General features: G+C 32.0%; 3 protein-coding genes across 3 annotated transcripts; 1 reads left to right on the plus strand and 2 right to left on the minus strand.

The window, feature by feature from the left end:
• The first annotated feature begins 27,770 nt into the window (after nt 1-27,770).
• Nucleotides 27,771-105,866, plus strand: LOC131855064 (acetylcholine receptor subunit alpha-like 1). The gene is made up of 7 exons (XM_059206276.1): nt 27,771-27,956; nt 79,456-79,500; nt 91,211-91,320; nt 96,831-97,011; nt 99,664-100,251; nt 101,043-101,318; nt 101,402-105,866. The coding sequence occupies exons 1-7, from the start codon at nt 27,771-27,773 to the stop codon at nt 101,612-101,614; spliced, it is 1,599 nt and encodes a 532-aa protein (XP_059062259.1). The 3' UTR covers nt 101,615-105,866.
• Nucleotides 105,867-109,641: 3,775 nt separating this feature from the next.
• LOC131855043 (uncharacterized) lies at nt 109,642-114,006 on the minus strand. Its single transcript, XM_059206256.1, has 4 exons — nt 113,863-114,006; nt 112,711-112,928; nt 110,514-110,624; nt 109,642-109,852 (listed from the first exon to the last, which is right to left on the minus strand). Exons 1-4 carry the CDS (start codon nt 114,004-114,006, stop codon nt 109,642-109,644), a joined length of 684 nt encoding a protein of 227 aa, XP_059062239.1.
• Nucleotides 114,007-118,829: 4,823 nt separating this feature from the next.
• LOC131855044 (uncharacterized) lies at nt 118,830-124,879 on the minus strand. Its single transcript, XM_059206257.1, has 4 exons — nt 124,718-124,879; nt 123,037-123,218; nt 120,957-121,067; nt 118,830-118,983 (listed from the first exon to the last, which is right to left on the minus strand). The coding sequence occupies exons 1-4, from the start codon at nt 124,877-124,879 to the stop codon at nt 118,830-118,832; spliced, it is 609 nt and encodes a 202-aa protein (XP_059062240.1).
• Between the last annotated feature and the right edge of the window lie 9,717 nt (nt 124,880-134,596).

Here is a 134,596-nt window from a genome sequence, read left to right on the forward strand (position 1 = left end):
GTAGTATATATTATTTTACATTATTTGTGCTTTATATTGGAACCTCACGACTAAATAAATAAATTATTTTAAAATATTATTTTTTCTTAAATAACATTACTTTATGGTTGCGTAGATTCAATTTAGGTGCCGTTCCCTTATGACAGCACTGAACTTTAGAAAGCGCATTATAAAAAATTGTATTAAACTATGCAACCTGATTTTTTTCTTATATAACAAAGTTTTGTGATTACTTAGATTCAATTTAGGTGCCGTTCTCTTATGACAGTGCCGACTCTTAGAAAGCGCATTATAAAAAAAAAGTACAACACTATGCAACCTGATGTTTTCTTATATAAAATAGCATTGTGATTACTTATATTCAATTGTACCGTTCCCTTATGACAGCAGTGACTCTTAGAAAGCACATCACATGAACCGGATATTTAATGGCCTCGGTGGTCTTGCGGTTTAGCACACCACTTTATTGCCGTTAGTCGTGGATTCGAATTAGAAAGAATAGAAAATCATTTATTCAAATAAACTTAATTTAAGCACTTTTGAATAATCAATTTTTTTTATCTACCGCTTATTCCTTATATCTTTGTAAGTTCACATTTTACAAGTCGAAACGTGTGAATACAAACTACCAACCAGCACTAATTTATTTAGGCTCAAATATAAAAACACAATAAGATTAAATCAGTCATAGTGATTAGAGCAGACCAGTCCCTACAAGCAGCACCCGTTCACGAGTATGACGGATGAGCCAGCCATCATTGCGCTCGACCATATTCTAGGGAGCCCAATGACCCGGCCCACCACGCCGCCACATGTCTGGATTTGTGTGTGTTAGTGAGCATGACTACTCATTCCACTCGACCTCGACAGAGCTACTTAAATTTATTATATGGTAGTTACAGTATTCGCACTTTACATAAGGATGCATGCGGCAATCAATACAAAAGCCGCTACGCTATCATATTATATTTCTCTCACGGTACAAACATTTGTATTCACGAGTCAGATTGTTTGTACCGATCTGAGTGTTTTCTATGTATAGTATGTATATATTTATAAAAAAAATCTAAGTATTTATATCAGTAATCTAGTACTCACAACACAACACACCCTGTTTACCGTGGAAATATAATAGATGGCGTATAATTAACAAATTATCCAGGATTATTTATTTATTTGACATAATGAAATAATTTATGTACTCCATATTGTAAGATGTATAGAAAAATTTTAACGAGTTTATTCGCTCAGTGATCCTGAGCTTGTGTAGACATTCCGTGGATCTTAAAAGAATTTTCTGTCTAACTGAATGAGGGTAACCGCACAATTACGTTGGAATTTTAATGCTATCGACTTAATTGAAAAACTTTTCACCGGGAATATGGCGTGCAGTGTGTTGAATTGATAAAGAGTGCCGTCAAACATTCCTCTTTAATAATTGACGTGTGACTTAAGTTAAAGGGAGGTTTTAATGAATTTTCTCGGTGCGTCCCACTCCCGTAGTACGTTTTGAATGGAGGGGTGGATTCCTTTTACTGTCACCCACCTCCCATCCATGGAATATACTTACAACCTTTGTATATTAACTTTGGACAGAAATAACTCAATTGGAGTTCGTGAACACACGCGATACATTAGCTGCATTGATTTAAATAGTTACTTTTTGATTAGACAGGAAGTTACTTGTGTTTTGATTTGAGATATTTATTGTAATGTTAATGTTAAATATTTATGATAATGTTATTTATTGTATAGAATTTTGATAACACAGAATATAGTGTCTCGAGAATTTTTTTTTTAATTTTATTTGCACCAAACGGCCATAGATACGGCAGTAGTGTAATCCTTTATAAGTACGAATAATATAAGAATATTATGAACAGAAATCAAATCAAATATCAATCATTTATGTAGGACATTAAAAATGTTAAGTAACAAAATTATTATAAATTTTTTATTTATCACAAACTTCATTAGTTGTTATACACCAATATACCGTTGTGAGTATAAAAAGCAACCCTTAGTTAATCAAGGTCGGAGAAAGTTCAACTTTCTTCTGGAAAATTAGCAAACTCCGTAGATTACCCTGGGGAAACCGAGAAACAATGCTAACAATAAATAAATATCCGCCCCCTGACAAATTAACAATTTGATTAATTAGTTAAATTAAATTAATTAAACTTACACCATGTTCCCCCCCGGCATCGTGCAATCTAAAATTTAAGGGTAGGTTGCTAATATATTATTAAACGTTATTCTAGTGAATAGCAGTATTTAAAAAGGATGACAATAATAAATTAAAAAATGTATCTAAATAGAGACATTTCAGACAGTTATTAGTTGTCTAGTACCCATAACATAAGATCTGTTTAGCTTGAGATTGGACGAATAAATCAAAGAGTTATATGAAACGCGTACTGTATATATGCTTTCTTTGTAATATATTGTTTTATTTTTTGAGGTACAAACCTAAGTTTTGAGACAGTTTCCCATCAAAAAATTATGAATATTTTTTCATAGTACCAATGGGAGCAAGTGAAATTTTAATAAAACAATGATATTACTCACTGTACATTGGACGAATAGATCAAAGAGTTATTTGGAAGCGCACTGTATATACTTTCTTTGTAATATTGAGGTTTATATTTCCAGAGGATCAAAACTAAATTTCAGACAGTTTCCTACCAAAAAATAATTACTATTTTTCCCCTGTAGTAACAAGTACAAATAGAACTTTAATAAAACAAACATATCACTGGCTGTATATTGGACTATTGAACGAATAAATCAAAGAGTTTTATGAAACGCGTACTGTATATATATATATATATATATATTTAAATATTGAAGTTTAAGATAGTTTCCCATGAAAAACTTATGACTATTTTTCCATCATAACAACGGGAGCAAGTAAAACTTTAATAAAACAAATATATCACTGACTCTACATTGAACGAATAAATCAAACAGTCATATAATACGCGTACTGTATCTGTATGTACGTACATGAATGCATTCATGAAAGTTTCAGTGATCTAACTTCAGCCGGTCCAACTTGGCTGCGTTCTCAATGCACTGATTATTTTTTATTTTATTTTTACAGACTTCACCGTACAGACAAATACGATAAATGTACTTATATCTACATTAATACGATGTTTTATTTAATTGGAATAAGCAACAAACTGATGGTATGTGGTAACCGTCGGCTATATACTTGAACAGACATTACGTTATCATATGGCATCCATGATGCAATTCATGCTATACTATGATGTAAACTTTTGATTTGTGTTTAAAGTTTAAGATTTTTATCCTATTTCCGTCCCAGTGAAAGAATTTTTTGTATTTGTATTTGTAAAGTTTCACCGGTGTCAGAGAGGTTGAAGAGTAATCGTCTATCATGGTATGGACATGTAATGCGTAGGAATGAGGATAATATTTTAAGAAAGGTGTTACATATGAATGTGGATGGTTATAAGAGCAGAGGAAGGCCGAAAAAGAGATGGATGAACTGTGTGAAAGATGATATGGTAAGAAAGGAAGTAAATAACGCGATGACTGCGAACAGGGATGAATGGAAGAGAAAAACATATTACGCCGACCACAAATAAATGGGATAAAGAAGAAGCAGATGATGATGAAACATCTTTTGTATACTACGATGGTGACAAACAACCATTTTTTATACTAGGTAAGTGGCAAAAAGCATATGGCCCATTTGGTGGTAAATGTATAATGGTATAATGTTACCATAGCTTACCTAACCAATCTATATTTATATGACATTTTATTAGAATCCGACTAGCCGTTAAGTCGTGAAAAAGTAACGGACAGACATACATATACTTTGTATTTATAACATCAGTATGGATGCTAGTAATATATCAGTATAGTCATTCATACTATACTGCAATATTAATAATTTACCCTCATAAATACAATGCGTATATATGCAAATACATGAATGTATATACGTTCCACCTTTACCTCGAGTTATAGGCCTATTTCGCATTTGATCTTTAATTAACTGCAGAGAACAGTGAAATTATAATTGACTATGAGAACTTTACGCTCTATACTGATTAATTAGACAAACTTTAATTAAAGACCTCCCGTTACTCGCGACGTCACATGTCCGCTTCGAGTAACGCCGATGTCGGCGTGATCATTAATTTAAAGTCTACTTTTTATATATATAAATATTTTACTGAAGTATTTGTATTAAAAAAGTAGTGGAATAATAAAAAATAATAATACTGGCAGCTTTTTTAATAAATTGTATTCGAAAATTAAAAAATATATCTTATTCTAAATTTGAAAATGTTTACGCGCAATTTTTATTTTCCCGATTAATCAAACAGTACTCTGAGTAACCACAAATCATTTTATTAAATAAATATAAAAATTAAATTTTATTTATGAAATAATGTAAAATGTGTAATGAAAGATACTAAAAAGATTATGTGCACAAAACTATACCATACAAGTAAAGCCAAAATATTAATTAACATTTTATAGAAAATAAGCGACGAATCTTTGAATTTCTCGGTATTGTAATGTATTTAAATACATACATTACATAAATACATGCATGTTATACTATACAAAAAATATTCTATACTATAACACGCATGTATTATCCATATAAACCCTTTGCTTGAATCACTTTATTGCTGAGAACTGCATTAAAATCCATTGCGCCATTTAAAAGATATAAGCGAACAGACAGCGTTGTATTGTTGTGTTGTGTCCTATACAAATCTATAATCTATGGGATGAAATGGAATTCAAAACAAATACTATTACATTCTGTCCTCTATTGTTTTTGATACCCTGTATCTACTGTACTGTGGAATTGTGTAGAACGACGGTATGTGTGTACGAGAATTTCAAATATCTGATATAGGTATTGCGTGTCTAGACTGCAGATATATTGGTTGTATTATTTATCGTAGCATTCTAAAACTCGCACTTGTAAGCTGCCAGTCTTAAACCAATATTAAATACAAAAGTAAAAGTGTTATATATTTTTTTAATTTGTAATTGTAGGTACTTAATAACAGATTAATATGTACCTACATTACATTGTTACGGGTTTTATATGATGGCGATTTATCTGTGCTGCTGTTCATGTATATAGACGACTGCCAATACTTACCATAAAGTAGACTGTCAGCTTATTTGCAACATATAGATTACTAGCTGTTCCGGCAAACGTTGTTTTGCCATATAATTAATAATGCTATAAAAAATAGGGGTTGGTGATAGAAGGGTGAAAATTTAGAGTTGTATGTATTTTTAATGACACATAATAAAAAAATATAAATAAGAAATTTTGCCCAAAAATAAAAAAAATATGTTAACCCTAAGATAAGATCTTAGAGGTATAAAAATAGGTAGCAGCCGATTCTCAGACCTACTGAATATGCAAATAAATTTCATAAAATTGATCAAGCTGTTTCAGAGGAGTATGGTAACTAACATTGTGACACGAAAATTTTATATATAAGAAGATATCCCATAATTGTATATAAAGAACATTAATTTAATGTGTATGTGTGTATACCTTTATATTTGTATATTTAAAACTATTCGAAATTCAAATTATTAATCGGTTTGTATTAACGGAATATACTATAAATTAATTTATAATAAACTTATTACACTGATAGGTGTAAGCTACTAGTTCCTGTTCCCATAACTTCTGGTCATAACTAACTTGAATCAGCTGGTTATAAACTAGAATCCCTATGGGTGGGTGTTATCCAATTTGCTACAGAATATTCTTGACTCCCTTGTGAGTCGTCGCTTCAAAGATTTAGAGCGGGTTGAGCGGCTTTCCGAGGTATAGAGGGATCTGGAAGTAGATACGATGCGGAATTAGTGTAACTTATTAATAAATATTATATTATGAATCTAAATCTAAATATATATAACTCAAAGGTGACTGACGTAGTGATCTATCAACGCACAGCCCAAACCACTGGACGGATCGGGCTGAAATTTGGCATGCAGGTAGATATTATGACGTAGGCATCCGCTAAGAAAGGATTGTGATTAATTCTACCCCCAAAGGGATAAAATAGGGGATGAAAGTTTATATGAAACTTTGTCAATTTTAAACCGATCGGGCTGAGACTTTACATACATAAAGCAATTATGACGTAGGCATCCCCTAAGAAAGGATTTTAATAAATTCCACCCCTAAGGGGATAAATTAACGCGAGCGAAGCCGCGGGCAAAATCTAGTTATTTATATTTGTTTAACGACTGGTAAAGCACAGCAAACAAAGCAATCAAAATAAATAAAGGAAACAACAAAAGTCACTTCCGCGTTTAAAATATTAATAATAATTTTAGCTATGCCTACGGTACTTTGCTAAGAGTTGACGTAATACTTTTTACAATTTTAGTAATCAACAAATTATGATATCTGTATAAGAGAATATAAGATAGTAATATGAGGTTGTACAGTATTTTATAAAAAAAAAAGATAGGAAATTTTGTAGAATGAAAAGTACGATTTTCACTACGAAGAACGTCTTTCATACTCGTAGACCAAACTCATTCAACTTTGCTCAGAAGAGTCCCGACGTATAATATATAGTTTAATGTCTACTTACCCTTGTATTAATTTAATATTTTCTTATTTAAAATAATAAATTCGGAGCGTCCTTGTTGTTACAATTCTAATTTTAAACTGTATTATTTTTTTTAGATTTAAGTCGGAAATATTTTCTTGGTGGCCAGTATGGTTTTATGCCCTTTGCTCTGTGTAAGCGAGCCGGCAATACGACCTGCTTATAATAATAATAATAATAATAACACACGCGCACACACACACACACACACACACACACACACACACTGCACTTACTTGGTTTCGGCCGGTAAGTGTGGAGAAAACCAGCAAAAGCTGAGAAAATAAATAACAATAATAATAATAATCTCAGGACAATTCACACAGCGCCATCTAGACCCAAGATAAGCTAGCTAAAGCTTGTGTTGTGGGTAGTACTAGATAACTAATACATATACATAGATATATTTTTTTGTAAGTACATAAATAAATGTTTGTGCCGTGCGAGGAATCGAACCCGCAACCATCGGTCGTAAAGCGGTGTGCTAGACCGCTAGACCACCGAGGTCTTTATACTAATAAAATGTTCGGAATACGATTCAACACAAATTATAAAACTATTTTCATATCGGATACGCAATGTTTAACGCATTTTGTTAACTATGAATTGGCTATAAATTCTTTAGTACATAAAGATTAGCATAATTTGTATAATTCTGCTATCGTCAGTATGTGTGAAATAATCATAAATATGAATATTTATTAGCTCATTAGGAAATTAATAGTACTTAGAAATATAGTGTTGGTAAATGATATTTGTTAGCTTCAATACATAAAGAACACTCAGTTGACTAATTTGTTACCTACATTTCAAATTTAAAACCATAGCGAGTCACGTGATGTTGGTGGCGTCACGATTATGCCGCTCCAATAGTGGTAGAGATAAAGAGGTCGGGAACAAGGAGGGAGCGGGCTGGTCTCTCTCTGTTCGAGGCCACTGAGACGACCTGACGTGAATAGACAGCGACGCAATTTATGTGGAGTGTAATATGAAAAAAAGGAATAAAATAAAAGTATTCCTGCATCGACGTATCATTTCTGAAACTTTCCAATATATTACATTACTAAAAAAAATTATTATATTACTAAAAAATAATACTAAACCAATTACTAAAACTAAAAACCGGCGCTGCATCTAGTGTGCTACATACGTTAGTATTCTACACATATATATTTGTTCATTTATTTGCAGTTACTGGTTATTTTTCACTGTCTATTAAAATATATAATACCTACTCTATAGAGCTTTTAAATCTACAGCATCTGGCTTTCAAACTTCTACCGTAGCTATGATTAATACCCATTAGCAAAGTATACAAGTTTACAAGCTTATAAACAAAACAACATTTACTTTTTCTACTTAAAACCATCATGTTTGCGTTTATTTATTCCTGCGCTTCAAAAGAAAAACAATTTACTCTCTGGCCAGCTAAAACCGCATTCAATTTTCGAAATTTGAAAATGGAGTTCGTATCGGTTTGACCGCAGTTCGTTTTCAATCGGCAGTGCATGTGGCATGTTATTTTAAGTTGTATGACGTTTGATTCATAGTCTATTTTTCTGGAACAATATATTGCATTAGGTACCTTTCAATTTCAACGATATAAATCTTTTACTAGGAATACAGTATACTAAGTTTCGTTGAAAAGTACTTATATAATCTGGTATTAGGTGGTATCTAGAGTCTAATTCTATTTTTATCCTGTATAGGGAAAAACTGTCTTAATATAAAATAAACATTATCTATAGGTATAATAAATTAGAAAGCATTTCTGTCTGTCTGTTTGTTATCCTTTCACGAGAAATGGCTGAACGGATTATAATGAATTTTGACGTCAACGTAGATAGGACCACAACGAAGGCTATTTCAATTTTAATTTACTAATGTTTTAAAAATTTATATTATATTTATTATTTTTAAAACATTTATATTCACATTATATCTTATATGCAATAAAAAGAATGTAAATTTTTGTATATATAATGAATATTAAAACATATTTGGACGCTAAAGTATTTCTTGACACTAAATTTAACTTGTTCATTCCTTTTGGTAGAAATGTGAAGTTTTTTTTACTTAAATATTTATTATATGTTATTAAAATTATTATTTATGTTGACATTGTCATATTAGAAAAAATGTAAACGAGGAAGCGTATGCCGTAATTCTTTTATATATATTTCTTTTATATATAATACAAATCAGAGTTTGAATCATTCAATCAGAACATTATATGTTACAAGGATTCCTTTTTTAAATTGCTTTACGGAATCCATAAAAAATAACAAACTTTCGCTTATTGGCAATTAAAAAAAAATCAATCGAAAAAGCTGCAACGTAAACCCAATATATAAGAATACACTCTTTTTTGTGACGTCACCAAAATGTACCACGCGTCATTAACCCTCTGACGAAGTACGTAGAGGGCCACATAAAACCTCGTAATTATGGTGAATGTTTTTCCAATCTTAAAAAAATATCCCTCCAAATTTTCACAAAACAACAATAAAGGCCTATCTGGACCAGATCGCAAGGGTTAATTACACTACGTGGTCCAAAATGACATTTAATTAAAATCAGGAGTAGACTAAGTGGCTGATAAATTATGCCCAGTGTCGCTTGCAGTCGCTTGATTTTAAATAGAGCTATTCGTTTAGATTATATTATACTAATTTTGATACATTTCTACTGGAGCTTCACGTCATTAATACGTTTTTTATATATTTTATACGACTGGAATAGACATGGAAATAATTTTTATTCAAATAAACTTAACATAACCACTTCTAAATATTCATATTTCTTTTATTCTACTACTTATTTGGAACGCAGACTCACCACAAGAAGAACGAGAAAGAAACTTGCGTGTTGTTGTTTTAAATAAATATTATTCAGAATTACATTTTAAAAAAATTGTGTGTATACCAACTGCCAAGTTAGTTAACATAATGGAAAAAGATTCTGTATTTTAACTCATAGTTAACGAGTTTTTCTATAGGTATAGGAAAAGTATTCTTATCCTTCGAGTATCTCTGCACTCCCTTAGATTGGCTGGTAGAGTATGCTATTAGCATTAAGCCCGCCTATTGTACAAAATCAATAAAGTTTTAAATAAATATAGTCCGCTATATTATGTGCCCACTTCCAATTTTCTTTTCGCCCTTTAATCCCTTCCATTTTGAAGTTTTGGTAGTCCACCTGGCATCTGTAATGCGTGAGATATGACCAGCTTAAGTGACGGTATCTATTGATTTAGTCTGCTTTAAAATTTAGGAATTCTTTTTTATGTTCTTTTTCATATTCTTTATAAAACTTCTCTACATGGGAGATGTTTCATATAGGTAACAATAACGGCATAATAATATTACAAATTAATAATAAAAAGTACCCAGCAACTTCACTACTATATCTTATATAGTTATAAGTTTCTTTAACCGGAAATAGTCAGTTATTTGAAAGCAGAAATAGGTACGACGGAGTATCATGCAGGCGACTGTTTATAAAGTTATCTCTATGCCTCAGATAAATAAAAAAAACATAAAAACCGAGATCGTCGTAGCGCACTTTACTATTAAGACTTATATACGCCGAAGCAATGAGTTTCAATATGGCTGACGTATAAAAAAAGTATTTCAATTTATATTTCTGACTCTTCAGTGATGGAACACCGATAACGCAGCAAATTAATTTGAGAGAAGGCAGATTCGCTTGCTGCCAAATATTAAGTGAAATTTATCTACCATCACTTTCTGACTCGTTCTATGGCTATTTATTTATTTCTCTTTCTTTCTTCTCTATGCATGAACATGTTACATGTTTATGGATCTTACATTATAAACGAAAGTGAGTACCTACATGAACCTAGTTATAGCAATATCTTTCTTTTTATATTTCGCTAGGGATTCGCTACAAGATCTTGTTGTTTTGTTTTTTTATAAACTTAATTATTATTTTTGTTTTGGTGGTTATTAGTGAATTATTAGGTTACTCAAAAATGAAGCATAATCTCTAAATAGGATCTCTATTCAGCGATTATGCTTCATTTCTGAGTATATATCAAACGAATATTTATTATTTTATAGTATTATTATAGAAAAAATATTAGCTTTTTCTCTTGCTAGTCTATAAATTTTATCTGCACCAAATTTCATACTTCTTCTTTTAAAAATTTTTGCTTCACATGTTAATATATAAATATATATATCATATTTCATAAAGAATACGCAAGGTTTAATATGATACTACAATCTAACACTGTCAGAACTCAGTAGTAAGCGCTATTGGATTTTGAAATCCAGAATAAATATACTGTAGTAAACTTAACTCCACGACTTACCCTAGCAGGCAATAAATTTCGCAAATGCTTCACCATTTACTAGATTCCCCGTTTCTAGCGTAAAGCAAACGTGAGATTCTGAATGTTTAATTCGTCTGACGATTCGATCTGAGCTATGATTCGAGTCTAAGTCGGATAGGAATTCGATTAGCATAGATACGGCTAAAAACTCACGGCAAAGTGAAAAGTGACGCGGATTCAATTGAAATTCCAGAATGCGGAATTTTAAAACTCTTTAAATGAATTTAAAAAGTAAAACTAGTAAGGAGTAATAAGAATTTTATTAATAGTAGGTTCCAATACTAATTACACTGGCAGTTATAATTTGATTTCTATTTTGCACTATCATGGAATATCTTTGATAGTAATGGACTGTTCAATGAAATTGAAAGATCTTTATTAATATGGTCGATTATTAATGGGTTTATAATGTGTGACAGACTCGCTAAAGAAAAAGGAGAATGGAAACGATTGGAGACATTTGCTGATTGGCAACATATCTGCAGAAAGTAAATAAGACCTAATACAGAAACTAAGTAAAATTTTTATATAATTACTTTTATTTTCTACTAATGGTGGGCCCATTGTTAGTAATCAAATTCTTGCCAGTTCTCAATTGATACTGAATATTTAACTGGACGTTAGGGAAAATAATTGACGTTCATGAATTAATGATTTTTGATTTTATTTGATTATTAGCAATGGGGCCATTAATCCCCATTACTAATAATTCCCTTCCCCATAACATTAGGTTATATTACATCAGACGAAGACCTACATAAATAATATCTTAACCGTTTAGCAACTCACGAAGCGAATACTTTACAACTGCACCGTTTTCTCTTGCTTCTTGTTTTCTGACAACTTTAATCTCAAACGGTTAGTTCAAATATTATTCAAAATAGTTGGCTCGTAGCGCTTGAGAGATACCTACTCAGTTACACAAACTCCGCCCGTGCCGTCCACAAAGATTTCTGTTTTATTATATATTGTGTTTAGGTGTTTGTTTGTAACAACGTGTTGCATATTATATTTTTGAGGGTCTCGGTAGTCCAGCGGTTTGGCACATTGACTTACTTATGATTGTCGCAGGTTAGATTCCTCGCACGATGCAAACATTTGTATTTATTTCTATGATTGTACTATGATTGTCTGGGTGTTTTCTATGCATATTATATATGTATTTATAATAATGAATACATTTGAGTATTTATATCAGCTGTCTAGTAACCATTGCATAAATTCTGCATAGCTTGAGACTAGGTGGTGCTAAGTGTATTATCCATGATTATTATTTAAAAGATAGAGTACAACACATGTTATGTCGGCTTTCAACTGGAAACTCTAGCAAAAAAAGAAATTTTCTGCCTCTTTTCTTTCTGGTAATTGACTGGGACCACATTGCTTTATGTCACTCTATTTGGGCATCTCTGTCTTATCTATTTCTACCATCAATCCATTATATATGTATATATTATTAATCTATAATCAATAGATTAATATTGTTTGTACATAATAATATTTGTCTATTTATTTTAGTCATCTATTATTTTCTTTTATATAAAATTAATTATGATCGCATTTCGACTACTGGGCGACTACTAGTATAATAAAATAGACTATGTAATGCGTAAATTCATTAAACTTTTTTCAACCCAATATTATATAAAAAGTATTCTTAGTATACGTTGTCTTAGTAAGTTATTTTCATTGGAAAAAGATCGTTAAAGTTGTAGACATTAAGTCTATGTTTGTTTTCCATAAATTTTCTAAAGTCCAAAGCGACTTAGAAGGGTACGGTTCGAGGCGGGCAAAATTTGTCACAGAAAAAGACATTTAAGGATTGGATGATTCGTTATAGGGTTAAACGGTCTTCACGACCCTCGACATTTGACACTCTAACCCTCTCGCAGTAGATTGCTATGGAAATTACATAGGATAATACTTTTTTTTCTATATATACTCTACTGTCAATAATCCTTCCTAATATTTTAAATGCGAAAGTAACTCTGTTTGTCTGTCTGTCACGCTTTCGCGCCAAAACTACTGAAACAATTTGAAATTAAATTTAGTACACAGATAGTTTAGACCCTGACAAAGGACATAGGCTACTTTTTAATGCGAAAAATGTATGAAAGTATAAATTATAACCCCTTTCAACTTGAAAAGGGTTCAACTGCTTTTAACCCATTTTTCGCCTTAGATGAAAGTTTATATGGAAGTATCGTCATTATTAAAGCTACAAACTTGAAACTTATCTGTTGATTAAATACAAATATATATGACATTGAAAAGTTTGTATGGAAAATAATCATTTTTGAAAGCAGAAGGATGAAACATTTTTCGTTGAGATTTTTTGGTTTATTGAATACTTTTTCTTTATTTGGCCAAGGTAACAAAGCTGACAAAGTCACGGGGACAGCTAGTGTCATATAAATAAAAATATTTTTTTAAAAGTACCTGAACCCATAAACTTATTCTCGCATAGCTGAGCAGCTCTATGTGCAGACTTTTGTGCTCTGTAACTATAAAAATCATAAAAATATTTCAGTATATCACTTATAACTACGAATACTAACTATATATTTGTTTCAAAATCTCAAATCATCTCCATTTATTAAATATCCAATTCAATATCTTTTATTCGAGCAAATATTTGTGATAAAAATATATTCATTTATAAAATGTACATGTTCTTGTTAAACAGTGTATAAAATGATCTATTATTTGGACACAACATAATCTTTTTATATTGTTAGTTTATTACAGTGTTTACTAAAATATTTAGTGCACAAATTGTTTAAAATGCCTAATTAGGATTGTCTGTAACCAATTTCGTGGATGTATTCTTTTAAAACATTAAAACACCAAATCGTAACTTAAATAATAATTTTGTAATAATTTTAATATAATCAGTATTGTACTAATAATGTGAACAAAAAACAAAAGACAATCGTGCCTTCAAGAACAGAGTTCTCTATTTGAAAATTACAAAATAAATTACTAAAAAGGTTTTAATAATTATTTCTGTTGGAGTTCCCAACAATGTTAATAAGAAAAACAAACAGTGCAAACAAACAGCGCCATTTAAACATAAGATCAAGAATCATAAATGGCACGAATCAGCATAAATATGCCATCACAGATTCTTACACACATAGTGTAAGGAAAGAGAAGAGGTCGATAGCGGTACGGAAATCAAATGACGGGGTCTTCGTATAAGACGGAAGTCTGCAGATGATGTCATTGTGAAACTTCCGGTCTGTGTCTGTCTTGAATACGATAGAAGCTGTAATACTATCTTTTATAACAACTCTCGGTCTTTGTTTATATTGTAATCTTTTGATTGTACATAAAACATATATACTATTACGACGCTTATTGTAAATGGTGTAGTCAGAATAAGACGTAGAGACCAAGACCACCCATATACTCGGTCTATATACTGCTCGTATCAACCGTATTACATCATCTTTCCTAATGCGAGCAGCTAAGGAATAAAACTGTCTTAGCGCCAGTTGTTCCTGTCTCTTACAACATTGGATCTTTGAAGGCAAAAGTAAATAGTTACTTATTGAGCTTGTAGAAATGAATCCTATTATTTATTGCAATAAATGCGGTGATTATACTGATGGACAATGTACCTGTTAAATGTGTTCTCACTTTTAGTAACTTGTGTTACCAAAATGAAAGCACAATTGTGCCAGGTTCCAGGATCTCTTTAAAAGTAAATTTATAAAAGTCACCTTTTATTTATAATCTTTTTTTAAAATACCTGGGATAATAATCGGAAAGGTACATTATTACAAAGGAGAACAATTTGTTTAACAGTTTACTTGTATTTGACATCCACTTTACAACTGACTCGATTAGTTAATTACGGCGAATTCGCGTACCCTAATAGTGGATTCAACTATGAATAGTGTTATGAACTCATGCATCTAATTAATGCAGTAATGGAGCTAAACAAATTAATGTTGAACAATTTGCATTAATTATAACATTACAACTTCAGTGCTGTATTGTAGAGGAATGCTATAAATTCAGATATATCACTATTAAAACTATATCTTTCAGTAAATAGCTAGTTATTTTATAACATACTAGCTTTTACCCGCGTCTTGGCTCGCTTTACTGGCTGCTAAATGGCGCTGAAATAGCAAAATGTTGATATTTTGTTTTTTTTGGCTTGTATAAAAAAATGTTCTTTTTTTAAATTAAAAGTATCCTATGTTCGTTCTAATACCTTCAAAATTATGTGTATAAATGTGTGTTAATTAAAAATAAATAAAATAATGAATAAATGTGGAAATGTAAAAATGTGTGTTAATAAAAATATGTGAACAAAATTTCATGATGATCGGTTCAGTAGTTTTTGCGTGAAAGCATTTATAATATTGGTAAGCATTATCGCGAGTACAATCCCAGGTGGGGTAGTCAGAATGATTATCTATTGTGGACGTTTTGGTGAAAGCAATATTTTCGCTGAGACATGTTCGCTGAGAATACTAATTCAGTCAATCATGGTAGGAGTTTCTTTATATACATATGTTATAATCATTATTAATATTTAAGATAGAAGTATATATGTCATATGTACTATGGAGGAAGTGCGTTATATATATGTCGGAAGGACTTATGGAGCGACTGAAGGCCAGCTCCTGCCTGACGGATACGACTTCAGTCTGAGGGCACCACTAGGGGTTCGAACCTCGGCTCAGGCCATCGTAATTTCGATCCCCGTTTGAATTGGATGGGGGATCGATCGGAGGGAACCTCGCATGGTACAAACATTTGTATTCATAAGTATAGTATGTATGTATGTACAAAACATATAATAGTATTTATATGAGTTGTTTTTTATCCATAAAATAAACTGTTCTTAGCTTGAGACTATATGACGCTGTGAGAATTACTTAGACTGTGTAAATTGTCCTAGTTTCTGGTATTATAGATTTAAGTATGAGTTTGTTTGTTTTCTTAATCCAATTTTTTAATTCAATGAAGCGCTGTGAGACAAAATGTACAGTCAATCCGAATAAAATACGTTCAGTTGCATTATAATTTTTGAAGGCAAAATCTCTGGCTCATAAAGGGTTCCTTTTATGAGCCAAAGATTCCGTCGTCAATGTACAATGTGTAGCCGTTTTAAATTCTCCTTTACAGAGCCTTCGGAGCGAAAGAATCCAATAATACCGGACCGTCCGGCCGATCCGAATCGAGCGCATTTTATACGATTTACGAAGGTATTTACTTACTTTTCATCGTGTCCCGTCATGCGTGTCTGAGTGTACTTATGTTAAAATATGATATAAGTTTTATCCCAAACTCAAAGTAGAGACAGCATAAGCATTGAATGCCGCCATTTTGCCAGTGCGTAATTAGATACACTTGATATACTACTTTCACATAGGGGAGACGGGGATTGTTAGTAATATGGACTCATGACCATATTACAACCATGTTAGGTTGACCTCCACGCGGTTGGAATTCCTGAAAAGCATCGTGACTGACCTGACCTCATGTTCAACTTATCATCCTCCACTGGTGGTTCAAAGGGAGAAAGATATTGTTAGTAATGAGGACTAATAGCCCCATTGCTAGCCCTATCGACCTCCAAGTAGTCCACCAAGGAAAAGGAAGCCATTCCAGGCGAGTTCATCTAGAACATTCCACATTCATCAGATAATCATTATTTAAATAAATAAATATATTATTATATTACGAAGGACTATAACGTGCTCCATAATGGCTTCACATGAGTAGTAACAAGTGATATTCAGGGTGCTGTTCAAATATGTAGGGGAGCGATCATTTATTGAATTTCCTAGTGAAATGTTGAAATGTTGAATTTAGATTTACTTGCTTATGTATATTTGTAATAAAAAAATAGAAATAACATTGTATGAACTATATAAATATAGCAGAATGTATTTAATAGGAAGTTAATATACACATTCGAAATTTAAAACTAATATACAATTATTTTCCGATAGATAAAACTCAATTAGGCTGTTTTAGCCTCGAACCGGTTAACATTTAGTTATACTCGACCGATTTCAGCAATGTCTTGCTGTTTACGTAAACTAATTAAATAAAAGGTCTATGCAAATTAGTCGGTTAACTTTCGAATGTGCGTCAGAAGGGAACGCCCAGTTTCATTTAGCAGCGGGTGGCGAAATTTAAATGGTTCGAAATTCAAATGTTATTTCGAATTTTATTTGCATAAAATGCTTTGATATTTCGATAAACTAGATAGCAATTAATTATGTTATTGAAATAAAGTTCGTTCGGAAATTTAATCTTTATATTTATCGTTACAGAACCTACTCCGATAGAATTTGTTTCCGTATGATTCAGAATAAAAAAGGACAAGGTATTGAGATATTTGATAATGCATCTACATATTTTAAATATAGAATACAAGTGAATTAATATAATTTTCCATACATTTTTTTTTCGATATATGAAGCAGCTCATAAATACACGCATGGGTTATAAACGCAAATAGTGAAGTCATATTCCATGACCACACTATTTGCTATTTTTTAATTTTAAAATGACCGTCGCACGGCGCTACATAGTAAGGCAGCGCTGATTTAAAAAAATAAATTGGCACGTATGCAACCCTGTTCATTACAGTTTTTGAGTTTATTTAAAATCAAGTGTATTGTATTGTATACGTGCGTGTTTGACACACTCGGCTCTATTACACACTCGCCTTTAGTTCGCGCTGAAATTCCGCCCTTATTATAACCACCATAACGCACTTATATCATAATATACTATTATATACGTATAACATACAGGTTTTTTAGTTATATTAGACAACCATCTCATGACATTTAGTACCAAAGTACCTGTTACTTTCTTATGATTACAGGTTCGATCTCCACTTAATATGAATATGTCTATAGTTACTTTCAAGCCTTAACTGATTAAACATCATGAAATACATGAGTGAATTATTTATTCCTTTTAATGATGGTTGCGTGGACAGTGTCGCGAGCAGAAACTAGTTCGTGAACCACTCACTCAACTCAACTCATTCACAATCATTCATTCATTAAAAATGGGTTACAAATAAAACCATTCCGTGCATGTGAGATACAAAACTTTCGTAATTGTTCTATCACAAAGCCATAATTATCACGTGTCGGCAGTATACGGACCCTTGTATTGGATATTTTAATTTTAAACGAGGGATTATAAGGTCTCAAGGCGCTTCGGGGTCCAATTACCTACGCGCTGCTTATGATTTGGTGTAAAATATAAGCGGAAGCGGATGGTGTAATTATTATAATAAAACCTGCTCTTTTTAAGGAAAAAGCAGTTTGGAGTATTATATTTTGTACATTTATTGTTGTTGAAGGAATATCTTAATGAATATCCAGTAGTAAATAAAATTTATTCTTTATTTCATTACAGTTACATCATAACACATAACTATTAGTTAACAACAAGTAAATTAATTTTAAATATGGTGGATTATACTTATTATTTCACAATTAATGTGCTTAATAGTTATCACGATAAAAATAGTTACAATTTATTTTCAGTATGTACATAGTCGTAGTCTAAATATATTTATTTATTTATTTATTTAGGTCACCAACAAGGTTTACACTTACACATTATATATATTACATTACAATCTATTTATACTAAGCGCAACCTTAATTATAGGCAACTACGACATTTATGTGACAAATTTGTGCTTACAATTAACAATTAACAAAACATAAAAAACAACTTAAAATTCTACCTATATAAAACCTGTACTGATTCAACTAGAACTTATGATACTATTGAGACATCTGCGAAATTTGCAATAACTATTACTAAATATGTCAACTGATGAATGTTTCTTTGAATAAGTGTTATAAGTTCTCATTAGCCTGTTTAAAGGTGAGTAGAAGCCCAAATTACTTCGTGCGAGATTTTCTATAAATATATTATATTTACCAGGTCTAGGGAGTTTAGGTGGTATTCGAATATTAACTTTAAACAACAACTCTGAACAGTTCAATATGCCATTCCCTAATTTCCAAAGAAACATAATATCTAGTACTTGTCTTCTTACAGTTAGAGGGTTCAATTTAAAGTATTTGAGTCTGTCTGAGTAGTGCGGCAACTTCCTCGTTAGGTTACAGCTATAAGTTAAATGCCAAAGAAACCTCTTTTGAACCCTTTCGAGACGCTTAGTATAAATATCATAGTGTGGATTCCAAGCTACGCTGCAGTACTCAAGGTGTGACCGAACAAACGCGTTATATAGACAAATTTTTGTCTGTGGGTTTTTAAACTCCTTACTATTGCGAAGCAAAAAACCAAGCATTTTATTAGACTTATTAGCAATATTATCGATGTGTACATTGAATCTTAATTTATAGTCAAGAATAATACCCAAATGATAGTGCTCACATTTTTAAGATCAGTTCCATTTATATTATATTTGTATGTATTTATATCTGTTTTCCTACTAAACTGAACATAGCAACACTTATCAATATTAAGTTCCATACCATTATGCTCACACCAAGCAACCAACCTATCCAAATCTGCTTGTAGTAGTTCATTATCAGCAGTAGACTGAATTTTTTTCATTAATTTGAGATCATCAGCAAAAAGATAGCATTCCGAATGATGAAAACTTTTTACCACGTCATTAATGAAAACATTGAAGAGTAAAGGGCCTAAGTGAGAGCCCTGTGGTACGCCAGAGGTAGTCAAAAAGGGGTCAGATGTGTAGCCACTTACTACAACAAGAGACTGTCTTTCTGTAAGGTAAGAACTAAACCAATTTAGTAAACTATTACATATACCATAGTGCTCAAGTTTCCTTAGCAAAACAAAATGTTGAACGCGATCAAAAGCCTTACTAAAATCCGTATAAATTACATCACAGTTATAGCGAGCATCTACTGACAAGCTTAGATCCTCGACAAAGGAAACGAGATTAGTAGCTGTGGATCTCGTTTTAATAAATCCATGTTGTTTATTGGAAAATATATGATCAAAATGAGACAACAATACTGGGCACAATAATTGCTCAAAAACTTTAGCAAAAACAGTCAAGATGGAAATTGGTCTATAGTTATTGACTAGATGATCTGGACCATTCTTGTATATCGGTACTATTAATGAAGTTTTCCAGACCTTGGGAAATACACCATCAGCTATGGACTTATTATATATTAAAGAAAGAGGATAAGCTAAATGTTGCGCACATTTCACTACAAAAATTGAAGGAAATCCATCAAAACCCGCTCCTTTATGAAAACCAAGTCTTTTTAAAATCTTGAAGACATTATTTCTAGTGAATTTTAACGAGGTTATAGTGTTACTTGCATATTCGTATAACTGCGAAGTACTGCTATCATTATTTTTCTGATTACCATATTTTCTGTAAATTGAAGAGAAGTGAGTTGCGAATAATCTACAGACATCTGAGCCATTGCTGGCAGAAGTGTCATTCAAAAAACTTGGGCTGGATATGGGCTTTGTTTATTTTTCTTATTGTTGATATAAGACCATAACAATTTAGGGTTAGATTTAAACGAACTCTCCAAACTTGTAATATATTTATGGTAACAGTCTGATTGTAATTTTTTACACCTATCTTTTAGAAAATTAAATGATAAAACATCACGAGGGTTGTTATTATATTTGCGTAGTTTCATTCTAATTTTATATTTTTCTCGAATTACACCGATAAGTCCCTGTGAATACCACACTGGATACCTATTTCCTTTGTAAGAACTTTTTATTGGAACATGACGTCGAACAACGTCGTTTAATATATTGTAAAATATTGTAGTCATATCATCGATCGAATCTGATGCAGAAAAAACATTATCCCAATTCAAACCCTGTAATTCTTTGTTTATGAGTTCGTAATTGGCCTTAAAATAGTTATAACGCGAGTTAACATTATTACGTAGCATATTAATTTTATTGCAATAATTGAGTGAAAATGTCAAAGGTGGATGATACACATCGATCACCGATAATGGGTCAGGACATTCCTGCAATTCCGTAATGACATTATGGCTGAGGATTAAATCAAGTAATCTATTCTTACTATTAAAAACACAATTATACTGTTTTAATGAATTTAGCGTCACGAAATCAATAAACATATTGCCATACAAACTATTATTAGTATTTGCAATTGGTTCTTCAGGGTTTTGTGATACATTCCATTGAATATTGCAGAGGTTAAAATCACCAGCAATAAGTAACTTTGAATGGGTGAATTCTGTTACACGATTAACATTATCAATAAAGTGTTTTAATATATGATGTTGTATAGGTGGCGGTAGGTAGACACAACAGATATAAAGTTTCTCTGCCTCATATTGAATATTAGAGGCCGATACCTCCACCCAGACATCCTCACAATTAGATTCAAAATTGGTAATTCGTCTAGACACAAAAGCTTTTGAGACTGCCAATAACACCCTCCGCCAGATTTTCCAGAATGAAATCCTGATGATGCCCTGTCACGTCTGTAAACAGCATATTTATTGACATCAAACAGTTCAGAGTCGTGGAGGCTACCGTCCAACCACGTTTCGGTGAGCAGTATTATATCATAGTTATTGCAAATCACATTATTATAAAATTCATAAGTTTTAGTTTTTAGACCTCTAACATTTTGATAAAAAATATTTAAGGAATCGAATTCTAAAATATTATATCCAAAACATGAGTCCGTATCAAATATTTATATAGAGAAAAAAAAAAAAATAGAACTACGTTAACGAATCCAAAAACTCCTTATTCTTAACATATATATAGTTGCTATCATCTGACTTTCTCATAAATATACGTCCATCACGCACCCAAACATACTTATATCCAAGTGATTTTGCCGTGCAGCCGCGTGTAGTGCTTTGTTTTCCACAGTTAGATGTTCCATTACGAAAACAGGTGATATTTTATCGCCACCGATGCCAAGGTCGCTGGTATTCAATTTATCAGTAGGCTGGTTTTTATTATGTTTAATCACGGCCGCAAGAAATTTATCTCTAAGACGGGGACTGTTAAATTTTGCTATGATAGATCTTGGGCGCTGGTTGTTAGGGTTAATTTTAGCTACTCTTGTGCAATAGGTTATCTCGTTATCTGCAATAGGACACTTAATAGTTTTGCCCAATTGTTGTACAGTAAGAGCCAAGTTTTCATTCCTATGTTCAGGAACACAGTGAATTTCAATATTTGTTGCGCGAAGTTGCTGATCTAAAATTCTCATGCGCGTGGAAATTTCTGAATTTGACAAACGTAACTCCTCATTCTCCTTAACTATATTCTCTATAGCGGATTTCTGTTCAAGATGATCATTTTTAAGTTTTTCATGTTCGATATTAAAAAATGAAATAGATGTTTCAAAAGCCGTTACTAAAGATTTTATTTCCACTATCTGCGGCTGTATTTTATTCACAAGAGTAGTATTAATTTCCTCCCTTATTATTTTGCGTATAGATTCGGCTGACAAGCAACTGCAACCCTGCTGCGCATTTGTATGGCGCAGAGTAACATTGTTATTATCGCTTTGTGGTGATAAAGTAGGCGTATTAAAAGCACTAGTAGCGGTTGATGAAGACGAACTCTCAGAACCACAACGGTCTTTTTTCGTATTACAAGATGCAGCATTTTTATTTTTAATTGGCGGTGCTTTTGGTGGCATTATGCAGAGAGTTCAATAACTTGCAGCGAATAAAGCGATTTATTATAACTATTAGATTAGACGATCAGAAGTGTACAGCAAGTGAAACGCTTGGTTACTCCCAAGCACAGCAAGCAGGCAGTGAAGCAAGAAGAAGAGCGTAAGCGCCGTGATATACGCGTCGCTTACGCGTTTTATTGAAGCGCTGGGTACCGGTCTCAGTTTAGTCAGTTTGTTGATGAAACCAATTCAACAAAATAAATTTTGATTGATTTACACAGTAATATAAACTATTTTAATATAGTAAAGTACATCACCGATTTCTTTAGAATACGCGCAATCCAGAACACTAATACACAAGTATAGGTTTCACGTAAAAACACTGTAAATTTATAATTTTGACGGAGCACAAATTTGCGTGGCAGTTAAAGAAATGTTTAAATATGAGTATAATATTTATATATACGTGAAGACTGAAATTAATAAATAATGTGTTTTTGAAAACATAAACACTAAACTAAAATATACTTTTGTAAATAAATTTGGAAATTTCTTCAGAAGAATCAAAACTGAAGGTTAATTCTATTATTACCATAATTATTATTATTAGCATAATGTTATTGACATACTTATTTAAATGATCTATTAGTGAATATTAACTGTAAGTTATAACATAAAACATAAACAGAGAAGTTCAATCTGCTACCTCTCACAACTTAATCGCGTCCTAACTATAGTCTCTATGAAAGTTAAAAGTTTACAATTAATAAAACTGATCAGATTCAGCTATCACTTAATACGCCGCAAGTCATAAGAGGTAGCGGATTGTCAACTGCGACCTCTCACAACTTACAATTGGTGTTAACCCCAACGGAGGCGCGTCTATTCATATTTAATCTTTACTAAGCCGATTTTCATTTCAGTAATCCCCTGAATACCAGCGATTGTTCGCCGTGGTCCGACGACGTGCGTAATTAACAATAATTAAGATTTAGTAAGCCCACTCTTTATGTTACTAAGTAGTTACTTGTGTTACTATAACCGGAAGTAATAAAATTAGTAGTTCAAACCGGATGTTAAGCCATTTTCAGGAAACTAACTTTTATGTGGGGATATGTTAACAGTATTGTGAACTATTCCAAATTAACATTAATAAGTTCTGAATTATAATACTGTGATAGACAGAAAATTAGTTAGTTTATATTATAAGGAATTCGGTTTTGATTAATTTTTACGATATCAATCTGTGGCTTAAGATATTCTCCTGAGTTAAAAAAAAAATTCTAATAGGTTTATATTTAGTAGAGTTCCAATGTCCGACACTTTTGGAAGTTGACTATAAATAACATGATTAAAAAGTTTATACTTTTTTATTTATAATATTAAGACAGTCAGAATAATGAATAAAGCGAGAATATAAGGAATCCGGTATTGCTAAAATCTCTATGATACCAATCTGGATCTAAAGGCATATCTTCAAAATTAAAGAAATACTCCTATACTATTTCGTTTATTATGGGACTTCTAATAGCCTCTATAAAAAATAATGTGATTCATAATAAATTTTAACACAAAAAATTTAGTGTTGTAAAATATTTTTACGTCATTGAGAAGGAAAATAGAGACGGAGCTATTCTCAAACCGAAATCCAAATAGAATTTACTTTAGTTCGCCTCGTAAAAATAAATCAGGAGATTTTAAAATCAGAACCACGATAATCCCTCTTCCTATTACCCACAAAGATCGCTACAATTTAAAACAAGCCTTAAATTTATACGATTTAAGATGGAAATGTCGTGCAAACGACAGTACTTCAATTTAATTCTAGTGCAGATATTTTTATTAATCGCTGCTTAAAGTCCTTATTTAACGGTACCTAGAGTTGAATTTTGTGCACTCCCTGATTCAAACGATTAAATGGAATTGCATTTTTATATCTCAGTGATATTGACAAAGTATATTGAGACATGATGGTTTTATAATAAGTATTATATTCGTATAATATTGATATGATTGTAATTTTAATTGAATTTTTTCTCTGTTTTCATAATACTGAAATACAAGAGATTTTTAAAAAGTGTATTTTAAAATTGGAATTTGGTTTGTGTTTCTAAAGATTTCTTATTGAATATCTTATACAGGATCATATAAGACTCATTTTATAATGCAAATTCTAGCAGTTATTATTTTTATTGCATATTATATTTTTTATTACATCATTTCTTGCCCGTATTATATTTTAAACAAATAAAATATGTAAATAAATAATGTCTCTGTACAATTCGATGGAAATGCGTAATTTACATCTTATTATTATAATGTTTCAACTCACCTAAACTGTAATCTTGATATATAATGTACTATACACAGAAATACACCTGTAGAAGTGTAAATATGTATTCTCGACTCCATAAAAGCCTTCAACAAAATATTCCGTCTAAATTATGATTTCTTAACATTATTGTAACCGTTTATGAGGCGAGACGTAAGCCCCTCACAAAGGAATACTCATGTAGAAGATATAATATTGAAGAATACAAACCGCGAAATTATGTTCCGGATAATGGAGTAACGACTGTCTTGCTATTAGAACTCATATCTTTTAGAGTAACGGAAAGATTTTTATGTAAATGTAATGGCATGGTGGAATGTGGTAACTGTTGCTAGTATCGTCGATTTCACAGAATACATTATGATACCTTCTCATTGGTACTTCTCAAGTTTTGATTTCTGATGAGTGTGAAGTGTAAAGTGTCATAATAATAATAATATCCTTGGACAATTCACACAGCGTCATCTAGTACTAAGTTAGGCAGAGCTTGTGATAAAAGAACTAAAGAATTTATTTAGTTTTTTTGTATATACATACGTAATATATATAGAAAACACTCAAATTAATACAAAAGCAAAGCATACTCACGAATAAGTTAAAATGTTGTATAGACTTATTTTTATTAATCAAATTATTTATTTGCGGAATACAATGCTTATAGGTTTTAACAATATAAAACATTATGTCTCTTGTATCAAAATTTACATTAAAATGATAAATAATTAAACAATTGAAAGTGAATAATATATATCCTTGGAATTAAATAGAATATAATATAAAAAGTCCTTAAAACAGAAATAAAAAACCAATACTAAACGACACTACGCGTGTAAAGACACGTGCAATAGTTACTAAATATACATAGTTGTCCGTAATATACTGAAGGTTAATAAGATAATTGGGTGAACTTGCTTCTGAACACAGACGTGTTCAGAAGATTTTGCGAAAATAAATGTTTTCTGTTCACGGTCGGTAAATTAGATACTCCTATATATCTCTCGCGTTTTTGCTGGCATCACGACATCCCAACAATTATTATTCTGAGGACATCTTTGTAATATTATGTTGTTGTTACCAGTTTTTCTTTCACGAGTATCTTAGTTTCACAAGATTGAATGTGGATGCGTCTCATTTTGCTTAATCTGAGTTTTACTTATCGTGTTCTGAACTTTGGATGTAATCTAATTGAGATTTTATAAGATTGAACTAATTTGTGATAACTTTTTTTTAAATATTAAGTGCCTTAATATTACATATACGTCCAGTAATATAGTTTATGATATAGGCCTGCGAACTGTAGAACTACAGGTCATCATAATCATCATAATCATAATCATTCAGTCCGGAAGACGTCCACTGCTGAACAAAGGCCTCCTTCAACAATCTCTAGTATAAAAGTAATAAAATAGTGTATTATTAAAATACTGGAATGGGACCGATGTATCGAAATTTGACAATAAAAACTTAAAATCTTAAAAAAAATCGCGAGACATTCATCTTATAACTTGGACAAAAACCTTTTTATATTTATTCATTTTATGCATCACAAGCTGGTTGATAAAAGAAAATTAAACACTAAAGGCTCTGTTTTTGGCCCGTGTGCTCATAACTTTAAATTATATATATATATTAAAACAGTAAACGCGGAAGTTTCTTAGTATGAATGGATGGATGGATGGATTTGTTACTCTTTCAAGCAAAAACTACTGAACGGATTTTAATGAAACTTTACATAGCTTATAAATCAGAACAACACATAGGCTATAAATTTCACACGAAAATTACGGGCACAGCTACTTAACAATAATTTATGGCAATACAACATGAGTGGCATCAAAATACCGTGCAGAATGCAATCGATGGCAACCAGCATGTGAATTTCTGCGCTTATCAATGTATGCGTAAGCATTGTTCTGGACTATTCGATCGATTTCAACAGTTGAACATTCAGTACATAGTTTATTTTGTATCAAACACAACTGTAGTACATATAAGAGTCTTTGTAAAACAATATCCCAGTGTGTTGGTATGTAGGTTTTAATTAGTCTTTAAAATTAACTACTGAGTTATATTTTTTTTAAATACATTTGTATAGTTCATATCTATTTAAAATACTATAAAATAATTCATTCTGAAATGCTAAAGTTTATTTAAAATGAGAATTAAATACAACAACGTTGTTATAATCAAGACATTGTGGATAAAAATTACTGGTGACGTTATTGTACCTATAAGCAAATAATATTATTTATGTAATAAGAAAGCTAAGGGGTAGGGGATTGTTTGTAATGTGGACTAACAACCCCATTGCTAGCAATGTACCACATCTAGTCGACCTCCACGCGGTACACCTGGAAATCATGGTGTTAAATTCCTGGTGAATATGCCATGATAGACTGACTGATCGAACCTCATACACATCCTATCATTCTCCACTGGTGCCCCGCCAGGTATACCGTTAGCGCAGGCGAGTGCACCATTCCGTTATCATCTATTAAAAAAAAACGAGAATGCTAAAGACCTATGGATGAAGAATTGCAATCATACCGTATAGACACAAAAGTACAACAAAATGACTGCGTTACTATTCTAGTACTAAGGTAACTTCGTCTTTTATAATTTTACTGCTAGATATATGCTCTTCAACCTGGTACGTCGATTTCAAGGCTGTATGTTTCACAGTAAAGTAGTTGAGACGGAGGATTCCAGATGACTTTATATAAACTTTTTTTTTTAATTTGCCTAATTATGCCTTCTGTTTGTTCTCAGGGGTGGTGTTAGCCTAAGATGGTGTTGGCGCTGGTGGTCGGACTCCTGTGCGTGTGGGGCCGCTTGAGCGTCGCCAACCCTGATGCAAAGCGGTTGTACGACGACCTGCTATCTAACTACAATCGCCTGATCCGGCCTGTGGGAAACAACTCAGACCGACTCACCGTCAAAATGGGGCTCCGGCTTAGTCAACTCATCGACGTTGTGAGTACTATCTGTAATTTGTTCTTAAAACTCACACTTTGTGTATACTATCGTATCCGTCCACGAGTATAACTACTCGTGAACGGGTGCTTATAGGAACTGGTGTGCTCTGATAACTACGACTGTTTATTATTGACTGACTATTTTGTTACTCAAGTAACAATTCATTTAATTATTTCAACTTTGTTATTTAGCAGTATGTATTCACACAAAATAATTAATAATGTAATACTGAACCGAATTTATTTAAAATATTAGATAACACGCAAGTTTCATGCTCGTTCTGCTTGTGATAAGTCTGCATTCCGAATGAGTAGTAAAATCATAACAATATATGACTATTCAAAAATGCTTATATTGAGTTCATTACAATAAGTATTATTTCTATCTGAGATTACTATTTATAATGTAATGTTCACCCACGAACATATAAATACTATCTCTTATAATTATAGATATTATGAATAGTACCTAGTCCTTGAGAGCCATTAGTGATACTAAGTATTTTGTACAATGACTCATTATCTCACTATGATCCGGCCTGTGAATAACAACTCAGACCAACTCACTGTCAAAATTTTCGGCATATACAACTCATTAACGTTATTAGTTAGTATCTGTAATCTATTGTTAAAACTTAGATTTGAAATAACTAAACAATTAATACAAAAATATTCTGATTAGGTACCGGTTAGGTTTCGATTGTAGCGACTGTTAGTTACGTGACCATTTTATACTTTACTTAATCATTATTATCTACATCTATTTTATTGTTATAATTATTGGTACATGACTCAGTAACTAAATCAGCATTCGAGCCTACTATTACTTAAGCTAATCCAATCGGAATTTAATTTATAATTCGTTCACGTTTGCCGCACTAAATAGTGTTCAAATCGAAATGGAGCGGCTTACGTTGGCGTATATCTTCAAATCCCTTCATTAAAAAGGGTTATGCTTGCCGTCCGTGGCGCGTTAGATTTTGAAACTTTGCCGTCTCTGTAACGAGATTATCATACATTTGCGACTATTTTGGTTATAAATATTCTGTTGTAGTTCCAGAGTTTCATGACATTTTTATTGGGATAAGTTTTATTGGATGATCATAGCAGCGCTGTCGCACGAACAACATAAATTCGAAACTTTTGGAATTAGTTGCTCAATTATTTCGTTATGACAGTCCCGTTGAACAAATGTAATGATGCTGATATATTGCTATATTTATAATACTAAAAGTGTCATTTGAATTAGTACTGAAAGAAAATAATATATATATTAATATTATAAACGCGAAAGTTTGTGGCTGCACATGGATGTATGTTAGTTTTTCACGCAAAAAATACTGAAAGTATTGTGATGAATCTATCTTTACAGTAGCTTATATCAGAAAAATATATAGGCTATAAACACATGGATTATACCGCGGGAACAGCTAGTTATTATATATATTGCTACTGTCACTGTTTTTCTGCTAATGTAACAACGTCCTTAGGATATGATCTTCATTCCTACGCATTACATGTCCATACCACGATAGACGATTACTCTTTAACTTCTCCGACATCGGTGCATATTACATACGCTACCATGAATTTTATTTATTTATTTAATTCAGGCTACATGGCCATATATACATATTATACATACCTTATAGACTAACATACATAAGAACTAATAATAAAATTTGTAAATAAAATTGTCTCTATGGTCAATGCACTGATGACGGCAATCTGCCACGGTAGCGCCGATAGACCATCCCCTTCGGCTAGTAGTCCTCCTTCATGAAGGTGGGCAGCATAGTGGTGGGGACCCGGGCCACGAACGTTTTGAAGCTCGCGTTGCGACTCTATTCCAGCTGCGTTACCCTCAATGTCAGGTTACTTAGTCCGGATATATGATGACGACCTAGATGGTCCAGCGGTCTAGCACACCGCTTTACGACCGATGATCGCGGGTTCGATGCCTCGCACGGCACAAACATTTGTATTCATGAGTATGATTGTATGTATCGGTCTGGGTGTTTTCTATGTATAATATGTATTAATTTACAAAAAAAATATCTATGTATATGTATCAGTTATCTAGTACCCATAATACAAGCTTTAGCTAGCTTAACTTGGGTCTACATACCGTGTGAATTGTCCTGAGATTATTATTATTATTCTTTATTTCCTTTTTTTTCTCTTCTTTTATAGATTTAAAAGAAGGTAATACTCACCTATACGGGCCTTAGCCAAGTGTGGGAGAGGTTGTGCTGGGTGAAGATATTGTTGAAGAAGTTAAGAATTTTCGGGTTATGCGACAGGTTTAATATTGTGGCTTTCTGTAAGAGATTTGTTTTGGAAGGATGTATTATTATTATTATTATTATATAGTCAACAATGTCCTGTTCCTTGGTAGCATAGTGTAGGTATGTATTTGACACATGCACACATATATTGTGTGATCAGATTGAGAATAGATTAATATTGTTTGTTTTTAATATTATTCGTCTATAGTCTTACAGATTATAATGTATGAACTTACAATTTAAATTAGTTTAGGTCGAATTTCGAACACTCGGCCACCACTAGTTATTAACAACTTATTATTATTAACAACCTACATGCATTGATTTTGAATGGAATTGGCTGATTCAATAATTAGAGCTCGCTTGTGAAAATCTATTGAACTTCCTAACAAACGCCCTCGTGTTGGTCAGAACTCATTTAACTAAACCGGAATGCGGTGAGATTAAATTTGAAATGTTCATTGCCATATCGGTTATTCATACATATGATGTTTTGTTTCACACCAACTTACCTCTTACATTGTAATATGTGTCGTGTGTTTAAATATTTGTTATTTAAAATTAATCTTAGTAATTCTTCGTTCATTTTAGTATTTATTATATTTCATGTAGTATTACTACATAAACTTACTAAACGCGGAACAGTCAATACTAGGTTTGCAAGCTATATACTAACTCTATTCAATGCCTGATGATGCCTCGTTCAGAGGTAAAGCACGTGTCGCAGTATAGATATAGACGCAATAACAGTCGAAATTTGATTACCATTAGGGAAAATCGTAACGGTATTCCAGTTTCTGTTCGTTTCAGTGAATATTTGTAATCTCACACTAATTGTAGCGGAAGTAAACAAAATAATGTAAATACATTAAATAGTGAAATGGACTTTCGCAAAACAACACCTAATTCGACAAAATATTATTACAAAAATGTTATAATTACCAATTAAATCTTTTATGCTAGCTCTAAGTACTATAGTACGAAGGCATTCCAATGAAATACTAAAACTGTAGTTAGAATATTCAGATACTGTAAAACATAAAAACAAAGATATAGCCCGCCCCTCGGGCGCTGGCAAGAAAAGGGGAGCGTGATGAATTTTAAAATTGGAATATCGGAGGAACGATTTTATCGTTCGATATTCAAATTGATGAATCGTTGACGAGAGCCATCTATTATGTAGGTGAAGGCATGTGCTGTTCTAGAATTTTCCACATATTTTCATACATTAAATATATACGATGATTTCTGCAATGCAGTATTATAGTATGTTACGTACTCAGTAAGAATGGAGTTCTATATTGTGTCAGTCTGTTTCTATAGCTGTATTGGTTAATCCTAATTAGTTATTTCCTATAAAAGTCATGTGAGTTATAATATTTTATTTATTTCTTGCTTAAAGAAATGTTATCAATGTAAGTTTTCATGTCAAAATGGTAGCATCCAAACATACGACTCATTTTATAATAAAAGGTATTAGTGGCATATGTGCCTATTAAATGCTAAAAGTGTAACGTATCTATTTGCTGATATTAAAGAAACTTTACAGTACCAATTTTAGAAAAACCCTATACCGCAAGATCGAGTAAATATCTCGAATGATTACAATTCTAACCCAAAATTATATTACAATTTAATTCAAGATACGTATAGAATAGTATACATTTATTAAATATTAATTCATTAATGTAACTGGCCAATTATAATAGTAGTTATAATGGCGCATCCCACACAATAAAAAATAATATATTCAAAATTGGAATACAAATTGAAAATTATGTTATAAACGACTATTTAGAATAAGAACGCGTCTTAAAAAGAAGTTGTTATGAACACAATCTAAAGAATAATGGTAACTTTGAAGCAGAGTTACTATACACATAAAGCAGGAAATCGCAAATGTACAAATGTGGCTAGGAAACGTTTCAGCGCACTAATAGTTTCTTAGTGAACTTGGATCGTGTGTTGAGGTAATAAGGTCGAAATTTTGTTGCAAACAAAAGGTTTTTCTGCAGAAGCTACGACCATTTGTCATAGGCCGAAAGTCGCCTTTGTTTCCGTTAAATCGACAGTAAACAAGAGCCGTATTGGCCGGACCACAGTGCCAATTTGCCAGAAATGATTGTTGGACTTCGTATGAGTAATTGGTAGCAATTCAACAATAACGGGCAAGTGATTGTTGTTATGTATTTTGATGGGTTCACATTAAAATGCGCGGGAAAGAAACAAATGCTTACAAGTTTTCAACCCCTGACGCAAATTTAATATAGTATTATAAGTTTGACGTATCTGTGTCTGTACGTAATATAGCTCCTAAACGAATGGACCAATTAAGTTGCGATAATTATAAAAATATAACATTATTTCTGATGATGGAAACATCGATAATACACAAATATTATACTTGAAGCTGGAATTAGCTTGCAACTAATATGCCCAGCGAAATGTGGTAGCTTCAAGCTTGCGTTCACTATCCCGCTAACATTTGACAATGCCTCTACCTATACCTTATATCATTATAAATAGTAAAGCTATATTCAGTTATGTAACACCAAAAAAAAAATATAAAAGAAATTCGTTCTAATAGTATTCGCAAATAAACCTGCTTCGTCAGACGTCCACGAAGCATAGCAAATACAAATAGCGAAAACTGCTTATAATTTCTTGTAAGAAGTTCCCATGATTATAACATTCACAGCGAAAACTGAGCAGGGTTGGCAAACTTCAAACACTTTAAACAGAAATTACGTCATACACATTTCAGTCGCCCCCTCCCCCCAACTGCACCCTTTACCTTTCACACGTGGTCACATTTTTTATCACATAAAAATTTGGTGTTTCCAAAATAAAATTGGAATGTGTTAGACCCCTACTAAGAGTGATAACTAAGATAACAAGGGTTTGAAGGAGTCACAAAGAGAACGTATAACGTAAGCAATACATACCCTGACCATAGTAAGAATAAATATAAAATCTGATAAAATCCCGTACATTAACTCAATTTGCCTCTCCAGACTCTACATCATAGTATTTTAATCGTATTTCGTAGAACAAAATCATATGATTTTACGCAAATGACTCAAAATATTAAAACAAATCGGGGATGGGGATTGTTATTAATGTGGATTAATAATCACATTGCTATTAATGTAACATGCCATATGACCTCCACGCCGTTTCCCTTGGAAATCATTATGTTAAATTTCTGGTGTGTCTGGTATTTTTTTTTTAGTGAATGATCCCTGCGCTAACGGTTTACGCTGGCGGGGCAACAGTGAAGGATGATAAGATGAAGTCAGATCAGTTAGCCCAACGTGACAAATTCACCAGGAATGTATCACGATGGTTTCCAGGGGAACCGAGTGGAGGTCGACCTAACATGGTACATTGCTAGCAATGGGAGTTACTAGTTCCCATTAAGTGGGGGATCCACTTGTGCCCATCCAGGATATACCGTTAAGGCAATGAGATGAGTATGAGATCAGGTTAGTTAGTATCGAGGCAAATACCAGACACAGGGAGGGAGAGGATTGTTAGTAATGGGAACTAGTAACTCCCATTGCTAGCAATGTACCATGTTAGGGCGACCTCCACGCAGTTCCCCTTAGAAACCATCGTGATACATTCCTGGTGAATTTGCCTTAACGGTATATCTTGGACGGGCACAAGTGGGGGATCCTCTTGTGCCAGTCCAGGATATACCGTTAAGGCAGGCATGTTCAACATTCCATTATCAGGTCCATTATTCCTTAAAGAAATAGAAATAGTCATTATTCAAATAAACTTAACATAAGCACTTTTGAATACCCACATTTTCATTATTCTACCGCTCATTCGGAATGCAGACTCATCACAAGAAGAATGAGCAAGTAATTTGTGTGTTGCTCTTTTAAATAAATAAAAAAATATACTAATCAGCATCTAACTTATATGACGGTGAAAATGTAGTACCAAAGACCAAAAATCTCTAATATCTACGAGGATCCTCATACAGTTGGCATCCCTGAAACAGAGAGAAACTAAGGAATGCCGAGACCGCGCTATTTTCTTAACAAAGGACTTTACAATTTACTTTTGGCTGTACTCTAATTATATTTTGGTACGGTGCGGCGACTAAACGAGCGTATATAATGCTACCTTAAATTATATTACATGCACCGCGACTACTAAACATTCGTTTGTTTCTCATACATCTGGAAACATAAGAGCAGAAATAATTTCTAATGGTATATAACGTCCTATGTTAATTTCATTTGAATCTTTACATAGTATAAAACAAAATTGCCGTCGTTGTCTGTCCGCTATATCTTTTGATTACGCAACGGACTTTAATGCATTTTAGCATATGTTGATAGTTAACAACCAACCTGTTTATTTGTGTGATCTATCTTTAGGTATTATATAATACTTCTAAGGATATATATTACTAAATATTATTAATAGAAATATCTAAAAATTACTTGCAAAATTACATTCAAAATAAATATTTATATTATATAAAAAAGATTAATTACTTTTAGTTATATCTATTGTAATAGCTTATATTAAGGATTATATATTACTATGTAGTAATAACATATAGTATGTATAATCCTCAGCATAGAATGAACCCAAATAAAAGGTACAACGAACAACATTTAAAAAATATATTATGTATTTTATGACATTCTATAAAAACCATCAGTTTTACTATTGTATTACATTTAATAAATAAATTAATAATTTTCTTTATGTATTCATTTTCTTTTTTTTTACTCTCCTGTTGTCGTAACTTAACTTAGTAATGTTTTTTAGAGTTCGTTACTAACTATACCCAGGCGAGTTCAAACCTCTCGCGCCAGTAAATTTTACAAACTTTAAAACTGTTCTGAAATTAAATACTCCGACAATGGTATCACAACGTACACTACCATGCACGCCAAATTTCAACTGCGAACGCTATTTTCGTGGCCACCGTTTCTCCCGCGTATTTACCTCACATTTTCGCTTTCTAGCAACGCATTTGCTGTAATTGTTGTAGAACGGATGGAATTTTCTCGATGAGGTATGCGGCAGAATACTGAGGATATTTTACGAGACGAATTTTAAAACGATGTTCAAATTAAACTGTACTTTATTTCATATTATTTTTTGTTCTGTCATTTATCTTTCCGCATTTCGATTCGTTTATTTTAATTTCTTTTATTTTATTGTAAAACGTAATAAAAAACAAATATAAAAAAGACGTATTTTTTATTTCTAATTCTGATAACGGAGATTTATGTATTTTTAACCGACTTCAAAAAAAGGAGTTTCTGAATTTGATTAATTATTTTTATTTTAAAACTCCTTACATATCATTAAAAACGATAATATACTATAGGATCATTTCTATGGAATTATCATTAAAATCGAATAAGATATTAATCGAATATTCACATTAAAATAGCGGATTTACATTTTTCGCATTTCTAATTACTCCTAATTAATTATTTCCAATCAGTAGAGGTTTGGACAATTATACATAGTATTTAAAATAAATGAATAGGTATATAATAAAATGTAATTTTCATATTATTTATATCTAAAATTACCAGAGTACCATAAATTACACGGAGTCTCGCATTCTCCATAAAGGCGCCGATTCTAAGCAAATTAACTTTAACCCATGGTCGTTTTGTGAAACAGTTTCAGGTTTCATGTGCAGACTTTACGCCATTATCATGTAATTTAAGAAGTTCAAATACGAGTTAAAGTCTATTTTCTCATCAACATATAACGGTGGATTTCGACCCGTTTATTTATGTTTAATGGAAATTGAAATCACTTTAGAAATAACTAAGAAATACCAATTACTTGAAATAACATTTATCATTATATTTAGCCCAATTTACGTAAATATTTTTAAACGAGTTCTGTTTGTAGGTTCTGTTCTAGTCCCTACGACTGATTTAATTTAAAGCTATTATATATTTATATTTCACCTTAATAAATTAGTTCTGGTTGGTAGGTTGTATTCACACGTTTCGACTTAAAAATGTAAACTCACAGCGATTATTTAAAAGTGAAACACACAAGTTTCTTGCTCATTCTTCTTGTGATGAGACAGCTTTCCGAATGAGTGGTAGATTAAAAATTTTGTTATGACTATTCAAAAGTGCATAAATTAAGTTTATTTGAATAAAAAAAAATTATATTATATTATAATTGTAGCCTATGTGTTATTCTGATATATTACTGTAAAGTTTCATCAAAATTCGTTAAGTCGTTTTTGCATGATGCATCTATACTTACAAAATTTCGCGTTTATAATATTAGAAAAATTTCTCGTTTTTATTTCTATGTAAATACAAGAATCGATCCCACTAATGCACTCTGGAATCCCTTACTCGTAGCAACATCGCGGAACGCGTCTAGAATAGCAATGCTTGCACTTTCCTAGCTGCTCATATATTATTCAGAAACACACCAATTGGAAGCTTGTTTATTGGGCTATATCGCTCTACAGAGATATTGCATATTTTCAAATTCAACCGTGCATGCACTGTAAATGCATTGAATGCAGGATCAAAGTTGCAAGAGGTGTGTATTAGATGCAGTGATGTAATAAATCTTTTAATAATACTGTAATGTCATAAGAAATACACGCTAGAGAAAATACCTTGAAAAATGGTGCTAAACGAATATTCTAGATGAATGTAGTCGATGCAATTAATATGTTATTATTTGTTAAAACGTTTTCTTTTATTTTTTCATTTATAATTATCTATTAGATTGGCTTTAGAAGACATAACTATTAATCGATTTAAGGCGTATCCCTTTTAAAAGAATTACAGCATGTGTTTAATATATTATTAATAATATATATATATATACTTTATTTACATTTATGGTTAAATATGTAGAACAAAAATTGTACAACGCAATATCTTAATATTTAATTTCAATTAATATTTCTTTTCTTAGTAAGACTTAGAAATTGCAATCTGAACCAAACCATATTATTTTCTATGAATAGAGACGAAAGACCAGAACATTATATCACTGTCTTTATAAATTTTATGGAAAAATAATTATGTTTTATTTATGTTATAAATCAAAACTTACTAGTCCATATCAACCCACTATATCTGAGTTTACCCAATCTTTTTTTATGCACACAGTATAATCATCTTTGCATCTATTATCGTCATCTTTTACATTCATGTATTTTCATATTAAATACCTTCTTCAAAACATGGTCCTCTAACGACATGTCCATAAAAAGATAAGATTTCGTTCTCTATAGTAATACCATATATTTTTTATGATTGTATCCGCATGATTTTGTTCTTTGTCTTGGCGAAACAATTTAAAAAGTTTGTATTACATACTACTTGTACTGTAGATCGTTTTATGGATATCCGATCTCAAGGGTCGAGAAAACATTAACTGGTTTATCTGGAACTTGGAAAAAACGAAGTGACCTTCGCAAATCGGGTGCTGTACTAAAGAAAGGAGGAAAAAAACAGTGATAGCAAGAAATCTCCTAATGGACTAAAATGTACCCTCCTATACACATACGGCTTTGTTGTTCAACATCAAAGTGAGTTAACTTTGATGTTCAACAACAAAGTATTGTAACAGAGAAAAAAAAATCATTTCCTTACGAATTTGAAGACGGACATCACAGACTTTTGTGATTTTACGTTTTATTCAGCTACTCAGGATTACTTGCCTGTTTTGTTGTATCTTCATTTATAGTTTGTTCTTGTTTATTGGAGTAAATAACAATATTGGTACTCGTTTTAATTAAGTTACCTTGATTAAGTTTTATTCTTTTCTTTTAATGCTCTCTCATTTCTTATATCCTATACATTACATTTCTTTAAGTTTAAATATAATGTGATATAATATACCTGTATTTTGTTCAGTAATGTGTTTGCATCCAGTATTCTGAAATATTTTTCAGTGAAATCTTAATATATTAAAACAAATAACTGAAAGACGTTGTATCTAAAATAAATGTAAGGGTTTAAATACATTTAATGTTAAAATAGGAGAAGATGACTCAAAAATATGAGAGCTTAATTGAATGTCACTCTTCTTTCAGGCAAATATCTACTAAATGAATTTTATTAATAATATAAAATACATATAAAAGGGATAGTTTGTGATTATGGATGGATAATCTATGGATAGACGTTTGTTGTTCTTGCACACAAAAACTACTGAATGGATTTTGATGAATCTTTCCAATAATAAGCTATATTATATATACTTTAGAATAATAGACAGGCTATAAATTTAATGGGTGTGAAACCGCAGCTAGAATAAAATTAATACTTTGTGTAAAAATGTATACCCAAATAGATTTTGACACAAATTATTATTAACTACGTAACTTTATTTCTAGCTGCGCCAAAATTTTAAATATAATATTGATAATACAATAAATTATTACTAATTTCTTACATGGAAAACAAAACTTATTTCCACTCAAGGGTCGCCAATTTTTTTTATATATACATGCTCTCTTTCCAGAGGTTTGATGGCAGCCATGTTTTAATAGACTTTACTTTAAAAACATGACTGCCTTTATATTTAGGACATTTTCATTTTGAACATGTTCTTACAAAGTATTTTAAATAAACCTTTTACCTACCTATTTTAGTTATTAAAATAGGTAGGTAAAGAAACTAATAGCATTTTTATTTATGAAATATAAATCAACAGACCAAGCTAAAAAGGTAATAAGGTTGACAGTCATTTAAAACTGAAAATTAGAACCGTATATTTAAATTATTAGTTAGACTAAAAATATAATATATAAATAAAAAAAAATTAAAACTGACTTCTAGAAATAGAGACTACATGGTTTAGCTCTTAGAGCTTTTACACAACTAATGTGTTTGCATATCCCACTCTTAATAAGAAACTGCATAAACTCTAATATTAAACTTTATATAAATTCAACCTTATATGAATACATTAAAGACTATTTTTCAAAATTTATATTTGTGTAGTTAATGCAATTTATGATTAAGTTTGTGATATTTTCACATACAGGTATAACGGATTAAGCTCACGTTAATAGATCTGTGGACAGGCTTATAATATTTTTAATTTATACAGTTTTGTTTACTTTGTAACTAAATCATTAGTATTAAACTGCATTAAACTAATGATGATTTAGTATATAAGAGAGAGAATTAATATATAAGAAAGAAAACCTTTGGGTTTACTATCCCGAGATAGATTAAAAAAATTGTGAATTCAAATTGGCAAGACATTTGATTAGTATTACTGAATCTAGTAATAGAAGGAACCAAACCAATATAAGAAACAGCTGTAGGTACCTACATCCTAGCACATTAAATAAACATATAGTACTTATCATTAAATCAGTAGTTATTCTACGGGAATTTATTTAGATATATCAAATGTTCTGTGCACCAAAACTTCAACTGTTGACATTTTTTGCTATCTTCTGACTATTGATATCAAATAAAAATAAAGTAGGTAGGTACATCATTAAATTATCTAAATAATCTGTGCCAATATTTATTAAATAACTAATATAAATTTGCTGGGTAGAAAAGGGATTCTAAGGACAAACCTGGTTCGCGATGGCCCCGTATGTAGGTGTTAAATACGCGTAGACGTAAATTTCCAGTTTTGATCTCCAACACTTTGATTTGTACGAGATGATGTCCTAAATGAGACGTAGAGATCGCGAATGATGAATACGTTACGTTATTGATTTTTTATGGATGATTGTGGAGGGATGCACCCGCTGCGCTAACGGTTTACGATGGAGGAACCTCAGGTGGAGATGATAAAATGAGTATGAAGTCAGGTCAGTTAGCCCATCTTGATAAATTCTCTAAGAATATATCACGATGGTTTCCAGGGGGTTGTAGTACATCCACCATTGCTAGTGGAATCAACAGTCCACATTACTAACAATCCCCTTTCACCCAACTGCGTGTATTAGACACGATGTACAATGAACGACTGAACTTCTTGTTACTGCTACTCCAAGATTTGGTGAATAATATTCTACTCCTACAAATCTCCTACTCCTATAGTAGGATGTGGGATAGTAATAGATTGCAAGTTCGTTCAGAATCAAAGATCAATCACAAATAATTAAAAAATCCGTTGAAATTTGTTTTTAAGTGAAGCCAAGGGTAAGTCGCCAGTCTATATTCTATATCAAAGGGCAATATTTCAGCCCAAACTTCCTGTTCGAACTTCGCAAAATGTAACCCTCAGAGCATGTTTAAAATATATTCGTGAATCCTTTTGGGCACAGCATTATTTATTCAGTAACCTGTGTAAGATATAACAACTGCGGCTGCGTCTCGGGAGGATGTTTCTTATATCTTGTCATTGTTGTCACGTATAGCCAGAATCGTGCCTTCGGCGGGTACCTGCAAATTTTTATATGCGATTGAATTGTAAATGCATTGCTTGGTAACGTTGCCAGTTAAATTTTAATATTCAGAGTGGATGATGTACGAGTAACATTAGCATTTTTGTAATAATATCGCGAAATAATTCGTATCTAAGTGTCTAAAAACATAGAATTTTTAGGAGTTATGAATCTGATAATGACTTTAAAGTCAGTAATTAATAACTTTTTTATGTAATGATAACACTGTATTAGTAGACATGGTAGAATGTGGTAATCATCGACTTTAAACATAAACAGTTCCATGTACATAAGAAAGTAAATTTGTTCTCCATCTACTCCATGAAACCTCTGAAACATTACGTCCCTGTAGACAGAAGTTTCTATACCTTATTTCCATTTTAATGTCTTGTATATATTTAAAAAATAATGTACTATTACATTATTTTTTAAATATATCTAGTAACCATAATATTATATTTTTATGTATCTATTTTAAAATTTAGAAGCAAGTCTCGTATTTTCAGATTATAAAACGTAAAACAGTGAAACAGAATTTTGCATACACACTTAAATATGCACGAAAACTGTTTGAATAGCGCACGAATGCCAAGAATATTTACCAAATTCATCTATTTGAATATTTAAATCTCGTTCTCACGTTCAAACTTCATACAATTACCATGCAGTGAGCGGCTTCTTGTATGTTTCAATACTCTCAAAGGTATTTAAAAGACTGAGGAACATCCAGAAGCAGAAATATAATATTTTAAGTCCTTTATTACAAACATGTAGGTAGATTCTGTCTTGAATATTACTCGAATGTCATATTATTATATTATTTATTAAAAATACCTATAAATGTGCAAGATATGTGAGTGTTAATGATACCTTTGGACAATTCACACAAGACCATCTACTCCTAAGGTAAGCAGAGCTTATGTTATAGGTACTAGATAACTGATATAAATACATTTTTTTAAAATACATACATAATATGCATAGAAAACGCCCATACTCATGAATACAAATGTTTTTGCAACGGTTTTAATACAGTTTTCAGCTATAAATAGAGAGATTTCAGACGAAGGTTTATATTTATAATACATGCGTGTTATAGTATAGAACAAGCCGAGAAATTTCAAGATTTGTAATGCATCCGTATGCAGTATATAATAGTATGCTACCCAAACTTGTTCATACAAGCAACCAGAACGTCTGTGTTTTATAAATTAGTGCCTGAAACTTTCAGATACGGTAACAGGCAACAGGTTCAGGTATCTTAGTTTTGTTTCCATGAAATTATAAGGCGATCACGTCTTAGGGGAGCAAGGGTCGCGAACTTGTCTCGCGCTCCGAAGCAATCCCTTGAATTAATGATTTAGTTAAGAGTTTAAAGTAAATATACATATTTGTAACCTGTTATTCATTTTACGTAGTAAAACTAAAATAAACATGTAGATACCATCACGACTGCTATCCTAGATGGGGTGGACGGGAATTGTCTGTAGAGGTTTAACACTGCGTATAGTGTTAATATATATAGTAAAATATGTATATAATTGGTAAAAGTAAAAGACTCACAGTATGCCAACAGCAAAAATTAATTAATAATAGAAGTCTAATTCTAGTTGCTATGTGATGTATTTTTTAACCACACTACAGTGATCGAAGAAGAAGGAAATAAGGAACTCACCCTAAATTGCACAAAATTATAGTTTATAGATGTACTGCATCGGCGACTTGAAGCACTTGAGTTTTTCAACCAAATTACACCACACTCGCGACACAAATACAGTTTATTTTAATATTTAAGGAGCTCCGTTTGTTTAATTGATGCATGCGCTGGTTGTTTCACTCTTTAGACGTCTGCGAATAATAATGTCCATATTAGTGCAGGCGCTAAAGGGAGTTGAGTGTGCAAAATATGAGTGCCGTATTCTGTCAACGGATTCATGTTCAGGAATGTCCATAGTTTAATAATCCGAATCTTGCCGGTCCATTTTTTGGTCCATTTTTATGTTATAAACAGTTTAAGTGTGGCGGCTTATAATCAAATTTTTTTTTGTCTTTTAGAAGACGTGCAAACACTATGTCATCTATATATATATTGGACATATAAAGACTATATGTCCAAATATATAATTTTAATAACAAAAATTCCGATGTTGTGGTGAACGCAACATTTGACATCTTCACATTTCGCTCGGTAATTTTGACTAAATTCTCGCGGATAATTTTTTGGTCTCATATTGGTGTTTTCTTCATTGGAGAGACAGTCAGAAATATACATTGCTTTCTTATCCACAATTTTTAATAAATAATGGTATAATATATATATATTTATACCAAGTCCGGTAATATTTATATTCGTGATTATTTCTGTCGTCGGGTGGTCTGGGTGATTTCTATATGTATTTATTTGTATCAGTTATCTAGTACCCGTAACACAAGTTTTAGCTAGTTTAACTTAAGTCTTGATAGCGCTGTGATTTATCCCAATATTATTATTATTATAATCGCCACTCAAGAATGATAATACAAAGAAGTAGTATCTAGGTTTCACAATGTTGTTTACTTTATAGACGACGATTTGCATAAAGTAGCTTTTTATATGGTTTTCAGTGCATTTACGCAACACGAGGGGTGTAATATAGGTAGTTATTAATATATTAATCTCCGCTTTTTCACATTTAATCCTTAATTTAAAAAACAGACAGGCGTTTCGTGTTTTATCTATTGGAAACATCAATAGAGGGTAGGATCAGTCAAAATTAACTTTACTCATTAGCTAGGCGTTGCTGGGCATTTGTCACACTCAATTTACCCCAAAAGGGTACTGTAGGCAGGAAATGGCGCCAACGATTGATGTCGGGTTCCGTAGCCACCTGTCGGATTCTTTAATCAGGGCAAGTGTATTGGAAAGCGATATAAGCCCTTAGAAAGGGGTTTAAAGTTTGTAATGTTGTTTATTCGGGATATGTTATTTACATTTGGATAATGTGCTACGGAATTTCTAAATACTTTGATCGAAATTATGCACTGTACTATTACAACTCTTGTAGATGTAATTTAATTTATTCTTTGTCAATCACATTTAACTAAAAGGGTTTGTCCCTTTAATACATACTTAATGCAGTCAAATATCAGGAATTTAAGGTTGACATTATTTTATTACAAGTATAAATTTTTGGTCTATTCTAATGCTGTTGGCTGCAGCTCCACTTTACAGCTTCGCCGGATGATAGACGGCGAATGCAGATGACACTAGAAACCTGTGGAAGGACTTATAGACCGGCTGAAGGCCAACTCCTGCCTTACGGATACATACGACTTTAGTCTGAGGACACTGCTAGGCGTTCGAACCTCGACTCAGAGACATCGTAATTATAATCCCCGTTTGAATTCGGCAGTTGATTGGAAGGGTTAAAGTGCATATATAAATTAGTTCTATATTACATTATTAAAAACTTTAAAAAATACAGTCCATTCAAAATAGGAAACAAGATGACAAAACTTTAGGGTAGATAATCAAAATAAATACTGTTTATCTACTTTTGACTTACTAATCTGTTAAGTCGATCTCCAGAATTAAGTATCTTCTAATCAATTCTAACATGTTGACCTAACTAACCTTACGTGTTTGTTTAGTAGAATATGACAAATCAGGCCGATCGGTTGGTCCAACTCATGCTTTAATAGGATTAATTCACATACAAATAATTAATTTATTCAAACATAAAACAATTATTATTACACGAAAACCAATTATATCAAAACCACACAAATCACTCTTCTATTTGAAACTCTCAATACGGTAGTTTAAAACTGAATTAATTTTAACCAAACTTCCCTTTTATAATATAAACATCTCTCATAACATCGGACCGCAGAATTTAAACATCAATCATAAAACGGAAAGGTATAAACGTGTTTACACACAACTTTTCGTTCGTTACTTTATACTGGGTAAAAAACAATAGCTCAGGAAGAAAGTGGATACATTAATTATTGATTTACATACATAGTAATTTATTTATTTATTTATTTATTTATTTACTATTATTATTTATTTATTTACTAAAAGAAAATATTAATTGAGAAAAACAACTGGTATCAAAGATTTTTAGTTGATTAGATTTTTTAGTTGATTAGAGATTTTTAGAATAGAAACTTTAAAGTATTTATATATGACCTGATCTGCGTAACTTCACCTGCATCACATTTATCATTATATATCACCCAATTTACATATATTTTTAAATTAGATTGCATTGTAAATTTTATAGAGATATTATTCATATATTACAATTTCTAGTATATAAATAAAAAGGTTTAAATATTAACTAATTGTACAATCGTAGTACATATATGTATAATACATGTGTAATCAGGTAAAGATTGCGAGATTGAATTTTCAGAGTAGGTAATCTGTAGATCATCTAATTATGTAGGGAGACTACATAGTGAATAGAAAATACGAAATATTTTGTACGAAATAATTATCCAATTCATCTTGATTTATAGGTAAATTAAATAATCAAGCCTAATTTAATAAGTGAATAAAACTAAAAATAGAATATCAGATTTTTGGTATTACAGGTCATTGGACTCAGTTACGTCGTGTTCCCCTGACATGTTTGTTATCTCGGGGGACATGTTAGCCTCGTGTTCAACATGTGCCATTTATGTTCAATCTAAACCAATATTGGTCTACTATAAACTCCGTGTGCCGCAAATCAAATCAAAAGATCTTTATTCATGTAGGTCTATTACAGGCTTTTATAAGGTCTTTTTAAATTTACTTTGAATAAACTACTGTTGGTGACCGACCACCGCGAATTCTTTTAATATTCTCATTTGAAATTTAAGATTGTTTGACTGAATACTTACATAGTTATTTTATTGAGATTTCTTCTTTCATATACATATATTTTCTCATTTTATGTGTCAGTATTTAAAAATATTAAACTTTTCTAACTGAAATAGTATAAAAAGGCATGAGCGATCAGAGTGCAAGATATTCGCTGACGGTATCACAATTTTATTAGTATCTATAAAGAAATAGACTATTATTGGGTATCAATATTTCTATATCCATAATATGAGACAAACTTCTTAGCATTCCATGGATTCAACGTGGTGTCGGATCCATAATGTGGTAGAGAGGGATACTTCAAGCAGTTCTCTTGTCCAGCGGAACTTGAGACCCGGGTGTATGTTTATAGGGGCCCCTTTACCAACGTACGTAAACACTCACCTTCACTTGTTTCACTTGTTTCTCTTCCAGCCTATCCAAATCTCTTAGGAGTCTGCTAGAGCAGTTTTAGATACATGTTTTAATATAGAATCTACAACAAATCTAGATATGCCAAGATTTTACAGAAGATTGTAAAGATATTTTGCTAGTATACCTCACACTTCCACTTCAGTATTATAAGGAATAATGGTAGTATAAGGAATTCAGTATCGTAACTTCATCTATAAACAACTTAGTGTGCAGCAGCTTAACAAAATAATGAGTCATCCTGAGGTATCATAAAATGTTATCCACTTTTAAATCTATCTGTCAGACGAGCTTTATCCAGTGCCTATAAAACAGAGCTTTAAACAACAAAAGGCTCATATTAAATGAAGTCCTTTTGTTGTAACGGTTTTACGAATTTATTGTTTATGTAAATGACTAGATGGAATACATTTATAGGGTGCAATTCCATCAACACCAATTTATTCTCATCAACTTACAGTATGCGTCATTTTTATTTTCATATTAATATTATTAAATATGCGAATTAAAATTTAGATGGAATATTTCGTAAAAAATACCTAGACACGAGTTATTAATTTCATAATAATCAGAATACTTATTGTGTTCTTCTATTTTTAGTTTTATAAATTGCAAAAAAAATTGATACCTACTGAATCTCTTATCTTTGTTCTCTTTGTTGGAATATTAAATTATTTACTTTGCGAAGTTGACCAAAACTAATTACTTATTTATTTATTACATTATTCTTATTTGCATGTCACCCGTCATTTTCTATAATTGTCACAATAATTAAGTTATTGTTAGTATAGTGACACATAACAATTTTTTTTTTCACAAAAGATAACATGAATTTGAATAATTTTATTAATTTCTTTGACATTTCTTCGATCAAATGTGACATCATTTTCTCAAATGTCCTCTTAAGAGAAACTTTACCTACTGACTAACATTTTCTACTCTTTTAAAAATATTGAAACAGTGTAATGTAAGCTACATAGTCTTCTAAGCTGTAGTGCCAAGAAAGATATCGCTAAGAGTTTCTCATACTTTACGGAATACCAATATAACCTAGCAATTTACTATGTATGAACTCCATACTTCCAATATGTACCCGTTTTAAATCCAAGAGGTGGCTTCTCGTGATTTTAAATTGCCTTTGCAGTGTGTTTATCTTCAACAGTTTATTTGTCATTCACAGTTTAAATTCAAATATAAAAAACATTTAGTCTTGTAGGACGTTTTACTTACTTCTGATTCCCCTCTGATCGATCCCCCGACCAATTCAAACGGGGATCGATATTACGACGGCCTGAGCCCAGATTGGAACCCCTAGTGGTGCCCTCAGACTAAAGTTGTATCCGTCAGGCGGGAGTTGGCCTTCAGCCGCTCCATAAGTCCTTCCGCGGGTTTGGAGTACCATCTGCACTCGCCCCCTATCGTCCGGTGAAGCTGTAAAGGCCAGCTGCGGCCAACAGCATTCGAATAGTTCGAAAAAAAAACTTACGTCTGTAAGCCGTTTTTCAGCCGACTACAAGAAAAGGAAAAGATTCTCAATTCGACTACTTTTATTACTTGTGTTAAATCGTAAATTTTTCAATATGTTTGAACAATAGAGATCTTCTCATTAATAAAATATTTCCATACACGTCTTTCATACAAATTCACGCTCAATACATAGTATTCTTCAGAAGATTTTATAATTCGATTCTTTCTGTTCTTCTAACTACTTTTACAAAATTGGCAAATAGGGAAAGGGCTTAATATAAAGACAGTTATATCAATATTGAATAGAACGGGAAATAAGAAAATTAATTGGAAAAGTCATCTTCAGAGGACCGTCGCAGGTACACTGTATAAATCAGTTCCAGGAATGAAGTAATTGAAATTATTCAGGCTGATCGTTGTATTTTAGTTTTCAAATTATTCTGTGTCTCTTTTCTTATTTTTTTCATAGTATTTTTCTATCTGTCTATTCTATTTAGTGGGGTACTAAATCCTACTAAATAGGATTAGCTCGTAGTTTGATTTTTTATTATCAATAAATTTGATAAAATTTAATAAGACAATCTTTATTTAATCTATATATCACTAAAATAAATTGTAATTTGTAAGTCTTATAAATGTAAGTATAACATTTAATTAAATATTTACAAATATAAAATACTTAAAAGATTATACTTTACCTAGATGATACTTTTAATTTTAATTTGCAACTTCCCATTTTGTTCTTATAGAATTCGACCTATTTAGTACAAGATGTATAGAGTATGACTGCTACCTAGTTATTATTTTTATCAATGCTGAGTACATAAATAAACATTCTTCGTTATTGTATATATTCGTATAAAACAAAAAACTTCAATCATCATATAATCTATTTTAACTTATTAATCTGTTACATTCTTTTCTCTCGTACTACATTTTGAATTTCAGAGAATGTGAAAAAACATTTGAATCGCTAATATGGGTTTGAATTGTAATTGGTGTTAGTTTTTCTAAAATAACGACAATATATCTATTAAAAACTTTACGTAAAAAATAAAAGGTGTAAGTACAAACCAACTTTACACATAAAAATGTCATATTTGAAGCAGTGATATCCAGTCTCTCATTAAGAGAATAAAGTTTTAGTCTTACAGAAGATTCGCTCACGAATAATGGATCCCAGAATGTTAGGAGGGAATCATGACTTTCTTTTCTTGGGCAAATGCTAATTAGCTAAGATTAGCTCATAAATTTAAAATTTAGCTTTATCATAGCTGGAATAGCAAACAAGTTAACCTAATAACAAGTTGCAATCATCGCCTATATACGTTAACTCTCCGATCGATCCTCCAACCAATTCAAACGATGATTGAAATTACGATGACCTGAGCTGATGCTCGAACTCCTAGCAGAGCCCTCAGACAAAAGCCGTATCTGTTAGGGAGAATTGTCATATCTTATCGCTACATAAGTCCTTCCACGGGTTTGGAGTGTCATCTGCACCGCCCTCTATCGTACGGTGAAGCTGTAGAGGCCAGCTGCGGCCAACAACATTAGAGTAGTCCCAAAAGACCATATATACGTGAATGATACTATGGTTAACACATCATAATGTTATTCCCACTGTACTCCTTATGTGTTGCCATTCCGAAATACTACTCTCAGTCTTTCAAAGGCTGACTGAAAGAAGTCCCTCTTTTCCGCCATTGTACGCACTTATTCTTTAAGTAAATTGTGTCCTTTTATTGTACGATAAAGTATTAAAAACAAACAAACTAAACTGTAATTCCTCCGTACTTTGTAATTTCACACTATATGTAATTTTAATACTAATTAGGATATACCTGACCATAATGTGCCGGTCTGGGTCTCACCTAGTAACTGCGCCCCGTTTTGCTATCGTCTAGAGAGTTTTATATAATTAGATAAACCGCCACACTTAGTTTTAGTTAGTTTCTGTGGCTAATGAGAAAATGTATACTTCCAGCTAATTAACTCTCCCAACATTTTTTTATATTACTCGAATAGTTTTAAATGTCCTTGTCCGCGTGGAATATAACTTTATTTTTCTGAAATAAAAGTAGCCTATTACATCACCTACCTGCCAAAAAAAGTGCCGTCAAAATCGGCCCAGTCATTTCAGATTTTAGCCGGAACAAACAGACAGGCAGACAGACAAAAATTGTAAAAAATGTTATTTCAATATTACAAACAGACACTCCAATTTTATTTATATGTATAGATTACGTACGTTATAAAATTAAGTAAAGAATATGTTATAACAGTTTCACAAAATTAGGCTTTGAATGTCATATTGGAGGTATTTGTATGAAAATAAGAATGAAGAAGGAAAACTTATTTATAATAAAATAATTACGAATTTAAATTTTCTCGAAATGCATAATATATTTTAAATTATTCTGAAAACGTTATTTATATTAATCGACATAGAACTAATAATGTGTAAAAATGAAACATATTATTTTTTATTGTTTATATGTACCAATTTTATTATAATGTTTTAAAATGCTGACATAATCGTTCTCTCATCTAGAAAATGACAGTCTGACACATCTAATATTTGCACAAACTATCAATTGACTTCCTACTATACTATATAAATGCACTACGTCAAGGTACTCTTCGCAAACTTCCCATTAACATTCCCGAAGGCAATACAACACGAAAACTCATAACTGCGATGCAAATATCTGTCACTATTAATAAACACTCGCATAATAAGAGGTTCTTTATTAAAACCAGAAGGGGGATCCTAATTTCCATAGTGTCAACAGTGGAAGCGAGATGAGGAATGCATCCCATATATACAATGTTGGAGATAGAATATTACCCCAGGCTAAATTGTAAATAGAAACACACGGGCTGGTATTGCGAGCGCGCGCGCCTCGCAATATTATCGCAACATGAGTTATGCACGCTGAAATTAGACAAGTGAACGGTATTGCTTTGTGAAACTAAGCAAATAATATATTACATTCTTAGTTTATTGAAAACTGGTATGATATTAGCTTCTGTGTCGCTCTCAGTATTAATACTAGTTCTATGTTTACATGTAAACGTACTAACAGAACATTCACTTGCTAAGATTGAAGCTCTCGTACAGTGGTGAAGTTTTAAGTAAGTTTAAACTCTTTGTGGAACTGTATTGATGTATATCATTATTTCCTACTATTTCCTTAATCAATTAAAGTCGTTGAATTTTAGTTTCTCGTACTATATCATAATTACATATCAATACCATCAAAAACCTTATTTATTATCTAAACACCGAGCGAGGGTGGTGCTGTGTATCGGTCACTACGGCCGGCGGAGAACACTACCCTTTTCTCGTCCAACTTGCACCAATACTTATCGGTTTACTTATTAATCTCACTTTATTTAATATATTATATTGTCATTTTTATAACGATGTACAAATTATACATCTTAATTACAGTCAGTAATTAGTAAACAGTTTTATTAGCTATCCAAGACTATACACTGTCACAAACATGTTCAAGAAGTTACGACATTTTAGGGATTTTCACTTATACATAGTTAAGATGACAATAAATATCACATAATTTTTATTTTTTTTTGCATTCTAATATAATTTTATTTTTAATAATAATCGATTAATGTTAATTCAAGTTCTCAAAATACTACATAATACAAAAAATATTCCCTATTCAAATAAGATTTATTATTTAAAGACAACGTTCGTGGGCGTTGTTGTGTATTGTTTGAGCTCGTAAATTTCACACGAAGTAATACTCAAAATGTATGCAGCGCCAGTTGACACCGAAGCTAGCACCGAACTGTTATTGAGTTTGTCTTCAGTTACAAGTGCTGTATGTTAATATTTTACTCACGTCTTTGAACGTTGCGAATATACGAGTATATAGATATTCTTTAAATACATACACCAGCGATACTGCTCAACTTCTTAATATATCTACGTACATAAGAAAGAGAATTTCTAAATGGCGAATATTCAAAAAAATTCAAAATTCAAAATATCTTTATTCATGTAGGTCTATTACAGACTCTTATGATATGTCAAATCTACCGTCAGTTCGGAATGATATCGAGATGAGAAGAACTGACAAGAAACTCAGCTCGTATTTTTTTCAAATAATAGTGGAACATGTTTATGATAAATACAGTTATTAAAATTCAAATTTGGTAGAATAGAGTGACCTCCAGCATATGCTATCGCAAAGAACAAAAAATTTAATCAGTGTTCACAACCTGATTATTAATGAATATTTTTATATGTTGTTTTAATTTATTATTATTATTAATACACCATTCATATTTTTAATGTTTCATTGAATTTGTACATTAGGCTCGCAGGCTTGTATATATAGAGAAACAAGAGAGATAAACTCTAGTTGTTAAATATTGACGGCTTCGTGGTCTAGTGGTTTAGCACATCACTTTACTTCCGATGATCGCGGGTTCGATTCCTCATACGGTGCAAATATTGTATTCGTGAGTATGTTGTTTGTATTATGTATATATTTATAACAAATCTAAGTATGTTAATGTATCAGTTGTACTCATAACACAATGCTTACTGTGATACTAGATGGCGCTGTGTTAATTGTCCAGGGTTATTTATTTTTTATTATTTATAATATGTTTTATTTGCTATATAGTTCTGGTTGTATCACTTAACTAAAAGAAAACTTATAGTAAAGGAAGGAGTGTTTTTGTACATAACTATTTGGATGTGTGGGGATAAGATGTGAGTAGTGCTGTATATGTGAGTATATATGTATACACATATACAAACATACAAACATATATATATGTAGAATTAGTCATATTTTATATAATAACCTAAATATAATAAGTGATAGGTATTAAATAAAACGACTATAGATTACTCATTTAAGCAAACACGAATTCCTAAAAACCATCTAAGGATTTATGTAAAAAATCATTTTCTTAAAGTGATTTTTCCAGATTAGGGATTTCCGGAACTTCATTTTAAATTAAGAACAGATAAAGATTATAATTTTTACTTTTATAGTATATTTCTTATATTTAAGTCTTATAATTATTAAACACTAGTTGATGCTCGTGGCAGAGTCCGATGAATGCAGCCCATTACTAGCTGAAAGTCTAGCTTTCAACAGGTTATCATCGTCATTATCTGCCCACTGCAGCCCACTGTACTGGACATAGGTCTAGCAGTGGAGCAGAGGCCTATGCCTCTCCCAAGAAACGCAATTCAATTCAATTCAATTCAGTCCTTCTCGTTCAATTATTACTCGCAACTCTACACATATCATCGCTCCACAAAACTATAGCTATAGAGCGTATAAACTCCGTCAACCATTTTTAGTAAGCTTTAAGAATTATAAAATATAATATTTTTTCCATAATTAAGTAACTATATGTATTATCGGAAAAAACAGAATAGAAAATATCATAGTATCTACCTATATTTCTATATCTTGTACAGACACGTATATATTTTTATACAATATTCTAAGAGATACGAGTATTTGGAAAAATAATTCGCGCGTAATAAATCGCAATTAAAATTCGCAATGAGGATTAACCCTTAACGTACCATGTATGTTTGTTCCGGAAAGAAAACAAACCAACAACAAATCCGGATGAAATTGTTAAGGGACAGACAGGATGACGGCAACGGACCCTTCGCGATTGCAAAAATAATTTAACAAAATTGGTTTAAATTTTACACAAAATAAACTCCGAATAGAATAACATCATCATACAAGAATTTAATGAAACTGAATGTCTTATTGCTACTTAAAAAGTTGGCAATGCACTTGCAATTCCTCTGGAGTTGCAGATGCTTATTGACTGCAGTAATCACTTACCATCAAGTGAGCCGCAAGCTTATTTCTCCCCTATGCTATAAAAAGAATATTAAACTATTAATTTAATTACATAAAATGAATAGTAGAATTTACCACTGTGTTAAATATGTACTGGAAACACTATATATGAAGTCAGTTAAGGTATAACACCTTTTGTTATTATTATTTAAAATAAATTTTATTTACTAAATATGTTTTAAAACTTATATATTACATTTACATTTATTTAACAATACTAGTAACCCATCCTAGTAATGCCCTAGTACCGGGAACAAAATCTGCTCAGTATCTCATCCTTTTAAATATTAGTATAAATTATATTAGCTATTTACCATACTTTCTTTGCTTTTTATCGATAAAATACACTCTATATCCAACTTCACGGGAAATTCCATTAAGATATCTTTCAGCCATTTTGTTTTGAATAGATAAAATTAACAATATTATAGATTTAGTACATTTACTTTGGGTTTACATTTTTTTTAATAAATCACTACATTAACAAGTAACAAAAGCCTTTTTAAAATGTCGGCTGTGTACACGGCTTATCTTGCACGGAGTCCAGATTTCTTCTCTCAATTGTTCCATTTAATTCCAGTAGCTTCTTTTTACAAAGGGCTTAATGTTAAATTCCATTAATTCGGCCACATAAATCCCAGTTAGGGCCAGTGAGGGAGGTCATTGGGTACGAGTGTTATCGAATGACCAGTTTATGTAGAGCCCTCAGCTTTTCAGCTTTGCTATAATCTCATCAGGAAGGGAACGGTGCCTACTCTCACATTGTAGGTTTTTTCGTGATTATCTAAGACAGCACGGGTTTTCGCAGATTCAAATAGTTTTTTTACTATTTTTAATTGTATCACCGAAAAAAAAATTGCTACTATTTGGTACATCTACGTAAGCTTTTCATATTGTAAATACATCTAAGAAATATTATATATAATATATAATATACATAAATAATTTATTATTGTTCAGTACAAATCTTAAATTTTCTTTCTCACTTTATATTGCATAATTCATCTATTAACTATATTACGATTCTTAAAAACATAAAAAAAAAAATTGTTTTCCTCAATTCCTGTTCTGTAAATTGATAATTTTATAAAAAGGCAGAAAGAGACATATATTATATATAACTTCAATAAAATTAACAACAAAGGGAGTTTTAAATTGATTCATATTTTATAGTATAGAATTCCGACAATTGATAGTAATACTTACTATTTAGTAAAGTCGTTTAAGGGAAACCATCTTTTTTTATTATCTGACAACCCTTAAAAGAGGACGGAAATCAATGGGATGACGGCGGGTCTGTGACCGTTGGCCACGCTTTATCTCGCCGATCCGCATCGTGTGACGCGACCCTAATTAAATAGGATGTGTGCAAGTGTGTGACGTGTATGTACATTTAGCCTTAGTTTGTGCCTTACACTAACTGCGACACACGACTCCGTCTGCACAAACTATCAACCCCTATTTTTTCCCTTTCAGATTATTATTAGATAAAATATAGCTTATGTTCTCGTAATACCAGATGGTACCCTTCATTTCTATAAGATCCGGTCAGCTGTTTAGTAGTGATAAGTTCGTAAACAGACAAACTTTCGTATTTACAGATAACATTAATTTGTTGGATTTTATATATGAATGTGGACTATCCACATTTATACGTACTTTATATATAAGGAGAGAGGAAGGCCAAAAAAGAGATAGATCGGCTATGTGAAGAATGATATGGCAAGAAAGAGAATAAATAACGAGATGTCTGTGAACAGGGATGAATGGAAGAGAAGGACATATTATTTTACGTCGACCCCAAATGAAAGGGATAAGGTAGAAGCAGATGACGATTAGTATGGATTTATCAAATACTAAACCTGATGTTCATTTTTTTATTATGATTTTATATAGTAAAAGTACTATAAAGTATAAATACTAACTATATATTGTGAAATGCTAGGTATTCCCTACAGTTTCACTCTCTGTTTAATTTAAAACAAATGGCGACAACCCTCGTCCATGGATCCACTGAATGAAGATTTATCCAAATATGACTAGTTAGTAGTATAATAGTTTAAAAGATTTTTTCTAAGGCTGATCACGGAATGATGATCACCTGCGCTAACAGTTTACACTAGCGGGGCTCTAGTGGAAGATGATAAAATGTATCAAGTCAAAGTATAGTAGTATCAAGTCAGCCCATCTTGGCAAATAGCAATTTACCACGATAATTTCCAGGGGAATCGCGTGGAGGTAAACCTGATATGGTACATTGTTAGCAATGGGTTTATTAGTCCCCTTCTCTCTAGTTCAAGAAAGTACATTCAAAACAGACAAACTCTTCTATAACTTTTATGCAAGCGCAAACAATAAGTAGTCAAAAAATTATAACAAAACGAATAAACTGCGGACAAATAAGAAATAATTTTAATATATCAGATGACAATCTTCATATCAAAAACGAATATATATACTGCGGTATACTGAAACGAATATTTTCGCTATTGCAATAGTGAATAGGAAAGCGAATGCTTGCATATATATATATATAAATTTATATATATATATATGCAAGCATTCGATTCAATATTATATATAAAAAATTCCTTTCAACAAATCGTTTCTTGATTTGGTTCTCTGTAATAGCTTTCGCGCGTACAATGCGTCCCTCGTTCGTACACTTCAAACGCTCGGCGTAGTTTGTTCGTACACTTTTACGGTTTCTGAGCTTTTTTATACAGACGGTTTTATAAAGATATTACGTAATAGTACCAATAATGTTAACAAAATATTTAATTATTACGTAATTTAATACTACCACTGAACATATAGGTTTTACGTATATAAATGTGTAAATAAAATATGCCTACTTATCTATATACCAATATAAAACAGTAATTTCACAATTATAAAGATTATTTATATTTTATTCTATTGCAAGTAATAGAATAGAAAGAATCTTTATTTAAATAACTTAAATATTGCTTGAATTTTATGTTTTCTTTAACTCACATAAACAATTTGAGTAAAACCTACAGGTATGAAGACGATGTAATATTATAAAAACAATTGTAAATAATTAACAAATTTAACAATAGTTGAAATTTGTAAAATATCACGGAAGAGTATTGACAACTGGTGATTCTTATATAAGATTGTGGTACCTGACAATATACATCAAATTGTAAGTTTATTTTAATTTAATATAATATAATTTATTAGGTCATCAACACAGTCACATTATATATTTACAAATATATATATATATATATATATATACACAAAGTCAATATAGAATGAGTTATCTATCAAATTGCTACCTTTTTAAATGGACATAGTACATCCATGTATGTATTGATAATTTATTACAATAATAATTTCTTTTTCATCCAATATTTACATTTTACATTATACCTAAACTAGACAAATAAAAGAAAGAAAGAAAATAGAGAAACTTGTATTTTAGGTACCAGTTTCCTCCTCTTACAATTTCCATTTATTGGAATTACAATTGACCGAAAACAACAAAAGGAGAATCAAAATAAACATATCATATTGTAAATATATGTAAATATGAATAAATAAATAAAATAAATTTTAGTTTTAAGATACATTTAGATAATTGTATATTACCTAAATGTATTTATGTATATGGAAGTGCACTAGTGATTTTTCATTGTACGCGAAATTGCACTGGCGTGCGTCCAGTTTCATTTGTCATAGAGTTGGCGGCGCGGAAATTGGCAACGAGTTGTACTCATCGGGAATGTCACGTGTTTAATGACGCCTCTGGTCGACAAACGATAACTATTACATCTATACATATAAATAAAATTGGAGTGTCTGTTTGTAATATTGAAATAACGTTTTTTACTACGTCCATATGAATATAAATACGGTACATACACCAAAATAACATTTATTACAATTTTAGTCTGTCTGTCTGTTTGGTCTGTATCTCTGAAATGGTTCAACCGATTTTGACGGGACTTTTTTTGATATCTAGCTAATGTAATAAGGAGTAACTTAGGGTACTTTTATTATAGAAAAAGTATTTTAGTTTAGACAAGTAAAGTTAAATTCCACACGGACAAACAATGTTACTAAACGTTGTCTGTGTGTGTGAAATATAAGGGACGCAAATTTTTCTAGCAGATCCTAACAATAATTGTTAGTTTTTTTTACTATTTTGCTGTTTCTTTGTGATTGCAAGAGACTCGCTTCTTGTCATTATGTCGATATTTAGGCACTTCTAATTACGGTACAGAGTACAGAGAGTTATAAGTGCTATAACATAGTGTTCGAAATGTAAGATAATTGTACGCGCTACGGTTTTATTTTCTGCGAAGGTGAATAAGTTTATTTTTATGTTTGGCTCTACTTGTAGAATTTCATATGCATCTATAAAATTGGTACCTAAAAATAAATTATTGTATTGTTTTGGTTTATTTAGTACCCTCAGGACCTTAGGGTTTCACCAATTTTTCAAATATTATCCTTTAAAATATCGGTGCATGGACGATATATGAGGCGTGACTCGCATATAGAGTTCCGATACAACTTACTTACTACCAGATGAGCCGTCAGATTGTTTACCTATGTACTCCCATAAATATAATTTCGTTATTTAATCTGTGTTTTAAATAGGTGACATTTAAAATATAATTTAAATAATTTCGTTGATAACTTAGTAAATAGCTAGAAATTGTTAAGTTAAATATAAGACATAAAACGCACTCTTAAATAATGTCACTTAGCTTAATTGTCCGCTTGAAGACTAAACGTTTTTAATTATTTCGTGTCATTTCCTGCTTCTGTGCAATGAATTGATATTTAATTTCACCAGCTGTTTATATTTATATATTAGTTTAATGACTAAAGGATTCTGTGTAAAATGACGGATCATTTTTATAATCGGATTAATAGAACTGGTATCATTATGACATCTCCATTATGAAGATCTTATTTATTTAGATACTAAGAGTTTCGTTTTTAGTTCAAGGCCATAAGGTTCACGCGACCTGTTTCAGTTTGGATATGGATGATGGGCGTTTAAACTCAAGGAACAATCTGTTATATTTGAGAAGAAGTAAGGTGAAAGAATAGAGTTCAAGAAGGTGCAGCATACGTATATAAGAGTGGATTAAGATAAAAAAAACATAACATACTAAGTTCAAAGAAATAATCCCGGAAACGATACCACAAATACAAGGACCAGATAGACTAACAGACTAGTTTACAGTAACCATGATCACAATCTAACTAGAATATAGACTATTAATGACATAAAGACGTTGTTCATGTAGATATGTAGATATAGCAAGCATAAAAACATATAATTAAAAACTAGAAATTTTCCACTTTTTGTAAGTCCGTTGAAATTTACAATACAGCTGAAAATTCCAACGAATCGATAACCATAGCTGCAGTGTGAACCTTATTTTATTATACTTAAATACATTTTTGGTTAAGAAAACACCTAAAGAAATAGAATTCAATCACACTCGGTATCTTTCGAAAACTATTACAAACAACTGTTGTGAAATGCGCCAATAATATTTCTGTATTGCTCGTACGAAAAACATACTTAACGATTTCGATCACGTTAACAAAATAAGTTCGCGCTTATTGACACAGATTGTCGTGTGTTTACAGGAATAACAAGAAAATCGGGGGCCGACTAAACGCCCATTTACCCGAGAACGCTTGAATAATATTTGTACTATAAACAAAGAGATAGGTTTCTTTTTTCGGCGATAGGCTCGTTCTCTACAACATTGGATTCACAATATTTTTCTTTCTTTCTTTCTTTCTTTCAAATACAGTTCGCTGTATACAACTTCAAGTGTTGCATTCACCATGAACTTCAAGTTTTACGTAGTTCGCTGTATTCAACTTCATTGCATGTGTTGCATTCATCATAAACTTCAAGTGTTACGTTCACCACGAACTTCAAGTTGCGGTCTGTTATATTTGAGAAGAAGTAAGGTTGTTCAAGAAGGTGCAGCATACGTATATAAGAGTAGATTAAGATAAAAACATAACATACTAATCAAAGAAATAACTAACAGACTAGTTTACAGTAACCATGATCACCGAACTTCAAGTGTTGCGTCCACCACGAATTGGATGTCGTGGTAATATTTATATCATATGTTACATATTCTACTACTTCTTGACACTGTTTACTATATTGTTTCTGTACTGTTATACACTATTACTACCTATATATATAAGGAGATAAGATTACTTTTTATTCGGCGGTAGGTGCATCCCCTGCCCATTAGGTCCAAATATAACCAGCAAAATTTGAGCATAACGTATTTAATAATACACTATTTAATAGTTAATTCTTACTTTTAGTCTTTACAAACATACGAATATATACAAATATATCAATTATCCTAGACATTTTACATAATTTAATAAAATTGGTACATATTTGATAATTCTCCTAAAGAAATCTTCAATTCTATAGAAAACAGAAATGGCCATGAAGTATGAGGCAAGCCATATCGACCTTGCTGTACAAAATACAGCAAGAGAATGCTGGACACGATATAACCTACCTATCTTTTAAACACGAAACAATTTTGATATGTTCATAGCTGGAAGTGAGCCAGGAGTACAATTTCTAGGAACAATGAATTACAATATTTCAATTTCTTGTAGTCGGAATATAAATTCAGTTATACACCAGTCATATGGCCTAGTTCCATTATATGGAAAATTTATTATTTTGTATTCATCGTTTTGTTCTTATACCTCACTTTACAAAGCAATTTATAAATTGTGTGTTCTTATTAAATAACAAATTAACTCGTACTCGTAGCTAGTTCTTAATATAAATATTTGTATTTTTCGATACTTCTTTTTTTATATGTCACTTTTGACTTTTGATAATGACTCCTGTTGGGACGAATGTCAAGAGTGTCAAGAGTACTTCCAATTCATCATCAGGTGATGAACAATTTGTGAAACCGATCGTTTCTTCACCGCGTACGTAGACTACGCCATAAGATCTTTCTAAATTTTAAGATCACTAAGAAATAATTATATAACTTCACGATTATCTCAAGTAGTTAGTCAGAAACATTATCTACTAACAACTAATAATATATAATAAGTAATGACATGCCCACATTTCTCTCGGTATATTTGAATCCAATCATCATGACATCTTAAATTTTAGATATTATTTGTTATAACTATTTCTATCACTGGAGAGTCAATCAGAACATTAATTTGACAGATAAAGTTATTTCGTGTTCGACAGATTTGAACTCCCGACCTTTCGTTGTAACCGTAGTAAACCACTAGGGCATGACGCGCTCAAGCTAAGAAATACTGATGAGAATTTGTCCTACACAACGGTAGGTATGCAGCCCACGTATCCTGTCAATCCCATTTCAGTGTTGTCACCTTATGTGCTACATCAACAATTTGTTGAAGAAGGTAGAATGATGTTTCTTATACTGTCTAGTACATTACTATAAATTCTAAGTTTTATAATATGTACAATATTATAAAATGTAATTACCTAATTTAAATTTACATTTCTTTAATTATAACCTTGTGTAATGGTTGTTATTTACTTAAAATTACAAAAACAATAAGAACACCTAACCCCTTACACATCCTCACATGTCGTTACTCGTTTCATCACGTAACAAAAAAGCTGACTTCAGACCGGCATCTTTTGTTGTAGCCCTTTCGCAACGACCATTTACTTTTGACCCTTTCCTTGCCCTACATTTACCTCTATCTTCTCTAAAGTACGTAACACCCGGAGTGGACGTACACGTCACCTTAAACTGGCGAATGTAACTATCATAGTCACGTATGCAACAAAGGGTTCTATGATGAAGGTCTGCTTGTTATTAAAACGTCCAGAACTCTTGAGCCTTTTTTTATTTATGCCCTCGCAATGTAGAGGGATCGGTGGGAAAAACAGACCTGCAACTGATGGCGTTTAATGCAAAACATTACCTAACGTTTAAGGACTATGAACCCTTTTAGAAAATTACATATCACATAAAAGACTAGACAATTTAGCATTATATAAATTGTTTCTTGCAGTTATTTTTTTTATGTAATTAAAATAGGTAACAAGTACCTGATGATAAGCGATAAACATCTTACTAATATTATAAACGTTTCGCGTTCGTAATCGTTTAATAATATGTATGGATATTTGTTATTCTTTCACGCAAAAACCACTGAACAGATTTTGATGAAACTTTACAGTAATGTAGCTTATACATCAGAAAATATAGCCTATGTGTTATTATTTATAGGCTATATTTTATATTGAAATTTAACGCAGATGAAACTGCGGGAACAGTTAGTATCTTTATATACTATATTTTTTTATCATGTGACATTTATGATACTACTCATGCCGTGCCATTCTAGAGGACTTAGATGCCATGCCTCTTATCTTGTAATTTCACCTTACAATTAAACACATTATAGAGCAAGTTACGTGGCAACTGAAATAGGTTAGACTAAGGTTTTTTTTATATACTACATCGTTGGCTAACAAGCATACGGCCTATGGTAAACAGTACCATAATGTAAATTTATTTTACGACAATTGTTTTTTTGTTTTTTTAAGGTTTTTTAATATTAATTACCAATTTATATAGGAGTATACTCAGAAATCATGAATAGTTGTTTATTTTAAAGGCAATATCACAGAATTAATAAAGTATAGGTATTAATAAATATATGATTCTTGTATCAAAATAGATTTTTATCTTTCACTAAAATTAAAGACTAACTGCCTTTTTTATAAACATTGATGACTTTCTTATTACGTACCTATAATAATGTATCTGATTGGAATCCATACATGTCTTAAATACCTATATATAACAATGCCTAATTGCAATAACTATATTATGGCTATTAGGTTTGAACTGTGCCGTCCGTGTTTAGGACTGGACTATAATCTCGCTATTATCTTATCCACAATGGGTCTTAATAGACCCTATTTGGTTATCTACGGAGCGACGGGGCTCCCTGTTGTAACATAGGGTGTATTGTTTACCTGATGACGTGATGAGAAATAGGTCAATGTTATGTATTATGTTGTAAATGCTTGACCAATATGCAGCTGTGACTTAGTGCCTTGTGTACCTAACATTGTGCCTTAATGGAATGTGCCTTTGAGCTTGATTTTGTCTTTTCAACTTTAGAATAAAAATAAGTGTTTTTTTAATAGCGAATAAACTGTCACCGTTGCTTCTGAATTTATATACGCAAATATTCTATATGTTCACAAAAATCTTCACTTATTTCCTTAAAGCAGAATATGAATACTATAGTTTAGATATATATAACTATATTTTAGAAAAAGTCAATAGGTATATGAGAATAGGTATAAAATATATAATAAGATATCAAAGGATACACTGGAATAAGACGGTAGGGAAAAAATATAATATAAAAAATCTAACATTTCTGAACGGCTAAAATGTCCTACATGAATAAATGATTAATGAACTTGAATTTAATTTATAAGCCACTCTACTATAATAGTTATTACGTTATTTTTTTTAGAAAAGATATTCACCTTTATCTTACTTAATTGTGTCCATATTTATTTAAATTTTATTACATACAATTAACGAGTTTCAAATTATATACGTTATTTATTTAAACTTATATTTATCATAAAAAAATTATTGTACCATAACCAAAAGTCTGAATGCTTATTTTATTCTGTACCATCCATGACAAATACAAATAAAAGGTCAGCTTCTATATAGCAGGAAAAATAAAACGGAGTTCGAGACATTTATAGTATCTGAAGTAAACAAACAAATCTTGAAACTTTATGTTTTCTCTTATATGTATTATTAAACTTTCAATATTAATATATTTTACAAGACAAACGGACTGTAGTATTATTGTATATAGTATTCTTTAATTTATTAAAGTATAGATACTATATCGACTTTTAAACTAAATGAGGTAACAAGAGGTTTTGTCAATTAGCGATGTCAAAGTTTGAAATCGATGTTTCCTGATGATATAAATTTAAACACGAACTAAGTTTAATTTTTATCCAGTTTTGACCTTACGACAGTTTTGTATATATGTCAGAATAATGATCCACTAGATCACGACGCTCTCCATGATTAAAACTGGCAGTCCACCCTGACTTCGCACGTATTTAACAAATTTTTTTTAATTATAATTTTTAACTCGCATACATACGCTCTACGATATTGATGTAGGTACTTGATTATCATATTGAAGCTCGTACATCACTTTGATCTATTAACAATAATATCTGTAACATATGCTATATAAGTATTTTGTTAGTTTTTTTTTCACATGTTGAGTTAAATTATCCAAGTTTTCATACGGAGCTCTAACGTTTTTTTAAATATACTTTCTCCTATGTTTATCAGGGATTATGTAGGATTCTAATGGTATTAGTAGTTACAGAGTCTATTCAATGTCAACAAATAATCTTTTTAGGGTCTGCAATGCGCACTTTACACTCCTGGTGTTTCAGGTGTTCATAGGCTACCGTAACCTTTTACTATCAGCTGGGCCGTATGCTTAATCTACGTAGTATAAAAAATACACATTTTTCATCTTTATAAAATTCACTACCTAACCCTGCAAACTCTAGAATTAAATAATATGTCATGGGTTATTTGAAGATTAGTAAATCAATAAATTTCTGAATGAATCCAATTTGACAGGTACAAACAGTTTGTATGGAAAAAAATTAATTTTGTTATTTTCTATGCAATTTCTTCATATTTTATCACCGTTTAAATCTTCCCTCGACTTACAATATAATAATTTCAAGACTAAAATTAGCCAAATCGGTTCAGCCGTCCTCGTGTTTTAGCAAGACTAACGAACAGCAATTCTTTTTTATATATATAGAAGATATAAAAAATATATTTATGTTACATGAGTTCCACTTTTTTAGTAATAAACTCATTGTTTATTATAATGACTATAAAATATTAACATTATAATTATCCATGCCAAACCTCTTGGGCCCTGTGATAATAGGAGGCAAGTATCCTCCTCTTATGGGGTGAGACGCTTACGTAGTAGGGATGTTAATGGGGTTGCGAATCAAGATGGAAAAACAACAACGCCTTGGGGAAAACATAATATGTTAAGTATTATGTAAGCCAATAGGTCTATTTCTAAATTTTAATCTCCCATTTCAAACCTTCGTGTGTAGTAATTAGAACTGTATTTCAAATTAAGAAAATCGCGGAATCTTACCACATTTTATATATTTTTATTGACTACCCGATTTTTTTTTATATAATATTTTACGGCTCTGGATACAAGTCCTTTTTAGCCCAACATAAAATACAAAAACTTATTTCGACAGTGTTACAACCTGTCAAAATACCGGTAACTCACGATTTTCTTAATTTTACGTATAAATAATGACCACGTCAAATTTCAAATAACAAAAAGTATGTATTTTGTAATTTACCTTTTCATTGGTTTTTATTATTTTCGTTAAAAATAAATGAAGCTGAAACTATTCAAAATTTCAGATCCATTATATTGGCATTATGTTATAAATATAACACTAGATCAAATCGACAACATTATAACTATGAAAGTGCCGTTTATATTTTGTATCTGCGTGACAGTTATCTCAGTGAGGCAGTCATATATGTATATTATATGATTTTATATAATATACATTATGTATGTAGTGTCGGTATCAATCAAATTATAAATATTTATTTTTAAGATATTATAACAAGTATAATTATTATTAACATAGTACATTAAAAATCAATATTTTACGTTTAATTCGATTTGTTATAAAAGTACAGTCAGAAATATAAATTGACAACACAAGTTTTTTTAATATCGGCGAGAGTTGAACTCATTACGTGTACTAAATCTCGAGACTACCACGCTCGAGAAGATATTAGTCATAAATAACTCAGCGTGTGCGAAGCTAATCGGGGAGATTAGACGCAACCAGGAAAGCTCCGTTTAAAGCCGCTCCAAAAAGGAATAAAGCATGAAAGTAGATGGATAATCTCCATCGTGTTATCATACCCAAATTTAACCCCACCTGTATCTAACAGGAATCTTCGCTTGAAAAGAATGTCTGTAGTCGGGCATCCTTATTCAGACTTGTTTGCGATAAGCCAACCAACAAAGGATGACGTGACATTGGCTCTATTGTTATTAAAAAAGATGTCAACTTCTACTGGCCGTGTTGATTTATGGGATGCTATTGTGGACGTAATAATGGAATTGTGTTATGTAATGCCGGGTAAGAGCTCATTAAGCCGGGCTACTCTCTACACAATAAAACATAACGTGTCAGTTTGTTTTTCATCTGCGTTGCGAACATCTTTTTTTGTATAAGTGGAACGGTACACAAGCTAACTGCTCCCCTGGTGATGGTACCCATCGTCTGTGAACATGAGAACATGTGAACATGAATATCTTAATAACTTATTTAAAAAACTATAAAAAGAATCTAAGGAAAACTAAGTCCCCAAATATGGTACCTTTTAAGTTAGGATAACTTAAATAATATATATCTAAATAATGATATTTTTCAATCACTAACTTAGATCTAATAATTTAAGTTAGTTTTAGAAACCAGCCCCAATATGCTGTGAACCCATTTATCCGGAGTCGATGGCGGGGCAAAAGGGTTTACCCCGAGGTCCCAACCTTCACCACTCTAGGGGGGTGTAGAACACAGTGTCAATTACTAATTGCCCTTGCGTTATCAAGTGACGTGTGGTACCATATATGCGTTGCCATTTTGGATAATTAAGAAGTCATGCAACACTCACTTTGACAGCTCGTTTCTCTCCATGCCCGGCCAAATCTAGTAGAAGCCTGCTATCGTAGCTTTATATACACGTTCTTGTACAGAACTCTCTGTAGAAGAATCTTTTAGAAGATTCTAGATCTTTAATAGAAAAGTATACGTAAAACATATTGTAAAACTAAATTAATAATGCTTATTTAATGAACTCCAAATGTGAATCATTAACTTCAATACAATCACAATATAAATGGCAAGCCCTAAGTTATTTAATCAATCAAATTAATAGAGTAACTTTGACTTCTCATTTATTTGATTGCTTTAAAATTAAATATGAAATGAACGTCAATAGACATCTCAGAGGCTTCGTAAAGTATAAATTACATTGAATAATCTATACAATATGCGATACATCAAAATCATTTCAAAACTTATCAATTACCCTTTGAAAATCTTTCGTATACATTTCGGGTGAATGGTGAAGTATTTGCATTATGTTTGTATTTGCTTTATGTTTAATTTACTCCGCTTGAAAATATAGATATATTTATGTGGTTCTACTCGCAACACAGACATTTCAGAACAAATCCTCATACATATAAATCAAAGAGAAAAAGCTTAGATAATAATCGTGTAAAATTTATGCAACGGTATCCAGTCCCAAGCTAACCTGAGCTAGTGTCATAACACTAGCTCTGGTTAGTCTCACTCTTTAGAATAGAAAAGTTAATATCCGATCATAAGCTTGCAAATTCTAAAAAGATGTTGATGGTATTTCAGTAAATTATCACCGTAATTATAATAACGATGGCCTTAGTGTAGTTATGCTTGTGGGTTCGATTCCTCGCACGGTACAAACAATTATATTCATGAGTTTGATTACAAAGATTACAAAAATTACAAAAATATACATGTAAGTAGTGTAGTATATCTATCAGTTGTCTAGTACCCATAATACAATGTCTTCTTAGCTTAGGACTAGATGGCGCTGAGTAAATTGTGGACGGATCACTATATTTTTAAATGTATCTGGAATGCCAGAAGCTTGCAGATACGTCTACTTCTCTAACATACATGGTTAAATAATTAAATACATGCTTATATTACTTGAGCGGATATATTGATGTTCATCACAGGAGTTATTAACTGATAAGTAATTAAACTTCATAATTGTATCAGGTTCGGTCAGTGATGGCTCGGCCTGGAAAGGCGTTTGAGTTGCAAACGACGTCTTGAAATTGATCATGGTAGGTCGTATTTGTAGATAACCATTTTGAAATATCAGAGAATGTTACTAATATTATAAACGGGAAAGTTTGTGAGTATGGATGGATGGATAGTGCTGGTTGATCTATTACACCTACTGTTATACAGGCAGCGTACTGGGAAGAAATATTGTTTACAATTAAAATAAATTTATACTAATAATTATGCAGTAGCCATCCTGTTGTGTTTTTTAACCTTTAAAAGTTTTTTGTCTGTATATTACAAAGGGGCCGTTGCTCATCTTTCTAATATATATTGTTGTATTGTTGTTGTAAATGTTGAAGCAAATAAATTATCCATCCATCTATCTATATTATGAAAGTAGAAGTTTGTGTGGATGAATGGATGTTTGTTACTCTATAAAGCAAAGACTACTGAACGGATCTTGATGAAAGTTTACAGTAATATAGCTTATAAATCAGAATATACATATAGGTTACAATTTCAAAAGTTTTTATGTAAAGTCGGCGACATATGATAAATGTCAGGTAAACTGAAGAAGTTGCGCAGGTTAGTGAAATATAGTAGAACTGAAATAATAGAGTTTCATGTTAGATAAAGGCTTTATTTTAAACACTTTATTTGGCTTTAGTCTTGATCCTCAAGAATGTATAAGGTTAATACGATGTTATATAATAATATAGATGAAGGTTGTCAATTACCGTCAGGTGAGTCATCAGTATTTGCCTTTTAACACCATATTAAAACATAACAAATACAGTACGGTTTCAGAGGAGCTTCCTCCGCGTACACTTGGATTGTGGAATGAACTACCTACCGAAGTAGTTTCAAGATATTACAGTATAGGGTTTTGCAAGAAGGCTATATTAAGGTTTCTTTAGGGTCGGTAATACACACGTGACAACTCTGGTGTTACATGCGTCCATAGGCTTTTTTTCAATCAGCTTTAGAAAAATCCTTGACACTTTGGCATGCGGTAAGTATACCTTAATGCCGACCAACTAATTTAGTAATTTGGTTTTATGTTAATTGCGTAAAGTTGTGTTGTGTGTGTCTTACTTCATCAAAGTGTTAGTTAATTTAATTATAATTTAAATCTAAGTCAATAAAACGTCAGGATAAAAAGTACTTTGCTGGTTCGATTCGACGACCATGGTGATTTGCTGTTTAGTACACAACCTTAATTCAATTGTCGCTGGTTCGCTTCCAGTAGATATAAAACGAAATATTTTCTATCTGCTTCTATTAATGTTGCAAATTTTTTTTATTTAATTCTGAGATCGTCTTCCAGCGATAAAGCATTGAATGGCAATTCATTGCTAGTTTTGTTTCTTACGCGTTGTTATAATATTTTTCTATAGAGCTGACATCTACAGAGTTTTATTTCATTTACAATTTATTTGTTTTTAATGTTTAATTCATAGTACATGATCTGCTCACTTTTGAATCAGTTAAAGCGTTGTGTTGTCCTTGGTTATTATTTACTTAAACATTGTAAATATCGCACATCCTATTTATATGCTTTTCGCTCGTTTTCCAAGTCAAAGTAAATACTTCACGAGTTTACTAGACATCGTCGTGGGCCTTAAAATAAATATCCGTGGAAACGCGTAACGCGCGTCGACGTGAAAGATTTCATGAATCTCATATATTACTCTCAACAAATCCTACATGATCTTAACACAAAAATTGAGTAGGGTTTATGTGACATTTTCGATTACGGTGAACCCCGTCCTCTAGTCAACACTTTGGTAGGCGCGTAGAAGGAATTCATAATGCTAGGCCCATAACGTGTAAGGTTTATGGCGAAATCAAAGGCTGCAAAAGTAGCACGTGTCAATCTCCTAGGGATTTGTGAAACATTCAATTTACGCTGAATTAGGAGTGAACGGGATTGTCACTAATGTGGACTAATAATCCCATTGCTAGCAATATACCATTGCTGATTGACCTCCACGTGACCCCCCTGACAACCATCGTGGTAAATTCCACAAATTGGCTGCTATCACCTGACCTGACCTGTTCATTTTATCATCCTTCACAGGTGCCCCGGCAATATAAACCATTAGCGGGGACGGGTGCACCATTCCAATTATCATGATTAAAATAAAAGTATGCTGAGTTAGAAGGAAGGGGATTTTCACTAATGTGGACTAATAACCCTATTGCTAACAATGTACCACGTCAAGTTGACCACGCGATTCCTCCTGGCAACCATCGTGTTAAACTCCTGGTGAATTGGCTCAATGGCCTTACTGACCTGATTCATCTTATGATCCTCCACTTTTTTGCAATTAGTAAAAGCGTGCCATTTTTTGCCACCACTGTGACAAAAAAGGCGATATTCACCACTTACTATCAGGTGAGCTGTCAGCTTGTATGTTATTCCATTTACATAATAGTATATGACGATATAAGTGCGTTATAATTGTTATAACACACGGGGCGGAATTTCAGCCTGAACCCAAGGCGAGGGCGTAATAGAGCCGAGTGTGTTAAATACGCACGTACTATATCGTACGTTTTTCAATATACTTAATTTTAAATAAACTCAACCATAAAACTGTGACACATACTGTGGCTTTCCCCTCTAGTTACTTTTAAATTAGCGCATTGTCTATTGGCTGGTGGCTGGCACTGCGGTCAGTTCAAGATTCAATAAAAAAATAAAAAAATCGGCTGTTATAGAATATAACTTCACTATTTATTTGAAACGTATATGTAAATTTTGTGTTTAATGTGCTACTTTATATATCGAAAACCAGTAAAATTAGATCCATTTTACGAGCATGTGTGTTGAAAAAAAATATAATGGTTAGTAGTTAATTAATTCTACTATTATTCTCGGTACATCCATAGGTTATGTTACCCGACCGCATCCCCTACATTTGATACCCCTTATCTAATTACTACACCAACCCAACCCTTCAGATTTCTATCAGACATGTAGTATTTCATGTTGAAATATTATAGTTAATGTTTGTCTGGTAGGTAATATAATATCCATAAAGGTAGGGCTGTGTTTGGCCGAGTTAAATCTACACTAATACTCGATCTTACCTGTGGCTACGTTTAAACATTCATCTAATAGGTTTTTCTCCGTCTGAACTTCTTAAAATAGTTTGGATGGGGGTGTAGTAATACTATTTGTCTATTGACACTATTTTACTATTTTTTTATTAATTTAAACAATTATTATTGGCCTTGGACCAATATATTAGTGTACCTAATACTATATTATAACACAAATGTTGTATAAAGTTATTGATACTTGTTACGACTGACACTTGCTTGAGCACTAGAGATTTATTTATTAATCACATAAGAACATCTTAATAGAAGGCCCATTATGACTGCCTAATTACTGTTTTTCTAATTATAAATGGAAACTCCACCGAATATAGGAAACTGTGTTGAAGAATAGAGCAGTGCTATCTAGCATAGAAAAAACGAATGAATCTCAACAGACTAAAAATTGTATAATCTATAGTTATTGGATAATAAGATGTATTAGTTGCACGAAGCGAATCGGAATTGTAATTCGGATTCACAGTTACTCGCGACTTTATCCGCGTGAAATTAAAATTAATGGAATTTCTAAACCAAAAGTGGCCTAAGTGACTCTTTACAACATTAGCTATCAGCGAGTCAAATCCCGTCACAATGGGTCCAGCTTAACAGATAAACAAAAATTTATAAAATTAATAATGGAAGATAATTTCGTATACATTTAATGAAAAGCTGTTGGTGTGGTGCTGTGGTGTTAATTTGAAAGTTAATTTTTTTTTGTGGTATGCTAATAAATGTATAAATTTTTGTACAATAAATATTTATAACTATGTCTTGACCAAAATTAAATTATATATTCTAATTGTCTAAAATATATAAACTAATTAACACATTGCGTATTAATAATAATTATTCCACTTCTTTGAGTATTGTTTTGACAGCTGTTGATATATATTTAACAACACGATATATGGAGAAGAATTCTCGCATACCCGTAGCTCCGACAATAAGCGGTAGAGATAAACCTTGGGGTTTAATATCCCCTAAAAAATATAACAACCCAATGTGTGAATATTTCATCCAAATTCATCCAACAGTTTTAAGTGATTATGTTCGCTTCGTCACAATTGTGAGACACCTCGGGGTTTGGATTTCCCCAAGATAAAAGAAAATTAAGAACAGAATGTTTGAATATTTCGTCCTAATTTCTCCAACAGTTCTACTATACTACGTCATAATTTTTTTTATAGCCATTCATGAATATAAAATTAACATACTATATACTATAATTATTTGCAGACAGGTAATATGTTAAACACAACACGATTAAACTTATTCAGCTATTACTTACAACGCGATATAACCCTAACGGAAGCAATGTAAGTTTTGCTAAGTGCCTATACCACAATGCATGTAGATATATCGACAAGTGTGGGACAATGTGGATTAAACTTTATAATTGGCTGCCACCAACACGCCGTCGGGTCCACATATAGTGTAAACCAGCATAATAAGCCTCACAGCCTCCACATCCCCTGTTGAAAGTTTTATCACTTTTAATATAGGACGCGTGTCATGCTTAACGCTATTATTCTTGTACTTATAATAAAATTTCCAGTAGCACTTTGTCTGTATCATAGTAATATTATTAATGTGAAAATTTGTGAGTATGGATGGATGTTTGTTACTCTTTCATGCAAAATCTATTGAATGGATTTTGATTAAACTTTACAGTAATATAGCATATGCATCAGAATAACACATAGTCTATATTTTATATAGAAATTTAACGAAGGTGAAACCGCGGCCAAAGCTAGTAGGCTATAATTCAATAATATATTTATTTATTTATTTATCCTTTATTGCACTATTTAAAATAATGTACAATTGGCGAGCTTAATGCCATATGGCATTCTCTACCAGCTAACCATTGGGTAGAAACAGAAAGCGGTTGAAGGGCAGTATTGGGAAAAGGCATACTATTTGTATTTACCTAACTTAGGTATATATATCGATAGTAATAAGCTTACATACCTATGAATATATATATACAAAAAAATCAAAAATATATAAATAATAATAATAATAATAAATAAATATATAAATATATATACAAGAAATTACTACTATATATATTATATATTATATGACAACGGAATGCAGTTAATCTCACTCAATCTCATATATTATATATATTAGGCGAAATATAATTATAAATGTCAAGTAAGTGTGATTCAGACGAAGTTGCGCGGGACATCTAGTATTAAATATTTCTCAAAGATTTATCTGATGTCATTTTTTACTATTATATTAGCTGTGTCCGCTATTTCACCCACATGAAATTTATAGCCTATCTGTTATTTTAATGTATAAGCTATATTACTGTAAAGTTTCATCAAAATCAGCTGAGTAGATTTTGCATGAAAGAGTAACAAACATCCATCCTTACTCACAAACTTTCGCGTTTATAATATTAGTAAGATAAAAATGCCATAACATATCACAAAAAAGAAAATGGCTACAGACACCACCCAGACAGATACAAATAATCATACACATTAATAAAAATGATTGTACCGTGCGAGGAATCGAACATGCACCCATCGGAAGTAAGGCGATGTGCTAAACAGCTAGACCAGGGCGTCAATAGCGTCCGTAATCCCCACTATTAAACTCTTCTACTACACAACTGCACTTAGAAAAAATACATTCATACAAATACGAAATCGATACCGGATAAGTTGAGCAAACGGTTCGTGGATCAGCTGAATAAACAATAGATTGTATGGCTAAACTTTTTATGCGTCGTTTACCATTTATGACGTCATTCAAACACCCCTGCAATAATCGTTCGCAAATCCTAAAACCTGGTAAAGGCCATAGCAATTTGTGTTATGTGCGTAATAAAATTATATAATGTAACGATTTCTATCCAGTATTTATCTTGATCGGATATTATGAAAGTTGAATATATCACTTTTTTTTATGACGATGTCTATTTTATTGATCCTATTTTTAGTCTATGGGCTTAGTTTAAAAGAAATGCGTCGACGCAATTATATTATGATATATAAAATATGTATTCTTTAGTATTCGTTATATGTCTATTCTCTCACAGTTCAATATCAATACTTTCAATTGAAATTTTGCATTAAATATTTAGATTCCGCTTTACTCAGTATACTCTATTATTACACTAAATACAAAAGTATTTTTTTCATTATTCTGAAATTTCATTATAATTTCAAAGTCTTGAATTTTCTTCTAAAAAAATTATAATGTGTTGGTTTGTCCATACGAGTGTGCTAATTGAAAAGCTAGATTTTAATCAAATAAAATGGTACTTTTATTTGGTAAAAATCGAAATAAATTCTAAAACATACTTAAAAATACGTATATATATATAAAAAAATCTAACTAGTGTGAACATGGATATTACTTACCTTATCCTATAAACGCAAGAAGGGACGCATGTCCCTAATGCAAACTTAAAAACCAATTGTCTTTGTAATTACAATGGCAATACGTACATAGTGTGACCATCTGCCGGATGGTAAGTAATAACCGACAACAAAAACAGCAGTCCCATCCCATCATTATGATGACCATAATTTTCCATTACACTCCTTTGACTATAACATGACATTTTCGTTTATTTTCACTATGCCAAAGAATTAAAAAAAAATTTAGTTCAAAGGTTACTTATGCATGTCATGCTACCGTGCCACGCAATTTCACTGCTACATCTCAAGTTGCAACCAGATTATATAGACAAAATAAAGATGATATAGAATCTGCAATAGGCGAAACAGAGGTCCACACGCAGACAGCTTCGTATACATCAGTGACTAAGACTACTAAGTCGTTAACCACATATGAATTACTGTTATTATTATTATTGTTATTAAAAAAATATTAAGCATTCGCTGTGCCCGCGGTTGAAATTTATAGACTATATCTTATTTTGATGTATTAGCTATAGTACTGTAAATGGATGTAAAGGGAGGGGACACCCTAAGAAAAGATGGATGGATTGTGTGAAAAATGATATTAATAAAAGAAGAGTATGTTCAGATATGACGACCGATAGAGAGCAGTGGAAGAGAATGACATATTGCGCCGATCCCAAATAATGGGATAAAGGCAAGGCAATGATGAGCTATAGTACTGTAAAGTTTTATCAAAATCCGTTCAGAAGTTTTTGCGTTCAGAAACACTCGGAAAGTTTCGACTTTATAATATTAGTAAGATTGTCTGATATTTCACAAGAAGGGTTATCTACGAATACCATAGGTTCACGATCAATTTCAGCGTTTATGATATTCGTAACATATTATTTGTTTGAAATCCTCGGTACAGACGAAAACAGACATGTCATTGTTTTTTTTAATTGTATATTTTACTTTCTGGTTTTTAGATGACAAAGGAAAGCCGTATACTCGTCCTTAAAAACATTTATCTTAAGAATATCTATAAATTTTCTATTTCGCGTCGTTCCCTTACGTAAATACAATAATCTCGAAGTCGAAACGAGATTCTTATAAAGGCACCCTAATGACGTATTTACTTAAACGTACAGCAATATTTTTCCCATTATTTTTATTTATAGCATCGTATTACAAAAGACACAGCTTGAAAGGTTATTACATATATTTTTTACGTATAATTTCAAATCATACTTATCTATAGGTGATCATTTAAAGAGTGATTTTAGAATACACTTTATAATACACACCCCGGGGGGGAGGGAATTGTTAGTAATGGGAACTAGTAACTCCCATTGCTAGCAATGTACCATTTTAGGTCGACCTCCACGCGGTTCCCCCTGGAAACTATCGTGATGAATTCTAGGTGAATTTGTCATGATGGGCTGACTGACCTAACCTCATGTTCATCTTGTCATCATCCACTGGTGCCCCGCCGGCGTAAACCGTTAGCGCAGGCGGGTACACCATTCCATTATCATTCACAAAAAAAAAATACACACCCCGGGGGGAAAAGGGGATTGTTAGTAATGTGGATTGATTATCTTATTGCTAGCAATGTACCATGTCAGGTTGATCTCCACGCGGTTCCCCCTGGAAACCATCGTGATAAATTTCTTGTGAATTTGTCAAGATGGGGTAACTGACCTGACCTCATGCTCATCTTATCATCTTCCACTGGTGCCACGCAGGCGAAAACCGTTTGCGCAAGAGGGTGCAACATTCCATTATCATTCGTTAAAAAAAACATACCCACCCCGGCTTCGCAACGCGTGTGCGTGTATTATACATTTAAACCTTCCTCTTGAATCACTCTATCTATTACTAAAAACTATATTAAACTCGGTTACATAGTTTAATATATCTAAGCGAACATACAGTGAACCGACTCCATTTTATACTAAATAAAGAAGATTAAAGAATGATAATAGCAATCCTTGAATTAATTTATTCATTAATTAAATTATATACTATTATTAATAGAAATAAAGAAAATTAATATCACACATTCAGTGATAATCTTCACTTTCTTCTTGTTATTGTTATTCTAACATTTTGAATAAATGAACAAGATATGTATGTAATATGAAAACAATATAAAAATAACAAGTATAGAATTACAGTGAAATTAAAAATGTAGATGTTTATTAATGACAGCCTATTGGTCTAGTGGTTTAGCACACCGCTTTACTATCCGATGGTCGTGGGTTCGATTCCTCGCACGGTACAAAGTATGATTGTTTGTATCGATCTGGGTGTTTTCTATGAATAATATTTATTTACAAAAAAAATGTATCCACGTATTTATATCAGTTGTCTAGTACCCATAACACAAGCTCTGCTTAGTTTGAGACTATATGGGGCTGTGTGAATTGTCCTGAAATATTATTATTATTATTTGTGTATTTCGCTTTCTCAACCTTTTTGCTGGATTTTTACGGTTTGTGGCGAATACCACACTATTATTATTATTATTCTATATTTTATTTTTTTTCTCCGCTTTATTATTATTATTATTAATGAATTATATTTTATTAATACGTGCATACTTTATAAAGTATGCTTGTGTTGTTGTATATTAAAATATAAAAAAATAATTAATCGTGAAGTATAATACTTATTGTAATATCCATTTGTAAATAGACGAGGCAATGAATTAAGGAAAATTGGAAAAAGATGAAAAAGAGTCAATACAATTGCGAGTGTTTAATTTTCTGCTTCTGAAACAATCCCGACTTCTAATTTGCAATTCATTAATGATTTTTTAATTTCGTTTCATTTGGAAGTATTGTAATATAAAATTAAACAAAAATACTTTGCCAATCTACTTTTATATAGGTACTGAACAGCGAACTGTTCACACTAAATCAAGGATGTACATTTAATCACGAAATGAAACACAATAATGAAGAATGGTGGATATATTCTTTCCAGAACTGGTTAAAACAGAACAGAATAGAATCGAATGAAAAATTTCTTTTTATATAAAATGCATTGTATTTATGGTATACATGTGTAAGTAGTATATATTAATTATTATTATTTACAGTCACAGTTAGTATTGCTGTCTTTTATTTCTCTAGTCCATTCTTGCGGTATCTACCACTTTCTATCTTCTCTGCACTACCCAAAAGTGGAAGAGTTTGCTTATGAATTAAGACCGCTCTATGGACATTATTTCTTCTATTTATATTCTTTATAATTTACTTATAGTGTAACAAAGAGTAAATACATAAATCCAAGAAAATCGTACCAACGTCTTTTTTATTGTTCACGCCATCTTGCGCCATAAATGGAAACTTAATGACATTTTTATTTACTAAATTATACAGGTACACTGGAATGTGTCAAATATTTTGTCGCATGAGTTGATTCTATAAGAATAGTGTTTTGAAATTAAAATAAACGCATGCATAAATATGCGACATCCTTTTAACTAGCTAGGTCGTTTACGTGCGTCTTTCTTACCTTTTTTATGCTATTTGAATGGTAAACAGAGTGATAGCTCACGTGATGGTAAGTAGTAATACATAAAACAGAATATTTAATGTATATAGGTACAAAAGACAGTTTTATCGCTTAAGCGATCACGCTAAAGTTAAATACACGCAAACATATTGAACACCAAGTTTAAAGAAGGGCTCAAAATTATTGCAATAATGTACCAATATGGTTATAACGAACGATAAATGTTAATCAATATGTACGATAGAAAAATCAATAGTTTACAACTTTCCATTGCTGAGCAAACTCTAGATTCCTAAACTTTAATTAGTGGAGTTAGCAGTTGGGATCAGATAAAATTGCATTCCGTCTTCTTGTAAGATGCGGGTGCTGAGCTCGACTCGCGCACCGCATTCCTGAAGTCTTGTATTCTGAATTCTTGGAATTCAAATGTGTTTTCCTATAAGTATTGGCATTCTTTACTACATTCCCAATACGATATTGTGCAAACAGTTTGAATTTCAACGTTGAATTTCAGTATTCAGAAAATGTATTTTAAGTTTAATGATTGTTTAAGTAATGGATATAACATTATCCGTTACTTAAACAATAACAATATATCTTTATTTCTGTTATGCCAAATTGACTAATCAGAGGTTGAAAGCTGTCACAAAATAGTAAACAATACAGAAGGCTTGCTACGGCTGTTACTTGGATATATTTTGGTCTGATATCAAGATTTTCCTCAACGGAGAATCATTCAGAAATATAAATTGAAACTGAAAATTATTTTGGTGTCAGCCAGATTTAAACACATAAACTATCGAGTTAAAGTTATATTACTAAGCTACTAAGCTGCTACGCTCTCTGCAACATACAATAATATAGGAAAAATATAATAAACTCGCAACTAGAAGCCAATAGCAATTACCGTACCTCTGATCATAACGAGGCTTATCTTTCCGTACGTTGCAGATAACTTTGTTCGGACGTTCCCAAGAAATTTCATTAAAGTGCCTGCGGGAGTGCTCAGTCAATGACTAAGTTATATACTAGTGGAAGAAACGATAAATGAAGTATTTATAGTTAATAGTTACTAAAACAATTGGTAACCGTTACCAACTGGCACTATCGATTCGATACTGGTTACTTTTGATACAACTTCCATTTCATTACTTAAACCTAGAAGTCGTATATTGTTACATTAATTACTATATAAATAATAATACTAATTACTTATGAGTACTTCTCTACCACTAAAATATACTTTTTTGTAATATTGTTATAATAAGATAAATTCATAAAAACATACATTAACATTATTATAAATGGTTAAACAATAAAATAATGTATTTTTGAAACATGTACTACTGGCGTCACATATCTCATAACGTTACAGTACTTCGTTACTGTTGAACCGCTACTTACATATTACTTGTTAAATACAATTTGCAACAACTCTATTATTTATCTGAATAACTTTACTTACACACACACGGTTGTCTGTGATGTGATGTGTTGTTCGTTTGAGACGTCTGCCAAAAAGACGATCTCAATTCGACAGATTTGTTTTGTTCGTTACGCGATATCTTTGCTAAAACTAAACGGATTTTGACAATTCTTTTTGCTATCCATGGACTTTATCTACATCTTATGTTTTATAAACTCTTGTTTCCGATTTATTATGAGGTTTTATTTATTTGTAGCGAACTCTGTTAGGTATTACATATTTGGATTTTAGTTTAATCTTAGTAATAATCAACACCAGTATATTGTACACTTGCAAAACTTCCTCTGTAACATAATTTCTGTATATTTTTTATATGACTGGAATGACAATAAAATTAGCGTACCACCGACGGTAGATGGCAACGTCGATTACAGGCCAATGATACCCCTAATGTGTTGTTAGTACTAAGAACTCATATGTATTTGCATCCATGTAATTTCATTGCCATATCTCAACCGTCAACGAAAACATATCTAACTGCTTAGCGGCAGAAGTAGTTGAGACAAAGGGTACCTCTATCTGTGCAGACAAGTTTATAAATTCTATCAAGATAAATATTTTATTATTCTAACAGTAAACCTCTTTAAACTAATTCTTATAACAGAATGACTATCGTTTCGGTACTTTAGTTCCAAGTAAATTATTACTACATTTAGAAAACCATATAGAAGCAGGATAAACGATTTTGTTCATAATACAATTCCCACACACATGTAGCTGACATCTATGTTTTCTTTCTTTCCAGAATCTTAAGAATCAAATCATGACAACGAACGTGTGGGTAGAACAGGTAAGTACGTTTTACACCTTACTTATGTTAAAGGGATTTCTAACCATAAAAGTAGATACCATTTAGGCTATTTCTTGTATGTATATACGGTAATGTCACAAAATGCTAGAGTGTCACCAGTGAAGAATAATAGGATGACATGTCAGGTCCCTTTGGTCATCATGGTGAATTTACCAGGAATTAATCTCCTTGGATTCCAGATATGTCCTTGTTCCAAAAAAAACATTATAATAGATACAAACACCGCAGCACATGGCCTCGCTGATCTAGTGGTTTAGCACACCGCTTTACTATCGATGTTCGGGTTCGATTCCTCGCACGGTACAAAATGTATTCATGAATATGACTATTTCTATCGGTCTGGGTGTTTTCTATGTATATTATATATGTATTTACAAATAAATATCTAGATATTTATATCAATTATCTAGTAGTCATACAAGCTCGGCTTAACTTTGGACTTGATGGTGCTGTGTGAATTGTCCAAGGATATTATTAATAAAAAAAATTACAGGTAACATAAAAATATAAATTGATTTCCATTGTCCATCTTTCCATGTCATTTGCTATTCACATAAGGGGTCTTACAGCAATTCCGCTATCCGAAATCAAATACAGTTGTCACAACCCAGTCTGTTGGTGACATGTGAATGTTTTCTAATTTCCATCGCAACAGGGATGAATCGTAAAATTGTAGGGGACAAACAGGTCATGTTTTATTCCCGGAGACCGTTAAACCTATCTATGGTGAAACCTTTGACAAATTGTCGCTGTCCGGAAGGGACGGTGACGTGGCGACTCCAAAAGGCGTCTGCTCTATTCTTTCAGAACAGGGTTGCCATACAGAGACGTCAAAAATCTCGTATATTGCTTCTAATAATAAAATAAAAACATAACTAATCTGTGCCATTGAAAAACAGATTAATCACAGACTAATGCTTCCAAATTCAAACTTACTTTGTCTCATCCTCTTTCACATTTAGTCCTCTGACGAAGTCGATAAATATGTATAATATTAATAAATTACCGGAATGTTTCAAAAATATAAAAAAAGATAAAATATTTATGAATAATTAAAAAAAAATACTACTTTTTTTTTATATAATACCAGTGAATATATAAACACAGAAAAAATAGTATACATTATAATTAAAGTCTCTTAAGGTCCATATTGTTCTTGTATGGTGTAACCTTTGACAAATTGTCGCTATCCGGAAGGGACGGTGACGTGACGGCTCCAAAAGGCGTCCGCTCTATTCTTTCAGGCTAGGGTTGCCATACAGAGACATCAAAAATATTGTATATTGCTTCTAATAAAACTTAATTATTCTGTGCCGTTTAAAAAAAGTTTAAAAAAACTTTGTCCTATTTAGCTTTTTTCTAATTTAATCTTCTGGTAATGTCGATAAAAATATATAAATAAATAAATTACCAGAATATACAAGAAGATAAAATATATATCCTTATTATAATATGAGTGAATATATAAATACAGAAAAAATATTATACAAAATAATTAAAATTTCTTAAGATCCATAGTGCTCTTATGTTAATGTTTTGTCAACAGTTATTGTAACATTATTCAATGGAGAATAATCTCCGTCTACCAAGAGGACAAGGGGCGTATCGTATATAGCTATCTAGATACTAAGTGCATTACGGGTTTTTAATGAATGAATATCGAATGGTGTATCCATGGTGGAACCTCCTACGCTTAATTGTCTACGCTGGCGGGATGTCACTAAGGGATGATAGGATGAGAATAAAGTCAGAAGAATTAGTACATAGTGCCTAAGTCTCCAGGAATTAATCAGGATGGTTTCGAGAGAGGATCGCGTGGAGGTTGATCTGATAGGTGTATGTTGCTATCAATTGAGTCACTAATCCTATTTAATGACATCCCCCCTCCCTGTCCATGTCGTTAGTTACTTGTTTACTAGGCTTTTCATAGCTATTTCATGTAGTGCTATATACACTAACTAAAGTAAGTATACAAAATAGAATATGTAAAAAGAAGAAGTAATACAAAAATATAGCGATAGTGTAAAATTTTATTCATAAGTAAATTAGTAGATAGGTCAAAATCTCGTACAAAATTCCACGAGAATGATGACGGCCTCATATGTTATACTATATAACTGTATGAGATTTACCCATTAGTAAATTAGTAGATAGGTCAAAATCTCGTACAAAATTCCACGAGAATGATGACGGCCTCGTATGTTGTACTATACATACAACTGTATGAGATTTACTCATTAGTAAATTAGTAGATAGATCAAAATCTAAAAAAATCTCGTGTACAAAATTCTACGAGAATGAATACGGCCTCGTATCTTGTACAATATCTCGTACAACTGTACGAGAATTCTCGTACAGTTGGCACCCCTATGGGACGTGTGGACTCCAAAGGGCGTCTAATTCTTTCAGACCTACTCTATGGGTTGTCGACAACTGAACGTGACTAATAGAAAGTCGGTAACCGTATTTTGTTCCATGTCTTTGTATTCGTGCTACCTATTATGTGTTAATCTCAATAATATAGTGATTTAGCATACTTCATTACTCTCCAATGGTTGCGGATTCAATAACTTAACACGGTGCAAACATTTGTATTCACGTGTATGATTGTTTTATTAGTCTGAGTGTTTTCTATGTGTATTTTATGTGTATTTTGTATTTATTAAAAAAAAGTATTTATATCAGTTATCTAGTACCCATAACACAAGCTTTGCTTAGGTTAGGACTAGATAGCACTGAATTATCGAGATCTATTATTATTATTTTAACCGCCATATTTAGCAAGTGACTTGCTGAAGTGACACTTCATAAACTGTTTCCTTAGTCCTTAGAAAATGCACCGCATAACAACCATGCTTCAAATTCAAAATATATTTATTCATGTAGGTCTATTACAGACTCTTATGATATAATAATACATAATAGAGACATTTATTCACCTATACAGTATTCTTATTTACTATACAACTTAAAAGCTAAAACATATTCTATTCTATTCTATTCATACTAGTAACGCTGAATTTGACTCCCACTCAACATTTATACTGTAGTATATCTAATTTATACCACAGCACTGACTTTCAGTGGGGCCCCCACACACGAGACAACGTACCTACATATCAAATCTACCGTCAGTTCGGAATGATTTCAAGATACTGTATATATATGTATAGTTCACTTTCCATTAAGTATGTCATCATTTTCTTAATTAAAAAAATTGAAATATTTTCCACATTCTAAATTCCTTAAGAAAACGATACGGAACCATAGAGAAGGAAAACCAATTAGTAATAATTTCTTATTCGCACAAGGAACCCTCGTAATGACGTCAATAACATCACCAAACAACTATAAATATAGTAATTCAACTTAGTAACACATTAATATGTTTTCACTAACTACTAACACTTGTTATCTCTTTTCGTCAACCTTAAAATCCCATTTTGGCATCCCTTTCTTTCTATCAAAAGATCAAGTTTTGCTACGAATAGTTATTGTGACAATAAAAATGTTATGATCGTCGGAGTTAAGTTTACGGTTTATTTATCTCGTCGGAGATTGTTCAGAAGTATAACGAATGTGTTTTTATACTTAGTGTGTAGAGTCAGTTCAATTGATATTATTTGTTCAATGAGTGTTTGCAGACATGAAGTTTAGAAAGTCTTGATACTACTGCACATTTATAAATATTTTATTATTAAAGTTTCTTACTAATTATTAATTGTAATTATTGCCTGCAGTTAATTAAAATCTTTAGACCTTAGACCGTACAGCCTAGTCTACTTTTAAACTTCAAATGGGTACAAGTAATGAGGCCAAATGCCAATTTTTATGTAAATTTATTCATTATTGCTTTTATTTGTAATAAAAATTTAAGTCTTGTCCTTATCCTTGTATCAACTTTTTAAAGTTCTATTGATATAGAGATAACATATAAATATAGGTATATATTTTTTAAAATTGTACGTGTATTTGTGTATATATTAAAATTTAGAAAAAAGTCGATTACATTTTCAAAAATAATATTTTCATAGCAACTCCAGTTACAAAATATAAGTACTATTTAAAGAATGGAATAAGTAATTATTTATAACATCATCACAATTATCATCCGAAATATATTTAAAAATAGAACAGCAGTTTTGTTCTTACAAATATCCAAATATTGAGCACTCATCATTCCAAATAATATATGACATTATTTTTAGCAATATATTTAAAAATGGAATAAAAAGCGCTCATCATTCCAAACAATATAGACAATTTAGCAATATATTTAAAAATGGAATGGTTATTATATGACCAGTCATCATTCCAAACAATATCATAAATTAGTGTTAGAAATATATTTAAAAATGGAATGCTTTTTACTCTACGGACTACTGCAATACAGACCAGTCATTGTTTGAAACGACGCCATAATTACTGTTTGGAAATATTTAAAAATAGAACGGTAATTTTAATCTCGCATAATCGACTTTCAATGTTCCCATCGTATAGAAATATAGAAGGTGTCACGCCACATTTGTGGGTCGTTGAAAAACGCGTTAACCGATCCCGGGAATGATTTATGACGCCCTGCTAGGGACAGTTCGCAAAAACCCTCCTATACTGCGGACTCCTCGATACACCCTGGGAAGTTTGCGTAGTCCCGTACTAATGCGGTAAAAATATACGATGAAATAAAGGGGTCTAGTGGTTTGTCTAGGTCAGTGTTTGTCTTTTACAACTGGAGAAAAGTGATATTGAAGTGAAGGGACTGGATGCCGCAGTTGTGTTTGATTCGGAAGATACCATCTTCAAACGTATATAAAGTATGTATTAATGATGTAAGCTCTAAGTCACGAAGTAAAAATAGTTATAAATACAAACAAAATTTACATAATTTTATAATAGTGTTTTTTATTGTAACGATCATTTTTTTTAAATATTCAAATTTCATATAAAACACATTGTATGTAAACAAAACATTATAAAATTGAAGAGTTGGTAAATGTTAATAATAAATTTTTTTTGGCATATGAGTTTGTAAATGTTAATAATGTTTTTATAGGCATAACTTAAAATTCATAGCGTTGACAATATTATCTGATTTCACAAGGCATGAGTACGTAATCCTTGTTAATGTAAATCTACTTAAGAAAGTATTTATTCAAATGAGCAACATGCAAGTTTCTTGCTCGTTCCTCTTGTGATGAGTCCGAAGAAGCGGTAGAATAATAAAAAAACGTTATATTGAGTTTATTCAAGAAATAGAAATAATCTTTATTAAAGATTATTTCTATTTCTATCCAGAATGCAAATTCAGCCAAAAAAACTGAACAAGAAATAGAATAGAATAGAAAATCATTTATTCAAATAAACTTGATTTAAGCACTTTTGAATAGTCATAACAATTTATCTACCACTCATAGATAAAAAACAATTGCCGTTTACTCATTTAAATATAACATATATTAATATATTTTTATAATTTTATGTGAAACTACTAAATTATCATCGTACATACGAGGTATATTTGAACTAGTAAAGTGTTGATCAATTAGGTCAAGCCACGCTCAGCATGATAATCCCTTGATTGCACGAAGCATTGCAATCGCTCTAAACGATTTCTTCGGCAGCTATAAATCACTATTGGATTACTACTTCTATTTTGAAGGAAACCAAAACTTTTAAATGGAATCTAACTTGATCTAGTGAAAGTTCGCAACTCACTTAAAACTGAAATTGATCTTTTACAGAGCGCCAAATTAAACTTCCGTTCATTTTGATTCCGCTAAAATTCCAAGAGAATATATAAACCTATTTAAATCGGCGTCCGTTTCGTTTCGGACAATCTTGAGTTCGGCTTTGTGTTTCATAAATATGAAATAATTTAAAAAAGCCGAAAACGCGTTCTTTCAGTTTGAATTCTTGCCGAGTTTCGGCCCGGCCCGGTAACATTTTTGCCCGAACAATCCGAGTATTACTGACAGTTTGTTTTTCGCTTTGTTGATGATATTTTGGCCGTTTTCATTTCGAAGTTATTCCGTTACTCATTGTTTGAATTGTTTTTGTAAACAAAAATAACACTTGCGACTTCCCGCTTGATTCAATCATAACATATTTTTTTGTTTATGAAGACAAATGCGAAAACAAGAAATCATTATAACAGTAATTAATGCGGCTGACAACGACCATTGCAATATATGTGGTATATTTCAGTACATGACACAACAAAAGAAAAACAATACAGAAAATATATATGTCAATGATTATAAATAAAAAACATTGTTCAAAATAAGAAAGAGCTATCAAAAGGAGGTATGTCACCAATAGTAATATAACACATGGCTGTATGGGCGCAATTCCCTTTGCCTTTCCGATAAAGGATAAACAGAACCAAAAAAAAGTAATATAACAACTTCATCTTGTTTTAAGTAATTTGAATGGTAAATAAACATATGGCCCACCAAATGGTAAGTAGTCTCCAACATAAATATAAATTGCCCTATGGTCTTCGCGTTATCTTGTGTCTCTCGCCATACTATTCAAGCTTTGCCACTCCTAAGGACTAAGATGTCACGCCTCTTATTATGTAATTTCCTATGCTGCTGGCGGCTGAAACAGGTGAGACTTAGCTAGTCGAGCAGATAACTTTTTACAAAATATATAACAGTGAAAAGTTTATATTAATATTGTAATAATGGTATAGAACTACGAAAAAAATATAAGTTTACAAGCATCTGTCCGCGATTCTGCCCGCATAACTTCGAAAGACGAATTGGTAGTAATGAAAAATTAGCTATATCATTTTGTATTTCCAATACGCCTTATTTCATAATTGTTCGTTAAATAAAGGTAGCAAACTTTGACTTCGTAATTCAACGACAGTTTGACGATTACCTAGGTGTGTATATTTATATTAAGACCACATATAATATACAGATAACATGTTTTACAATTCCGAAATATAAGTGGTAAATATGATATGTAGATAAATTTCAAAATGACTGATGGAATTCGAAATTTAAATTTCCAAAATATAAATGTTAAATATGATATGTAGGTAAATTTCGAAATGACTGATGGAATTCGAAATTTAAATTTCCGAAATATAAGCAGTAAATATGGTATGAAGGCAAATTTTAAAATGACTGATGAATTCGAAATATAAATATAAGCGTAATATAAAAAGTAATGCGTGCATCCAAGCGTTCGAAATTCGAATCACACATTTCACAATCACTGCGCAATCGAGAACCGAAACGGCCGAAATGAAACGCTTCGTAATTTTCGAACAAAAAACGGCGGTGTCTTTTCCTTATATTAGAATTAAGTGCATTTAACATAACTCGGGAAGTCGGGACGAGCAGCTAGAGTTACCTTTTGACCGCACTTGGCCTCGTCGTCGTTTCCTGAAAGCCGGCGGCTCGTTCGTCCTCTAAAACGAAACGGTCTGCCAATCGTGAAAAAATCCAGAAATAGTTTTATTTACTCAAATATAGAGGACGCGTTTGTTAACAGAAAATGATTTGAATTATTATCATACACGTATATGGTGGTACCTGCTTTCAAATGTTGTTGCTACTAAATAAATAGAATTAGCGATTAAAATATTTTATTTCAAATTTCTTTATTAATAATAATTCTCTGATAGTAAATTAAATTATTATCATATTATAAACATTTCTTATTAATTTTATCATAAGAACACTGGATCTAGCCGTACAGTATACTGCTTTACTTCTGATAGTTCGATTCCCCGCATGGTGCAAATATTTTTTATTATTGGGTATGATTTTTTGTCTGGGTGTTTTCCATGTATTATGTATTGAATTGTATTAGTCTGGATGTTTTCTATATATATATTATGTATGTAGTTGTCTAATACCAATTAAACAAGCTCTGCTTAGCTTGAGACTAGATGGCTCTGTGTGAATAGGTTATTATTACATTATATGATGATGACGAATATATAGTAAACAGCAGGCGAAGTCGCGGAAAATTATTATTACTACGGAATATTATATTACTAAGTACTGAAGTTTTAATACGCTAATATTTTTGTGACGTCTAATATAAAATAATTATATTAACATGAATAAGTTCTCAGAACATGTTAATATAATTATGTATAAACAAAATTCACAACAAAGGCTCCTTCGCTCGCATTCCATATAAGTAATTCAATTAAACATTTAGCTATAATAAAACCTATACACAAGGAAAGCTTTGAATTAAGACAGCGCAGACGAATTTAAATTGAGTTTTGGAACTGTAATTTCGCCTTACGTAGCTACACAAGCTCGCCAAAATAATGATTGAGTCACATTTTAAAGATTTATACATATTGAAGAAATTCTTGGCTTTTTATGCCATTCGTAAAATGTTAGAATAATTACATAGTTACCAATGAACTTAATTCACTGTCTTTCTGGAATTACATTTTGTGTTGATATTCAAATTCCAAGTCGAAAATCGAATTCCAAATTTAAATAATTTAAACATAAATTAGTATGAAGTTCTCATTTCAAATTCGTATTTACAGATATTTTATTTGCTTATTTCTTTTTTTTTAATATTAACTATATTCAAATTGAGAACACCACGCTGCAAGAAAGGACAACTTGTTTAGAAGAAAATCCAACAAGACGTTAGAATGTAGCTATTTTTTTAATTTTTTAACAAAACAGAGCTGTATGGCATGTATGGCAAAATAATTTCTACATAATATAGATTATTTTACGATCAGTGATAGCAGGGTTTTAAGTAATTTGTGTTTAGTTGATTTTATTATTATTTGTGTTTGAACCAATATCACAATTTATGTAAGTTACATTATTTATTATGTTTTCTTAAAATAATATCATGAAAATAATCATGTTTTGATTTGATTTGATTTGTTATTATCTTTTACCCTAATTACCTTCATTTTTAATTATTAGAAATAATTTATCTTTTCTAAAATAAATTAACATTATCAATGTCAAGCATTTTTATTTTTTTATTTAGTTTATTCTTACAGTCATACAGAATATATATTTATCAAAATTATATACACTGGTAAGTATTTATCATAAACAAGATTTTCTACTTCTATTACCAACCGCGTACAAAGAGTAATAAGTACCTATTAATTATGTTACAATGATTGTATTAGGTAAGCGGATCCGGCGAACTTTCTTTGATCAAAATAATTTAAAACGTGGATTGGAAAGATTATACAGTGTAATTACTACGGGGGAATGTCTTACAAATAATTAATACAATATCCACGCGGGCCGTTTAAATTTCACCAAATAAACATTGAACGTTTTAACATTCAAGTGACTACAAAAAACATTGCCGTTTTTATTTTGTTTATTTGTAATGTTACGCGAGATCTTCGTTAATTTGTAAACAGATTTCTTAATTGTAACGACTTGAGTTCTTATATCTAATTTGTTTTTTTATTATATCTCGTGTCTATACTAAGTGTGCGTTTTGAATTATAACTTGTGTGAGGGTAGTTTATATAAGAGTATATATAATCGAAGTTACATGAGATCTTAATCGATCGATTTACCTGATAGGTACTAGTGCTCATAAAAATTAAATGTCAAGTTCTTATTAAACGAAAAAAACACATGAGTTCTAAGTGTCTATGTACCTACGATGTGCAGGGCTAATGTCTAACATTAATAGTACAATCATACCATGATTCATAACTAAAATATTTATTTGATCTACAGAAAGATTTTTATTTTATTCTTTATCCAAGGGTTCTCGAGTCCTTAGACTATGTAAGGGATTGCTTTAAGCGATAAGACCCCCTTTTGTTTGGCACATTTATGTAAAGTTTATATTATTATTATAAGAATAACTTTTACTTCGGAAAACTTAAATTAATTTTAACAATTTATCTATGATTCCACACTAGGATATACCTGTATCGTGGAAGTCAAAGCAAGTTAAACAGTCAAAGTAATATTGATACGGCGATATTATTAATATAAACTTGTTGCAAGCTCTTTGCACATGTGTTTTCTAGTATTTTCCTTCGTTTATAGATTTGTCATATTTTTTATTGTCACTTTTGCCTTGCTACTGTCTGTACCTTCATTATAAGTAATTATCATTTTCTATGCATTGTTTGATTTACATCACACAGTTCATTCGTTCTATCGCCCACATAGACTAATACAATATACATAAATACAGAACTTTTTCTTCATATATGTTGCATTACTATATGATATATTTATTACATAGTTTACATCTTTGGCATACCATATCATTTACATTGAATTATTTTTTTCTCCCAAAATAGAATACCTGTTAAAATGTAAAATAAAATATAAATAAATATAGGCAGTTCTTTGTAATAAAGTACGTCAGCACAGTTTAATATTTTACAAACAAAACAAAATTCAATATTTAAGTAGTCCAACAGCCAGTTTCGTAAATCAATTCACTATTTTCCAGAAGCTATGGGTGTGGCGCACTCTGTCGCAGTTCCAATCTATGTCTGTCCGGAATAGTCCGGATTCCAATAAGGTGCCGCAATTTCCGCCGCGGACCAAAGGTCCGAGTGCAAAACTCACTTCAGTAGATACGTACCTACTCGTATATACGAAAATGACCGTATTGGAAACTTAAAATGTATTTTAAAAGAAAGTATTACCAACTAGGTTCATTTAAGTTTTATGTATGTATTTTATATAAAACCCTGTAGCAGATATAGTATATAAGGACTATATCTGCTATACCTATTAGTACCTTCTTACTTTAATTACGGCACACTATTTATAAGTACTGTACTGATTTGACCACGAAAAATTTTAAATATGTATGAGACAATAGCCAATTCCCTGCGTACTCGTATATCGTTATATCCCACCATGCCCAATATGAACAGAGTGGGATACATCAAAGGATACAAGAGATATACCACATATTGCCTCATATATACTAGTATATATACTAGTATATATATATACCTAATTTATTTATTTTGAAATGTTTCCAACATTAGTCTATATTTTACGTCATATGGATCCCAGATTACAGCGTTGCACTCAAGAGGGCTCCATACTAATGTGTTGTACAATGCGAATATTACAGTTATACTTGAAATATTCTTAACATAGTATGAATCCTAACATCCTGTAAGCTGTTTTACACGTATCAAAAGACAACTCAGCTGTAAAAGTTACTCCCAAATCTTTTATCTCTGAGACTCTCTTGTGGCTATCAACGAGTACATATTTAAATTATAGAAGTATTTATTAATACGATATGTATATAATAAGAGAGAGAGATATATAATAAGAGTAAACGTGACCGAATGTCACGAATAATTGGCTAGGTTATTTTACTATGGTAGACAGTCACTAGGCGACAGTGTTGCTGCGCGGTGTAAATAAATTCGCCACAAATTTATACGACAACAAATCTTAAAAAAAAAAAATACTATATAAATTAGTAAGATAGGACTTGTTCAGCCAGACGATACCTGAAAAAGTTTCTAAGTATCAAACGCATAGAATTTATACGGCAGGAAAACTTTTCAAGAAATAATAGCTTAATAAATTAGCAACGTGTGCGTACGTAAAACAAAACTTGTTCTCAAAACTATATTCTCAGTCAATTACAAGACAGTCTGCTGTAGCAAATTGTGCTTTATTGTTAACATTTTCAATACTATAATCATATATTTTCTGTGCAGGAATGGAACGACTACAAATTAAAATGGAATCCCGATGACTACGGCGGCGTCGACACATTGCACGTGCCTTCAGAACACATATGGCTCCCTGACATCGTGCTTTATAACAAGTAAGTTACAGACGTGACTTTATTGTTGCCTCGGTGCTCTAGCGGCTTAACACACCACCTTATGCCTCCAATGATCGCGGGTTCGATTTTCGATTTTCCACACTATGCTAACATTCATAATATGATTGTTAGTATTAGTCTAACTATTTTTTATATATATTATGTATGTATTTAGGGAAAATGTCTCTATGTATTTACATCAGTTGTCTAATACTAATAACACAAGCTCTGCTTAGCTTGGGAGTAGATGGCGCTAAGTGAATTGTCCTAAGATATTATTATTAGTATAAGTGTTGTAGAATTGCATAACATAACGAGTCTAAGAATCTTAACAATAATAAAGATGAAAAATTATCTTTAATACCTAATTAAAGGACACATAAAGTTTTAAATCAATAATAATATATTCAACATCTTAAATCTCATCTGTTGTCATCTGTTACATGTCCCATAGTGTTTAACTGTTGATACATAACTTTATAACTTTCTTGTAATACAAACTACAAATCAATATACCCACACAGATAGTAATAAAGTTCTATTCTATTCGAAGTTAGAGCCTTATTCTTGGAACCATCATTAAAACTGTCCAATTATTCAATAGTACAATTTTACGTTTCAGTGACTAAGGGAAATAGTTGAAAAAGGCATTCGTAACTCTCAGTCGTGCACCCCTGACATTACTCTCACTCAAACCGTGTTTACTATTGAATCAATTTAAGAAAGTTCACAGTTCCCCGTACCCCAATGTCCCCACACTATCCACGTTTCTTTCAATGTAACTTTTCTTTGCAAACAGCCATAAACTCTTCTTCTATTAGGTGGTGGTCTTATCTTCTTATTTCCTTGGAGTTATCCCATTATTCTGCATTATCATGACGAGTCGGCGAGTTTATCTCGGGAACTTTAACCGCGTACAAAAATTTAAGTTAGACTAGTTACAAGTTACGCTCTTTAGGTTTTTAGTTTGAAAGACATGCAGTTTAATTTAGCGTTTGAATAATGTACTATTGTATTATACGAATACTAAAAAAGAGTGTAAGTTTTTAGTTAATTTTTATTAATTTCTTCATTACCTTATTTATCTCAATAGTTGAATACGTTGTAAGATTTGAAGTGTCTTTTGGTAACCACGTTTCAAGTATTCTATGATAGACTGGATCTAACACGTGGTACTACTCGAGTGAATCTATTATCTGGGTATTTCAAACTTCAAAAACTTTTGTCCAATAAACGGATAATTAATGTTTACAAGTCATTTACAACTATTAATTTCAATAAATTGTAATTATTATATTTTTGTTAACAAACAGAATTAATTCTAACTGAATTAGTACTAAATTTAAATATAGTTTATCCTGTACATTTTGCTAGCAAAAATATCATTCTTTTAGTAGATAATATATGTACACCCACATGTATCAATAATACAGAAGGGATCACGTGCAAATGAATCTGAATTGGCTCTCTTATAGCAAAAAGGTCACTAGTCTCCGTTAATAATAATAATAATGTCATTTAAACAGATTACTAATCATAGTCCAACCAAAATAACTCGAAACGAAATAACATTACATTAACCATGAAATCTCACTCTTCAGACATAGCTACCTTAGAAAACTACTTAGTGGGCGAAATAGGTGATGTATATATATATGTAGATGATAGATGACTTTATACAAAGTCTGCAAGAAAAATCGTCGTAAAATGTCGCGAAGATGTATTTTTATATATGCATGATGAAATATGAATAGTACGGCATTCAATCCATATAAATCTACATTAGGTACAGTCATTACTCCGCTGGCAGTGGTTCAAGACAATAAATCGATGGGCGTTACGTACCACACCGCGTTTCTATGAAAGAGGAAAGCATTTTTATAACCAGAATGCAGGGTTTTTACTTCTGGTTTTACTACTATTATATGGTACATACAGACGAATTACGAGATCTGACTATTTAGTTTTTTTTTATTGTTGAAGATTACTATATATAAAATAACACTATTCTAAATACTTATTTGTATTTAGAAAAAAATATAAGTACGAACTTGTATTATTAACCGAGAATTAGAATTTTGACTAAACTTTAATTTATAAAGTTTTTAAGAATACAAGAATTAAACCTACAAAAGTTTGATGCACAAAAGGCGGGTTCACTCAAGCAACCTCTTCCAGAAGAAAACCTTTGGTTGGAGAATAAACGTACATACAAGCATGATGTATAATATAGATATAAATAATAATAAAGGTAGAATACTCTTTTAGAGAATAACGAAATTAGCTACAGATTAAACGATCTTCTTAGTGAAATAATTTGCAATCACTAGGGAAGAGATTTTCTTTTTAAAAAGTCGGTTTACGTACAAAAATATTCTTAGGTAACACATAGAAAGGCAGAATAAGGTGCAGGTTAAGTTATGATCTGATCTTAATAAAATAAATTGAAAAATTCGGAAAAAAATCTTTTAAAAAAAATCGGTTACCTTCAAAAAAGTTCTGAGGTAACACCTAAAAAATATATTCGATTGGACTTTTCGGAAGTCTCAGTTAAAAAAGCAGCTTTTTTATGTACTCAGTACATAAAAATAATTCGGGAAGTATCTTTTTATAAAAAAAAATCCGTTTACATACAAAAGGTTCTGAAACATAAAAAAATACATTCGAATTGAGAATCGGTTAAAAAGCTCTCTGAGTACATAAATAGCGTCAACAACACCATTTCAAAACGACGCGTAGGTACTCACAACATCGGCCATTATCAGCGACAGCCCACCGCACTTTGTGCATTAACGCCACAAACCACACATAGATGGCTTTTAGAGCTTACCCCTTTTGAAATATGGCTGATATTCGAATGGTAACTCTATCTAAGTAGAGCCGAGATGCGCCGGGAGTTGGCCAGGCGGAAGAGAGGCAGATAAGTGCCGTCTTTAATCTAAATACTATCACATTACCACGCCGTGATAAACATTTTACATTAAAGGTAGAAATATGAAGTAACAATAGAGTTGGTCAATAGGCTGAAATATCGGCCGTTACCTTTGTCTTCCACTGAGTTGAAATTACGGTAGATTTGATAACTAATGTACCAATGAGTCGTGTAAGGTATAATTATTGTGAAGTAATTGTTTGAAGTGTTTTGAAATAGAAACTTTGTCTTCCTCGTCATTTACTCGTACTTCTACTAGTTATAAAATGAAATCTTGTGTAAAACAGAACGAGAAATTCATTTTCAAAAATGTAAATAAATAAGTATAATTTATTTTAATTTAAAAGAAATATTATCGATTCGATTATAAAGAGCAAAAAGAACAAATTAACACCACTTGTAGTTCATAGTAGCAGTATCTCCTTCAACAAGCTCTCCTTAATTTAGAAACGTGATTTAATGCTGTTATATACAAATTATAATCACACGTAAAACAGCGTAATTAAAACAACAATATAAGTATATTTATTTATTTCGGGCTGCTACTAAATATATATTACTAATATACTATAACATAATACTATCACAAAAAAATAGATTTCTCTATGTTCATGTTCAGTGAATTTTTAATCTAATTTATGATATCCGGTTTAATTATTTATTAAAAAATAACAAATTAATAAGATGTAGATAATATATGTATGTATAATTCAGGTGATATATAAATATAAATAATAAATAAATATTATTTAACCTTAACAAGTAATATATTTGGACAGTAAGCAATAATAAAGTCTAGAATGAATAATAATTTTACCAGAAGAGAACAAGTACCTATATGAAAATGTCACCTAAAATTTCTGTATACACCCGACACAAGCTCAAACTACCCTCTTAGTGCCGTAATATCCATGGACATGGCAGTAATATTTTTAAATTTAAACAGATACAGGTTACACTCCGTGCACCTGCTGCTTCCTTAAAAGCTCCTCGAATATTTGGTGTTAACTTTATTTTTAATGGCACCACGTTAGCTTAATGGAAGCGAACGTGACCTGTTTTGCGAGACAATTTTCATGAATGAGCAAAAGTTGGTTATGACAAAGCTTTTACAAGCGTCAACGTCGAAATTTTGCAAGACTGAGGTATGTCGGTGTATTATATTGCGTTATTGTTAACGATTTATTTTTTAACCTTATTTAGAGAGTCTTATTTTGAGTATATTGTTCTTTTTTATATGTCCTATTTTTATGTATAATAATAGGATATATTGTATAAAATATTAACAATATATGAAATATTAACGATTCACTCAGCGCCATCTAGTCCACACACTAAACTTAAATTGTAAGTAAGATAAGCTAAACAATTTTCTTGCTTGTTCTTCGTGATACAAATACGGTAGATTATATATACTATTTTTTTGACAATAAATAATTTTCTATTCTATATCTGAGCCTTTTTTATAGAATAATAGAATAACATTTATTATTCTATAAAAAAGGCTCAGAAAGTAATTATTATATTGCGTTATTGTTAATGATTTATTTTTGAACCTTATTTAGAGAGTCTTATTTTGAGTATGTCGTACTTCCTTATATGTCCAATTTTTATGTATAACAATAGGACATATTATATAAAATATTAACGATTCACTCAGCGCCATCTAGTCCCAAGCTAAGCAGAGATAAGCTAAACAACGGATACAAATACTTATATACTTTTTTTTAGAAATACATACATAATATACAGAGAAAACATCCAGATCAACACGAATAATCATACTTATGTAAATAACAAATAGTAGTACCGTGCGAGGAATTGATCCCATGACCATCAGAAGTTAGGCAGAGTGCTAATCAGTGTGCTATGTGCTAAACTAGTACCTACACGTATGTATATTAACATAAAGAGACTAATAGCGAACCTGGAAAACTATCTCTAATTCTCTGTTGTTTCACTAACATATGTGAACTTCTTTACAAAGCTAGCTACTTGGAGGTAACAATAGATGAAATTGAGGTACGTGGGTACCTGGCAGAAGAATCTGTATACCATACCTAATAACATAACACTACTGCCCCGGCAAACGTTGTTTTACCTGAAAATAATTAAAAAAATTTAGGGGTGGACTACACCTAACATTTAGGGGGATGAAAAATAGATGTTGGCCGATTCTCAGACCTACTCAATACGCTCACAAAATTTCATGAGAATCGGTCAAGCCGTTTCGGAGGAGTATGGCAACGAAAACTGATAAAAACGAAGATAAAAACGGCCCATATGGTCTAGCGGTTTAGCACATCACTTTACTTCAGATTATCGCGGGTTTGAGTCTTCGCACGGTGAAAACAGTTCGAAACGATACAAACAATCATGTCAATCATGGGTGTTTTCTATGTATGTTATGAATGTATTTACAAAAAAATATGTAACTATTTATTATCAGTTGTATAGTACGAATAACTCAAGCTCTGCTTACCATCGGAAAAGATGGCGCTATGTTAATTGTTCAGAGTAATTTATTTATTTAAAAAGAAATATTTTCAAACCAATTAACACAGTTAATCATCCACAGCGCGGACGGTAACTACGAGGTGACAATCATGACAAAAGCGATTCTACATCATGATGGGAAGGTTGTTTGGAAGCCACCAGCCATCTACAAGTCCTTCTGCGAGATTGACGTGGAGTACTTCCCTTTCGATGAGCAAACCTGTTTCATGAAATTCGGATCTTGGAGCTACGATGGGTACACGGTGAGTCAATTTATAAAACTTTAAAGAATTAGTAAAAAATTCTTTAATAGAATATTAAAGAACTTTTTTTTTATAGAATGTATAGAATTTAATTTATGGAATGCTAAGCAACTTCGCCTTCAACTTCAACTTCACATTATTTTGTCTTGATATAATAAAATAGCGCATGTTGTTTGTCCGCAATGGAATGCTGTACTATGAAACCAATTTTGATGAAATTTCAAATGTATAATCTGTGGATCTGAAAATAGGTTTTTTTTATACACGTTATGATAAGAGTGGTCTATCTCAAAAAAATACAACACATGCAACCCTATATTTTCACCCGTCTACCATCAACCCCTATTATATATATATATAGCGATATAATTTTAATGACTAAATAACGTCTGCTAGGAGAGCCAGTAATATATATAGTTTAAAACAAGGTCTTGAAACCATTTAGTTTAAAAAAAAATACTTTTCAGTTTCTTTTGAAAGAAGTAAGCAACTGCAACAATCACTGAATGACTTGAGTAGCAAGCTGGCTTGTCCCCTATACTATAAAAAAAATATGTACATATAACAGCAATAAAATTTTATGTTTAAAAGTGGAATAACTAAATAATAAAATCACATCTCATTTTTTTAATTGCGCACATTTCCACAAATAACAATTCTAACATAAATATTATTGTAGAGAACGCTTAAAGGCAGAATGTAATCGAAATTCCGCATTACAAAAGCCCTTTTCCAATATCTACCAAGTGAAATATTTCGGGTCGCAATAAATAATATGGACAATGAGATATTCGAGCAATAGACGGGAGTGATAAAAAGTTTCGCAAGCAGTCTTCAGCAATAGGCTCTGAGGAAGACACAACGATACATCGATGCTACGAAGCTAATAAATCAGTATGGTTCTTACCACGTAAATAAAGATGCGGCTTTACTCTGCACCTTAAATCGTTTACGTTAAGGTTCACTTGGGATCCGTAAACTTAACTATTCACGCCTTGATCGTTCGTTTCGATTCGTCGATCGAAATAGCAACATCTTACTATAAAGCGACGTCACTATTGAAATTCATTAATGAAGTTGTAATAGTTGTTACTGCAAATTCTGAATCTATATATATAAAAATTAATTGCTGTTCGTTAGTCTCGCTAAAACTCGAGAACGGCTGAACCGATTTGCCTAATTTTAGTCCAGGAAATATTCGTGATGTATAAGTCTAGGGATGGTTTAAATGGTTAATAAAATATGAAGAAATTGCATGTAAAATAGTAAAAACAACAATATTATTTTTCCATACAAACTGCTGATATCTGTCAAACAAGCTGCGTTCAGAAATTTAGTGCGTAACTGCATTTCAAAAAAACCTTTAACATATGTAATTTTGAGGTGTAGTGAGTTCGCAGAATCTGCTAATATATTATATAGGTAATTTTCTAGCAATTTTGGCAAAATATAACCACAAATCTAATTACTATAATCAGCGCTTGCCGCTCTATAGCTGTAACTAAATTAAACCTTATGATTTAGATGTACAGTTTTATAAAGGCGAATTAAAGAATAACCCAATATTAAATAACTGTTAACATTATTTGCAACTTAACAATTGTATAAATAAAATATCTGCATAATTTGTATCAAAACTTTTTATAGTTATAAAAATTTGCAGAATTGAATTCTTGAATTTCTATTAAATCTTTATAAAATATCATTTCATTACCTATATATTCATTTATAATGATTAATATAATATCCATAAATTCTTTTTATAGTTAATTATATTTAACGGAATCGAAAAATCATTTTTATTTTAACATAATATTCTGACAAAAATATTTCATTCTCTTTAAAAATAGTAATTTTCATAGCATTGAATAATAAAACTTATAAATTATACATAGTCTGTTAGTACTATAACATGGATAGAACTTTGGACAGTAATTTCCTGCTATTGGTCAAGGCCAGTCAGTGGACTATGATTTATAACATAGAATAACAAGGTGTTAATACACTTTAGATCTACACCTGCCTGTTAAACCCTTTCAGCGGAAAGACCCTACAATCGGAAATAGGTACATTTGACTTTTATTAATTTGTTTTATGCAATAACCGTGTAATGTTCTTATATAGTTATGATTATTACAATGTGTTTAATTGTAATTACAAATATGCTGATCATCCACCATCCATTGGTAATGGTAACCCATGAACTGCACTAAGCATGTCACATTATCCTTTGAAACCAGTGATACTACTCATGCGTGGTTATTCTGGAGGACTAAGATGTCATGACTCCAATCTAAATATATATAAAACTGAAAGGTGACTGACATAGTGATCTATCAACGCACAGCCCAAACCACTGGACGGATCGGGCTGAAATTTGGCATGCAGGTAGATGTTATGACGTAGGCATCCGCTAAGAAAGGATTTTGATTAATTCTACCCTCAAGGGGACAAAATAGGGGTTGGAGGTTTGTATGAAATTTTGTCAATTTTAAACCGATCGGGCTGAGACTTTGCATGCATAAAGCTACTATGACGTAGGCATCCCCTAAGAAAGGATTTTGATAAATTCCACCCCTAAGAGCATTAATGCAAGTGAAGCCGCGGGCAAAAGCTAGTTATAAATATATATTTTTACATTTTCTATTGCAGGTGGACTTGAGGCATTTAAAACAGACGCCAGATTCTGACAAAATAGGAATGGGAATTGACTTATCAGAATACTATATATCTGTTGAATGGGACATAATGCGCGTTCCTGCGACGAGAAATGAAAAGTTCTACTCATGCTGTGAAGAACCGTATCCTGACATTATTTTCAATCTCACTCTCAGAAGGAAAACTCTCTTTTACACGGTCAACCTCATTATTCCCTGTGTTGGCATCTCTTTTTTGTCAGTCCTGGTGTTCTATTTACCATCAGATTCCGGTGAAAAGATCTCACTCTGCATCTCCATTCTTTTGTCTTTGACCGTGTTCTTCTTACTGTTAGCAGAAATTATTCCACCGACATCTCTAACGGTGCCGTTGCTGGGAAAATATTTGTTGTTTACTATGATGCTAGTTACATTATCAGTAGTTGTCACTATCGTGGTGCTAAACGTAAATTTTAGGTCCCCAGTTACCCACCATATGGCCCCGTGGGTGCGCAAAGTCTTTATAGATTTTTTACCCAGAATATTGTGTATACAAAGGCCAGAAAAACCGCCCGATGACGACGAAAACGATAAACCAACAGAGGTAAGAAATGTAGCTTTAATAAATAAATCAACAATATTATTTATATTAAACACCGGATGTGAAGCTGTTTCAGTTAAACGCCGTTAATCGTACGCCAGAAATTGACGTCTATTCTACCTCGGCACATTAAAATAAACCGAGTGATAGCGTTTTAATTAAATTTGTAAAATAAAAGCCTTCACAAATGAAGTCTTCAATGGGATTCCTTTTAAAGCGAAAAAACAACACGCCGCCTTTCCTCATCCAGTTTCCTCCATTCAAAACATTTTCCATCGGAGCGGATTCAATACAAACAGAACGCTATTACAGTGAAGTCGGAGCCGCCCTCAACAATAACCATTTTAATTGTCCTCAGTCGCGATACTCTTCTGGGAAACGCTCCTTTCAACGGTATTCTAAATCCATTGTGCTCTGTGTGTATCGCGAAAATATCGCTTCCAGCCCAATTTCATTCCATTTCGATTTTCCTTTATTACTCAACGCCGGCGGGCTTAACGAGCATGAGCGGCCCCCGTTATTTATGTTCCCCTGGCGGCTGCGGACGGATCGTGCGATATACGAGCCAGTAGACGCCCGAAACCGAAACCTCCACTTCGGCCTAATTGTGTGCCGGCTTAAGCTACGTGTCGATACACTGCCCTCGCGAATTCCGACTGACGTTTTAATCTCTCAGTATTTCAACGTACGCCAGTATACCTATTGTGTATTCTTTCTAGTTTTCTATCTTTGTTAATACAATCGATACTATTCCTGTAATTTGCGGTTTGCTTTAGTATTTATTAATATTTTAGGTCCTCACGGATGTATTCGGTGGAGATGACATGGATGGAAAGTTTAAGGAATGGGGTTGCGAAGAATACGAACTACCAGGCATGCCTCCATCGCCGCCACCACCTCCAGGGGGTGACGATGAACTATTCTCCCCATCCCCGGGATCTCCATGCCGATTGGACTTAGATGACGGTAGTCCATCTCTAGAGAAACCTTATGTGAGAGAGATGGAAAAGACTATAGAAGGCTCCAGATTTATTGCTCAGCATGTGAAAAATAAGGATAAGTTTGAAAGTGTAAGTTGTATTACGGTCTTCATTGTTATATCGTTTAACTATTCGTATTTTTGCTGAGCTAATATGTATCTTATTTGTTATAGGTGGAGGATGATTGGAAGTATGTAGCAATGGTGCTGGACAGAATCTTTCTGTTCGCATTTACGATAGCTTGCGTCCTAGGTACAGCGCTCATTATATTTCGAGCGCCAACCTTCTACGACAATAGCAAACCAATCGATATCCTGTACTCGAAAATTGCAAAGAAAAAACTGGAGTTGCTCAAAATGGGCTCCATAGGAGACCCGGGTCTCTGAAATTCGTCTCACGTCTTCGGCCACCCGCCGCCGAAGACGTTCTGGGAGCTGATCGTTATGTGGTGGCATGGATGATCCATGTAAGGCTCCCAGTTGGGAACTGCTAGGCGAGGACATGATTTAGTGCTCAGTGTGGTGCCAAGCGCCAGGTGCGCTATAGGACGTGTGAACGCCGTAAGCGTATCCAAAGCCGTCTTTTTATAATAGAAACTCGAACTCGAGACTGTGTCCGTCGATAGTGGAAGTCGGAACACGGCAACCTCAAGACAGCCGTTTTTTGTTACTGCCGGATCCGCCGCAACTATTTTTATAATTAGAAATGCTGTACTGAATATTTATACTTTAATCATACGCATATTTTGTATGTTTTCATGTGGTGATTTCTTTTCCTGGAATTGTTTAATACGAGCGCACAAAGATTGTACAGTTTATATTTAGGAGTTTGTATTGTTTCTTGCGTCATATTATATATAATTTCGAATGTTAGGTAACACATGTGCTGTACTAACAGTTACGTACCTATAAGAGTCACTTCGAATAAAATCCAGCTCAAATTAGTAATGTTTAAGTATTGTAAATTGGTACTATTTAATCTGAAGTCGATTAGCATCGGACATTATTATGATAGTTTTGTGCAAACGTCCTCTATGAGAGCCGGACATTCTAGGTGTACTTAAATAATGGTGATGTAATTTTGAATTATACATTTAATATTTGATAAACTGCGTACTCGCGTAAAAATCATATGGACAATATCGATAATATGACGAATGGTAATAATTCACCTGTAGATGTAATGAAGTTGTAGATAATAGGTTTATAAGTCTAGTCATCAGTAATGGAGGAGACACTAATCATAAAGCCAATATAGTTTATAGAGTCATGTCGCGACGGTGATATTGGACTAGAGATATATTTGTGAAACACAATTGACTGCCAATTGTAAATTACATTTTTATAAAGTCGATATTCTTAGATAGTTCGGTAACTTGTTTTATTAGATTTTTTAAACGGTGTGCCAAATCTGCCAGCAGTATAGCAATATAGTTCCGAATGAAAGCCAAAGTATGCTGGACTTTTGTTAGTGTTTTGTATATTTGATATTCGATACGTTTTTTTAAATTTTGCTTGAAATAATATTGATTCTAACGTAATCGTAAGATATCAAACGAATGCTTGCCTAAAAGTAATGACTGAAGGATCTCATACTGAAACGCTTATTTTGTAAACGCCTATTTGCAATTGAAGAGGCGTATAATATTTTCTTCTGTACAATTAATAATAACAGTAATTTTGCTAATAAATCCTAGAGTACAGGGTAAATTTAGTACACAAGTTTCTTCTCCTGATTTACATTCTCACATATTTTCACTGATTGTAATGTCTTTTACTCACTTATCGGCACTTTACCACTCACATTTTTAGGTAAGGTCATTGTTGAGGTTTATGACCTAGTCTGTAACGATTTAGGTAACCATACATTTATTTGTACCTACATAGATTAGATTCAATATTAGACACCTATTTCATTTTGGTTACACTTAAGTGTTACATTGTTCACGTTTCTATGAATAGTTGGTTTCGTAGTTGGTACGTTTGAAGATTATTTCAAACACTTCGCGCATCATAAGCGTTTTTACCTCACTTCGACCCATTTTATAGGGTTATTGTAGCAGTCTAACGTAATAAAAAAAAATATTTCGAGCCGCGTATTTGATATGTCAAAGTAACTCATGATAATGTTTATTAGATAAAGATTACTTAGATAACTCAGTAAATTATGAAATCAACAGCGAGCAGATTGGAAAACAGGGATGGTTATATTGAAAATAAATCATATTGTTTTGTGTGATTCGTCTTCATATATATAAGTGTTATTGGATGTGTATAGCTGTTCGTATCTGATAAATGCATACACTGGGCTAGAATAGTTTAGATGATACGTAAACGTAGTGTAACGTACGTGATTACGGTCTAATGTTAGAGGAAGTTGTGAAACGCTCGCTAAAGGTTGAAACTAAAATGTTAGCTCCGTCTCTAAAACTATTGGACTACATTTTGTATGGCTCTAATTATGTCTGGTCCTACAATGGAATTTTGATGGAATTGTGTATAACTGATTGCTAATATTAATTTTCTAATAAGGTTCACAGACACGTCGATTATTGGAAGTAGGAATGTGCTATTGCACGCACCGAAATACACCAATTTAGTATTATTGAGTACTATTATCTTTAAATACTAGTTAAGTCCACAGGCTTTTCGTATTGTTTCGTGGTTCAGAAGTTTTATTGTAGATATTTGCTAGAAAACGGACGGGTCTGTTGTTATTTTTATATGACTGCAAATGATAATAGATTTTCTAAAAACACCATAGGTTTAATGGTTGTTTAGGAATGTATGCTGCGGCTAACTTAATTATTAGCCGGGACGATTGATTGGGATGTTAAGAGATAAGCTGAATTGAAAAAATATATTGTAAATATTTCTAGTAAGGAGAGTCTGAAATATGGAGCTAAGATTAGTAATGTAATAACTGTGGATTTAAATAATACTTAGGCAATATCAATAAAAGAATCTCAAGAAAATGTAGTTCTTGTGCATAGCCGGGAAATGTTTTTATATATGGTATATGAAAATGTATTCCTAAGTTCCAGAATTGAACGAGTTAAGTCAATACAACGACTAATGACCCTAAAGGTTTGTAGTGTGAATGAAAATTGATTAACCTATTACAACAATTTACCAACTGTTCTCAACTTAGGAAAGTTTGCCAATACTAATTCTAGTCTGAATTCCATGTTACCTAGACATGTCACCAAATCAGGATTAATTTATGATGTTTTATTATAATGATTGTTATTTGATACCGTCTCAAAGACATAATAAATATGTATTATTGTTTCTAAAACTTCATATTTGTGTAAGTGATGATTAATGGGTCTTTTAAAGTTGTTAATGAAACCTACGTTTTGTGTAAATGTTTATATAGAGATTCGGGTGATAAACGGGTCAAGGAAAGTAGTGAATATCGTATATCTGGTAGATAGGTAATGAATTTAACAATAAACTGAACAAGTAAACCATGTTTGTTAATAAGTAAATTAAATGGGTACTTGTATTAATTGTAAGTGGTATTAAATTAGCTTCTCAATGTTTTTTAGAGTTAGTCGACGAATGGGTCAGCTCGGAAATTCGGTGTTAGATAAATTTGTTACCGTACAGGTACCGGCAGCTGTTATTTTTTTATTCAAGTTTTATTACATTTTTTATTTATACCCTTCCCTGATTTCTTAAAAGTGTACTTTTGAAAATTTAAATAGTTATACTTAAAATTTATTTAAATATATTTTAATGTTATTCACTTTTACTATACGATCCATTTTTATAAAATACATTATTCGTTATTTTTACAGCAAAACATTTCGTTTTAATAAATCGATCTAGATAATAAATCATCTAATCTTAATCACTATTTAAAACTATTGTTGATTAACTGAAGTATATCTGGTATCCATAGTTTTAATGAAACACGTTATTATGCTAGTCCCTCATAATAATACGGAATATTTATTTCTAAAACAGTAAGTATTTTATTTTTAATAATAACTTGAATTTTAGCTTTACCAGCTGCTTGGTTCTCGGTATGTGTCAGTAGGTTTGTCTGCATCGGATTATGGAGTTGCAAACCCATAGTCAGCTATCATATGGCTGTCAATAATTTTAAGGAATCAACTTAACAAAAATGTTGACATGTAAATATAGCAGATCAACATAGAAATTTAAATAATATTATAATTGACAAGTTATTTTTCTACATTCCTTTCACAGTACCTTTAGCGCTAACGTAGCATTGTAGAATGACGTCGTAGTGAATATAGTTATGTTTACATTTTCGTTTTCTTTTTGTACTAGTACAAATATGTCATATAGCAATAAATTTTACGTTTTATGTTCTATTGTCATATTCTTAGTTAATAATTGTTAATTATACGTGTAATTTTAATGCTTCCTTTGACATTTAAAGTCGATATTTAACAGATAATCCATAACGCTTTATAATTAGGTTGAACGAAATCTAGAATTTCGAATAGCATTTTCTTCGATAACACATTATATTTACTTTATTGCACGTTATCTTTTATTTCTCTTTCTTTCTTTTAAATGTAATCTCACTTTAATATCTACGTAATATTAATACTCTATATACCATATAAATATTTATGTAAGTTAGGCATATTTGCATGTTTAATCAAACGTCTTCCAAAGTGACGTAAGTTATAATTTCTCATATTTATTTATCTTTATACAAATTTTGTTAAAAATTATCTGTACAATTAAATTTTAGTATATAAAAAATTATTTATCAATTACTTTGGTTATTTATCACGTGAGCTTTTCTTTGTTTAATGCTAAGTATGATATATTGTTTGTGTTTTAATAATAGTAATACTCATAATATAATACATATAATAGAATAATATATACTTAATAAGTAGTCGAAACCACACGAAATTTGCGTTGAGCTTCCAACACGATTAGATGTAAATACAGAGATAATAAACCACTTTCACACTATACTCTTACTTCTTTCACGAAATATAATTTATTAGTGTACGTGAATTGTATGTCTTTATGTCTTGTTTTTATAGCATTTCAAATTACTATACTGATTTCTCGATTATTATTATTGATTTTTTAAATGTCCCCGTAGATTCATTTAGTTTGCGAGAACTGGAGTTCGCAATTTCTGACCTTTGTGATTGTTATTTTTAATCCTTCCGTTTAATTTATTGTAGACATTCTGTGTGCCTTATTTTGTTAGTCTGCGTTATCATTATTGTAATCTCCAAGTTAATGTTCAGTTAAAACTTTGTATTAGTAATGTGCCAGACACTCGTATTTTTATCCATAACCGCGGATATTGAAGGGAGAGAAAAGTTCTGTACCCATGTCCGTTATTAAGGATCTAAAACGAATCTTTTACTTTAAATATTATATATAAGTTCTAAATAAAGGTTACATAGAAGTACAAATAAACTATAAATAAATATATAATAAATTAATATCAATAAATTTCATTTCCTATAATCACATATTAATGCATTTTACTTAATTACGTATATGAAATACTAAATATAGGTTATAAAGAAATATAACTAACTTTGATTTCAATTAATTTCATCTCCTATAATCACATATTAAATGCATTTATTATTCCAAAAATAATAATCCACAAATTAAATCTTTTTTAAACATTTATTGTAATTATGATTAAAATTCATTACTAAAAGTGTCAAATATCATTTCTTAAATACACCAACTGGGTAAAATAGTAAAAGATTTCTTTATCCGTATCCGTATCTATTATATATCCATGGATCTAGACACTAAATGTCCGGCACATCACTAATTTGTACATAATATATATGAGGCTATATTATTATATATTTTACTTTGAAATTGTATATTTGGGCGCGAGTTGAAATTTTAAGGTTGATTGTTATTCAGTAATTATTTGAACTATAGCTGCAGAGGCATAATAGGTTAAGGATGTATGTTTGAAACTTTTGTCTATCGTTAATATTAATGTAAATGTCCTATACTAGTGATACGGAATTTTCAGTTTGTTATGATGTTTCTTTCACCTTTCTAGTCACGAGTAACGGTGTTTGGTGTGTAGAAATTGAAGACGTATCCACTATAAATCTGATTTCAATTAAGATATAGTCATATATTTAATCGAATTAGGTGTTATTTTGCGGAAGTCCATTTCACTACTCGATGGTAAAATATAGTCGTTTCTAATTATATTTTAAACTGGTTTCGGAAGCTTGTAACTTCTAATTTCTTGGCTCCTATTTATGTATATCTTTTTTAAATAATTAGTTATCTTCATTCGATTTAGAATAAATTTATTTTTTCATAGAGAATGTGGTATGTGGTATATTTATTTTTTAGAAGAGGGTTTAAAAATTTAACTACATATTATCTTGTGAATTAAATATTGCTTTACTCTATATATATATTTTAAATATAAGTTTATGTCTTATAATATTTTTTCACTGACTTTCAATGTCTTATAATTGAGGTAATTACAAACAAGGTAATAAACGCACAAAACACATAGAAAAGAAAAAGTAAATTGTAAAAATAAAATTAATTCTACTTTACAAACTCAGCTTTCGCGGACTAAATCTTCGTTGTAGTCTACAATTTTTACACAAACAGACATACGGTTGAAAGTGACATTTGTCAACGAACACCACAGTAATTATACAGAATAGTTAATAGATAGTACACGAGAGTGGATTCCTAATTTATTTTAATATAAGATAATGTTACAATATACAATAATATACTTGTATATGAACGATCACTCATAGAATTAGCTTAGAGATATTAAGACCGTCAGAATTGTAGACGTTTGTATCTCAAAATTATGATCATTGCCACTGAATAATATTTTAAGGTTTATGCACTATGCTATATAATACATATACAAATAAATATGTTCGTAATTCTAAGTCATAATAGCTCAATAATATACGGATCTATGAAATGTGTAATAAATATAGTAAGCAATTATAATACAGTAGTTATATGAAAGGTTATGAATAAGGAACGTGAAATAATATACTTAATGAATAATTTAGAAGTGTAATTTAATGTTAAGTCCCATTTTGTAATGTTAAAATTAATTAAAAATCCGCACGACCTACGTCATACATAATATAATGATTACACTCATGATTTCTTATTGCTAATATTGAAATGTATTATAAATATGAACTATAAATATTAAATGTTATGCGTTAATAATATTATATGTGTTTTATTTAATATTTGTCCATGCATATTGTACCTAATTTCATGATAAATTAATAGGAACTTTGTGATATTAGGGATATGGCCTATATTTCAATGGTATATATTTCAAACGATTATGGACTACTTATAGCCTCCTTGTTAGAAGATAAGTTTGCAAGTTCATTGTTGTTGTTGTTCATTGTTCATTGTTCATATTATAATTTTTGTGAATATTATTATTAAATATATGTTTATATACATATACGTATGTATATAAACATATATTTAATAATAATATTCACAAAAATTATAATATGTCTATAGTTTTTGCTGCAACCACTGGAACTATAGGTAGACAGATTTATGTCAATGTTTTTACCATAGAAACTTCTGGAAACATTATAGAATGCCGAATAATGAAAAGGATGACGTAAGTATTCAACGATCAATGAAATACAGTTATATACATACAATACATATTTACAATTTTATACTATAAAGAGAGAGAGAGCTAATTTCGTTATGGGGACAGTACACTCCGGAACTATTACACCGATTTGACAAGTGTGTGGATATAATATCAGAATAAAAATAACAAATAATAATTAATGCAACATCTTTTTAAAATCAATAATTTGTAAGCGAATGAATCTGACATGTTTACAATATACTTTTTATTAAATGTATCTATGTTATATGGCTTGTTAATGCAAAGAGGTTGGTAGGTTACAAGTTCTTTCACTGTTAAATGGTCACTATAGAGAAAGAAACATTACTACTGGTGTATTATGGTAAGGTTACGAATTTTTTACAAGCATATTTGTGTTCCATTCATATTTAATATTATAAATGTGAAAGTATGTCTGTTTGTTATTTTTTTACAACTAAACGGCTAAACGGTTATTTAACTAAATTTGACATGAAAATGTATTGCATCACGAGGACATTTAAATCTTTAAAAAATGATTGTGCAGACAAAGTTACGGTTTACGAGTAGTTTTATTTAATATATACATTATGCCACACCTATTACTAGATTCCTCTATCATTTTTTCGAAAGTAACATAAATATTATATTAAGTTATTTTCGGTAGAAATAAGCTATTAAATACTTAATCACTTATCATTACTATTAGGAACTTGAAGAAAATATTTCAATCTTCTAAATTAAACTGGCACGGAACTTATATCTGTAAGCTATAAAATGAAATATTGAACTATCCAAAGTTACTGCTAAATAAAGCCCAAGGGTGTGTCGCAGGGTCCAATTTTGGGGCCGGTGCATTGTAATAGCCTAGAGCCCAGTCAACTAAAGAGATAGGGCATGTATATGCTTCACACGTTTCCAGAAGCATACCGAGACGATGAGCAGCATCATATATTACGTGTTCTACTGGTTCTTCAGGTAGCACTTTGGATATAGGCAATCTGAAAGTAAAGCGATCAAAGTCATTTTAAATGAATGAATTATTAGAAAGTCTACTAATAGAGAATTAGTGATGTAGTACCCATTATACTACTTTGTTTTATATGTATGTCTAGAATTATTTACATATTATGTACTTTACGTTTATATATTTATGTACTTGACTGGAATTGCGAACAAACTGAGGGCTCACTTAAAGGTAGGTGGAAACCTTCATCAAATAGATGAACGATATCACATAAGTCAAATAGTATATTGTCATAATCATGCCACGTCTCATGCGTTGTCATTCTTAAAGACTATAATTATGTACTATTGACCTAACTATGAAACTGCACCCTGAAATTTAAGTATAATATCCTTATCTTTCGGATCTTAAAATAATATAGCAACAATCAGAGAAGATAAAGGTATTTACCAAGGTAATCAAAATAGTAATAACTATAATAATTTTTCAATAAACCTAATTTTATATAATTTCTAAAAGTCGTTTTTTTTTATTCAAGCTCTTATTAGGAATACAATTTTAAACACGAAGAATGAAATCTTAATAAAGCAGCAACAAATTATAACGAATATTGTACAAGAGTATAATATGCCTAGTAATAAGTCTAGTAATATAAATATACGTAACTGGAATTTATTTTCAATCTTATTACTTACGTGAATAAGGTTCTGAATATTTCCTCGATCATGTTACTTCCATGTGGTACGATACGCTGTGTAGTTTCACACAGAGTCTTCAGTATGCACTGTCGTCCGTTGTAACCCATACTGTAATAAAAGATAAAAATAAATCAGAATTCAATATATCATCATCATATGCTAAGATTGATATAGGAATGGGCTTCCTATATTTTTTCTGAATTTTTCGGCAGCGTTTATGTTGATATCGTAAAAACTATGTTGCTACATTTTGATATTATCACTGCATATCTCTGTACTGGTTCTTCAATCAACGATCTTTATTCCACATTCATCATCGAATTTTTATTGACAATTCACACAGCGCCATCTAGTCCGAAACTAAGCGTCGCTTGTGTTATGGGTACTAGACAACTGATATAAATACTCAAGTATCCATTTTTTGTATTTTTGTACAGTAAATCTTTTTGTATTTTTATTGTACTTTATCATGGCAACCCATTATCGTCCCATTAGTACGCTGACCAGGCGGCTTGGTAAAGGGTTTTATTTAGAGTTTTCCTTCCCTTTCAATAATGCATTGTTCTTCAAAAGAAATATTACAATAGAGAGAAATCGCTTCTTGCATAACCAGTTATGTGTAACAGGAATTCAGTTGCTACCACTAAATCTAGCAGTTTGTATTAAAATACTTCATTGCTCCAATATTGAAGGGACATGAACAAAATTAAAATATTGATAACAAAACTAAATAGAAAAAGGTATTATCGCTTATGCAATCTCTTTCAGGCAACCTTTGGAAAAAGTGTATTTACAAAAAAATAAAAAGGTGGCGCGCATGAGTGGAAAAAAGTAAGGAAAATAAAATTAATCGTACATACACTTATATAAATAAAATAGGTAGCATAGTATTTTACAAGGTACGGGTTTAAAAAAATTGAGTACTAATAAATAACACAAATTTACACATATAATATACATTAAATAAATAATATACACACAAGAAAAGAAATATACTATGTTATATATCACAAAAACAAAGTTGATTAGAAGGAAACATATTTACAAAGAGAGAATGGGATAATCGCTAAATATATAACAGTAAATATAACGTATACTGTTTTAAATTTGACGCGGTCATTATTTATACATATAATTAGTAAAAATCACGGGATCTTACCACGTTCTTCTACGTTTCCATGTTCTTCGTCAAACTGTACTCACAGTATCCAGATACTGTGAGTACAGTTTGCCGAGACGAATATCGAGCGAGTTTCAGTAGTAGCAACAAACGAAGACGTGTGAAGGTAGACGCATATCTGCCCATAAAACAATTTCATTTACCATCTACCCGCTGCTCTTCAGTTTACCCGTGATCATGGTGGTTGAAACACTGCCGAAATATCGGGAACTCAGCAAATAAATATAAAACGTGGTAAGATCCCGTGATTTTTACTAATTATACCTATGAATATAATATATTTTTCATTACATTATATCAGATTATGTTACTACAGTTACTAAGGAGCAACAGAACAGTGCTAATTTTAAATAGGTACGATGGAATAAACCTTTTCATTTCAGCTAATGTGCTTAATGCTGCTTCTTAATCTATTAAATATTAAAGCACTTTTTATATCTGGTTACATCACATAGAAGAGAATATTATAGAATAACATTTATTATATCACAATCACAAAACAATATTAGAGTTGTATATACATTGTCACTACGACTGATTTAATCTTATTTATATTTGACCCTAATAAATTAGTGCTAGGTGATAGTTTGAATTCATACGTTTCGACTTAAAAATGTACAATGATTATTTAAAAGAGCTAGCGACAGCTTGCAACAGCTTTCCGTATGAGCGGTAGTTTAAAAAAAATGTGATGACTATGCTTAAATTTATTTGAATAAATAATTTTCTATTCTATTGTTTCCTAAGTTTTTAATTACAGCCTAAGTTTAGTAGGTATGTTATTTAGAAAGTATTTTGATACACACACAAAATATGGTAATCAAAAAATATTTATATATTTACTATTAAATTAAATTAGTAAAAATAATTAAAATGTTAGTTTCGTTATGTTTCTAAATCATTATTATGTTTTTAATCATCCGTATTTGTTTTGCTATAATTAAGTCATTTTTATGTATCTATCTCCTAATATAAGGGGATTATAATACAATTTGTATATCAAATTATCATTACTTATCCAATATGGTCTCCATCTTGCCATAAAGTTCTCGTCTGCTTCGTCTCTGTGCAACTGGTTTCTTCAGCCTATACTTCTTGTGATAGAAACTTAAGGTCTCTGTCGCGTTTGGTAGTTCGTATGCTATGCCCCAGTTGAGGCCAAACGTGAAGGTGCCAGGTGCGGTACTTGGTGCTGGCTGACCTATTACACCTACGGTCATACAGGCAGCGCACTGGGAAGAAATAAATTGTTTACAATTAAAATACATTTATACTAAAAATAATGCAATAGACCTATTGTGTACTTTAACCTTTCAAAATTTCTTTGTCTGTCTGTTACAAATGGGCCCTTGCACATTTTACTAATTATAAACGTGGAAGTCTGTGAGTGGAGATGGATGGATGGATGTTTGTTACTATTCTACACAAAAACTACTCAAAGAACTTTTCAGTAATATAGCTTTATACAGTAGAATAACAAATAGACTATAAATTTCACACATGTGAAACCGCAGGTACAACTTGTATATAATATTTGTCTCCTAGAGTATAGACTAGAATAATCTGTATACAAATAATAGACTAGACGTTGGTTCATGATTACAAAGTAATTGAAATAGCAAACAAACCGCAAGACTATCTAATAGTAAGTGGTAACCGTTGCCTACGTACACGAATAGTACTACGGTCATCACGTTATCATATGACATCCGTGATATCACTTATGTGTTGCCATCCTAGAGGAATGAGACCTCTTATCCTGTAATTTCATTGACTAATCTAACCAACCGAAATATAATTTACAAAAATCTGCTTGGGAATTGAAATTGGTGATACTGAGCTACATACGTGGAGTTTTTACAGTTTACCTTAAAGTCTAGTACTTATTTTAACATACAACGGTACTTATATCAAACCAGCTTAAAAAATATATGTCTGTCTGTTTGTTTGTTCTTGATGATTTCTGAAACGGATATTTTGGCGATACTTTCACTCGCAGATAGCTTAAGGTACTTTGTGTTATATTTTAATAGATTATAGGAAGTAACTTAAGGTATTTTGTTGATTTAGAAATTGTTATATTAGTAACAGCTAATTTATGCCACAAATTAGTATACCTTGCACTTTAACACCATTTGGTTTAAAATAAATAAAAATAGTACTCACCGAGAAACTAGAGCCTTCAGGAAATGTCACATATCGTCTTTTACGGGATAAAATTCTCCCCGCATGTTCAACATCTCTCGACAAACTAAATCCTACATGACTGGCCATTAGCAAAAATAATAGTAATTCTAAATTCAATATCATCTTTATACGATATATTCACTATAACACTGTATTTAAAAAATTATTGAAGAATTTTGACGAATGTTATTACCTATCTCCACACACAATATGTTACATTGTTACTATGTTTGCTGGACTGATGTTTGGTTCTAGTTTAACAGAAAATCTGTGTCAAGTCGGCTAACGGAAGAAGTAATTGTCACAATTCTCGTAAGGGTGTGAACAAATTTAGAGGCGTCACTAAGAGACACGAATTGAACTTGTATGGTTGGAGCCGTTAAAATTAGGGTCATAGGAAAGTGCTACATGGTTTTGTTAGCAACTCCAGTGATAAACATTAATACATTTGCAATAAGTTAATCAAAATCTTGTACTGATTTTATTAATAATTTATAACATCTCTTAGTAATGAATCAAAATCTTATACGAAGTGTCACATTTGCTAATTTATACAAAGTTTTACGAATGTCTTTTTATTTTCTTTGCAAATTAATAATTAACTTCGAGAGTTAATTATAAATTATGCCTATTAGAATTACCTGCTGTTACTATCTGGTTTTATTAACAATTTCAGATAATTTTTAATGCCTGTGCTATAATTTAATCAACTCTCGCATGAAGTGTTACTTTGCATTTCATGTTTTATGAATGTCGCATTTCTATACTTCACGAATTTATATTTAACTTTAATAAAATTTATTTTGAGAAATAATAATTTTCTCTACAAATTAATCACTTGCCTATCAATCTAATAAAATAATAAAGTTGTCTGTTTTTCATGAATGGAGGAAGAACGGAGTTCAAAGATATATCTACTTATCTGTCCCTCTACCTAAACAAATTATATATTATATTATAATTATAATTATATACACATTAATATATATCTGTAAACATTTAAACGAAGTATGTATGTATTAATTTACATTAACGTATATAATCTACAAACTTAAAGTAGAGATGTCTACAGCTTTAATTCAAAGCCCATAAAAAAGAATGTTGTTGAGTGGCGACCCCATATAACCACAGGCAATATGGGCCGAACCCCCATTAGATGGAGGGACGACCTTAAATATGTTACAGTCAACTGATGCACGTGTTTCAGAATCGATCCTTTTTGCCAGGAAAAGTGAGAGCTTAGTAGAAAAGCAAAAACTCCCTAATTTACCCAAATATTATAAATGTAAGAATTTAAAAATATAACACAAAATTATTAAAAACGTAATTATGAACAACATTTGTGTGTATTATAAAAGTGCAATATGATATATTTGAGTCAACGGATGCACGTGGTTCAGAATTGATTCTTTACGCCTGGAAAAGTAAGAGGTTAGTAGAAAAGCAAAAACGACCTAATTCATATAAATATTATGAATGTGGATGCATACATTTTGAATGTAACACAAAATTATTAAAACCATAATTATGAACAACAAATACTATAAAAGAGCAACATGGAAGATTCTGGCTCATTCTTATTGTGATGGGTCTGCGTTCCGATTGGTAGAATAAAAAAAATACTGTCATATACAGTAAATGATTGTTCAAAATTATATTAAGTTTATTTGAATAAAAAATATTTATATTTCTATTTTTTTTTAACTAAATGTGTGAACGGATTTTAATAAAATTTGTAGTGAATGGCTATCTCAATAAAAGCAGAAGAATTCGCGGATAACAGTTAGTTTTACTAGAATTATTAAAACATTGGGCCTAGTGTAAAAAGGGGTCACCAGCACTTTAAACATAGGCATACAAACAAACATATTTTAGTAAAAAAAATCAGAGAGAATCGTGACTAATAAATAATAAATAATAGTTGATGATCATATTGATCATATGATGATAGATCATATATATGCTGATCCCTCTGATAGTATAATATAATAGATAATCTTGATTTAACGGGATAACATGTCAGGCACTAGCCTAACATTCCGATAAATTGCAGATACGATTCCCGAATATTCCAAAAATCATTAAAATTATATTTTAGACATGTATAATAGTCTAATTTTTAGTTACTTAGTACAGTATCCACAGAAAAGGAAAAGAAAGAAAGATAAAGCAAGAAATAGAAGCATGATATAGTAGTACTTCATATATTACAGGTACATATTAGCTAATGTGTTCTAAATTTACAAGCAGACTTAATAAATTATAGTAACTTCAAAAGCAATACTGCGGCTCTTACTCCGCTCCAATTAACTAAAACCGCATTTATTTGACAACGTTAACGTTAACGAACACGTAAACGTTAACAGAATTACCAAAGGGCCCAAGGGAGATTTGGATGGGCATTCTTAATTTACCTTTAAACTTGATTAATTCTATCAGCAACTCGGTGAAAGCTTTTCACAACGATTTATTGGGTCAGACATGGATTTTGTGAAAAAAATAACACAAAAGTGCCTGTCTGAGAGTAGGTAGTGCTACTCGTAAATTGGGTTACATTCGACGCTTCGGCGTGGTGTGAGGGAGACTTAAACGCAGAGCCTATAAAAAAAGAACAAGCGGCGAATTTCGCTGTTGAAATTACGGACATGTTTTCTGAAGAATTGACAGCTTGTCATGTTCGCAATGAAAATCGAAATCGTTTATCTGGGTGAGGAATACCAATTTTTTTTATTTGTAGTATTTTTTTAAAGTACAATAAATACTGATACTACGAACTCTAGAAGGTAAGTTAGAATTCCAGGTGATAAAATTCATTTATTTTTACTGCACCTATTGGTTCGAGAGCTTACTTTTACCAGATACGTTCTTACGAGAATAGAATAGAATAGAAAAACATTTATTCAAATAAACTTAATTTAAGCACTTTTGATAGTCAAAAATTTTTTTTTAGATCTACCACTTATTCGGAATGCTGTCTCGTCATAAGAAGAATAAGCATCTTGTTGTATGTTGCTCTTTTAAACAATCCTTGTAAGTACACATTTTACAAGTCGAAACGATATGGAGATACGATGTGGAGATATATTATATATTATATTACACTAAAACTTGCATATAAAAAATTACGGCCTCGGTGGTCTAGCGGTTTAGCACACCACTGTACGTCCGATGGTCGCGGGTTCGATTCCTCGCACGGCACAAACATTTGTATTCATGAGTATGATTGTTTGTATCGATCTGGGTGTTTTCTATATATAATATATATGTATTTACGAAAAAAAACTAGGTAATTGTATCAGTTATTTTGTACCCAAGACATAAGCTAGCTTAACTTGGGTCTAGATGGCGCTGTGTGAATAGTCCTGAGGCTATTATTATTATTTGCGAATGGAGTAGTTTTTGCAAATATACTTTTAGTTTATTGTGCTGCCATTGAACTGAACCCCGGAATACATGATGACAAATAACAGCCATTCCATTAGGGACATTAGATCCGCGGTCCGAACAAAAATGTGACCACCATTACTCTTGCAGTGGTCGCAGACAAATCATGGTCACATTTACTACTATAGAATAAGCATGGGTAATACTTTTGGATCGTATTTATACATATATGTATTTGACGGCCTCGGTGGTCTAGTGGTTTTGCACACCGACTTACTTCCGATAGTCGCGGGTTCGATTCCTCACACGGCACAGACATTTATATTCATGAGTATGATTGTTTGTACCGGGCTGGGTGTTTTATATATATAATATGTATTTTTGTGTCAGTTATCGTACCCATAACATAAGCTTTAGCTAGCTTAACTGGAGTCTAGATGGCGCTGTATGAATTGTCCTAAGATATCTCAGGACAATTCACACTCGCACGGCACTGATATAAAAACATGGATACATTTTTTTAATTAAATACATATTATACCTAGAAAACACCCAGACAGATAGAAACAATCATACTCATGAATACAAATGTTTGTACCGTGCGAGAAATCGAACCCACGACCATCGGATAGTGAAGCGGTGTGCTGAACCACTAGACCACCGAGGCTGTGTTATGTAAATATTTTATGTAGAAGGTACCTTAATTATCTGTATTATATCTAATTAACATAAATTAAACTAATTTATTAGCACATGCTGATGATTGTATTCATCCTAAACGTAATTTTTTATATTACTTATATATTTTATTGTTATGTATTACTAGCTGTGCCCGCGGTTTTGCCTGGATAAAATATAAAGCCTATGTGTTATTCTGATGTATAAGCTATATTACAGTAAAGTATAATCAAAATCAATTTAGTAGTTTTTGCGTGAAATAGTAACAAACATTCATTCATCTATCTATACATACTGACAAACTTTCGCTTTTATAATATTACTAGCTACTCGCCCCGGCTTCGCACGGGTGTACATGTATTATATATATGTATAAACCTTCCTCTAAAACCACTCTATCTATTTAAATTAAAAAGACCGCTTCAAAATCCGTTGCGTAGTTTAAAGATTTAATAAGATAATAATTTATACTATGTAATGATTAAAATTATAATGATGCATTTGAAGGGAATGGATGCAGAGTATCTTTTCAGTTCTTCTTAGCTCGAACTATGTATTTATTTATTTCATATATATATATAAATGTTGTTGCAATTTCAAAATTGATAGCAGATTAAACTAATCAGATGTATCTGCAATGGTTATTTACTTCCTTTCTTACCATATCATCTTTCACACAGTCCATCCATCTCTTTTTTGGCCTTGAATATTCATTTGACATTTTAGTTTTAAAGATAAAAATGGAATCTTAGAAATAAATTTTGTTCTTAGTGTTTTGATAATACTGTTCTTTAAACACGTGATTATTATTAACCATTGAACTATTTGTAATTGTAAGTATAAAAAATGGAAGCAGTAAAACAAAACAAATTTGCGTGAATGTTTCATTGAGGTTTGTTCTTTGGTTTATTGAACGCTAAAACGAATTGTATCAACGAAATGGGGCAGTCGTGAAATATATCACAGATATTGTTATCAAGCACTTCTAGGTACGTATCACCGATTTCATCTTGGAATTCCTTTTCAAACGATGGTGACCTGCAACAATATTGGATATTTTATTCATCTATCAGACGGTCTCAGATGATGAATCAGAAATATTAAAGAGGTAGCAGATTTATTACAATTATTCACCCCCCATCCCCCTTATCAGAAAAAGTATACAAAGCTCTTACTCCCCTATGCTTACGTAAACATTTTTCAATTAATGTTTTTTTTTAGCAATGTGAGGGTTGCCATACGTGTACTAAAGTAAATAACTGCCGATGACGTAATCTTCATCCAGACTCCCCTTCCCACCATATCACTCAAAATAAGCAAAGTAAAGAAATAGTGCTTAAGTAATACTTAAACGGCCTAAATGCTAAAAAAGTCCTTTGAAATGCAACGCATGAGTGGTATCACAGGCATCACATGATAACGTGATATCCGTAGTAATGCTCATCTATATAGGTAACGGTTACCTTTTACCATCAGGTGAGCCGTCAGTTTGTTGCGATATTATACTTACATGGAACAATATTAAGTATGGTCGAAAATAACGTCTTCCATATGGCGATAAAACATTATAATAAAATACTAAAAGAACTTCAACGAAGACTATTGACAAATAAAATAATTGGTTACTCGACAAGTGGTGCTACTCTATAAACGAGTTTTTAAATGCCTAATAATGTGAAAATGGTAATAATAATATCTTATTAATATCATAAACGCGAAAGTTTGTGAGTATGGATGGATGTTTGTTACGCGCAAAAACTACTGAACGGATTTTAATTAAACTTTACACTATCTAATAATAACTTATACATCAGAGTAATGCATAGGCTATAAATTTCATGGGGATGAAACCACGGCCAGATTTAGTGTATTTATAATTGTGTTGTAACCTCTTATATTGCAACACTAAAGTAAATTTTATATTTTATGTAATATAGCAACAATCCTTTTTCTCGCCACTACATCGAATTTGCACCATTCACCAATCTTCTTGTTTTTGTATATGTCAAAGGACCATGAGCAGCAGCGGAACTTTGTGGGTGCTTTGAAAGAAGCTGGCGTGATGAAATGGTGAAATTTTAAATAAAATCCAAAATTTGTTCACAGTACTGTATTGTCTCCGATGTAGCGGCGAGAAGAAGGATTGTTGCTATATTACATAAAATATAAATTTTATTTTAGTGTTGCAATATAAAAGGTTGCAACAAATTGCCGTGACTACAAATGTTTTAAATAATTAAATAATTTAAAATTTTGCATGCCTATTGAGGCAAAACATAATGGGGCATTAAATTCTACAATTACAACCAATGTATATCTACGTTGATAGCAAATAAATTTGATTTGATTTGATTCCAATTACATAATAATACGAGTCCGTGTTTAAGAGATAGTGACATAATTTGTCTTGGTGCGGGTTTTATTCGTATTCGTGCGTCTGCTAACACGAAATAATCCTGTAATATACGCAGCTGTGACACCTTTAATCTACTACGGAACATATGGTAGAGCCAACAAGATTCAGAAGTCCCCGTAAGCTATGGTTACCAAATTAGAACTAATGTCCTTCCGTAATAAATTTAATTAAACAAACTAGTAATAAACTGCTAAGCCTAAAATTGTGCGTTTATATTTTTTATGTAACTGCAGCAAGCAAGCTACCTACCGGAAAGTACAAAAAAGCACCAAGAATATCATGTCTTTTTAAGGTTAATAATGGAATGATGCACCCACCTGCACTAATAGTTAACGGGGCACCAGAGGAGGATAATAAAATGAGCATGAAGACAGGTCAATTATTCCATCTTGGATAATAGCAAATTACCACAATTGTTTCCAGGGGGAATCGCGTACAGGTTGATAAAAAACTTGACATTCATGTATATGAAGTTTTTTTGTTTTTTTTATTCATATATATATAAGACATAAGGAACTAAAATCTCCTACAGGAATAAATATTTGATTTTTTTTATTATTCCCAATAACGAAAGAAATATGCGGCTAATACTTACGTGAATATAGCTCTTAACAGATCATGTATTAGAGATTTCCCTGGTTCCGCAAGTTCCGTTTTAGCCTCACATATGCTTCTTAAAATACAAGCCCGTCCGTTGTAATTATTGCTGAAATAAAAATAACAAAACTCTTGAATAGAATAGAAAATTCTTATTCAAATATATATAAAGTTAAGCGCTTTTGAATAGTCATATCTATTATTTTTTGTAATGTACTGCTCAATCGGAAAGTCTCAACATAAGAAGGCGCAAGAAAGTTACGTATTGCTCTTTTAAATCTTATATATAAAATTCTTGTGTCACAGTTTTCGTTGCCATACTCCTCCGAAACGGCTTGACCGATTCTCATGAAATTTTGTGAGCGTATTGAGTAGGTCTGAGAATCGGCCAACATCTATTTTTCATCCCCTAAATGTTAGGGGTAGTCCACCCCTAATTTTTTTATTTTATTTTAAGGCAAAACAACGTTTACCGGGACAGCTAGTAATTTATATAACTTTACATTGGTAAGTATAAATGTGTGAATACATACTACTAACTACCACTAATTCATTAGAGTGCAAATATTAAGTTAAGAATATTATAGCAAGTTACAGATCAATTATCTATTCCCCATTATTTTTTGCCCAAAAGAACCATTTGGGCTGAAAGAGATTACTTGAGCATTAATTCTATCTTTTGTGTCTTATTACTCTTAAAATGGAGCCATTGAGGTCCAGCAATTTAGTACACTCTCGCTTTACATTCAATAGTCGCGGGTTCGATTCCTTGCACAACAATTTATACAGCGCCATCTAAGTACTAAGATAATCAGAGGTGGTGTAATGTCTACTAAACAATTGATACAAATATACATATACATTTTTGTAGTAAATACATACATAGAAGACTACAATCGTACTCAAGAATGTTTGTATCGAGCGAGGAATCGAGCCCGCGAACGGACTCGATCAGAAGTAAAGCGGTGTGATAAATCGCTAAACCACTAAAGCCAAAGTGGAATAAGTTAAGAAAAAGTGATATAGGTAAATCTTTATTAAATTAGAACAAATCCAATGGTCATACGATGAAATAAATTTATTAGAAACCATTTCCTTATTTATCGGTATTCGGTATCGTTTCGATATATGATAATTCAATAAATAATTCCTGGCTCAGTACCGGCCTTACAGCAGGAAACATATACTCATTAAGTTATAGTCGCTCAGCAGAGAAACCGTTACTGTATCAATACCGGAATCAGGAAGTGGTCCGAGAGATATAGATATCTAACTGCAATATAACCAATTGTGATAACATTGCATATCTATAAACATTTTTTGATGACCTCGGTGGTCTAGCACATCGCTTTGCTTCCGATGTTCGCGGGTTCGATTCCTCGCACTGCACAAACATTTATATTCATGAAAAAAAATCTAGATATTTGTATCAGTTATTTAGTACCCATGACATAAGCTAGCTTAACTTGGGTCTAGATGGCGCTGTGTGAATAGTCCTGAGGCTATTATTATTATTTGCGAATAGAGTAGTTTTTGCAAGTATACTTTTGTATATTATGTATGTATTTACAAAAAAATATATTTGTATCAGTTGTCTAGTACTTATAACTTGCTCCGCTTACCGTGGAGCTAAATGGCGCTGTGTTAATTGTCTATGGTTATTTATATATATCTGTTGGTGTTGGTGAAGGTTACCAAAATTATTCCCAGAGACAGATTTAGCGCAATAGGCTCGCCTTATGTCATATTGGATTCAAATATTATCAAAGCAATAATATATTGAGTTTACCACAACATCTCAGATCATCATATCTGGGACAACAGTCGATTATTTTTTACATATTGTGTATAAAGTCATCAGATATCAATAAAAAATATAGCCTATATGTTATTCTGATGCATAAGCTATATTACTGTAAAGTTACATTAAAATCCGTTCAGTAGTTTTTGAATGAAAGAGTAAAAAACATCCATACTCACAAATTTTCGCGTTTATAATATTATATATATATATATTTATTAAGAAGTTAAAATAATAACTAATACGTCTAAGATTAATATTTAATTTGTATACGTACAGATCGATGGCATTTTGAAGACTTTCCCATAAGTCCTTCTTCTGTCGATGGTGTAGTTTTCTTCTAGAATGTGCGATTGTGAACTTTGGATCTGGTAAGGGATACATGACATTTAAGTCTGTGGTCATATACCATCCAGACGGTATGTGCGTCAGAAAAGTTTTCGCAAGTGATATCGTGATCTGCAGATATACAATAAACTGTCTTAAGTAAAAGAATGAATTCACGAAGATCGCTTTATCTATTACTGGCTATTCGCCCCGGCTTCGCATATGTAATATATGTATAAACCTTCCTTTAGAATCACATTATCTATTAAAAAAACCGATTCAAAATATTATGTTGCGTAGTTTAGAAAATTTAACCATACATAGGGACGGACAGACAACGACAGCAACTTTATTTTATACTATGTAATAATGATGATGATGATAATGATGATAAGCTACAAATAATTTTAAAAAAATGTTTGTTACACTATTGTATAAGCTAAGACCTATAAAAATAGCTGTAAGTCTGAAAAATAAAAAAAAGAATAAAGTAACAAGATATGTATCGGATATAAGATATCGGCGATAACAGATTTAGAATACCAGTCTTAAATATCAAGATATGTATGTATATATATATGTATATTAGATATTAAATATGAAATAATTTAGAATACCGTATTACTTTATGAAGGGAACGAGTTTGAACCAAATAGTATTTGGTTTGTATTTTTGTTATATTTATAAGTACATTAGTTTGTATCGATGGTGATTATTATTATTTCCTACTGGTATTATGTATCTAGTACAATCATAAATATATATAAAATATCTATAACAGTTTGTTTACCGTAATAGTACTAAATAATTAAATTATTTATTTAAACCAAAAACAAAGTTAAGTTCTGTTAAGTGGTACCGAGTTATTTTTATATATAAACTCAAAAAGTAGGTTTGCTTAAATTACAAAAATATGTTTTGTAACTGCGAACATACTTTTTGAGTTTATAAATAAAAGCAAACTATATGGAGAAACGCGAATATCAAAATTTTATTTTTAGCGAATAGAAATACACCTGAACCAACATCGTTCATAATACATGGCTAACTGTGAAACATTGACACTTTTATTACGTCCACTGAATTTAAAAATTTATAAACTAGACAAAAAATATATTAAAAAAGACAACATATCTGTTAAAATAGATATACGCAACTATTGACATTATATGTCTTATAATATACTTCACTCTATACGAGTACTCGATCGGGATATACTGTAACAAGTAATTATACGACTGTAAGTATGTTTATAAAACCATACATGAATATTTTTGAAAGAGTTATTTCTGATCATCCTATATATTATATATATTACTTTATTTATTTATTTACTATCTGAGAAGATTATTAATTGGCATATGAACATTCAATATGATTAGTAAAATGTAAAATATCATTAATATTCCTAAAATACTGTTATATTTTTAAAAATACTAATTGTCTTTGTATAAATATTATGTTGGTATACTCTTAGATATATTTCTATTTGTATTGATTTTATTATAATTAAATAAAGAAATAAAAATTGTAAATTTATTTAAGTTTTAATTAATAACTATTATATGTCGCCCGAGTTATTTCTTACATTCTGTAGTCGAAGAGTCGTAAAAGTAAAGTGATTTACTCACAACAGCATTACTTCCAGCTGGAAATGTTAGATGTCTTCTTTTCCTTACTATACTTATAGGTGCCTTAGTGTTAGGACAATGATTCCTCGATAAATCAAAAACGGTATTACACTCGGCTATAATCAAATATATAAAAACTACCATAACACTACGTATATCCATGTTCTTTTAGTAGTTTTTATTCTTCTGGATGTAATTTTAAATATCGAATGTCACTTTTTTATTTTTAATATTGTAATCAGTGTTCTATATATAAATAAGTATCAGATATAACTTTATATCGGTTATGATAAATAAATAAAAATTATATACTGAGTGATTTGATCCAGATTTCTAACATTAGTGAGGTAGCGGTGCTTTGGACTAGTAGGAATGAGATGACAGTTACGCCATCGTTCGAAAATACAGGATGCAACCTACGATTTTAAATAATGGAAGAAACCTTTGGATGTTCCTTTTATACTCGTTTTTATATACGCGAGTATATATAAGTCGATGTAAATATGTATATAGTTGTTGATTCGAAAAAATATATATTACTACGTATAACTGTCATTCGTTTAAATATTCTCTTATTGACATCTGTACATTGATATAGACAATATTATGTATATATATATATATATATGTATTATAAAGGGTATAATCAGCTGAAAGCTGGAAAAGGAAATGCACTTGATAGTGAACTACCTTCACCAAGAAACATGGTGGAAATCTGAAACTAAACGTTGCACTTTTCGCACCAAATTGATCACGTGACCACGCATATTAATGGAAGACTAAAAATTACATTCAATTTTCAATATTAGGAAACTTCTACGGGAAATTCGAGTTTTATGACCTGTCGTTGGCTTTCGACGTCTGTCCCATTTTTATGAATAACTATGTAGATATAATAGATGAAATTGGAGTATCAGGGGTACATTTCGATTTTTTGTATATGCTAGTCAAAAGTACAAAAAATCTTGGCACTTATATTTTCATAGATAAATACATGAGATTGTGATGGCATGAGTGAATACTATGAATATAATAATATATAAAATTTTACATAGTACATATATAACACGACAGACATTGTTTTTCTCTTTGGAATTAGTTAGATACTTTTTTTTAGGAATTTAAAATAGTACAATAATGTAATCGTACACAAACCATGTCTGTGTATTGAATAGTTTTCATAATAATAAAAATTATTCGTATAAAGATCATAATTATACGTAAAACCAAGTCCAATCGCATTAGTAAGGATAACTCATAAACACATAAATTGTTAAAAAAAAATATTTTAAAAATTGTTTCACATATACAAATATTTTGAGGTAACACATGTGCATAAAACAAAATACAGTCAAATTGAGGACTTCCTTCTGTTTATTAAATCAGAGAAAAACATATTACGCCGACCCCAAATAAATGGGTTAAGGAAGAAGCAGATGATGATGGTTGAGAATAATTCATGAAAAACAATATAAAAAACAACGCGTACAATATTTTATTAGACTTGTTATATAAAAATAATATATTGTTTATAAAAAATATATACAATAAAAAACGTTTATAAAAGAGTTTCCAACAGTTACTGAAGTCCAAAACATATAGGCTTATTCAAAATCGTAAGCAATTTGAATTCAGTTTTTACTGATGAAATCTAAATCTTCCTAAGCACTCGGTTGATATTTTGTTTATTGCAATAGATAGTGCATGCAATGTAAACTTCATAATTAACAACATATACCTATATCTAATACCACCAATACCGTTGATCTCAATTTTACAACATAACACTAATGCATTAACGATACAATTAGCAGGTCAAAGTTTGAAGTCGTTTAGCAAAAATCTTTTCAACAATTGCAATAACATTTTAATAACAATTGAGCAAATATTAATATTATAATCCGTTCTCAACACTAACAATTTTATGGTAGATAGAGATATTTACCTCTCTCAGCATTCCAATTAGGTTACACTAGCCGTGGTCACGAACTGTCTGAGGTACAGCGATGTCAATATCTGTAGGTGCCAACAGTTTTTTCAACTACCGTCACTTGATTGTGTATATTCGCGACACAACAGTCACGGTATCCTACATTATTGGCTGATGCTATTGAATTTTGTTTAATCTTATTTATCACTGATTTCCACGCGTTGGTTGAAAGTGGTGGTCCAGTTTGTAAATAAAATACTTATAATCTGTTATTACTCCAAATAGCACACGTACGTATTAAATATCTGCTAATGTCAAATATTGCTATTCTACAAGTATAAAAGAAGATATAGTACTGACTATGAACGTGGACGAATTTAGTACTTACTGTAAAAAGAAAGGAGAACCGAAAAGGCATAGAAGCACTGTGCAAAAGATGATATACATAAAAGAAGGGTAGTAACTAAACTAAACTTTGATATGGCGATCGATGAGGATAGTAGAAGATGACACCGCTCCGACCCAAAATGATAGGATGAAATAAAGGCAATAATGGTTATAAAAGAAAATATACCTATTGTTGTGTTGGTTTATGAACAACAGGTGTGTTTTATTGGCCAGTATCCAAAATCCTGATATTGTCTTTTTAGGCCGGGAAGATTAGTTACAAAAGTACTAAGCTATTTCAGGTAAAACACTGTCCATTAAGAAGGAACAAGGAATAAAGGAAGACAAAATCCTCAATACTGAATATACCAAGCTAGAATTAAGAGATAGTTTTCATGATTAAATAATATTCCAAATGAAGTAATCAATAAATTTGAAAATAATTTACAAACTCTTGTAATGCTCTCGTTTAGATTGGAGGATCTAAGATTTAGTTTAAGATTCCCACTTCATTTCTGTGTAAAAAAGTTCATTTTTCATTAGCATGCCACCTGATTTGGTCTTATTTTTACCAAGTACTATCTATCGCTTAATAATTTTACCACGATTTCAATTTACGTGGGAGAAAAAATATTACATATTTATTTATTATTATGTTATAATTGTTTACTGTATAAGAAAAATTAAATACTTATAAACATGCCCATATTTATTTTAACGTATTTAAGTGAATAATCTTAACACAAGATGAAAAAAAAAAAACACAAGACGAGATGAGTCTACCGTCATGCATCAAACACCGTATTAATAATAATAATCTCAGGACAATTAATACAGCACCATCTAGACCCAAGTTAAGCTAGCTAAAGCTTGTGTTTTGGTACAAGACAACTGATACAAATACATAGATAATTTTTTTTTCGTAAATATATATATATTATACATAGAAAACACCCAGACGGATACAAACAATCATCGTCACCATCACCGCCTGTGTCTGTCCACTGTTGGACATAGGCCTTTCCCAAAGACTTCCACCATGTGCGCTCTTCCGCCTTCCGCATCCATCCAGTCCCGGCCACCTTTATAATGTCGTCGGTCCATTTTGCAGGAGGGCGCCCGACACACCATCAACCCATACGCGGCCTCCTCTCCATAACCTTTCCTCCCCATCTATCATCGCTGACTCTGCTGATATGACCGGCGCACTGCCACTTCAGCTGACATACGTTGAGAGCTATGTCGTCCACTTTGGTTCTGGTTAGAGAAACGAACATAGCTTTCTCCATCGCCCGCTGTGCGACTTTTAATTTATAAAGTAGGCCTACGGTCAGTGTTCATGTTTCTGCACCGTAAGTCATTGCAGGGAGAATGCATTTGTTAAAGACTTTTGTCTTCAAACATTGAGGGATTTGTGCCGTGAAAATGTGACGGAATTTTCCAAACAATCGTACTCATGAATACAAATGTTTGTACCGTGCGAGGAATCGAACCCGCGACCATCGGATGTAAAGCGGTGTGCTAGACCGCTAGACCACCGAGGTCGTGAAATTATTCGTATTCGGAACTTCCAAAAATTATTCAGTCAACTTTTACCAACATACTATATTTACGATGAGGTATATCCACCTTATCATATCGTGTTATATTAATTTTGTCTGTGACTTGCATGTTTGATGTTACAATTAGAGGCAGGCGCACAATGAAGGACCGATGTTTGGACATGTTTAACAGGCAACTAAGTAATAGTTACAGGCCATAAGTTATGGTGATCACAGATTATGCAACCTCTACTCCCGGAGCGTTACCAGTTCCTTGTCTATTTCTATTTAGCCCTTAAGGTTGGCATAGACGATGCTAATGGACACCGTCCAGACGGATAAGGTTAAAGAATGAAAGCGTCACGACCAAGTGCTTTACTAATAACTTACATAGACCATAAGGACGTAAGTACGAATATGTTTACTACCAAAAACCTACTTGTTCATTTACACTTCTGTTTCAATATCCGGTGATGGAAGCACCGATTCAATAGAATTTTCTTTTTATAATAGTTCGACTATTGTATATTTATTAGTTGCAGCTGGCCTTCACAGCTACTCCAAGCTCGCGGAAGGACATGGAGCGGCTCAGACGTACTCTTGCCTGACGGATACGACTAGTCTAGCTACATCTAGGCTTTCGACCTTCGCCTCAGGCCGCAATTTCAATCCTCGTTTGAATTGGACGGATAAAGGATTGAAGGGAATAAATTGAAATTAATTGAAGGGAATAATTTGACGACTTCGGTGGCCTAGCGGTCTAGCATACCGCTTTACGACCGATGGTCGCGGGTTCGATTCCTCGCACGGCACAAACATTGGTATTCATAAGTATGATTGTTTGTATCGGTCTGGGTGTTTTCTATGTATAATATGTATGTATTTACAAAAAAAATAACTATTTATATGTATCAGTTATCTAGTACCCATAACACAAGACTTAGCTAGCTTAACTTTGGTCTAGATGGCGCTGCGTGAATTGTCCTGAGATTATTATTATTAATTGGATGAAGAGATAACTTTAGATCCGCAACTGTCATGTTGGATTCAAATAATGAAGGAAAAGTTGTGAAAAGACATTATTATTTTTAAATATAATATGAAAATTAACTTTGGTGTGCAAATTTTACTATCATCATCATCATCATCATCATCAGCCCACTGCAGTCCACTGCTGGACATAAGCCTCTCCCAAGGCACGCCACTGGGCACGATCTTCAGCCCTTCTCATCCAGTTACTACCCGCAACCCTACGTAAGTCGTCGCTCCACCTAGCTGCGCCCCGCAGCTACACTACGTTTGCCAATTCGCGGTCTCCACTCTAGAACACGCCTACTCCAGCGAGCATCGGTTCTGCGACAGATATGACCAAAGATGCGAAGAGCTATGTCGGTGACCTTAGTTCTCTGGCGAATCACTTCGTTTGATTTTATCCTCAGAGAAACTCCAAGCATAGCTCTTTCCATAGCTCGTTGAGCGACTTTGAGTTGGTGGACCAGTCGTATCGTCAGTGTCCACGTTTCGGCACCGTAAGTCATAACGGGTAGGACGCACTGGTTATAAACCTTATAGCGACGACAAGAAGACTTGACGAAGTTTCCCAAATGCCGCCCAGCCTAGCTGTATTCGTCTCTTGGCCTCCCTCTCAAGGTTGTTTTTACCTAGTTGGAGCGTTTGCCCTAGATAAATATACTCCTGAACAACTTTGAGAGATACTCCATTAATGGCGACCGGTTCCGGACGAATGCGATCATTGAACATGATCTTGGTTTTGTCCAAATTCATCCGAAGACCGATGCGTTGAGACGATTCAGCCAGGCCGTTCAGCATCTGTGGTAAATCCTGCAGCAATTCAGCCATGATGACAATGTCGTCAGCAAATCGTAAGTGAGAGATGTTCTCGCCGTTGACATTAATGCCGTAATTTTTCCAATCCAACATTCTAAACATATCCTCCAACGCAGTTGTAAATAATTTAGGGGATATAACATCCCCTTGTCTTACACCACGCTTTAGGTGGATATGCTTAGTCTGCTGGGTTTGTACTTGGACGGTCATTGTTGCAGCGTTATAGAGACATCTCAACACTTCGATGTATCGCCAGTCGACTTGGCATCGCTGCAGAGACTCCAGAACAGACCAGGTTTCGATAGAGTCAAAGGCCTTCTCATAGTCAACAAAGGCTAGACACAGAGGTTGATTATACTCTTCTGTTTTCTGTATAACCTGCCTTACTGTGTGAATGTGATCTATGGTGCCATAACCACTTCGAAACCCGGCCTGTTCCGGGGGTTGAAACTCATCAAGCCTTCGCGCAAGCCGATTCGTGATGACTCTTGAAAATAGCTTGTATATATGGCTTAACAATGAGATGGGCCGATAGTTCTTCAGTAGGGTTTTATCTCCCTTTTTTTAAGAACAGAATAACTATGGCCCTACTCCATGCCTGTGGAGTTCTCCCGGTGAAGAGAACGGAATTGAAGAGTTCCTGAAGTACCGCAAGTACAGGAGTACCTCCAGCCTTCAGGAGCTCAGTGGTTATTCCGTCTTCACCTGGGGCTTTTCCATTTTTGAGCTGTTTAAGAGCCACCACGATCTCGTCACGACTAATTTCGGGCATCTCCTCAGTGTAGTGGCGTGTCAGAGGAGCTCTGGAATCGACAACAAGAGATTCAGGCCGATATGCATGTGAGGCGTACAGTTCTCCGAAGAAGTCTTCAACTTCCGAGAGAATCTCCGGCTTAAAAGCGGTAACCGTCCCTGCAGATGTGGTTACCTTCGACAAGTGCCTTCTTTCTAGCTGTTGGACGAACACTTTTGATCCCCGATTCTGCTCAATTGCTTTTTCAATTAAAAGTGTGTTCGAGGATCGGAGATCACGTCGTACCAATTTAGAAATTTTTTTATTCAATACCCGGTGTTCTGGTGATGTTAGCGTTGAGGACTTGTCGCGTCGATGTTGAATAAGCTGCAGAGTCTCTCCCGAAAGTCTAGTCCTTTTTCCTGTACGCCTCTTCTCGCAAAATTTCGTGCCTTCATCCTTGAGGCAAGCTATTATAGTATCGAGTCTTTGGTCAATACCGTCTGTGGTTTCCAAAACAGCAAACTGGTTTTCCAGTTTTAATTGGAATGCTTTAGAACCAACAATGGTTTGGAGCATATTTGAGCGTCGACTTCATCAGGCGTATTCTTTCAGCTTAAGATCGATATTCAGAGAGCCACGAACTAATCTGTGATCGCTTCCGGTTTTAAACCTAGTGATCACAGAGACATCTCTGAATATACGCTTCTTATCCGTCAAGATGAAGTCGATCTCGTTTTTGGTCATAGAGTCGGGGCTCTGCCACGTCCACTTTCGTTGAGGTTGTTTCTTATTCATCAAGAACAACCCCTCTTTCTCTAGAAAGTTGACGAGCATTTGCCCCCTATGATTCCTACTACCAAAACCATGTGGTCCCATAGCTGTCGATTCACTGCCGGTTTGGATTCCCACTTTAGCGTTAAAATCCCCCATAACAATGTTGTAGAATGCCTTTGAGGTGTTATGTATGGCCTTGGATATGTCTTCGTACATACTTTCTACTTCATCATCCGAGTGTGCCGATGTCGGTGCGTATACTTGCACAACTTTAAGGCTATACCTCTCAGTTAGCTTTAATACGAGATACGCAACCCTATTCGACACACTGGAGATTTCTACAACATTGTTTATTAGGGTCTTATGGACCAAAAACCCGACACCACCTTGGGAAGGTTGTTCTCCCTCCCTAAAATACATAAGATGGCCAGATTCCAGAGTCATGGTGTCCTCCCCCTCTCTTCGGACTTCACAAAGACCAAGAATATGCCATCCTATATATTTCAGTTCTTCTTCCAGTTGCGCGAGGTGTTCATCCAGTCGCAGTGTACGTCCGTTATACGTAGCCAGGGTCAATGAGTGTTGGCGGCCTACCGTAGCCCGGGGATTCTTAGCACCCCTTGCTCTGCCGTTACCATGACCGCCGCCTTGGCCAGGAATAGCAGAGCGGCCGGGAACTAGGGGCCATGGTTGTGTAGGACCTGTCATGGGAGGAATGTGCCCATAATCGCCACGCTGGGCATGCGGGTTGGCGATCGTAGTACACAGTTTCTCGCACCGATGACGCTGCTGCCCATCATCAGTCTGTGGGATTTGAAACTGTGTAGATAGAATGGTTATACCGCCATTTGTCGGTCGTCAGAGCCTCGTCTGTTATTTAGCAGGATGTACCGCGAGCAGGTGAGGTTGACTTAGAGCACTGGGCTGGTGTTCGCGCTCCCTTACATCCCTAATTAATAATTTTACTATATTATTTTTATATTCTCCAGGTCAAGAAAATTGAAGATGTAAATAAAAAATAAAGAAAAAAAGGATGCGTTTGTATGCAATACTAACTGTCACGGCAAACGTCGTTAACCATATAAATTAATATTGCTATTAAGAATGACAGAAGGGTGAAAATTTAGGGTTCTATGAATTTTTTAATAACTAACCATAAAAGAAATTAAATAAAAAAGTTTTAGGGTGGACAGCCCTTATCATTAATTGATATAAAAAATTATAACAACCTATACTTAGACCTACCTATTCTACCGAGTACACATATAAAATTTCACCAAAATCGGTAAAGTCGTTTCGAAGAACAACAAAGTAGGACAACACAGTGTCAAGAGAATTATTTATATAGTACAAAACAAAACCGCTGTTATCTGTCGGTTCGCTTATATCTTTTAAACAACGCAACTGATTTCAATGCAATTTACAGCACTTCAAGAGAAAGTTTTAAATTTACGGGTATAATACATGCGTGTTATAATATAGAACAAGACAAGAAATTCAAAGATTTGTAATGCATCCTTGTGAAGCTGGGACGGGTCGCTAATATTAGATAGTTTTCATTCTTATTACGAAACATATAGAATAAAGTACTACATATATGACAACATAATAATTACCTAAGTTTTGTTGCCCCACGTAATCGCCACTCAGTATGTGGTACGGAAAATTAATTACCACAGAAAATTAATTGCCACAAAGTTGATATTCTGTAGAAGCCGTGTGAATAGAGAAAACCTTAAAGTTACACGTGAATGAAACATTATGCACTTATGAATATAGAAAATATGAGAAATTTTCTCAGAATAAGCATGCAGCAAATATAAATTAGCCATTTTAACCGACTAAAAAAAGAGGTACAATGTTCGATCGTCATGTATTGCTTTTGTGTTTGAATTTTGTAGTTGTACTAAACCTAAACTTAATTTTAATGTATATGTTACTCAATAAAAAAAAAACAATAATTGAAATCGGATTTTATTTTAAATATCTAAATATATATAACTCAAAGGTGACTGACGTAGTGATCTATCAACGCACAGCCCAAACCACTGGACGGATCGGGCTGAAATTTGGCCTGCAGGTAGATATTATGACATTTCGCTAAGAAAGGATTTTGATTAATTCTGCCCCCAATGGGATAAAATAGGGGGTGAAAATTGGTATGAAACTTTGTCAATTTTAAACCGATCGGGCTGAGACCTTGCATGCATAAAGTTACTATAACGTGGGCATCCTCTACAAAGAACATACTCATGAATACAAATGTTTGTGCTCTGCAAGGAATTTAACCCGCGATCTTTGGAAGTAAAGCGGTGTGCTGAACCGCTGGACCACCGAGGCCGTCAAATATAGGTCGTATATAGGCGACGGTTACCATTTACCATGAGGTGAACAACCAACTTATTTAGCAACCCAATTAAAAAAAAGTATTTCAGCGTCTACTAAAATTCTGTAGATTAGCTTATGTTTCACACATTTACTTAATGTTGGTTGCTTAACTCTCCGGAGTGGCGTAATCGTGAATTATGCGTTGAAATGGATGGCAAAGTACAATTAAAAGTTTAAACAGTACATTAAGAGCTTGTTCGTAATTAATTGAAGGTAAAATCTCCAAATGAACTGAATGTTGGATGCTGAACCTCTTTTTATAACGATTTCTCTGA

This window comes from Achroia grisella, unplaced genomic scaffold (assembly GCF_030625045.1).
Source record: "Achroia grisella isolate CSIRO2021 unplaced genomic scaffold, CSIRO_AGI_Agris_v1 utg1295, whole genome shotgun sequence".
Classification (NCBI taxonomy): domain Eukaryota; kingdom Metazoa; phylum Arthropoda; class Insecta; order Lepidoptera; family Pyralidae; genus Achroia; species Achroia grisella.

Bases quoted from the DNA above. Each gene is read 5' to 3' on its own strand.
- LOC131855043 (XM_059206256.1), bottom strand. From the start codon at position 114,006: ATGATATTGAATTTAGAATTACTATTATTTTTGCTAATGGCCAGTCAT. The intron at 112,929-113,862 runs GTGAGTACTATT...ATTTCTTCCCAG, and splicing joins CTGAAGGCTCTAGTTTCTCG to TGCGCTGCCTGTATGACCGT. The intron at 110,625-112,710 runs GTAATGATAATT...CTTTTATTACAG, and splicing joins ATGGAGACCATATTGGATAA to TATGGGTTACAACGGACGAC.
- LOC131855044 (XM_059206257.1), bottom strand. From the start codon at position 124,879: ATGGATATACGTAGTGTTATGGTAGTTTTTATATATTTGATTATAGCC. The intron at 121,068-123,036 runs GTACGTATACAA...TTTTTATTTCAG, and splicing joins CTTCAAAATGCCATCGATCT to CAATAATTACAACGGACGGG. The intron at 118,984-120,956 runs GTAAGTATTAGC...ATATTGTTGCAG, and splicing joins CTGTTAAGAGCTATATTCAC to GTCACCATCGTTTGAAAAGG.
- LOC131855064 (XM_059206276.1), top strand. From the start codon at position 27,771: ATGGTGTTGGCGCTGGTGGTCGGACTCCTGTGCGTGTGGGGCCGCTTG. The intron at 79,501-91,210 runs GTAAGTACGTTT...TTTTCTGTGCAG, and splicing joins CGAACGTGTGGGTAGAACAG to GAATGGAACGACTACAAATT. The intron at 97,012-99,663 runs GTGAGTCAATTT...TTTCTATTGCAG, and splicing joins GGAGCTACGATGGGTACACG to GTGGACTTGAGGCATTTAAA.